Below are 140,156 nucleotides of genomic sequence, written 5' to 3'. Positions count from 1 at the left end.
GAACCACCTCTCTATCCAGTTTTTCAGTCCTTCTGTTCTTCTTTCTCAACATACTGACAAAGTAAAAGAAGAGTTTTGCTGTGCACACTGTATCTTAATTTCTCTGAAATCTTTTGTGCTTTCCAAATGAAGTTTTCTCTCACGGAACAGATTCAAATCTTTCTGAAATGGTATCAGTCTGCCTCTCTGATATGTGAATGTGTTGGGTCAGCGTGCCCAGGGGTTAGCCTGCCGAGACCTGCTCCTCTGTGACTGAGAGCCTCTGCTTTCAGACATGCTGTCTTGTGAGCTATGATAAATCTTTGGGAGCTGAGCTGACTCTCCAGCTCCAATGCCGAGCTCTGAGCCAGAGGGAGCTTGGGGACAGCAGTGCTACCAGTGGCAGGCAGCTCCACTCTCTCATTACTGAGAGGCCTGGATAGCAATGGGCTTCTCTCGGGACCACTGACATGGAATATTTTTAGGCTTACGGTGCAGCACTGCAGTTAGGCCAGTCACACCACACTGCCCTCTTTCCACTAGCAGCATCTCCACAACAATAGTCTACTTTGAGTGGGAATATGATGACATTCTGCAGCCGCATGCACACACAAGCAGAAGCACCATATTCAGATAAATGTTTTTATTTTTTTTTCTTAACTTTCACGTGCCTCTCACCCACACACACCTACATACCCACACTGACGTGGGAGAATTGGTTTCAGCAAAGAAAATGGCATGCCTTAATTACAGCTTACACAGGGTAAAATGTCTCCTGAGCTGTGCACCAATAAACCATATGAGGGATCGGTTTCTTTTACTCCGCTTTTTCATAGAACTGCTCCTTCCTCCAGAGATTTCATGTTCTGTAGATGAGCCTGGCGCCTTGCTCCCTCCATCCTAGATGGCACTCTGCCGCAGAATCAATATTTGAAGACTATTTGCACTGCGCTGCTCCCTTGTGGCTGGGGTTTGACGATGCAGTTCCATCCTCAATTTCAACCTTGTTTAAGAAGACAGAGGCCAGGGAGAGATTCCCACCTCATCTCAGGTCACCAATATTTAACGAGAAAATCTGCTGTGTGCTGTAAATACATTTGCTGTTGCTGTGCTAGCTGCCCAGCACTGGAGCAGAGCAAACACATAGTCTTTTGCCTTTGCCAATTTATAAAAAAGAAGTTGACTGAGCTTTAAAGGCCTCAAGGTATCTTCAAGAATTACCATATTCACCTTTAACGAGTTCTTACGTGGCATGTAAATTTAGCAGACATCCATATCCAAGGGTGTATAATGTATATTGCCCATTCCATGGATGAAAATAACTTCAAAAGGCCAAATTTGTCTAATTTACAGGTAAAATCATTTAATTTTGTGGATCTATTAAAAGAGTGAGCAGCTGGCAGTTTACTCTCAATCCTACAGTATGGGGTTGACTTCTAAACTCAAATCTAAATTTGTAAACCAGCCACATTTTTCTAAGAAGTCATGCTTATCATAAATTGTGGTTCAACACAGCCTACAGTATACAGTACAATGGCATTCCTTGATGATGCACTTGTCCCTTAGGATATAGTGATTGTCACTGGACCTAACTCAGGTTCTGTTAGTACATCTCAGGCCATAGAACTCTGAGGGTGCTTGTTTGAAGCATGCCAAAAAAGCCACAAGTTGGATTTCTTTCATGGTATCATTAAGCAAAAGAAAAAAAACTGCACTACAAGACATTTCAGACAGCTTAGAGGAGTATCTTCTATAAGGGAGACTAAATCTCCTTGGTGTGGACCTTGGTCTTTGTAACTTGATCTTTGATATCCACAAAAAGCTTTGTAAAGTGCATGCTTAAACCAAAAAGCATCATATGGCCTCTTTAAACACCACTAGCAGAACCCTTTTCAGCCAGTTTTAAATTATAATTGAAAAGATTCTATTAATTTATGTCAACAGTGCCTACAGAAAATATTATGTAGTGTGAAAAATAAGAGATCTTGTTTTTACTGGAATTGGATGTGTCTGTAATGTGTCAGTGGGGGACTAACCTCACACACCCCATCAAGACTGGATGCTTTCATCTCCACTTGTTAGCAACTGGTGAGACCCAGAGGGCAGGAGTCATAGAGAGAAACAAACAGCATGAAGGAAACAACGGAACATTGTACTAATAAGAGGACAGACGGTTTGAGTGAGAGAGGAAAACAGAACGATGAGCTACCTAGTTGAAAAAACTGACAAAGAGGTATAGCTATAGTGTTTGAGAGAGGGGGATTACGTGAGGAGTATTTCAAGTATGTCTTTGTTTATGTACTAAGCCTGGGTGGCTCCCAAGAGGACTTGTGCATCTTCTACCCAAACGCCTCCATTAGCCCATTATCACACTGGTTGGAAATTCACACAACAGAATCCAGAGAGGTAGCAATAAAGGGATGAAACTCTGTTGTCTTGGCTTATGCTTCAAATTTTGTCAACTCTAATTTGTATTACCCTCTTACCAATTCAAGGAAATATGGGTTCAGGAGTCATGTTCAATGAGACTAGTAATCTTCAGATGTAGTAAGTCTGTCAGGTAGAGATTTTAGATTTCGGAAAGAAAAAAAAAAGATTTGCTTTGGAGGAGGAACCAGGCTCCAACACTGGCTGTCTGAAACTGACATTGATTTAATATAAGTCAAGGACAGATTAGCTGATGAAGAAGATCTGATTGGTGTTATCGCCACCCGTCTTGTCACTGTCAGTGTCACTCACTTCAGAGGGAACAAAATCAACTCAAGCCAAGACACGTCTTTCAATATATCAGGTTATTTCATTCCCAAAACCGTGATATGTATTAATTCAATTAGGCTCACAAAAGTTCACAAAAGCTCTCAAAATATATGGTTTGTTTCACAACTTCATACCCTACATTATAACCCTATAATATAGGGTTCTATAATTATAACCCTATACTATAACACTCTGGACAAGTGCCTTTTATTTATTATGTGGTATTTTAGTATAGAGCAATATATTAACATGGTTTTATTAGCTGATTAGATGTTAGGTGATAATTTGGGAATTCAATGCATTAGCTCTAGTCTCTTACCCAGCATAAAATATGTGACAAAAACACCCTTGCACAGCCTATTAAAATTCAATGAAACTAAGAAAATAAAAAGACAAACAATCAAAAGTGTCTTTAATATTCATTTTGTGGCAGGCCTGCAACGGGCCGATATTGACGGTGGAATGAACTGGGGGATTCATTAACATCTTCTCCCTTGCTGCTTCCTCTCGCTGAGCCGTTCCTTGCTGCGTCGTCAAACTCACTTATCTCTCTGAAGCAATTAGCCACTGGAGGCTCCATTGACCTGAGCCTTTGTTAGACTAACGGGCTATATTAGCATGGCCGTAGCCTGGCAGTCTTGGCAATGCATGTGTCGCTGCCAATGTGAGCAGCACTGATAAAGAGGGGCCCTGTGGTGTGCACTTTTGTGTGTGTGTGTGGGTGTTTTAGAAGATTCAGTAATAATATTGTCATCATAACAAGTGGCCACTACTATTATGCCATTTGCATCGGACACCTGCAATCTCTTTATGTACATATAGGCTATATGTGTGTTTGCTTAAGGCAGGTGTGGGAGTGAGCAATAAGAATAAGTATATAATATCTGTAAGAACATTGAATGTTGTATGCCTTTATGCTATGAGACACCCACACACACACACACACCTATCATGGATTGAATACATGGTACCACAACAAACAGCACAGCAGCTATCAGACTTCAGCACCAGCAATTCTCATACATAATATTTCCATTTGTGTTCTAAAGTGACACATTCAATTTTGCCCTCTGTCGATTTAAGATTACACATACGTGCACATGACAATATGATGAGTTACAGTCCTTACAAGGGAAAAACATTGCTTGCTGTCTTGGCTGAGCATGTCACTGTAGAGCTCATAGAGCTTTGTGTTGTCTGTGACACTTGGTTGGTGAATATTCTATAGTAACAATGCTATCCAAATCCCATTTTTAATTTGTGGAAATTACATTTACCTTTATGCCACACTGTTTGACTGCCAATCATATAGCAAGCTCCAAAAGTTACACATTAATATAAATCTAACTCTAAGATAAATAAGCTCCATTTATGCTAAGTAGATAAATAGCTTACAGTGAATGTTACAGTGTTTACACCAATGACAAGAGCACCCTAAATATGCATGCATTATTCATAATTAATTGTCTAGATACAATACTCCTTCCATATTTACCAAATTAATGGTTTGTTTTCCTGAGAAATGTCTGCTGTCTGGTACTTTGGGTGGAGAAACAGTATCCTCATAAATTTCTCTGGCAGGAGAGGTATAGAGAGAGTGATGAGACAGAACAAGGGAGGATCAAACACACACAAACCATTAGTTCCGCAGTGTCTGTGGCCCACTGCTAATTTTCACAACTTTAGAAACATTACAAGCAGAGATCTCTCCGGTTCTGCAATGCAATGCAAAGCAACGTCTAATGTATTGCAGAGTCAAACACTTATTGCTTTTTTACCCCTGCTTACTTTGGCATGTCCTCCACTAGGATTTGTAAGTTAATTTATCCTTTTGCAAAGCGGGAGTATGTTACTGTAGTTTTGCATCCTAGTTTTAAGCTAAATGTTTTTTTGTTAATTGTACTGGATAATTGAGGGCTGTGTTCTTTTTAGATTTCACTTGGCTGATGCTGGTCTCATAGTTATTCTAAGCTAACTCAAAGTAACGCTCAATTTTAAGGTTACAGAAGAGTCACCGTTGAACTGATCATTGTGTAACCAAAGGAATAATTTGATTAATGAGTGAGTAGTGAGCGCTGTCGCCTCACAGTTTGAGGGTTCCAGGTTCAACTCCCGGCCGGGGCCTTTCTGTGTGGAGTCTGCATGTTCTCCCCGTGTATGCGTGGGTTCTCTCTGACTTCCTCCCACCGTCCAAAAACATGCATGTTAGGTTAATTGGTGTCTCTAAATTGTATTTAGGAGTGAATGTGAGCGTGTGTGGTTGTTTGTCTCGTTTGTCTCTGTGTGGCACTGTGATGGTCTAGCGACCTATCCCATCGACCGCTGGGATAGGCTCCAGTCCCCCGTGACCTTACTGACGGATTAAGCAGATGGATGGATGGATGGAGTGAGTAGTGTGAGATGGACAAAAAAAACTCTGATACAAGACTGTAAGTGTACTAGTAACCATTTGTAACCATGCAAATTAATACAGTTGTAACACTATCATGAATTTTATTAATGTACTGATCATCAGAAAAACGTCAGAGCTAGATTTAACATTGTGTCAGAGGTTGCACTGAATTTGTTTTGACATGAATGGTAGATTCAAAAGACGACAAATAAATGGCAAAGGATGCCATTGTTTATTTTACGTATCTAGAGGCCTTCAACAAACAGACTCAACAAGCTGGTTGAGCAACATGCAGTGAAAATATATAGATCGTTGAGAGGATTAAGGCAAAGCATGTGTCTGTCCTGGAGCTCCAGACATCCATAGCCCCTGTGGTCATATTGGGTTCTTTGCTTTTCAGTGGTTCAGTGATTCGGTATCATCAACTTTAAATTTGATTTTGGAATTAGCATTACTGTAGTACAAAATTACGTGGTCAGATGTGTGGCAAGGAAAGGAATGGATTAGCTTTTAAAAGTAATGGATGCTCGGTTTCTACAGTGCAGTGATCCTACTTGGCATTCAACATGCACAAAAGCTTTACAGGAAGACAGAGACAAAATTTACATATAGAAGCTACTGGACTGACTCTAGGAAGAGTCAAACTTTGTCAATCTATATAATAAATGTATGTAGTAAGAAATTATGTTGAATGTCAACCAACCTCTTCTGTGCTATGTAGAGCTGACTGATAGTGAGACACATATTGCCAGGGGCCCGTGAGCGTGGCTGCACATCAGCTGGAACTGGCAGCCAGATGCCGTGCCCTTAGCCAGACCTCAGCCCAGACAACAAGCTCCACAGGCAGTGATGCTGTAGTCTCTCATTGAGCGCTACACTGTTCACCCTCTAAGCTTGGGGCTTTCTGCCTCTACGGCTGCCTCTTTGCCAGCCTGACAGATGTACCGTCAGCACAGATGCGAGTGGTGGGGGATGGAAGAATAGAGGTAAATCACTGTGTAATCAACGTGTGTGGTTGGAAGGTGATGGGGGCTCAGCGGGCACGCAAACATTTACAATTGGCCAGGCAGTCCTTGTAAACAGGAGTGGTTGTACAAAAGAGGCAGGTTGAATAATTGATGGGATGTAAGAGGATCTGGCTTTAGGGGATTTTTGGAGCATTGATTCTAGCAGAGAGGGAGTGAGCAAGGTGAGAAAGCAAAAGGTTTCCCTGCGCTAGCCTTAATAAATGCTTCACTTCCTCTCGCCCTTACCTGGCCGAACCCTGTTTATCTAATACTTGCCAGATATAGTTTTTCCTGCCAGACTCAGAGTTTTGTAAAGCTTTACTGTGTGAAATGATGGGAAAACATCATGCCAATGTCTGACAACAGCATAGCGAGAAAGAAACAAAAGAGCAGATGGCTGCTGAAAACAAGAGAGGAAAAAGAAAAACAAAAAGGAAGAAACGACAGAATTAGAGAGATAGATTACAAAAAGAAGATAGATGCAAGAGAAAAACAGGAAGAGGATGGAGAGATTAGAGGGAAGAAAAGTAATAGAGTAAGTTAAAGGGTAGATAGAGCAACACAGTCATTACAAAACATTTCATTCCCTCTGCCTCTGGCACAAAATGCCAGACAACAACTGATATAAGTATTACGTTTCTCCATTTTACCTGGATGAAAGTCATTACTAACTCACGCTCATGCACACCAAAAACATACATACATGCTTCACAAGCTGTGGTAACTCTTTCATCTTACCAGCTGCAGGGCTCATAGAATGAGCTGATATAAATAAATTCACCAGCTTGGTTTCAAGCCATGTTTTTTGTCTGTGTGCACACACACACGCACGCACGCACACACACACACACAAAACACACAGACACAAGCGCACACTGTTTCACAGACTCTTTTGACTTTGCACACTTCACATTCACATCATGTCCACTGACTAAGAAACAAGCTTATCTGTGGTTGTTTCGCCTTTGCTGTAATTTTTCAGAAGGATGAGAAAATGTCTTGAAGCCTGAGTCTTGTCTCATCAAACAGAATTGGTATCAAGATGTGACTTTTCACAACACTGGTCACAGGTAAAAACGCTTCTGCCTCGTTATTGTTGTCGAAGTGATGACTGCTCTCTATTCAAAGGCAAATTTGTGTTTTCTTTGATAACAAATTCATATTGTTATGTCATCAGGACTTTTATTTTTCATCAGAATACTTCTCAAACATTTCACTTGAATATTTCACTGTACAACATCAACACAAATAAATAAATAAAACATTCACAATTTTCTCCATCCTCAACTGACTGCAGTTGCCGTGGTAATTCAAAGTCCTGGTCTTGCCTTACTGTATCACTTTGCAATTAGCTATGATAGCTATGCTAATGCATTCCCTCGTCTTGGCAAATCTCTTTGGTTTCTTACAAAGCTCATGCGTCTGGGGAAAGGGAATAGAAATGAGGCTTCTTTGGACTTCGTTTTGCTCCAGGATTCACTTTATCTTTACTTCAAATCAGACCCGTTTTGTGCATGGACTGACTGAGAACAGTGGGTGGCTTCTCCCAGACAAGAGACATGTGTTTGTTTGGCATTGGGTGGGTGGGTTACATCATCTAGCTGTCCGCCTCATGGCCTTACGCTTCTTTGTGCCGACACAAAGACGACGTGCTAAGACCATCATCAGTGGAAATTAGCTCAGTAGCGGTGAAAGCGCTCGCTTCTCACAATAGCCAGTGGCCATGCTAAATCATTAGCCTGTCACTTCGTTGGGGCTGAGTCCAATTATTCTCTCAATCCGCCTCCAAACCAAATTGCATTATTACAATTATATCCATTGCATGACATATTGCCACAGTGAGGGTGTATGAGATGGGGAGAGGGGGAGAAAGCCTGAAAAAAAATTAAGGAGATGGGGGAGAGAAATTTTTCGTGGCATTATCAAGCGGTGTTAAATGTCTCATTGTTTGCTCGCTGGTTCTTAAAAAGGGCACATTGATTATGTTTTCTGTTGCAATGGATGCTTGTGATTTCCACACGGCACCTGTCCAAATAACTCTTTCTCTCACTTTCTTTTCAGTGATTAGGATGCTTACATGTGGACTTTATTAATGGGACCTATCGTTGTCACTTATTGCACTTTTACCACCACTTCTCTCTTTCCTATCACTCCCACTCAGTGTCCTCACACTTTTCCCCTGTCTTCTCTTTCACACATCTCTTAGCATAGCTTTTGCTGTCAAAGCGCTCATGTCATCAGGCTGTCAGTGCTAATCAGAGCACGGTGCTGCTGATCATTGTACATCAGAACATTATCAAGACCTTCCACTGCGATGAAGGCTGAGGTGTAATGCAGTGTGCCTCTGTCAAACCCACCACCAGTTCTGTTGGCATCACGCGCTTGAACTGTCATCATAGCTACTTCTAAGAGAAACTGTACTGCCACTGCCATGTGTGAGCGTCATGCTGTGATGTTCAGCACTAGCACTAACTTACTAACATCCCTCCTCTCCAGTCTATGGCCTGATGTGTCTTTTTGCCCACAGCTGCAGGACTCATGATGAAAAAAAAAAAATCTTACTCACTTCAGAATTACCACGGAAACCTATTTACAGAGACAGTGTTACCACGTAAGCTAATAAAAATATTTACCCTCTTAAGCTTTTTTTTTATCTCTTCTCTCACATTTTTTTCTGTGTTTATGTTTGTTTGTGTGCCCTTGCAGTGTGAGGGTCTGCGCCTGTTTCCACTGAGACCTTGGACTCAGATGTAATTAGACTTGGTAATGATGTGGCATATTTACAGCTTAAGCCCTCTGCTAATGATAAATGCTCTTGACGTATGTAGTCCACACTGCACTTCAAAAAGACAGTATGGGAAAGGCTCCATGTTAGTTAGTCAGCCATCAGCAGTAGATTATTAATTTATGCCCTGGACCTTATGCACATTGGACCCATGTCCTTAGAGAGGCTTGGACTGACCACAGTTTGGACAGCTTTCTAATCACTCTGAAAACGTGTAAATTAAGCTTGACAGGCTCAAACTTCTCATGATGAAGGAAAGAGCTTATTTTCAGTTCTATACCAATGCTTTAGTTTATATTTCAAATGTTTCGGTGTCAACGATCAGCTCGTCATCAAGCTCTGCAGTGGCCTGATAAGGAGCCATTCATTTGAATCAGGTGTGTCGGAGGAGGGAAACATCGAAAACATGCAGGGCAGTGGGTCCCGAGGACCGGAGTTGAAAAACACTGTCCTAAAGCCAGTTGGACGAAAACCATCTGAAGATGTTAAGATTTTCTTTGAGTTCTGGTTCCCTTAAGATAAATCAGTCACATTAAACATCCTGGAGTCTTGTGATTCTCATCAAAATGCTTGCTTACATACTGAGTATTCTCCCTTTGGTCTTGTACTTAAGACATCACTTAAAAAATAAGTTAAGTCGTTGCACAAAAGACCTTTGCATCACAACAAAGTAAGATACATGTGACTGTATATAAACCACAACATGGCAGAATTCATGGCAATAAACTAAGTAAAATAACAGGCAGAAACTCTTACACCCTGAAAAACAAGCAATTTATTTTACATTACAGATTTCCGCAGCAAACTTTATGAGCTGTCCAGCCATTTACAGCTGGATCACTCTACTGTACAACTTAGAATTGATTTAGGTTTTATATCTTTGAATCTTTCCAATCAGCTTTTGGCAGAGTATTTTATGCCCTCACATCTGCACTGTGCTGTGTCACTCTTTACAGGCCATAACTATCTTCTGAACGCCACAGTGAAGCTCCAGTCTAAACAAGAAGAGGATGAGATGGCAGTGGACTTCTTTTAGGCTCCTAAAGAGTGTGTTGAGTGGTTCATGGGACACACATCATCATTAAGGGGTTATACAACTTGGGCGCTGTCTAACATGCTATACCAGTAGACAGTTGTAGAGTAGACAGTTGGTACCAAAGTATCAATAAGGCCAGCGACAAATGGTGAAGGTATTAGTATCTATGTAAATGAATTTGGTCCACTAATAAGAGGATGATTGTGTCAGAAAATAATGTACGATTTACCAGTGTGTTTACATTCTGCACTCTTTAGGGTCTAGCTCTAAAGTCTGAGCTAACTACGATTGCAGCAAAATGGATCAAAGCTTGCTTTAAGAGTAAATCAAGAGACGCTATGTCTATGGAACACTTTGTCAAAGAAAGTGCTGTTTTTACAGAGCAGCTTCCTGGCTCCAGTGCCAATAAGATTTACTGGTGTAAACGGATTTACTGTTGCGTTAAGCTGACGCTCGTCATTGTTTTTAAAAAAGAGTCTGAAGTTATAAACGCTGGACACAGTTTTCATAGGTTTTAAGCACCTATAAATTTTATTGTCAAATAATCCCACAGACAGCATGGGTCAGTGTTATGACTGCTTCTACAACCATACAAATGTGGTAACCTGCAATAAATAGAACTATACACATTATGTTTATATTCTGTTTCTTCATAAATAGGACTTAATTTATAGAGCAATTTATAACTGGTTTTGTTTGGCATTAGTTTATTTACGCTGACAAACAATGTATTCTGAAATCAGTGCGCACATTTTAGTTTACATTGTTTTGACATGTCTTGGTATTTTAATTTTAACTTTGTTTGAATTGCTGCAGCTGAGGAACCCACAGGTGGCCATAAAGTGGAGCTGATAATTGGACAGTACCACGTTCCAGCATCAGGGGGGGAATTGGGTTTTGTGTTATTGGTTTCAGTTTGTTTTTTTTGTGTTTCACCCCTTTATCTTGTTTGTGGGCTGATCAGCCACCATTGAAGTTTCCCCTTTGTCTCATTTAGTTAGGTCAGTTTGTTTGAGTAGGTTTTGTTACCAGTTGAGTAGAGCTTTGTTCCTTTGATCTCTTTTATATGGCCAATTCTTTGCTGTTTTTTTGTGTTGATTGGATTTTGATTATTTTGGGGTTAAATAAAAAACACTTTTGTTGACTTTAACCTGTGCCTGATTATCCTTTACTGCTTGGACCATCACAGTCAGTTACTTGCTAAAACTTTGACAGTGGAGAGCAGAATTCAGACACTATAGTCCAACTTACACTTCACCTGCAGATTACAGAAAAACAACAAAATGTCCCAGAGCTCTAGCCAGTTTTATTTTGAATTTTGTTCTTTGCAGCATTTCGTGTTAGTTGAGTTTGTCAAGGTTTGTTTGGCAGCCAGCCACTAATAATAGCTAATAAATTGTTTAATACTAAATAGTTAATCTGCATTTTAACTTATACTTATGAATAATGTCAAGTGTCATTGCGCTTTATGTTGGTCCACTGATCCAAGGTCTATGTGACTACACCACAGCTGTACCCTGCACTCTTATTACAATTTTACTGAAGTACAACAGTAAGTGAGAAGTTTAGCACAGGGAGGTTTTTTTTTAAGAAGGGCAGGAGTTCAAATAAAAGTATTGTATGAGTAGTGGGGGTCATGGGTTTCAGTCTTAACCCTTGTATGGGCTTCACTTTTGGGACCCCCTGGTGTCCCTCTGGTCAAATTGACATATTTGGGGCTTTAAAAACAATTCTAACATAAAATGTTACTTCAAAAACCATGAACATATATTGTCTTTATCTCAAGTTCAAACAACTGAGATAACATATATGTTAATGAACACAATCGGTCTCTACTAGAACACAATTAACAATGGAAGCGTGACTAGTCTTTTTGTCATAAGGTTATAATTGATGTTAAAAATACACTATACTCAAGACTTGGATGTCATAAATCATGCTTATCTTGGAGAACACATGGAATACACGGAAGCTCTTCAGAGACAATGTGGCTCTAAAAATTGCTCTCCCTGTCTCAGCATCCCACAGACTTTCAGTCGACTCCCCTCTTGACCTGTAGACACCAGCAAGGATGAGGATGCCAGAGTATGCATGAAGATGCATGATGTTTATCGCTTCACTTTCAGAATCAGAACGCTCTGAATTGACAAATCTAAATTATCCTCATATTTGGAGACATCATCCTCTTCCACATCACTACGTGCCTGGCTCTTCAAATATGAGTTCCAAAACCATCTAGCAGCTAAATGTTTTGGTCATATTGATGGTGGAAGACTGTACTGTGATTTAGAGGTATTTATCTCTTTTGTCTCACCCCCTTGATGTGCAGGTGTAAAGCATATAGTGCGAGAAAATGTTTGATTTTTACAATGTTCTGGAATAACACCTAAAAAAGAAAGTGAGAACAAACAGCTTCTCTGTGCTTTGATGATAATAATCTAACATTGTGTGCTTCTGTGTGTCTCTGTGTATGTGGGTCAAACTGACCCGAAAGACCATATGAAGGATGTAAATGTGTGGGGTATAGTAGCATGTGTGCTCAAAACTTTTTTTTTTGTTCGTACGTGTTTATCACAGAAAATAAGCAAAGGCCATTGAGTTTCAGGTAGAAAAAATGTGTACTTGTACCATTTTTCTTCTTCTAAAAATTTGAAACGGATATTTCAGAGACGGAAATTTTACCCAAATACCATACAAGGGTTAATCCAATAATGAATATAGATCAAATGGTGGAAAAAGCAGGTAGAAACTTCAGTCTGGATATAATATTTGGTAACTGATGAGTCTCTTTAACATATTTACTTGTCATGATTCATCTTTTGTTAAACAGAGTATTGACAAATATTGGTATTGATGAGTAGTGTAAAGACTAATACTGGTATTCATAAAACTAACAAGTGTCGTTAGGATTTATGACCTGTTAGGATGCTCATGAACTATTTCATTGTCATGAAAGTGTATCTTGTGTTGATATTACTCATGTGATAAAGGATTATTAAATTATGGGATTAATTTCAGAGGGACCAACAGTACACTGATCAGAAGGAGTCAGTCTCCCCAATGATGCCAATAACTGAATTTTGATTATATATTTTTTTGCCTTATTTATTCATTTATTTATTCTTTTTAAATTAGTGAATTTTGAGTCTTTTTGAATGAGTCAGTTGGCTCCAGAGATGTTTTGGTACCAGTGCCAATCAGCAGTTTGTGGTATTGCCTTTTAAGACCTGTCCACATTGACCACATCTTCACAGTAGATGGCTACATCCATTTTTACCTACAGTCCTTGTCTATCCTTAAAGTCCATACTGAATTGGGAAAAGGATACATTATGTTTCTTTCATCTCGTTGAATCAGCTCCAAAATCACATAAATCCTACAAAGCTGGTTCCTATGAATGAATTTAAGCATATTTTGAATCATTTGTAGGCCAGTAGTTAGCAATAATCATTGTTATTGTCAATTTCTAGTCTTGATTAAGTAAGAGTTAGATAAAAGTAAGGCAAAATGAAAGGTCAGCCACAGATTTTTTTTCCAAGGATATCAGATATGTTTCACAGCTATTGCTGGTTTCCTCTTTGAAATAGTCAGTGTGACTGAACAAGCACATTGACCCAGTTAATGCTTTACTGTTAAAGTTGCTGGTTGAATTAAAAAATAAATATAATTCAACTCTTGGTCACACAGAGAGGTCCAGGAGACAGGTGTGGAGATGTACTATGCTTTTAACAGTGGCAGAAAGCCAGGGGCTTGGAATTTTGAAAGAGAGACATGCCATGCTATTTAAGACCTCTACCACCTGCTCTCCTTTTTTTTTGCTTGCCATCCTACCTAGGGGTCACTGTGGACACACTCAACAGACCTCCACTTAAACTCCTTGGAATCTGACTTAAATACATGCCCCTCTGTTATTAATCCACTCAGCCTGTGTGTGAATGGCATTGTGTGAACCTAAACGTGTGTTGCCATGAGTGCATTCATGCTACAGAGCGACCTTGTGCTTGTGTAAATAAACTGGTTTGGCCCCCCAGAGGGTGAGATGGTTGGGACTAGGTGTGGGGTGATATGACAGCTGTGGGGCAGAGCAGGGCTAGTTGCTGCAGCTCCATCTGTGGTCCTTCTGTTCTTTCAGTACCTGACCTTTGACTGCCTTTAGGTGTTACATGGCAAGGATATCTGAGCCATAGCCCTTTAGGACTACTAATGCTGCACACTCAGTATACAAAGAGGTTAGCACTCTAGTAGGATTGGGCATTAAGTGACTCCAAAAAAACTCACACCTTGAAGCAAAGGTCAAATTTCTATTGCCTGAAAAAGTGTGTGGTTGGGTGTTGGTTTTTAAATGTATCTCTGGATGTATGGGAGTTTTGCAGAGGCTCCGTTTCACACTTGACAATGTGCTAAAGAGAGAAAAAAAAGCTGTCACTTCACAGCAGAAATGTATGTCTTATATTCCAAAGTCAGCCAATTCACCAAGGAGAGGAGAAAGAAAAAATTAAGCAGCTGCTTCATTTCCCTAACTGGCTGTAGTCAGACTCATTATGAAGAACTTTGCTCTTCCAGGGAGGCTTCTTGAAAGCAGCATCCTCAAAGAACCATACAGACAATGAACTGATGTAGAACGCAGAGCAGACTTTGAAGTTTGCACCACAGCTCTCCTCGCAGTCCACCTGCATTTGTCACAGAATAACAGTCTCTTGGTAAAATCACATAGTGGATTAGTGACATCTAATGACTATTATTTGAAAAAATTGTTCATAATATCAGATGGACTGATGCTCCTGACACTGCTGCTTTTATGTTTTTTCTAATGAATATGAACATCCTTCATTAACCTCCAAGGTTATGCTGATGAGCTGCAAGCCTAGCTTAAACGAAACTCCCTATCAGGCTGTTGCTGCCCGGCAAGATTTTTGGGTCACTGAATGTGAAAGCTGAGCTCATGATAAAGGGAAGGCTGCTGTTTCTGAACAGATGGGGTACAGAGAATGTGGAAATGACAATAGAAAAGTTTACAGTTAAAGAGGTTAGTTAGAGTCAGGGGAATCAATTTGGTTTGGATGGGCAAAGTTCTTAAAATTCATTAGTGATAGCCTAATTTCAGAGGAACAATGCACTGATAATTACATCTGCAATAATTAATACACTTACTGTAGCAAAAGGCATGTTGAGAACGCAATCATCAGCTAATAGCTTATTACTGAGTTGATACAATCAGCTAGTCTGTAATGAGAGACGACAGAGAGAGAAAAAGCTGAGCATGAAGAATGATAGGCCTGTTGTTAAAACATTAGAGAGTGCTCCCAAGAGTCTGAGTGCATGGCTGGTAGTGAGCAACACCAATGAATCCATAAGCTTTTCAAACAGGCGGCGACTCAGGTATGCAAACAGAATATTTAGAAAAAAGGGCTTGGTTTGAAATTTAGATTGATAAAAAAAAAACAGGGCTCTCTAATATTTGGTTTGCAATAACTGGTATCTCTGGGTATACTGAAGAAGTTCAATTCTGCATTTAGACATGATCAACAAAACAGTGAAGATATGATGAATACATTCCAAATGATCAAGGGATGTTGAAGGAAGCCCAGTTTGTTCACATATTGTCCTGAGATGAAGATGGCAGACAAACTTTTGGTTGGGATGAGAACCCTGTACATCAATGATCCGACACATCCACCTAAAAAAAAACGAGTTCCCTTCCATAGTGAGGGAAGCATTCATAGAACACCTCAGAACGACATCGGTGTTTAAATTGAATTCAAAGCACGTTATTTGAGGCTATGCGAGACAAGGTTTTCAATTCAATTCAATTCAATTCAGTTTTATTTATATAGCGCCAAATTACAACAAATGTCATCTCAAGGCACTTAAATAATATCGTCCAGTTCAAGCCAACAAGTACGTCATTTAAGCTAATGCTCTTTCATCAGAAAAACATAGATCTCAGGTGTTTATACTGTTGGTATTGTTTGGGGTTTTTGTGGATTTGCATACTAGTTTTCCCCAATAGTTAATTTTGAATTGATTTATTGACAGGGACTGCAATAGCTCAGGAAGTATAGTGGTCATCCTTCAGTCTGAAGGATGCTTTTTTGATTGCCAACTTCCCCAGTCTACATTTTAAATAAATTTAGCAAGATACCAAACCCTATATTGTCCTTGTGATTTACTCTTCACTTGTAAGTCACTTTGGAGCATCTGCTAAAGGAATCAATGTAATGTTGTGATTAATATGTAAAGAATTACATAATTACATATATGCAGTGCAAAAAAAAATCCACAGACTCCTGGATCAATTTTAGTAAGATGAATTTAAACGCATTAGAGAAGATCTGTTTTCACTGGTCATTGTGTGATTGGCAGCTAGTAGGTATGTAAACGGGGGACCTGGGGCCATAATCAAGGAAAGTATAACTGCTCATCAGATAGTGTCATAACATATCATGTCCAAAGGGAAAGTCATAAACTTTCTCCTCATAAAATGTCGCACACACCTTTGCTTGTGTGAAATGGTGCTGTCCACAAGACTACAAATGCCGGAAAAGCCCACAAGATCAGAACGTCTGCCATGCTCTTGACACATACAAGCAATTGTCCTTGTGTAAACCTCCAGTGAGTAAACTGATTTGTGTCTATGCATGATGTAAGCTGTAAGAAATATATAGTCCTTGAGAGAAGGTTTGACATGAAACATTTGGTATGTTTGCTTGTGATTGCAAGCAAGAATTAAAAACACAAACAGAACAAATTACAGGACAAGAGTTCAACTCTCGAATGCAGCCCTGGCCTGACCCTGCCTCTAATGACAGCCAGCAAGTATAAAGCCCTGCTTGAGCTAGTCTTCCCCTCTATCTCACTCCCTCTTCTTACCTCTTTTGATTGAAATAAATAAATTGATCTTAATTTTATTGTGAAAACATGCCTTATTTACTAGTATTTCCTAGGGTGCAAATACCCAGGTGGCGTTGTCAACCCTGGTCACTTCCCCCCTGCAGCACCAAAAAACCCTGTAACTGTATTCACTGTAAAATATCAGCAATAGGTCATTTTCTCGCCAACTAAAGTTCACTGCCAACACACCCCTGTCTGTGGAAAAACAGTTGAAGGGCACAAAAAGTTATGAATAAATATTTATCTTAAGGTTATTAATCTATCTAATCTGTTGAATTAAGTGTTTTTGCAGCACTTTGGTCCTGTCTTGGATGAAAAACGCATGCCTAGATTTATTAATTCTTCAGACTGTTTTGTCTGAATATTGACTAATGAGGTGCAGTGATAACTTGGTGGGAATGTGGGTGAAAAAAGTGACTGTCAGGGCTCAAATGAACATTAAAACTGGATAAGAAAAAGTAGGCTATGCACCAAAATATTATTTTCTTCTTTTTGTTCACAGATTGAATTTGAGTTAGTAATGAACTGGATGAATGCGCATCTTCTCAGATGACCATGGAGCTTGTGTTCTAGTACTTTTTAATTCCAAGTCGCTTGTAAAAGGGAAAAAGTGAGAAATGAACATCAGCTAATTCATTAGGACTGTGAAACTTGGTTAATAATTTCAAATGGTGAACTATGAAGTTGAAATAATTCGTGAAATGAACTTTGAACCATCTCTTGTGACGTGTAAACTTACTTCTAAAAAACAAAAGACTTAAATTTTGCGCTTGACATGGCTGTGATCGTGGCTGTGAGGACAAAGCACAGGTGTTGTGCAACATCGCTGGGAGGATGGAGTGTATCGAGGATGAAATTGTTCATTCATGTAAATTCATTTGCAATAGAAGGGGAATGCACAACATGTTTAACAGATGGTCATGTTTTCTCCTTTATTCTGCAGTATTTCTGTTTGCTCTTTTGCTGATGCACCAAAACGTGGGTAGCTAGCATGACCAGGTCTAAATTTTTACTTTTATCTTCAAAGGAATGCAATGTTATACCACACTGGGAGGTTTATATTCAGTTGTGTATGTTTTCTAGAATAATAGATGTTTATGATATTCCATGGATAAATAATAGGTTTCAGTGATTGCTGGCTGTTAGGTGACTACAAGAAAATGTTCCTTAAAGGTATCAAAGACTCATCTTTACTTATGTATGTTGTCTGCTCCAAACCTGAGCTATCAACAAACAATATCACATTTCTATGTAATTAAACTGGAAAAAGAAGTCCTATGAAAATCTGATATATAGTCTTTTTCATCTCAGCCTAATTATACATCTGACAACAACAGTTTTATACTTATGTTGTGTTTGAAGAAATAGACTGTCCTCCCACGAATGACCTCGTAGGTTGTTTGTACACGATGGCTATGACAACCTGTAATTGCATTCAAAGAATATGTGACCTCTGGTGATTGTGAGAGCAACTGCCTGTGTAGTATCAAATTTGCATTGTTGATACCAAAATAGTGAGAGTGACCTAATATGAAAAATGCATTTGAGTCGCAACCATAAAGTTTTTTTTTATTTGGAACCTGTTGTGACCTGGCTCAAAAGTCACGACAATAGCCACAAGATGAAGACAGTTAATACATTTTTTTATTTAATGCAACAAACACGACAAAAGTAGAGATGTGGATGTATTGAGCGTCTGCTTTGTTTGAGACTCTGGGCTAATTTGAGCTGCTCACGATGGACTGCTTTTATCATTGTTGAAAGGCGATTAACTGTTCGTTGATCAACACGGTTTTTTAACCTCGGCCACAGAGCTAGACGCTCTCATCAGCACTGTTCATGATTTGCAGCCACACACTCATTTAACTGGGCCTTTGTGGCTTTCAAGCCCATTTAAGCTCAAGCTTTAAAAGATTTCCCCACTGTTAGGGTTCTACTACACTGGGTTTCACCAACTTAATTAAAGTTCAGTTCTGCATGCCACTGCATGACCAAGTAGATTATGTTAGAAATTCATTAGCGAATGCTAACCTTTCCTGGTAATCATGTGCATTCATCTCATATTCTCCTTTTTCATGCTTACTTGATGCTAAGACTGCAAAGTAAAAGTCTATTTGCACTCTACCAATACACAGCTAAAACTGCTGCAATCCTCTGTTTGCATGTGGCAGCTCAACAACTTGAATGGCTAATGTATTTCCTGGTTAAACAGATGATTGACGTGTGATCCAACTGTCATCTCTGGAGATGGGGATGTTTTTTTCAAAGTCTCAATTCTATCCCTTAAAATGGTTTAATGCAAACTGTGTTTCCATAGCAGTACTAATAAGCTATAATAGCAATGGCCACATCACTATTTTTCTACTTTGCTAATGCAATGATACTGAAATGACTCATGAGCAAAAATTATTGGCATTTGTGGCTTCTGCTTGCCTGTTGTCGGGTTACTGGCTAATTAATTTATGCAAACATGCTGAAACTCAGTAGTGTGCTTTCCAATGCATCTGCAATTTGCAGCCTATGTGAATGAATTTGCATTGGTATCATACAAAAATTTTAAAAAAGAATACTCTATGATGCCTTGGCAGTGTGGAATATTTCTTATGGCGCTATTTGGTATTCGTTGTGTTTGTGCTAATACTCAAAATGATAATTGGAGCATTTTAGCCTGTTATGAGTTGAATTAGTCTTGGATAATAGGGTCACCTCAACTTGTAGATTGAGTTTGGTTTATGTGTTTTAGCTAACATGTTGTACTGAACAAAATAATACTTTATGCAGAATTGGTTATAGTTGTTTATATCAGTTGTATGAGTTGGCCTGGTTGATGTAAAATCATTCTCCTGTTACATACATGTTAATGATTTCCCTTATATTATCACATAGCTTCCTTGTATGATGCTAACAGTACATCATTCAGCAGACTTGCAATATATTATTACTTTACTTTTTAACAATTTGGAATAGTTTGACATTTGAAGATGCGGATATCAAGGTGAAGATGAATATGATGATTCAAATAGTTTCTTGTGAGATGTTCGTCTGAGAGTAATCAATACTTCTGGAGTTGCATCTTTGATGAGAAGGGCACACAAAATGCAAGGGTAATATATTCGTTATGATAATTGCAAATACTCAGAATGCCAGTGGCTCTGTTGTTTTCCTCTCTGATTTGGCCATTCCTGCTGAATTATAGCTACTTATATACTGAGGGGTCATAATTCAAAACAAACAGTCTTATCTAAAGAAACAGAGTTCATGACTGCTCTAAAATTATTTATTGTGACCTTTTAGCGTCTGCCAGCTCATCTTATGCATCACTACAGGAAGCTGTTGCAAGCAGTGGACTGAGTCATGACACGATCAGACTGTTTGTCTGCTGGTCCGTTTGTGTAGCAGACAGGCATATCGACTTTCATTCATAAGACATATTTTAATGTTTGCTCTGGGTAAATGTGAGAACTATGACTTTGCTTGACTGATGCTGTAGATCTCCCTCAAACTAAGGTAAATAGTCTCCCTCATGAGGCACCCAGGCAATGGGGTTATTGGTTGTCAGCCAAACATTCACACATCTATTACACTTGGTGGGGCACGACACAACTCATCCAGATAGTCTAACTGCTATTTACACCTCCTCACATTCTGCATTCTGTATTTGTGACAGCTTGACCTGTTCCACCTCCAGGCTGGTCTATTTCTCGGGAAAATATGTATACAGATTTATGCTCTCTATCATCATGTCGAGTCAATGAAGTTAACAATGCCTGACAGTTTTTCATAACTTCTCCCTTATCGTTCATAGTTCATGCATTTATTTACAGCCTAACATAGTTTGCCCACATCCTGAAAGGGCAGAGGAAAAAATAGAATCTTAAACTTGTTGTGTAACAAATGCATTACTTTTTCACACAAACATCAACTCATAACACTTCAAACAACCTCAGTATGAATGAACTAGACTTACATGAATCACTGAATCCAGTATCAAACTGGAATTACCCCAGATCACTGCTATCACAGTCAAATTACTCAGGTCTATGGGTCGGCCGACGAAGTCGGCAATCCCTGAGTCAACGTTTTGACTGGCAAATACTTTAACTTGAGAGACATAGTCTTTTTCACTGTCAGTTTAACTGCTAAAATATGCAAAGACACTTGTAGATTCAGCTTTATGGCTTTTTTTGTGATTGGATAAGAAAGTGATACATTTCAGCAATTTTTTTAACGCTATTTTCAAGCTGCATGCCTGTTTTTCTTAAATCAGTCCAGTGACTGAAATTATATGATTTCCACAACAGTTGTTTTTTTTAATTATTATTTATTCAGTTGAGAATGAATGTATTACAACCATGTCATCACATTTACCAATCGCTCATGATTTCTGCTGTCAGAGGAGGAAGGTGTAAAGTGCACATTTAGGTCTTTAGAATGGGAACAAAGAAATGGGGACTTGGAGGTCTTAGTTACAAAAATATCAAAATACCAAGAGAAGGCTGGGGATAAACAAGGGCAGGTAAAACAGCAAAAACCAGGACTATAGATCTCAAGAAACAATCTGGAAACTAGAGGCTGATCAGTGGGGAGTACTAATCAGGATGAGTCATTTGAAGTAGGTGCAAAAACAAAGATTTGTAGTAAAACAAACTCAAGTAAACAGAATAGTAAGGAAAAAGAAAATACTCCATTTTGAATCAAAAAATTATGGAAAACAAACACCTCATTCAAGAAGAGTTGGGAAGTTTTCTGAAGTACAACAAGGAAACTTAGTATATCATTTTTCAATTTGTTTGAACCTCTGTTTGACACAAATCAATTATTTTCAGTGTCTTGATGATGGACTGGCTTCTCTGTATTTAGAAATGACAAACAAATCTTGAATTCAACAACACAAACAAAAAAGAAAATAATAAAATCTTTTCCATGCCATGTCTGCTTGCCATATCCTGTAATCATCCTCACCTGTTCTCATCAAGCCTCATGCCTTTCACCTGTGAATCTGTGTATTTATACTCATTATTTCCTCTCAGTCATTGTCACATTGTCTGATGAAGTTCCCAGCAATCAAACGGTTTCTCATTAACAATTATTACCCGTTCTGACTAAGTCTCCCTGCCTCTTCCATGTCGGCCAAGTCGTTCTGTATGTTCACGACCAAAGAATTCCTGACCATTACCTGCCTGTCGACTCTGATTAAGGTTTTTGTGCGCCTTGTCGCAACTGTGCGACATCACAAGAGATCTCTGCCCTTCTCCCTGCAACCACGAAGCATTGCCTGATCTCTCACTTAAGCTTCAGCTGAGAATCAATAACACTCTGCTGTCCGTCCGCTGTGACATCAAGGACCCCAACACCAAACCAAATCTGGGACCAATATTTACCACTAATCAGCGCAACAAGTCGCTGCTGGATCCTACGGTGATCCTGTTTTTTAATCTCACAAAACAATCAAAGGTATTTTACGCTCAAGATTCAAGTCCACTTTTCTTCAGTGAAGCTGTTGCTTACCATTCTGCCTCTGTCACAGATCGGTGGCTGAAAGAGCCAGTGGCGAGTTCCGGAGATCACCTAATTATTCTCCTAACCTTTGTCAATCCTTTTGAAACTCTTTTGCAGTGTGCCTGACTGATCCAGTTTTTGTGTTGTATAACCCACCCTGAATTTAAAAACATTACAACTTTTTTGTATGAAATTGGGTTTGTACTATGAATATAACTGAGTAATGTGGCTGGTCAGTGTCAACATGATTTGCCTTAGACCTGGTATCACATAAGAAATATGGAATAATGTGAAATTCATCTACCTACCTGAGTGTCATCATTTCAATATAGCTTTTTCAGATGTTTTGTGAAAAGTTTTTCTCTGGAATACAGGAGTGGTTTTTTTTTATTAAATTTTGTTTTGTGATTCGTGTCCCTTTCTAAAGAAATGAAGGGAAGTGATCATACCACAGCATACTGATTACATCTTACTGTAAAAGTCTTACTTCTGTTGATGTGCATGACACTCTTCGCACATGACATGTAAATGAGAAGTGTCTTCCCTCAGTTACAACAGTTAGGTGCATGTGACAAACTCCACTAGTTGTTTGTCTGAGAAGACTTGGTTGTAATGGCTTTTGACTATTTGTCACTGAGTGGCTGCTCTCTTTAAATTTGCACACCTGGTAGATTAGAATAAAAGAGAGAACTGATGGTTTGGCCACATCATTTCTCAAAAAGGCTCTGGGAAGGAGTGTATATGTGTTTGGTGTCTTAAGTGTGCAAGTTTATATCTGCAATTCGATAATTATTTTCACTGCAGCTGAATCCATGCTTCGTGTTTGTGTTCTTGTGCGGGATTAAACGCATATGACGTAAATTAATCTTTTATATGCAAGAGGAACTTCTGTATAATCAATGTGAGTGCAGACCAAAACACCAGTATCTACAGTGCTGTGGCATCGTATCATCATTAAGAGAAAGTAACCTCTCCACTCTGTCAGGATAGAGACTTTGGTTCAATACTTGTCTTTGTGTTCAATCTCCAAGTCAAACATTTTTGTTTTTTCTCAAGGACAGAATTTCATGCAGAGTGGTGAGACTGTTTCATATTATGGAGATGCATCTGTTATGTTTGTTCTCTGCAGGGATGAACACAACAATAAAACACCCACTTCCTCTACCTGTCCCTTCAAATATAGCTCAAATCAATTAGAATTCACTTGGGAAATGAATTATATTCTGCTTGCTTGCCTCCACACAACTTTTGGTCAGATATCATCTGGATAGAGCAGGAGGTGAAGTGTGTTATATCAAAATGACGACACAGCAATAGACAGGAGCGACTTTGCATTTATAAACCTAAACCGCACTGCACCACTGTCACTGTTACTATGTAGATAATGTACCATCATACATTTTATGGGGATTCTTGCACATTTGATTTCCTATGTGGTTGGACAGAACATCTAGGCCCTTGTTCTATGCTTGTAGATGATTTGTGAACTTTTGGCCATGGAACAAGATCTGCATGTATCTGAACAAAGGTTGCAGCTGCCACCCTGTGTTTTGGTAGTAGCTCAATGATCGATGACCTGCCCTCATCTTTCACTCTCTTACTGCTTTCGCCTGTCACACATTGTTCCTAACCTCTTAAAAGTTCAAGTTTTATTTTTTGGAATACTGGTAGCTTACTTATTCCTAAAATAAAATAAAAATACTCTATTAAAAACTTGTTGCTTTCATGAATGTTTTAAGTTTTGTGATAACAATAATTTCACATTTAAAGCTTTGATTTAATTTCACTGGCTCCCCTGTCAGGGAATTTGTAGCAGGGCTATCTATCCAAAGTCTTCTTTAATTTGACTGCTTTATGTGGATCACAAGTGGATTTTTTTGCTCCTATCAGAGCTCCCACTATTCATGTTTTATTAATGTCATATGCTGTCGACTAGGGCTCTCCTAACTGACTTACCAAGTCATCCCTTTCCTTGTCACAAATCAAATTAGCCCAGGCTGTGATTAATCATCAGGCAGAGCACCCAGTGAAAAGGGGCTGACACCTTATTAATTTCCTTAATTACATCTTGTATTAGGTTTCAGAATCGTCCCATCTAATTATGCTGCCTTTGACTCCCAACTCTTTCAACCTGACTACACAAATAATTTCTGCAACCCGTAATATTTAAATGCTTTTCATTTAATACAGGCACGTGTGATTTATATTTTTCTGCTGTCTCTGGTGGTAGCTATTCTACTCTTTCAGTTGCTAGACAAGAGTCAGAGATACAGTGTGCTTGCGAGTTCCGTCAGATGCCATTGTGAAGTTTGAGGTTGTGTTTCCAATAATTGTCTATTTAATTATTGATGTTTTTTTCGTTCAGCAAGATTTCTACACCTGGATATCTCTCAGTATGAGAGAAGGTGAAGACAATCTTATGCTTACTTGTTAGATTACATGTTGGGTGCTGGTCACTGTGACAAAAATGTTGTTAAAAGGTGTAACTTCTATCAAATCTCACCTGGGAAATGCCAACATATTGTTGTTTAGTGTGGAGTAAAACAAGTCTCTGACTGCTGGAGCACAGAAATGTGCTTTTGGGTAGTGAGAATTATGAATCAGCTAAGTGATCAACACACTCGCTCATGGATAGGCTCACAGAGCTTTGCTGCCACTGTCATTATTTGTGTTTAGAAGGCAATTCTCGAGGTGCTGAAATGAAAAAGAGAAATTATGTGGCTGAGTGCACACATACATAGGAGAAAGATTGTGCTGTTTAATCAATGACAAAGTGCAGACATTCATTTACTAAGTTGTTCATATATGGAATGAGTTTAAATAATTAAAAAAATGATAGCAGACAGACAAGATATTCATTGCCAGTGGAAATTTGTTCCTTATCCTGAAAAATCTAAACGCTATTTTTACTTTCATCACACACTCGCGGACAAATTACTTGCTCATGTTAGCTTTTCTACAGATGCTCATTCCACTACAGATACCCACTGGGACAATTTCATCACTGAAGAAGATAAGACTTGAAAATGTATTTATAATTTATGATTCACAATGGACCCCAGCTTGTCTGCTTGTGGTTATTGACAATGCAGCTGTGAATTGTATACCATTATGGCACGTAACCCCTCATTCTATTCTGTCAAAAATTTGGATTTCACCAATGGCTTTCATCATTTTATTGCTTAATAATGGAAATTGTTCAATTAATGTAACCCCTGGTCATGAGTAAATGACTGAACACAAAGAGTAAGCCTCTCTGTTTTACAGATATCAGTTTTTTATTATATTGGCAGCTGGTAAATTGGACTTTTTAATTTTACATACTGCAAAGTAGATTAGCCAGAGCCATTTCAAAACAATAATCAAATTAACATACTCAGTAAGAGCAGACACATGCTCTGAATGCCTTATGATGAACATATGTTATGCAGGGAAAAAGCAACTCTTGGCTGTATTTCAGAGCCTAAAGTGAACTTTTAATTTTTTCATTATGACAACTGTGTGACACCAACAGGTATTACATGTATGTAAACACATGTCTAACTGCTCTCTGCCAACTATGATTGAACAGAGTGGGAAGCTACCTTTGTGACAGATAGAAAAATACTAATGCTCCACAACTTCACTTTTCATCTTGTAGCAATAGCTTAAGAGGCTATTATAAGCAGGTCTGGTGTACAATAAAGACTTTGCTGGATCACTTTTCTATAAAGTTTTCTATGTAGTTGTTTTACTTAGACTAGGAAATCATAATCCTATTGTTTAAGACATTTATCGAAATAGATTCATGCTATAAAATACAGTCTGATAACAATGTCATGTTTTGTTGTGGCATATATCTGTTTGACACGACTGGCCTCTGCTTCAAATACATGCCCATGGGCTATTTGATAATGCTGGCTGAAACAACCTTCATTAATTTTGTGGAATATGTAACTTCTTGTTTCAAGAGCAGCTGCATGTAAATTGTAAAAAAAAAGCGAGGGTGTTTAATAATCCTAGCCTTGATTCTTTTCTATCCCTAACCAAGTGAAATTATTGGTTAAATCCAACTAGGCGATGACAAAGCTCATTGTAACTTATTGTCTTTATATGTAACCATGGGAACTTGCCAAATAATGTTCATGAAGGTGAAAATTATGTCGTGAAAAAAAAGAGAAAAAGAGCATGTTGCATATTGAGATGCTGAGGCAAGCATTACAGCATTATGTTTTGTAAGGTCTGTATGGCAGCACTCATCATTGGGGTCTGACAAATAAAATGCATTGTGCTGATGGCTCTGGCTGTAGTGTCTCACTCCCAGTGTGGATCAATGGTCATCGCCTTGAGACGCAGACACCATTCTATTTGGGTTGATAGCTTGGAGGAAAAACAAGGCGGTGAAGGTAAAACGAAATAGAAAATACCCTGGACAGTCATACCCAGGCTGTCGTGGGAATAACATCTAAATTGATTCCTGCACCATGTTCATATTAACAATCCAGTCTAGCAGCAAGGTTTGCTTTACTGGCTACTTTCACAGAGGGATGTATTCTGCCCTTTGTACGCTTGTAAGTTTTACAGTTGAAGGGGTGATTTGTGAAACAACATATGCTGCTTTGAGTTAGATGCTTTTAGGGGCCAGACTGCACTTTATGATATTTCATATAAAATTTGAGTTTCAAAGCATCATCACAAACAGCAAAGTGACGACTGCTCACATCAAATTGTCTCTTCAAGTATTGCTGGCTTGTGCTCTTGACACTGTCTAGACTGCAAGCATGACACCTAGATTTCACGTACCAAAGAAAAATGATTGTGTTGAATCTAAATAAGGCATGCTTCACCCACCATGGTGGCTTTGTCTCCTCCTGTTCTAAAGACTGTGTCCTTTCACTTTCCCTTGTGTAATTTGCATAGCAGAGACAGCGGCTAGAAGTGGACTTTGGGAAAATCCGTTCTATCCTGCACCTTTTAAACAATAATCCTCACCATTTACCCTCACTAAAAACTCTGCTGAGAGTTTAACCTTTGCCCCAACAAGCTGAATTTCATATGGAAAAGAAAAGCTAACGCTAATTACATTTGTTTAATTTCAATGTGACAATTTTCACAATGATTTGATTTAAAATGTATATTTTTTGTCTTTTGGTATTTTATTACGGTAATTATTTTCGGTGGGAGTGCAATGCTGACGTAATTGAGCAGATGGCTATTGTCTCATGCTTGGTGTTTTGCTACGTAATTTAATGACAAAGGACAGTGATTCAGAGATTTCACCTGAATCATAGGGACTATTTGTGAGTCGTCTTTGAAGCATGATATAATGTAGATGAGACAAAGCCAGGTATTGAGTTAACAGAGATATTGATCTTACTAATGTTTGTGTAAAAAAGATGAGCTCAGTGGGTTTTAATTTTTCCAAGCTACTAGGTCTGAAAGACTTACTTAAAAATGAAAATTTCATGAACCCAGTGAGCATTAACAAGTTCCACCACTGTAATCAAAGTAACGTTACTTGAAATGATTATTTAATTGTCTTCTTGGAACATTAATCTGGTGTTGGATGAATTTCAAAGTTGCACGGCAGAAGCAAACGTCCGCGCACCATCTCCTTTCTCTAGTGGAGTGCACCACGGCTCGACATTAGGACACCTACTCACCTCCACCACCTCCTCGTGCACAGCCATCTGCTTGAATGGATTTTCATATCACAGCCATACACATGATACAAGTTTACATGCTGTTCTTACGGTTTCAACACAAATCTCTGCTTGTCTCTCTGACATGATTTTGTTTCATAAAGAACAACCCTTTCAACTTAATCTCCATTAGACTTCCATCCAACACTGTACAACTTAAAAATAACACCTACAACCATTTTCCCAACAAGTGCTGTAACAAGTCTGTGTGTCGTGAGTAGATTTAAATAGAATTAGCTCATAAACCATATGCCAGAGTTTCTCACTATTCTGAGGCTTGAATGTTGTTCCTCACTTATAAACTGCTTTGGATAAAATAGACCGTAATGACTAAATGTAATGTAAATATGATGTAATGTAAATTCAATGTTTCACTGTCCACATTGAAATGAGGCATGAGTTCCAAACTCCATAAACCCCATGTATTGAGATTTCAGGTTTTTGTCCAGATGCATGTCCCCCCCAGAGGCCACATGATTTACAAAAGTCATATTGCAGCCACATGAGTCTCCAGACTAAGAATAGTAATTTGAAATGATTGGTGTAGTGGACTTAAAAATCTCAGAATTTCCACTTTTTAATTCAATCAGAAAATCTCCTCCAATTATACTAATATATAATGGAACATTTGCAGAATGAAATAAATTGAGTAACTCTGCCAGCTTAACAGAGTGTGAGAGAGAAAGCAAAAATGACAAATGTCTTGCCAAAACTTTTTATGTAGGATATACACAAAAGATGTTCAAGTTTTATCCTCCATCTAAACTTTGAATAGGTTCAGTGCAGCCTTTTAATGTATGTGGATAGGTTTGGCCTGACAGCATAGTGCTTTGCCTCTGTCATGCAGCCGGAGAACCAGGTTGGTGTTGTGAACTCCTCAGACAAACTAGATATGACCTCTCCAACCACAAAAAAAGGTACAGTCTGTCCTTAGTTGTAGTGTATTGTGGATTTCCTTCTTTATTAAAACCTTACCTGTGTTGATGAAACATTTCTTAGTATACTAATATTGTGCTAGGTAGTTTTTTACTTTTAGTATATAAAAAGTCATATACTATTTATAGATGAATGGAACAAATAATCAATCAAACACACTGCAACCAGAAAAGTGAAAAAAGTTTAGATGATGTTATACAGGGCAGCACACTTTTATTCTATTGTGCTGAATTATATTGCACTAGGGTGGTACCTCCAAAAAGCCCTGCCTAGTTTTCACATATAAGATATAAAATTGAACTGATCGATCCCACCCTGACAGCAGCAGACTGTTTGCACCAGCTGGGGAGAGCAGAGTCATGTGCATTCCATGAAAAGGTCACTGCATTCACATTTCTGTACATTTCTCTTCAGTGTAAAAGTATATACCATGTGAGATACACAGACAAGGGTAGGGATTTTCTTAAAACATATAGATAATTTATACTCTCCAGCTTGGAACAATGTGTTCCCTCCTTTGTTTACCTGATCCCACACTTTTTTTCAAATCAAGCACTTGGTCCTTCGAAAAAAAAGAAAAAAAAAAGAAAAACCTTGATTTGACAGCCGTTTGACCGTAAGGAGTCACTGCTATGAAAAATGCCCTCTGTTTAATGGGAAAGTCTGAACTATGAAATCTCCCAGGGAGGCTGCTCTGTGACGACACCATAGCCCCTTGTGGGACACGACATGTCATGCTTGACACTTGGCCATTCATGTAGAACATGATGGATTTCAAGTTGCTGTGTTCTGGGCTGAAACAGGAGGGGAAATAAGGTGAAGAACTGTAAAGCAGCAGAGAAATAAATTATCATTATGGCAGCTGCTGACAATCATAGACTGGCAAGTCATTTGGCTGAGAAGTGTATTGTTGGTTGGCAGGTATACCACAGTGTCATGGGACTAGGACAGTGATGTATTGCACGCCCATCAGAGTATATGCTCATCTGTTACAGATAGTGGCTTTGCAGCAGGGTACGGGTGTATTTCACTTTACAGTTTGTTGTTTGCTGTTTTGACTTTACTTGGTTCCACAAACTTAAAGTGGAGCACAATTATTGCTGCATGTTACTTTATGACATCTTGGATTTTTGTATTCTTTACGAAGGTCTTGTGAACAATTAGGTTATCCTCATTAATGTGTTATCACTTTCAATTTCTATATGTGATGATTAAAAGGATTAAATGCACTCCAACAAAAACTGTCTGATAATTTATGGCTAATTTTCACAGAAAATGGTAATAACATCTGAAGTCGCAGAATATCCATCGCTGAAATCAAGTCTTGGGTCATTAATGATTTTTGAGCATTTTTAGTTGTCCAGCCACTGTGGATGCTCTTTGTAAAGCAAATTTTCACTCTGACTCATGCCCATAATGTCTACAATAAATGTCTGCATCGCATCGACATTGCCCTTCTCACAAATTATAGGTTGTTACTCAAAATGATCAAAGAACATGAATGTGATAAAGTGCAAAGACTGAAGTGCTGATGTGTTGGCAGCTTCTTGTAAAGGTTCAAGTCTTTAACTGCAGAGCCAAAGTTTCAGTTTTACTTGAGATACACTTTAAATAATGAAATTATAAACAAGTCATATAAACAACAATGTACATATTTTCTGCACATGTCTTGACTGTATAAAAGTAGCTTGTCCTTGCTTTCAAATGTTGATTAGCTGTCCAGTGAGATGTGGACATGGCTGTCTACCTGTCTCAATGGGAGGCCAGCAGGACTTGATGGATGTCTCGCTTTTTAGATTGCACAGTACTGCAGAAAGGGAGGAGGCGCTGCCCCCTGTTGTCGAATCACGCTGCGTTTCTTTTTCGCTCTGTCAAAAATGGACCAGGACCTCCCTACGCAGCGTGACTCTACCATTTCTGGATATAGCTAAGAAGCGCATAAAAGAGTATAAGAATAGGCACCTCATCCATTTCTGATCCCCAAGTACCTTTTAGGCAAAAATCCACTTACAACTTGTATAAGTAGGAAGGGAGAAATTTCTTGATTTCCCACATGAGCTCTGAATTTGAGGATAATCTTCACAGTAGGTTGTGGTGGGATGTCTGTCTCACAGATTCTGTGTACCATCTCCAAAAAAACCCAAAAACAAACATGGGTTGCCAGGTTTAAGAAATGCACACACATTTTTGCTAATAGCATTTGAACAGCAGCCAAAGACGCTGTCATACATACACACCAACTCTTTCACATACTCATTTTCTTTAGCACAATCTTAATAACAGGATAGAGAATCTTATTAGATATGAAAAACAAAGAAGGAAATGACCCATTGAGGAGGAAGAAACATGCTCTCTCTTTCCCTTTGCATATTCCTGCATGATTCTGGCAGGACCGCTGGGAGATTGATGTGTCCGTCTTTTTTGTAGCCTCTGTGACTGTTTAGCGGGGCACCAGGCTACGCGAAGCTAGCCATATTCCTAAATGATGAATGTATATGAGTGTGTCTGCTGGGACAAAAGACGAATCTAATATCAGCTGAGAGAGGAGGCCGATATTGAAAATCATCTGGAATTTTGCCTACCCCAATATTGAAAGCATTTATTCTAATTGCATGAATGAATTGAATGCTCTGTTTTGATAAATCCACTCTACCACAGAGGGAATTGTACAAATGAAGCATCGCAGATTTGTTTGTGTTTACTGCATGTTTGAGTGTTTGTGTGTCCGTGAGTCATTTTCAGACACTTCTTGGGCTGTTGTTGATTGCTTGTCTACTCAAGCAAAAACTCTCTTCATGATGTTACCACATAATGTAAATGAAACTCTGACAAGATCTTCCACCCTCATGCAACATTTCAAATGGTCATAAGAATAACACTTTTCAAAATATCAGTCAACAAATGGAGGAATGGGAGACAGCATATCAGTATAGAAAACCATTTTTATTTCTCATAAGGCTGTCCTGTAATGTACTTATATCTACTGGGGGATAACTATGTTTCTCCATTGTGACTAATACTTTTCCACTGTCATTTTGAATCAATCATCTCTCTCTGACATGTGAAAGGGAGAACCACATGACAAACACTCTTAACCGTGACCACATCCCATCATCATGGTCAGTTTTTTTGCAGCTGCTTTAAGTCCCTACCGTGTCTGAGTGGAAAAGTCAAGGATTGTTGTTGGTGCTGCTTTTTTATGTGAGTCAGTTTTATACATTGTTTCATAATCTGTACAGAAACTACAAGCAGCTGGCTCAACCAACAACATTGTTCAATGACAAAAAAAACCTTGTTTTTATGATTCACTTGTGACTTTTTTTCCAATGCAGGCATACATTGAAAAGCACTCCAGTACACACTAGCCTCTGGATTATGTTTGGGGGCTGATCAATATTCCACCATGGGTCTTGAGCTCCTAATAGAATGGTAAATACATTTTTCAGCCTCTTAGATCTGTCATCTTATAGTCTTTGTTATGCGTTTATATATGAGTATATATACACAAATGATCTTACATAAAACAAAAAAAGTTGTGCTCATGAATTTACATTGGGCATGCCCACCAAAAAGTCCATTATGGAGTATGAAGGTGAGGCTGTGACTCCGAAACCCTCATCATTATCTCACTGTGGGCTGCTACTGGTCACAGTAACTGAAAATCCAGTGTTTTTCAGCTAAATGTCCTGTCTGCAGTGAGAGCAATCCATCTCCAGTTGCAAGTCACATATGAATACCTTCCACACAGAAACAGCAGAACATGAGGGTAATTTCAGTTCTCTGCTCCCTCAGTTCTATGGATCCCATTTTCAGGTCTATGTGAGCTCCTATGTGAGAACCAGTACACCTACAGGGAGTCCGAAGAGATTGTCTTCAAATGTCATAACAACCTCTAAATAACCTCAGCTAAGCTGTCTCTGTTTTTGAGAAGGAGACAGAGTGAGGGAAACAGAAAAAGAGTGGGTTGGAAACTGGCCACAGCTGTGTGGAAGAGAGGAGTCACAAACATGGGGCTCATTGATCAAACAGGGGATTAGTCTAGTTTCAAATCCTTGGCACCACGCAAGCAAAGCTGTTTTATCTGGGTGGATATCCTTTCTGTCGTCCCAGGTAAGCCAGTCAGCAACCGTGGATGTAATAGTTTTAGTCCATTTGATGGGAAGAGAAGGGGTGCATGAGGGGAAAAGCCTGGCACTCAGCCCTGCAATGGGAGCTCTCTGTTAGGTCCTGGGATGAATCTGCAACACAGAGGAGGAAGAGGAGAGGAGAGAAAACACACATACGCTTAGACAGAACAAAGGCGTACAAGTGTGCGAGAATAGGATCCCAAGGAATTGCTTCCTTTGTGTGTTTCTATAACAAGGTGACTATTTTGGACTGCAGAGTTTTGTACAACCCCGTCTCACCTCCTGGTTCACGCTACTACTAAAAACAGACATTCCAAAAATTTAGGTGTGTTACAGATACATTCCAAAACTCTTTGTACAAAAACACCCTGGTGTGTTTCCATGCTGTGTATGTCTGCTTCCTAAATTGACATTTTTTCATTTTTGGCTTTATCGTGCACTTTTTTCAACCTCTGGCCCTGCTCTTCTCGCAACCAGCTTTATTGGGACCTTGACGCTAAGCCAGCTGTTCACAGAATTTTCCTCCAAACAGATAAAATTACTTTTGCTTAGCTAAAACAGGCCCCCTGCGGTAGAGTCTAAGCTGTCTCTGTGGCTCTAGCTTAGGGAGCTTTAATTCACCCACAGTTGCAGACCAGGACACATTTCAATGGTACTTTGTTCAGCCTTGAGACAGCTATTGAATGTTCTGCTTTTCAGCATCCTGCTCAATGTGAAGCTCAATAGAAACTGTGTCCACGATGTCTGCAAGTGTTGAAGTTGTTGAGTTCGTACCACCACCTCTCCCTTTTATCAAACTATTTGTGCAAGAAAACTGTCAAGAGCTTCAGCACATTTTCCAGTTATTTTATTGCCATGTGATAGAACAGTCACAAAGTCTGAAGTTAATTGCCCACTGTGATACCAATTAGAAATCCCATAATCCTGTTCAACAAAGAAATGCAGTCATGACATTTCCAGCAGGCTTGGCAGGTGGTAGCCAGGTGTGTGGATTTGATTGTGGAGGCTGTTGTGTGGAAATCCAGTTTGTTGAACATTCTTCTAAGCCAGCCAAACGATTTTATTGACCATATTTTCCAATGGTAAGAGTGTTGTGCACATCTATTTACTATGTGTGTTATTTCAGTATCATGCTTCAGAGAATAATGTGAGAAGGGAGGAGAATGTTGACCTTGAGACATTATGTTGAAGCTTTAATTCTATGAAAACTTAATAATAAGGATTTTCAAAAGTCTATATTGTAAAGAGAGTACGCTTTTAGTCTACTTTGATAATTTTTTAGTAAGCATAACATTTAGTATTACAGAAACCTTTTGAAAAATGTAAAACACATTTGGTTTATATGTACTGGTACATAGCTCAAGCAACAACCTTTGTAGAAAAATGACCTTTTTCACAATTTCAACTTAAGTTCCTACTCTATGCCACTAGCATCTGTCATTAACATGTACTCTGCATTCCCATAACTTGTCTGGATAAGTATAAATGTATATTAATATGTTTTTTTAATTAAAAGGTGCACATGTGGAAACACAAAGCTCCAATATCAGTATCATATACAGATTGCATGTTAACGCCACATGTAAGTAGGAAAAAAAAACATTATTTATGCTCACCATGTGTGCACATTTGAAAAATGAATGTCTATTTCTTAAACTATCGATATCTTTAACGATTATAGATATACAGGCCTGCACAACTTTTCATGCCATGTGCTGAGAATTCAGATGATACTATTTAAAGAGATCAATTGAAGAAGTTCTAGATAAAGTATCATTAGCTTTGTTTACTGAAATGCAGCTAGAACAAGTTCACTTATTAAAACAGTTGTCATATAATTTATCTGCAGACCGATTTTAAGGAGAGAGCAGTACTAATGAATTCACCACAGCTGCTTTAAATAGTAGTTCAGGATGATAATTTTCCTTCCAGGTCTTGTCACAGCATCTCTCTTTGAAAAGATGTTCTGTTTTCCCCCCATGTTCCTTAAACACAATAATCCTCTTGGCTTATCTGTCCAGCATTTGCATCTGTATCATCTGTACCGTCTGCCAACATATCAAAATTACCTCTGCCAGAATAAGAGCAGTCACAGGTTACAGGATCGCTCTCTTTCTCAGATCCCCCGGAGGTTTGTTAGTAAGAAAAGAGGGGTTTTATGGAAATGTCATCATTTCAACCCACTTGTGTGTGTGAGTGGGACTAAAAGTCTCCTCTGTTCTATTTGGTGTATTTCAAATGAACAGTGCAGCAGGTAGCAGTAGCTCAAGGATTTCCTATCTGTCCTCTCTTTGGTGTCTGCATTCTAATTTGCTGACTACATTAAACTGGGATTTACTCAGACTTCAGTTAGTGGGGTCCAAGGACAATTGCCTTAGTAAAAGAATTTAATGCAAACATAACCTACCCTCTCCCCTCTCTCTTGTTTAGGGCTCAACAAATCAATCATGCCGGCTGAGAATCTTCAACAGCAGCACTAAAGAGTACCCTCTTAAAACAGAAGACTCCAGACAACATGTTGCATCAAGAACCATTTAATTAAACACTGACAATGAAAAGAAAGAAAAGAAAATGTATATGAATTAATTAATAGCAGTTGGAATGAACTCCTACACTCAAGACCTGTAAAATATGTCAAAAGAATAACAATCAGGGTATGTCTGGCAGTTTAATCTAAATCTCAAACATAGATTATTTTTTTTACCGTACCATATCATTTTCTGTTTGTAGCCATGACGACAATATACAGGCCAGGAGGTTAAGAAGAAGGATGATCAAGAACAGAGATGGAGCAGATCATTCCTGGATGAATCAAACTCAATGTGCTATGGCTATTAAGGACTCATCATTTGATAAAATAGATGATGATGATGTATGCTGGCAGGTCACTTTTGCTCTTAGACTGTCCTCACGGATGGGCTGGATCCTATCACAGTGTGTTATTTTGTTTGGAAAGAGTCTGTTCCTTTGACTCAAGGCTCTTTCAACAGTAAGTGAATCATGTCAGACTATAGCTGGGGAAAAAGAGATGGTGATGAATAAGGACCAATAAAACTTAAGTTTGATGCTTTGCACTCACTAAATTGAAAAGTTAGACACTTGAGTGGAATTTCCGTGTCTCTATATAATAAAAACAACTTTTGTACACAAATAAATGGTTATGCTGCAGTGTGAATGTGCTAAAAATGAAAAAAAAAGTAAGTTAATGGGATGCCTGATGAGGGTTGCATTAAATACGTTCATTGATACTGAAAAAATATTTCAATTCACTCTTGCTCAGAAAGTGAGGTTGTTAAATAACCATATTTGATCATATTTCATTCAACCAATATGGGAGTATAACTTGTAAAAATAAAAATATTTTTATCCCGGCTGTTCTCATTCTTCCTGTCTTTCTTAAGGGGCATAATTGTTTGGAAGGAGCATAAATGGATTGATCTATTTAGCAAGTGGAGCAGGTAATGTCGATCTATGGTGGGCGGGTGCTTTGGAAGGTGCTCCCCAGCCATGCTCTCAACTGTGACTTCCACAAACAAAATGGCCTGCCTTGTCTGCTGATACAGAACAGGCAATGAAGGGCTCCCTCTCTGAAAGACATAAAGAAAGAAAAGAAGAAACATCTGTCAGCCTATGGCTTTGCTTGGCTCCTTACTTTTCATGCCAATTTTTATGAAAGATGGAAATTAAGTCATTATGTGGCCATGTGAGTACCTGCCATATTGTGTTTCACTGACAGTTTTCAGAGCAATATAAAAACCTGCAGGTGAAGTGAAATGGCTGAAAATTTGAGAAAAAAAAGGCACTTTGTGGTGGGTTTTCTGGCTTCTGGACAAAGCACATACAAATGTGGCAGTTTGGCATGTGAGGCAGGTGAATGAAGAATGCTGATTAAAAAGAGAGCAGAGTGCAGGATAAAAGGCCTTTCATGTAGGCTGTGGGCTATGCTGTGTGCTGATAGCTGCTTCAACAAGACCCTCAGAGGGGGATAAGGATATCAAGTGGCCTCTGATAAGAAGCCACACAACGGAAAGGGAAAGGGCCTGCCCAGCAAGCTCACTTGTGTACAAACACAGGCGCATATCAAACACATAAAAAACACATGCGTGTATACACTTCTAGGAGTAAAAACACACAGTGGAGCATGTCACAGATTAGTCCCTAATGGGATTGGCAGACCGGTGCAAGGCTCTGTAATCAAAACCTACACAGTAGCCGATAGCAAAAACAGGACACAGAACAAAGAAGGCAACGAAAGGAGAAGGGCTGATCCTGCCATTACACACTGATCACAGACTGCAGGGTTCTGCAAAAGGCTTTGACTCTGTGTGTTTGTGTGTTTCTACAGAACTTCGCAACGACATGCTGAATCTACATGTACATTGGGTTACTATACATCTAGTGATACGTATCCTACCATTTCTGTGAAAAATGCAGGAGCTTCCAAATAATTTATGCATCCTCTGTGCTGGAGGATAAATATTTACGGTGGGTGGCGGTGTGATCAGTATTTGTGTCACGCCTGGCTAATCATGCACAGCATGTAAACACACACTTGATTATTTCGCGCAGAGTATTTGGGTTAATGGGAAGTCATTGAACATGAGTTGGTCCCACTCCTACTGGCCGACATTCAAGTGCACACAGTGATGAGAGAGAGAGAGAGAGAGACGGGAAAACAAAAAGAAAAAAACAGCTTAAGAAAAAGACTAACCTTTACAGAAGCAAGAATGCAGCTCAATTTCTGTTGACCATCCTCTGCATTTTGCTTCCAGAAGCTAAAAAGGGGAGTATGGCTGGGTGTTCTGCAAAGAGAGGGTCAAGAAAAAAAGGACATGTGTGTATTGGATAGAAAAGCAGCCTCGGGCTTGACCTTCTGGGCCTCTTCTTACCAGATTTGAGAACAAAGCTATTTTACTGTGATGCTTTTTCTACTTTTGTGTGCAAAAATGTACATTCTTGAATTATTTATCGGAAGAAAGCAAAACAAGTATATGACTGAAGATATATAAGACATTGTCTATTTCAAATTGTGAAAAGGACTAAACTGAAACTTAGAGCTATTTAGAGTGAACTATGAGCTGCGGCTTACCTTGGCAGGCTGGCAAGACCCCGTTCGATCAACTTCTTTCTGAAATTTTTAAGCCAGTGGTGGCTGAGAGGGGAAAGCTTTACGTCTATCTGCTGGCATATAAATCTATAGATCAACCTTGGGAAGCCCCATGTGGTCTAACCTTCTCAAGCTGTACTCTGTTCCCCTACCATCCTATTAATCTCTGCTTTTATTCAAAGTCATTGTCTCCAAGCACTAGAAGGGAGGGAGGGGGTCAGTTAAGTGAATACAAATCAGGTGATCAACCTGTCACAGAGTGCTGAACTGCTGGCTTCCAAGACTGAACTCCCTTCATTATTTTTGCATGCTGCATTCGGAGTCAGTTCAGAAAGCAGAAAGGTAGTGAAGAAGCAGACCGGCCATTAACTTTATCTCTGAGCGGAATGTGAGCAAAATGAGGCAGAGACCACCTGTTTGTTTACCACCTGATTTATATCTATTTTTACTGCTATGGTCCCATAGACAAGTTGTTTACACCAAACAGAATCATCTTCTTATGCAGAAAGCATAGATGTACCTTCCTATTAATTTGCAAACAGTGTACATTGTGCACATTTGATTTATGTAAAAGTTTGACTCTGTATTGACAGACAGACTTCGTCAAAGCATTTGACAAGGATTCAAAGATAGCTTCTTGATATTTCGAGCAATGTCTTTATTTCAAGTCCAAAGGACTGACTAGATTTTAAATTCAAGTCTGTTTTGGGCATATAGTGGGTGACATTGGTGTAAATGTCCTGTAGTGCTTAGAGGGATTATGTAAATGCTTGTATGTCGGGGTTAAATGCACAACCAGAACATACAAAACAAACATTGCATGTGTGTGTTATGTGCACGGGAATCAGTGTTTTTTGAGTGGAAACGTGTGCATGTAAATGTACACATTTGCAGTGGAGTGTGTGGGAGTTCTCACCCTTGTGGTCTTGATCTTGTTCCCAGAGGAGCACATCCATCCAGAGTTGTCAGGCAGAGTCTTACACTCCTCTCCCTCCAGGCATGGTTCCATCTCACACCACCATTTCCCGATTACAATGGATGCTGCAGGAGGCAAAGACAGATCCACCACAAGGAAGGTTAGTGTATTACAAAGACACGTTGTTACAGGTTTACCCATGCAAACACATTCTGTGCGTATATTACACAGTACTCTGACCATCCACTCGCTACAATATGAGCATCTTCAGAAAAAAACACCCATTCATATCTTTAAATGAGTTTTCTCTCCCCTCCTCTTCAGCCCTCAGAGGAGTTGTAACCTTACTGCACGGGCACTTTTGGTGATGACAATAATTTCTTAAAAAAACAGAAATTAATCACTATTTTGTTTTGATATAGCTACATTGCATATAAGGGAGCAATCTAATTTTTAATCAAAACTAATTGCCCCTCATTAACATCGACTGAATCCTTCCTCTAGCTATTTGACAAAAACAAATATGTTCTCATCTTCTCATCGAGAATTCTCTCACTCCCTCGCTCTCTCATTATTTGTGTCTCTGGGTGTGCATTATGTGCAAGTATGTGTACTTAGAAAGAAAAAATCTTACAAAATATGGTGAAGATGTTAAAAAACGCCAGCCAACAACTTTCATTACAATTAATTTTTGCTAAGAAACCCTCTATGCATAGAGGATAATTAAATAGATTAGCTTTGTTTACCTATATATGACCTTCTAACTAACTCATCACAGTGCATACAGTATGTATTCTGCACAGACCGGATGGTTCATGCCCTGTGTCACTAGATATTTTTCTGCTTATGCCACAGCCACCTCACAAAAAATGTCGCATTGAAAAAAAAAAAATCTCAGAAAAAAAGCACTTGATAATTTTCAGCTAATGTCGATCAGAAGTTTTCTTAGCTTATATGTGATAAAATATAGTTTCTGAGCATCCCCCGAACTTATACACCTAGATTTTGCCAAACATAATACTTAACATAATGACATTCATACAGTTTACCAGGAGATTATTTATCTCTAGCCCCACTCTCTTGCCATTTATGATAGAAAGAAAAATCCCCATTTTCATTTGTAAATCTAAACCATTGCTAAATGTGTGTGTCAACCTGCAGTGCATTTTACATGACTTTCTGTTTATTTATTGTTGTTGTTGTTGTTCCTTTTTTGTTTAAATCCAGATGTATTGCAGTGGGAAATGTTCACAGTCCATATCCACAACTCAGAGTCTGCTTCATTTATTAACCATGATGTTTGAAGAAGTTTTTTTGTTTTTTTACAGTCCTCCATTTGAGCTCTCTGACAGCAAATGTGAGGAGTTCAAAGCAGTTTTTCAGATTATAATTAATCTCTTTCCCCAACAGAATTTTTTTCAGCATGTTGTTTGTTCCCTTAAATTCGCAGCGAGTGTCTTTCCTTTTATCATTCTGACATGAAGAGGAAAGTGAAGGTCAAATGCGATGTGAGTGTGGTATGTTAAACTACCCATCAAATTTTTCAAATCCCTGTGAAAATAATTTGGATTTTTTTTCTTTACCCTGTAGCATGTGTTGCCAAGGTTACAGACCAACCACAAATAAATTGTGGGCATGAGCATTATAAAGGAAGAAGGCTGTTATATCATAGTCCCTGACAACATGGTGTGGAAGGAAACACTGAACTGCAAATATATCAGAGAATGACTGGACCTCTGCTCTACTCCTGTGCTGTTCAGTGAACTTGCTGTGTTTCATCACTTTGCTTTTCCTTTCACAGGCCCTAAGGATGCTGAATGCCACAATTAGAGCATCTACTAACCAGCTGTGAACTCGCCTTTTGGCCTCCCCCATGGCTCTTTATCCTACCCACTGATTACATGCTGGTCCATCTTCCAGTGTGCTCTTTTTAGCTTGATTTTTGTCCCAGTCCTTATCCCTTGGCCTAAATATTCACATTTTTAATCATGTTTGCACTGAGCTGTGTTTTAGGTGACACCATAGCAAACCCAGGAAGTCCTCATTAAGAACCAATTTATGACAAGGCTCGAGAAGTTGTTTAATCAGTTCTGCTGAGTGATAATGATGTGCTGTGTTGCAGCCACTGTTTATTCCGTTCCTTTAGCTCCAGAGAGCAAAGGAGGGAACCAAGATGTTAATTTTTATTTTTAATTTCTTTACACCATCAACCATGGGGGATTTATATCCAGCAGTGTGAACATTGACTTTGCTTGCCATTGAAAAATTGCAGAGCAGTATCTGCTTAACAAAAATCCATTTCTTCAGAAAGAATTTAGGAGAGGAGAGCAAAAATGAGTCAGAAAATTAAAATGTGGCCTCACATGAGAGCTGAATTGCATTTACTGTACTCCACATAAGTGAAATAATCTAATCCTTTCTTAGTGCGCAAAGAAAGGCAAAGGTCATTTATACAAGCTGGGTCTAAATAAAAGCAGCATAAAATGGGCCTAGAAAGTTTTTACAAATTTATTTATTTATTACATGTTTAATATTATGGAGTGTTTACAATTTAGGGAGAGCCAGAATACCAGCTAGTTGTTCAACACTCCATAATCTTAATTACTGATTGTTATCAATTATTTTGATTGATCATGTATGGCTTGTTTAAGACAATATTATGCTGAAGTGTAATGTCTGCAACTTTTATAGTTATTTTGCTCGGGAAACCCTAGAACTTTGAAACAAACTTGCATCTTGGCATTCACATGAATGTTGCTTTGAAACAACCTACCCAAGTCTTTTCATGCACAGGCCCCACTCACACCCATATGGCAACAGCACTCCACTACAGTCACAGGACTTCAGTGGGGCCCACAAAATCTGCTGAAGTACAGCTCCACCAAACTCATTGGATTTCAGCACCCGCTTTTACCTTCTGTTTGTTTGTGAATGTTTGTTCACTTCTTTATTAGGTCTCAGAATGTCTCACCAAAATGTATGTTTCTACTGCTGATATCAGAGGTTTCACACTTAGGTCCCTGCAGTAAGCTATTCCACATTTATGAAAAAACCTACGTGATAGCTTCTTCATTCACTTCCTCTTTTTGCAAATGCACACCAAAGCACATGATTGTATTGAACTGGTACAGCAGATTTACTGCCAACATGACAATGATGTCCGTCTTGTTACCTCATGGAAATCATCATTTGCTGTGAGCTTCCAACTTAACAGTCACGGCCTAAGAGTCGGTAGCCAATCAAGGTTTATATTTGCAATTTACAAACAAACGCTATAAATGATGGATTGATCATTTATCCAGTTGCTGCAGTTTATATAAATTCAGATGCTGCCTTTGGCTACCTGTCAGATCATTTAGTTCATTACATTGATAAAAACAGGAATTAGAGGTGGATATATGCAATGCTGAAAATAATGGGGGTCACAATAACTGCAACATTTGTGCAATAAGAACTGCATCAGAAAGATTTTTCTTTTTTTTTTGTCCCACTTTTTCCTTTTAAAGAGAGGTCTGACAGAATTATGGTCCCCAGTCATATCTAATTGGAAGCTTTTACTAGACTTCATATCAGAGGTTGATGTCAACTTCGGAAAAGTTATCTTTACTTGTCTTGGTTATCCTCTTCTCTACAACAGAGAACAAAGAGATGAGAGCAATCAGTGTGAAAGGAAATGGCAGCAAAACACAGTATTCACATACAACTAAAATTAATTAAGTGCACTCAAGTAGCAGCGGTAAGACACGACCTGTTGACCCCCTCCAAAAATTGCAGCAGGGCAAATGCCTTTATAGTAGCAACCCTATGGATATAAACAACCCTATGCTTATATATCTGCCTGTATGAGATGCACTAAAAAGACTTGCTGCAAATGTGTGCACTGTCAGCAGCATCTGTCAACCAACAGAACCACTTTTAAAGTTTAGTTCTCTCCAGCATTATCATGTGTCTGGTCTTTATATCTGTGGTAAGAGCTGCCCCAACTCACAAGCAGACAGAGGCATGTTTGAAGAGCAAGGGCTGTCAAAGCCCTTGAACCTCTGGGCATTTTAGGGATATTTGCAATGACCCAAAAGGTCCAGCTTAAAATAGACCAGTACATGGCATAGTTCTTTTATTTCTCTATAAACATTGTGAATATAGGATTCCTTATTCTGTTTAATTAGCCCTCATAACTCTTTAGAATAAAAGTTAAATATCCAACTGAAAACATTTTTTTTTAATTTTTCTATTACACTCCTCGTTATGATCTGGCAAGATCATAGATGGTTAACTGGTACCATGACAAATTGCAATGTGTAAGCCAAAAAATGTCATCATCCAGACACTGTAAACTAGAACTGGGCTTCAGAGTTGTGTTCAAAAATATAAATTTGACAGCACAGACCAGCCGATGCAAAGTCCACTATCTTTAAAAAGGCACTTTATCACACCACTAATTTATATCTTGACAGCCACCCATCCTGTACTGAAAGCAGAATTTCAATGAGCAGTGAGTATATATTTGATCATATTCATAGTCAAATTTGAACTTTGCCTTGAGATACATTTTTCATATTATGTGGAAGACATCAAGGCGGTCTAAGACAACTCACCGTGAATGACAGATATTTTCTTATGGGAATGAGGAAGAAATAAGAAGACAGTGGAGCCTAATGGGAACACTAAGAGTTTGTGTACATGGCTGAAATGGGACAAAACTTTCACCTTTCAGCTTTCACCTTGACCACTGGAGAAGAGCCATCTCTCGGCTGGGATCCATGCATCACTCACTGGTGACCACTGACCTCCAACAGTCTTTTTACTTCACTACTCCCTGTGCAATCGTCAGCACATAGGGTATGACCTTTGGTTCAACATCAGCAAACTTTACTCCTCCGCTGTGTCTCCTCTGTGGGAAGGAAGCCCTGCACTGGACTTGTCTTTACTCCCTTTTCAGGCTGACCATTTATTTCAAGGTTCATCTGCAAACATGATGAAAGCCTTTAGTATGATTTAATTCGGGAACACCAACTAACACAGTCCTCACATTACTATAAAGTAGCTGCTGTAGACTGTCAAAGATGACAGATTAGCTTGAAGTAATCAGCAAACAAGGCAAGGAAGAGTGTTTGATTCAAGATGTTAGCCATGACAGGCTGGACTCTGTAGCTTTGATGGACAAACAGCCAAGAGTGGGACTTGAACTGATTGAAAAACATGAAGCAATGGACCTTTTTACAAGTGCATCTGTCAGATCACTGGTGAGTAAGTTCTGTGATGGATTGAACTCACTGACATGTCCCTGCCAGGTAGCAGAATGTTTCAACACCTTGACGAATGAGGAAGAGAATTGATCTCCATTTGTGTCAAAATGTGAATACATGTCTGTGCGCTCCATGAATAGTTAATGTTTTTTAACTTGGAGAGGCCGCACAGTGCTTGCCTGACTTTAAACTAATCACACCGCACGTTTTCCAGTAATGTCAGCTTTTGTGTTTGCCTTCCAATGGGCCACTTTTATCACCTTCTGTCAATATCTGAAGCAGAAAGCAACAAGGCTTTATATTCTTACACCATTTTTGAGGCTAAATTTACAGTGGCGTCTGCGATCGATGCCATTCACAACTCAGCTGTAAACAATCAGCCTCACCTCTTATCTTTCACAGATACATCAAGTTTTGTGGATGTTTGTTTCTCCCTCTGTATCTGATCAGTTTACATTGATTTTTTTCAAGTGCCTCATTCATTCAGTTTTTTAAATATCAGTCAATCAATCAGTCATTTACATAATGAAGCCTGCAAGTCTATCAAGTGATCTCCAGTTCACTTTACTTGAAGATTTACACTGAACTGACTTAAAAAGAGAAGCATTTCCATCTTAATGAGTCTGAGGTAGGAGTGCAAGTACTCTGCAATAGCAATAAAGTAGTGGAAGGGTCACAAGAGCATGGAGAAAATGAAGCAAGTGTATAATTACTGGAGGACTGAGACTTGTACCCCTGAACTTGGGGTCAGATTCAGAGAATCATTATTCTGCGTTAATCTTTGCCTGTTTCAGGAAAGAGAGAACCAGGGTTTGATTAGCAATTCAGAAAATATTGTTTGGCTTCATAATCACACAGGTTTTCTGAATTTGTGAATTTGTAATGGACACCTCAGCACCTGCAGACTTGAGGAAGAGGCCCTGTATTTTCATATGGTTATTTTCAATGTGTTTTTAATTCAAATTTATTCTTAAAAATGTCACAAAGGGGCTTTCTATACACATCCCAGATTCATTAATTACAGTCCAGAACAGTTGGGATGCTGCAGTGATTTGGAAATCTCATAGACCTCTCATAAATGTATCTAATAATGGAGCATAAAGACATATGTAATTTAAAAAAAATGAGACATTTTACTATTTCATAAAAATGATTGGATGGCAGCAACACATCTCAAAAAAGTTGGGAAAGCAACAAAAGACTGGAAAAGTAAGTGATAGTAAAAAAAAAGAACAGCTGGAAGAACAGCTGGAAGAACATGCTGCGACAAATTATGGTAACTGGAAACAGGTCAGTAACATGACTCGATATCAACACCGTAGTAAGGCTGAGTGTCTCAGAGGTGAACATGCAAAAAACTGCATGTACAAATTATGGAATTTATTTCAGAATGTTTCTCAGTGTAAGATTGCAAAGACTTTGAATGTTCAATTATCCTTAGTGCATAAGATCATAAAAAGATTTTCAGAATCTGGATATATCTTGGAGCACAAGTAACACAGCTAAAAATCAGTACTGGAAACATGTAATCTTCGGGCCCTCAGGCATCACTGCATTTAAAAACAGGTATGGCTCTATCATGGGAATCTCAGTACAGAACACATCCAGAAATCACTGCCTGTGAAAACAGTTCACCGTGCCATCCACAAAAAGCAGGTTAAAGCTCTATCAGGCAAAGGATAAGCCATATGTGAACATAATCCAGAAACTGCTGTCTTCCCTTGACCAAAGCTCCTTTAAAATGTATGTAGACAAAGTGGAAACTGTTCTGTGGTCAGATGAATCAACATTTGGAAATCAATGACATTGTATCCTCTGGACTAAAGAGGAGAGGGATCATCCAGCTTCGTTTCAGCACTGTATCAGCTGCATCTATTGTGGAATGCAGGTGCATTAGTGCCTGTGGGACTGACAACTTATACATCTGGAGCAGTATCGTTTATTTTCCTATATACAGGTTTCAGAGCAACATATGCTTCAATACAGAGCAAATATTTTTTTAGGGAATGCTTTACATATTCAAACAAAACAACTTTAAACAACATACTGCTTCAATTTGTCACAACCGGTTGAAGGGGGTTGTGCGTGATGTGGTGGAGAGAGGACCCAGATGCAGATTAAAGGAATAAACTAGATTTATTTAAATAAAGAACAAAAAACACGGCTGCGCTGGATAACAAACGAACAAAAGCAATGGCTGTGGAAGAAACGAGAGGCAAAAACCTGACCTGACGAAACCTGAAGAACATGAAACTTGTGGCATGAAGTGAGGAAATGATTTTGCAAGGAACTGAGGGAACCTGGAAACTAAAATACTGCGGGGAGGTGATTGGGGATGAAGGGCAGATGTGGAAACAAAGACAGGTGACTTGAATGAACCTAATGTGGCAAGGGAAAACATAGCAAAAACTATTGAGTAAAAATAAACCTAAAACCTGAAAACAAGACATGACAAAAAACAAAACCCAAAACATGACATGACATGACATTATTACAACAGCATGGCTTTGCAGCAGAAGAGTCTGGGTGCTGGACAGTCCAGACCTTTCACCTACTAAAACAATTTGGCGCATCATGAAATGCAAATTATAACAAAGACGATCTGGGACCATTGAGCATATCCTATATCCTATATCTGACAAGAATGGGACAACATTCCTCTCCCAGAGGTCCAGCAACTTCTCACCTCAGTTCCTTGATGTTTACAGACTGTTGTTAAAAGAAGAGGGGGTGCTGCACAGGGGTAAACATTGCTGTCCCAATTGTTAAGATAATTATTTTCATAAAATAGTGAAATATCACCCTTTCAACATTTGATGAGCTTTCCATGTTCTGTTGTGAAAAAGTAATTGGTTTATCCATCCATTTTTTACATGCACCTAAGCCAAAAAAGGGTTGCTAGTCCCTCACAGGGCCACATACAGACAAACAACCACAGAAACTCACACTTCTAGGGTGCATTTAGAGATACCAATTAACCAAACCTGCATGGGTTATTGTTTTAGACAGTGGGAGGAAGCCAGTGTACCCAGAGAGAATCCATGCATACATGGGGAGAACACAGAAAGGCCCCAGCTGGGATTTGAACCAGGGACCCTCTTGCTGTAAGGCGACAGTACTAACCACCACAACACCCTAATTGGTTCGTGAGATTAGCAAATGATTGCATAACGTTTTTATTGACATTTTTACACAGTCCACAGTAAGGGTTAGGGTGAAATGTTTTATTTATTTCAGCTAAATATGATGCATGTGTGTTTATTTGAGCATCAATGAACATAAAAGCCTAATGTGACTCCATGTGTATGTGAATGCCTGTTTGGACAAATAATGTCTTTTTCTCTTGGGAGGTTTCTTTTCTTATGTGGGCACAAGTGCAGCAACAGCTCCCACACAGCTGACAAAGAAGTAAGGATATTTCTATACTTCGGTATGCCAACTGCAGACATGTTAGTGGGAGCAAAAGTCTTCGCTGTTGTACAAAAGAATAGATACAAGGAATTTAAAAAGACAAAAAGACAGTGCTGTAAAGAAGTAAATGGGATGTGACGCAGATGAACATGAAAGCATGCCATATAATCATAATCTACAACTTCGTCGGAGACACAAACATTCTTCTTATCCATCAGATATGTTTTTAATCACAAAACACATAAAGAGGATGATGACTGCCTTGAATAGTTTAAAATATTCTTCATGACTCTTCCTTGAAGATTTTGGAGGTAGGACATATAATGCTGCAGTACTTGAGACTCACCACTTTACTCCCATTTCCCTCCTCCAGATATATCTCAAAGCAACATCAAAACCAGTAATGCTGTGCTATGTAGATCCACGATACAACAAAAGGGTTAATTTCCCATCGCTAATCAGCAGTGAGTGGGCAGCTGTGTGTCTCTTGATGAAACAATTTACTGATATAGCTGCAACATGACAACACAAAGTGGTCACATGTGTATATATTAAGGCATCCTCATGCATGTGTGCGTATGTCCGTACTGAGGCTGAGAGCTTACATGTCTCAGACACTGGGATAAAGGCAGTGGTGCAGTGATGAGCGCCTAAGCTGAGAACTGGTCCAGCGAGGCTCGAGTGATATTAGCATCTGACTTGTTGAAAGGGTTGTTCTTCACTTGGAGCCTCGTTGGCCCTGACATAACTGGGACATAATTCTCCTTGTCAAAGCTGATAATCAAGTCCCACTATGAAGATAATCTGACAGCAGACCCCCACTGAGTATGACGCCTCATAAGGCAAGCTGTCGTCACATCCCTGTGTATTACTAACAGCCAAAGCAGTTACCAGTAGCAAGTGAAAAAAAACCATGTGGCTTGTCTCCACAAGTCAGTAAACACTCAACAATGAGACTGATCTTCGGTGTGCTTTGATGTCGGAGTTTGATGTTAATGACCAATAATAGAGCACATCAGGGAGACTGCCTGTTTCTGCAAACTTTCTTAAAGATTAAGGAGTGTTCATTCCCCCAGGCTCTGTATGTGCCCAAATCAAATGACCTATGAAGATCTGCTTTTGATTTGTTACATCAGTGTGCTGGCTATTTATGTAGAATTTTTTTCTGGATACATAACCTGTGTATGATACTGTAGCAGCAGGTCCCCCCCCAGGGGTTGGTGAGATGAGCTAGGCTGCAGCATCGTTCCTCATCCGGACGGAACATTAATAATCGGGGAACCTGGGGAGAAAGCTCCATCTGGGCAAGGATAGTGCACTGCTGAGGGGACAGACCACTGACTCCACAAGTATATAATTCCTCAAATAGTGCGGAGCCAGCCCGTGGGGCTCAGGTGACAAACACACAACTATCAGGTGTAGCTTTGAAATGACCCTCCATTTTGACTCTGTATATCTTCACACACAGAAAAGATCCCTTAATTAACAGTGTGTGTTTGCAATATCTGACACTCCTGACTACAAAGAGCTATGTAATGATTTTTATCTGCCCTTTAGCCCGAGGTGAGAGTTTTAACAAATAACAAAGAGCTTGATTCGATTCAAGCACATGCAAATGATCTATGTAGGAATGTAAAAGGTCTGACTAAAAGGAGTAAAATTATTGCGTGGAGAAGTCAATATAACTCTAAAGTGGCAGTGGTGCTAAATAATATAGCAGTACTGCTCAGTGACTTCTATTTTCTATGACAATCACCTCTTATTTCACAAGTACTTTTTAATTAGTGCACTGACAAAAAGGATTTTGTCATTATGCATGTTTACATGACACTGGAAAAAATTAAATATTGTTTCAAACCAATCACAATTTGTAAACGCTTCAGGCTGATTGAAATTGTATGAAATCATGCTTCTCCAAAACAGACTAAGACACCCAAGCAAAGCGAATGTAGCAGACTTTACTTCTGCATGTATACACTCAACTAATCCCAGCTTTTTGCATCTTTTTCTACAAACAGTAAGATATAAGTGTATATCAACACAAATAAATTCCTGAGAAAACTCTGTCATTCACATAATTTTCTGTTTCTTTTCAGTTTCTGTTGTCAGATGACTTAACTGTAGAAATTGTGACTGAAAATCCACCCATTAAGACATTAAGAGCATTTCCATACTGTATAAATACTGTATAAACATAGCGTCACCTGACAAAATCCCCATTCAGGTGACTTAAAGACAACGGCTGTACAGTGGATTCAGGTGTTCTTACATGTACAATGAATTGATCCACAGATAAAGTTAGAAGCAGCCGAATGTCTTGAACATTTTATCATCATCCACAGCATCACGAAATCAGACATAATTCAGTCAAATTACTCAATAAATATACAAATAAATCAAGATATATTAACCTATTTTGTTTGCATTCAGCTATCACTTATCATCTTCAGGTCAGAAATACAATTTGAATTTGCAGATAAGAAAATGCCTGACTGATAATTAAGCAGGTCATACACATTCCTCAGGTGTAAGGGCATTCTGTCAAAGGCATCCCTAAGATACAAACAAAGTGTCTTTGGACATTGGTGTAATGATGTACTAGTTGTGTCATTATTGGACGGTCAGCACAGACAAAGTTCTATTGGAGTGTTTAATTATGAACAAGCAGTAAAATCCTTACAAAGTGGAGGTGACGGGAAGTCAGAGGACCCATAAAAATAGACTGGACTCCAAGACCACCCTTTAAAACTTTTTCATTCATTTAATACTTTTGATTCACTTGATGTTTCTCACTCTATTGAGTTAGGCTCTGGCATCACAATGACCTTGTTAAGTTTAACTATTAGAACTTTTGGTTAGGGTTAGGAACCAAAACTACTTAAAGTAGAAGTGGAAAAAGATTGTGGTTGGGTTTGAAATAGAAGATGGTTAATGACATGTGATATGTGATATGTGTTGATATGGGATGATGTGTTTAGGCTAAATGGAAGCATCTGAGTGAGAGTGGTCTCACACAATCTGTGTGAATATGAGAGCAGTTTTAAACTTCTTGGTGCTATGGAGGAGTTGTTGTAATTCATCCTCTAAGATTCTTTGGAGTGTCGGCTGTGGCTAACCAACCTTGTAAGCTCACCAAGCAGGCCTGTCTGCATCCACCTCCTCATTTCTTATAATGAAGATATTTTGGTGTCATTTTTTTGCAAGAGGGCAGTCAGGGAGATGACTTTGATCGGAGCTGAAGGTGGAGGTGAAAGGACCGAGGGTGAGGAGTGATAAATGAGTTCCATGGAGTGAAGGGGAATCACATTCTGTCTCAGTAGACTTGTGACTTCCTGTCAGGATTTTCTTCTTTCATTTTTTATTTTTCTTCTTTCAAATTGTCTTTCTCTGATTGTTTTTTTCAGCTGAGATAATTCAGGTGCACTCGCCTGAAGCTTCCCTGACTCTTTATTAGTTATTCATTTCCATCAGCCTGAGACGCCTTGAGCAATGTGATCCGCAACGTGCCGCCTCTTCGGGTGTTCAGCAGCTGAACTGGATCATCCTATGTCTCCCATGATGCCCAGAAGCACAACACTACATGGCTCTTTATGCTCGAATGCATTTTTGTTGGAAGAAATATCAAACAGACAACAGTAAATGTTGAATATGCTGTGCTTCTTTGTCTGAAGTGCAGTATTGGGATGGGAATGAGCTGTTTAAACTTGAAGGTAAACCCAACATTAAAGCGTCTTTTATTTCTAATATTTATTGGTCTGTAACAGAAGTTTTTTTTTTTATTTTTACTTAAAACTGCTGTAAGCTCTCGTTTTCAAAACAATCTTTCAGCATTTTGAAAATGAAGATAACTGAGACAGAGCTCTATTCTGTTTTCAGGATTTGGAAAATCTTACAAGTGATCACAGACTTTTGGCAATTGTAGGTTTATTTAGAGATAAAGCTGACTTTTCTACAAATGTAGATGTGTATGCACATCCCCACAGGAGGGAGGCAGAGGAAGGAATAGTTGCTATTCCAGCACTAACAACTGCCTACATTATAGCAAATCAAACCCAGAAAAATAAGAATTGAGACAACAAAAAAGAAAGTTTACATAAAGTCTGACAATGAATAGGTGAAAACTTGGCTTTTTCAATGTTTTCTTATTGAACTGTGGTGTTACACTCACTATATAAACTGTTAATATTATGTAAATTCTTTAGCATGCTGCTCACTTTATTTTCATGTAATATGAAAATCTGTTGCTGTTGAATAGATTTTGTAGGCCATCAACATTTTGGATTATCCGTGCTCATCTGCTCGGGTTTGTATATCTGACCAATAGTTTTGACATGACTTCCTCAGAGCATGGACTCCCAGACTTTTCAGCTTCTAACCCATGAAATAATAAAATAATAGTGGCAGAGACTGGAGATCTCCACTGTTACTGATTTAAGTAAATAAACCTATAATAAGCCAATTAAAACAAAATGTTACAAAGGTGATGCTTCTGGAAAAATATGCTGCACAAGGATTTTCTAAATGTTCACTTTTTTAAAACAAACAAATAGATTCTGCTCTACTAGTGGCATGTAACAATTAGATGTCTCAAGCCAAATATGAGACAGTTTAAGCATCCCCTCTAACTTATGGGTTGACAAGAATAAAATAACAAAAAAATTAGTATGGACAGCTCTGGAAGGATTGGATTACATGGACTTATTCCCAATGATTTCATTGCAGAAACTGCAAGTACTATATGAATACTATACTATATAGGATATATTACTATATACTGCGAATACTGCAGAAGCTCAGGTTATATCTGTGCAGAAAAGCATTTTGTTGGCTGTGTTAGAATAAAGTGACACTTCAAAAGATGCACATAATCAGCCATTAACTCCTCTTTACAGTCAAATAAAATAAAAAAAACATGCTTAATATGCTCAGTATCACAATTTATTTGGCCAAACATTTATTCCATGCCTCTAACCCTTCATTAATTTTCAATCATTTTCTGTATAAGGCCCCTGATTGTTAGTGACTACGTTTTGAATCAAGTAGTCATTTTTAAAATTGGTCAGTTCATGTGATACAATGTGAATTGTATCAGAGTCTGCACACACATACAGACTGTATTGTCAGGGGTATATAAGTAATCACTGCTCTTTTTTCCACTAATAACAGAACACAGTCATAGTGGTCAGCAGCAGCAGCATTTCATCGAAACACGTGAAATATTCTCACCATCTACACAGGAGGGTTTGTTGCGTGTCGTCCCAGCCACTTTCCCAGGTAAACAGGAGCACTTGACTGTCTGAGAGCGCTCCTCAATACGATTCTTGTTACAGCACCGGTGGGCAGCAATCACCTCGCATGTTCCACCCTCTGTGGAGAGATATGCAGAAACAGATCTACATGGTAAATAAAAGTGAGAGATTAAAATGAAACATGTCATGAAAACATAAAAGTGGACTGTAGGTTTTCATTTTTATCTCTGTGTATCATTTTAAAAGGAAAACTTTCAGCGAGCGGCCACAATGGAAAGGAACCGTGGCCATAGCGAAACTCAACTACTGCTCATAACATCATGTGAGGCAAGAAGCAGTACAATCATTGGGCACTTACAGTGTAAATATGTGTAACAAATTGGCCCTCAAGGAGTCTCAATTATGTCATCAAATTGCCTCTCACTCAGGGCAGGCTGTCCCCACTCCATACCAATCAGCTCACGATGACTATCAGGATGAACATCACACACTCACTATGTATCAATGTGTCCGTCTCTGCATTTTTGTCTTTCATGTGTATTAGTGTGACCAAAAAAAGAATGAGTCGTTTGTCTCAGCAGTGAAGACAACCCAGTCATAATGACTTTGATATAGCTGACACATTTGAGTCTTATGATTGTGCAAACACAATCAGAGACTACACCACAGTGAAGCATTAATTTGAAAGTATAACTGGCATCAGAGACCATGCAATACAATATGCCCCAGTTTGACAAAGGAGAATGTCAAAAAAATTCAGCCAAGAGAGAAGGTGTGTGCCAATGGCGGTAGTGGGTCAAAATAACAATAGAGAGGATAGCCCAGGGGAGGGCGGTGGGTTGATAGAGCTGAGGGACACCCTGAAATGAGTGAGATGGCCAACGGGAGAGAACTAGAGGACAAGGTGTGTCTGGCTGCCAGGACTGGCCATGCCATGAGTAATGAGGGAGCCACTGGAAGTGCCCCCTTCACACAATTATAAAGCGTGGGGCTAATGCAGCCAGCGGAGCTACAGGAGAAAGGCCCTCCATCACCGCTCTCCCCCATCCTTAGGCCCCGGGAAAAACTCTTTATCTTCCTATGACAGCCACAGCAACAGACACAAGCATCCAACAATTAAACTGGAGCTCATCCCAGGACGGGAGAGAGGAAACAAAATGAGAGTTTAACTTGAACTCTCCAATATACAGGCTGGAGAGCAGATAGACACAACCGAATGCCACACTTTGCCCGGTTTGTGCATTATTTTATTTGGGTATACAAAGTTATCAAGAGAACTTGAGAAGATGACGGAGAGAAGATACATTTGCTTTTTCCAGCATAACAAGAACTTGTGTGTTTCTCTCCGGCTGGGTAGTTGTGCAAATGTTTGAAATGGCTTGGGTGAAGAACTACTAAACTGAGCACCCGTTAGTCTAGACAGGTTAGGCAACAGTTTTCTTTTTCCATTCTCATCAATATCTGTCTTGGCGAGACCAAAGTCAGAGGAGTTCTGGATTAAAAGGCAAACATTTGCAGTCCTGCTCGACTCAGCTGTCTTGCAGTATTAATGTCACTCTCTCAACATTGCTGTTAGATATTTCTGGGGGGGGGGCAGAACTATAAAAATGGGATGAAAAATCCCTTGAGTGTGCTAAAACCTTAACTCACACAATGTGTTTAATATTTTACTGTCAGCTTCCTGACCTGCAGACTTACTTTCAGGTTGAAACATCTCTAAATATGTGAAGACTTTATGTTGTTTCAAATTTTTGAACTGGACTGAATCCCATTTAAAAACATCCAGTGTCTGATCTGAAAGTTGGCCCTGCAGAGCTTTAACCAACACATATCTGATCAGGGATGACATCAATTCTGCCATATTTACATTTCTTCTTTGATATTGATATGACTTCAGATTTGAAGATCCGTCCATCGATTTTCTATACCCGCTTAATCCGTCGGTCGGGTCACGAGGGAGCTGGAGCCTATCCCAGCAGTCATCAGGCGAGAGGTGGGGTACGCCCTGGACAGGTTGCCAGTCCATCACAGGACCACACAGAGACAAATGAGACATACAACCATGCACGCTAGATTTGAAGATAATAGTCCAAAATGTATCAAACACCTACATCATCCTTTTTCATCATACGACAGAACAGAATCAAGGGCAGCTACATGATCTGCACAGCTTAGCAAAGCAACATAACTGAATTTGCAGTCACATAAGTAGCCTAAAAATCCTCTGTTAAGGGCAGAAATCACTTAGAATGGGAATTTGAGTCCCCAGTCGGTGCTACTATGTATTGTGTCTCCTTCCATCTGTGGGAGTGTTAATTTAAAAGGATTTTCTGATGGGATGTATCCAACAGAATGAACAAATTACCTGTAGGATTGTTTGGATTGGGGGGGACTGGTGCAGATGTCCTTCATACAAATGTAACTGTTATCTAAATGTTGTTCAGAAGTGAAAATAAAGACTGGGTTCCTACAAAGCTGTAACAGTGTTACTCTGTCCTCACCCTAACAATAGCAGGTACAAACAACAGATTAAATTTAACAGCTCGACTATGTGGCAGGCTTCAGTATAATCCATTATTACAACAAGGAACCATAGTTTCTGGAAAGATTACAGTACTCCATACTATCGTGTACCTGGGGTTGGCATGTTGTTGTTTTACACAGAGCAGTACTGAGCCTAGTTCCTAGTCTGTTGCATATGACCAGGACAGCGTTTGATGTATGCCTGGCTGGCATTTTTGAACCAGTAAAGTCACTGATTGAAAGAGAGCAGAGTGATTTCTTCTTCCTGATTTGTTTGACAATTTGACAATCATATAGTTATACTTTTGTTTATCTTAATGTTGATATTATTCATACCGACAACAAAGTGAAGGTGCATTAAAGGCTTAATAAGATAATCATGAACTGTCACTTAATGTTCTACAATAACATCAGCTCAGAGGTTGTAGTTACCCACAGTGAAAAGATTTTAAAAATGTTAACACACACTATCAAGACCGAAGGACAATGCTAAAAATAACTGACAAACCTGCAAGATTTCCGCAGCATTTGACATCTGGCTTTAGCTGGCTGTAGACATTCAAGCAATGATGAGGGAAACTTGTGTTTTTTACTTGAACTGATGCATTGTCCCAGTGTTAATTTTTTTGGATGATATCTGAGATATTTGAAAACTTTATAGTCAGCTATGTTATTGTAAAATTAGCTTAGACTGGCCAATGAGGAAAGACATCATTAGGGGATTTTCACTTTGTGTCATTCAGTTTGGTGCTTACAATCCAGCCAGGGAAGAATTTATTCTAATCACATTTTTTTTCATTATAAGGTCAAGATTTACTCAAACAAAATATTGAGTTTACTTGTCATTTGAGGTCATTTAAAAACAGACAAGAGTCTGGTGAAATAAATTGATTCCAAATAAAACCCATATTAGCTCATGTGATGTGATTGCCAGTTGATTTTGCACCACAAAGTAATTGTAGGCTATAAGACTCATTCAACACTGCTACTAAGATAAAACTGTAAATACGGATGTTATGATAAACAAAAGTAAAGATAAAGATGTGGCGTGTCTTAAATTTCTGACCAAATATGAATGTACTTCAGAAATATCCCTTGTACACATGCAAACACATGTCAGTGTTTGTACCACTTATGAGGAGAGATCCAGCCAGGTGGACATAAGTTGCAAACCATCTGCTTTGTGTAGGAGTAAGGAGTTAAACTATCTTCATGATTACTTTACTGGATCAGTCACTAGAGCCCCTTACATGATAAATGGCTACTTGGAGTAAACATAATCCTATTTAGGTAGTTAGGAGCTTAGGAAGGGGTAAATTACTCCCAATTATGTGCAATTTAATTTGAAGCAGTGTGTATTTAAGCATATGACATCATGTGATTTTTAATATTTTCTGCTCAAGTGCACAGTAGTAATTGTGTGTGCATTCTGGTGCAATATAGGACAACACCAGCCTGAGACTTGACTGCAGCTGTGATGGATGTAGTGCTTGGAGCCTGTCAAGCAGCTAAAAGGGTTAAACTAACCCACTGAGATGGAGTGGGTGGCTGTGCACTCTAGCCTTTGGTGAGGAGAGGTGAAGGGCATCGATGGGACCATCGACTGGTCATTTTTCTCTCAGAAGCCAACAGTGACAGCAGTCATTAAATGACTGGATGCAGTGATTATGTTTAAAGAAATCAATGCTTCATTGTTTTCAGCTTAGCCCAATGGCCAATTACGAGCTGTTAATGAGGGGGGTTGTAAAATGTGGAGACAGATAGAGGAACAAGTAATGGGAGCTTGAGTAAACATGCCTTACTTCATAACAAAGAACATAAAGTTTAAGTCTGATGAATAGTTAGAGGCATTCCGAAACAATGCAAAGTGGCTCAAACGATGTAAGTAGCCTTTTACACATATACAAATAAACTTGTTGACACATGACATAGTCTTTTATGGTTCTCTGTGGGTTTGACAATCCACATTATATCCCCTTTCAGACACGCACACAAAAGAAGCTGTCCATCATGGCTGAAAGAGCCCTCTAACACTCTACAATAAAAAGTTACAATGGAAATCTTATGAGAATGGACCTAGTAACATTTATATATTACATTCAACACAGCACAGGTCAGAACAGCATGCAGTCACATCAACAAATGGGTTGGCACAAAATTTGAGGCATTGATTGCTTAAAAGGTCCACTATTAGAGGAATCTATCAGATCATATCATTAAATCAAGAAGTTACAGTCCAATTTTTCATATTCCTAGGTTTTTCCTACAGTTTCCTGATAACTTTTAACAGTATTCTAGCCAAAGTATATCAAATTTAGAAAAAAGGACAATTTTTTTTACATTCTTGGGTCAAGCTGCAGTCTGTCCTCTATGTCTGACACAATTATAGCAGACAGCAGCAAAAGCAGATGGAGTGAAAAATGTTTTTCCAAACTCGACAACTACCACACTCATTACTGTAGATGTGACAAGACCCTTGAAATTAAGAAACTGAAAATATTCATCACCAGTAAACGTCACCTGTTTTACAAGCATAAAAAAGTAGAAAAGTGATATTGTCAGTGGCCACCATCCAAAGTTTGTTTCACACAAAGCACACTTCATGGGATAAAAAGAAATAGTCTGACATGCGGTAAGCAATATGACAAGTTACAAGAAAGCTCTGACTCTGACTTGGGCATTAAAACTCAGTTGATGTACTGACCAATCATACACAAACAATAAACATGGCTCTCTTTGAATCATGGTTCTGGGTATGAGTGAATAAAGCCATTAGGAACCTTAAAATTAAGTGAGGTAACAGATTGATGAAGCCATTAAAGTTATATAGTCCGTATTTTCGAGGGGCCTGGGACGTGTGTAGTCTAAATTGCGCAGGGATAGCAAATGTCTTTAAGGGCGTTTTTTTTTTTTTTAAATATATCTTTCGATTACTACATTTTCACCTGCAGGTGTTGCTAAAGTTTGTGTTTGTTTGACTACACTGAAGGGAGTAAATTCAAAAGGAGTAAATAAAAGTGTAAAGTATCTCCCAGTGTACATCCAGCAGAAATAGACTGCGGACTGTAGCATCTGTCAAGCAGTCTAAAATGACTGTTGTCGCAGTCATTTGAAAAAAGCTCTTATAGTGACAGAAAAACGCTAACTGCTGGAAGGAAATGAATTTGATTTTTTCTAAGAATCCAACATGAGAGTGGGTGATTATGTGGCTGATGGAAAAATGACAATAACTGAAGGGTTTTGGGATAGTGGTGAAGTATATGTTGTATCTGTCAAAAGCGTTTCTGCAGAAACTTGCATAGGGAGTAGGTTGTGATTTCATTATCAGTAAATGTGGACTATTTTAGGTGTTTTGAAACCCTGCAGGTACTTCAGATATATCCCCATCAAGGTCTAAAACACACAGTCCATCACTACATTATTGCTGTGCCTGCACTCAAGGTCACATCAGCATGACAGATTATTGTGCAGTACTTATAGACTTCAAGCTTGCAGGAATCAAAGTGACAGTTTCGTTTCATCCCCCAGATGACAAAAAAAATGCTGGCAAGTGATTGCTTTTTGATCTCACCGCACTGGAAGTTTTTGATGTGTAAAAATGTGGGTACCTGTGACAGTGTCACCATACCTTGAAAAAATTCTTTCTATTACATCTTGGCTCAGAGTCAATGGCGACAGCTGTAATCTATACAGAGTGACCAAAAGCAGCAGTATTCACTAGCTCACCATCAGTTAGCATTTCTGTCCCCTCCCCGTTCTCTCACTCTGTTTATCTCCATATATTTCTGTGTGCCTTTTTCTCTGCTACTGTTATTAAGTAATGACATATGGGTGAGGGAAGGGACACAGTAGACAGGGAAACATATGCCTCTCAAGGACTTTCCATAACAAGTTAATCAGTGCACTCTTGCTGTTTTCGTGTGCATGCTGGTGTGCCCGTTTTGCTGAGTGGCAGGCAGGTACTGCATAAACAATCAGTCCAACTTTCCTCACACTCCCATCTCATCTGAGGGCTTGTTGTTGTTCTAAAGTACTTATTTGTAACTTGCAGCAATCTGCTGTCTTACAACTTCTAATTGTAAATTTACATCTTAGGTAGCAGCAGCAATTATAGCTCCAACTGGAAGTATATAAATGTAGACATGTAGAGTTAAGAAATGTAAATGTGACGCCCAGTTCTTACTCACAAAGCACTAACAGCTGCAGTTCAAATTACTGTTCAGAATGATATCATTTTGGAAGATGAATTGAGACTCTCACATTTCTTATGAGTGAACAATTTACTTTTCCCTGTGAGCCAGAGAAGTCAGTTCAAACCAGCACAAAGTTTTATCATGCAACTGATTGTTTATTGAGTAAGGTTGTTTTAGTCATCTTTTCATGCTGTGAAATCATGCATTATGGAAAATTACCCTTTTTATTATTTCAAATGAGAAGTTTCTATTTAATAAGAGTTGTTCAGGATGTATAAAGCTTGGTTCTGTTTGTCTCGATTAGTCTCATGGTTTTAGGATTTGAGGACAGAGAAAAAGGAGGATATGAATGATTTGTTTCAAGAGGCAAAGGCTTCAAAGTGGCTCTGGGCCAGCTGTCCCGCTGCATATATCTTTCATGATGTTCACCATTTTTTTCTTTTCATTATTTAAACATTGTATTGGAACTTTGTGAACACTCACTCCCTGATAACTTGGGATAATGTTTAAACATTCTACAAAGTACTGTCAAGTGGATTCAAAATGTAAGCCTCAGAGGCAGTGCCACGGAACGACTTTTTATGTTCTTTCTTTTGGCAGCTGATAAAGTTTACATATTTCATCAGAAATTACACAACCCTCATTTGCTCCTCAAATTCCTCCGCTTTTCTAGCTGTACCGACTAAACTGAAAATAAGACATAAAGAAGTCTCTAACAGAAGCTAAATTAGGTCTTAATGTTATTTACATGTATCACTTCTTGTATATATTACTTATGTGATGCTAATAGAGTCTGAATCACAACCCGTGGGTATCGAAAAGTTATGTCAAGCTGCGAGAATAATTAAAAAAAAAGAATAGATATACTGAAAATCTGCGAAATGAAGATTTTTGTTTATGTGTTAGATTAGCAATGGGTCAAAATCAAGCACCAACCTCTGGGATTTAGCGATGAGGCTTTTCAAATGGACATGTGACGCATTCCACAAAATGCCCAACATTACAGTAAAAAGAATGGTAACTTATTTTTTTTCATGAATATTGAAACCGATCTTGATTGTTTCACTCTTCAACTTTAGTCCAGAGTCTCCTCCATCTTCTCGCTTCCCACTCTCATTCATCGAATCACAGCATGCATTCTGTATTTCTATTACATATTCTTTCATTAAAAAATTACGTTTACCTCCTCGTACCCTCTTGACGGTCCAGACTCCACCTTCCACCAGAGGACTCAGAACTGCTCACCACAGCAGACTCCTGATGGATCTGTTCTAATCTTGATCGTGCCGTCCACTGAGTCTGAGTTCGTGCAAAAAACCCATTCCTTTTCATCTTAGTTGCAAAGTCTCTTCTGACAAGAGCACAAAATGTCTTTGGTCTCTTTGACTAATTTATCCATTTATTAGACCCATGCTACATAACCCTCCAGTTCAAACTGTATTTAGTCCTAATGCATTATAAATAATGATGCATTAATAATGAAAAATTAAAAGCACGATCACTTTGAGTGACAGGGAAGTGTTGTGACCTTTACTCTGGGGAGATACAAATTATCCTCAAGCTCTCAGTGAGATTTATAATTTGTTTGTCACCTCTGACTCTAAACAGGTAACAATGGTCGAATGACAAAAATGAGTCAACTGAGGAAAAAAAGAAATCATGCATTAACCACCTGACAAAAGCTTCACAAACAGTGCTGGACTCTGCAGCGTTGCTGAACTTGATTACTTTAACATTGCTTTCCAGATTGATATTTTGCACACTAGTCAACACAATCATTAGGACAATTAGCTGCTCTGTGTGGACAAGAACTGTTAGAAGCATACTTAAGAGGCCCAGTATTGCCAAAGCATGCAGAAAATTCCAGACTCGTATGGAGTAAGTTTAGAAAACTTTTTTTGGTTTATACGTCAGCTGAGCAACTTTTATTTAAATGAATAAGTTATAATCTAGCAAACCATACTCAATGTGCCCTAATGTTTTCATACTCTTGCCTCAGCCCCTTTTCACCTATTTTCTACTGCATGGTTATGTACCAAGGTTTTCCTCTCACGACAAAGCCCTTTTCTAATACACAAACTAGACACTCTTGCCAATGAATAATAAAAGGTAGCCTCGAGAAGGAAGCCTACTAGTTTGCACTACTCATCAGTTAATACATTTAAAGTAGTTGGAGGCTTTGGGACCTTTCATGGCACTGAGAACTGCCAAAGACACCAGAAAAGTCAAAGCTGGAGTGGATTCACCATTTATCAAGTGCCCATCAGCACACCGTTGCAGTGGTCTGTATGGCTTCTCTGACCTCTGTCAGTGTGAGGGCTTAAACCTGGTTTCTCACTTACATATCTGCGGCCTGGATTTCAGTTTCCTCCAGAGGCAGTATCACCCACAGTAATGTGAGTAGACAAACAAGTGGACATAGTAGCCATAGTAGTGCCTGGAGCTACCACAAACCTCAGGGAGAGGAAGGACAGGAGAAAAAGACAGTCCAGAGTTCAAGCTGATTGACAGGAACCACTGACCCAGAGATACAGGAGTCAGAGGAACGAATGCTGTTTTTGTCCCCTCTATTGGTACTTCTGAATCAAGCAGTACCCTCTCAGAATACTGAATTCTATAACTTAGAGTAACCTGCAATGATTGGAGTGTGATAAACTAGCAGAGAGTCAGAAAAAATAAGATAAAGAAAGAAGAAATTTGTGGCTTTTGTTTTTAACAGGCATTCGGTATACATGGAGACTTGGCAATAAGCTTCAGTTTACTGAATAGGATTAGCATAGTGCAGCAATTGCAGCATTGGTGGTAATAGTCTTGACATCTTTAACAGGTAATTCCATTAGAGCAAATGAGAGATGCGAGGTTCATGTTGGCCATGGCTCTGGTCGATTCTTAATCACCTGTATGGGTGTACTCTCATGGGCCTATATGACTCCAATGCTCACATCTTTATGGTTATTAAAGTTAACGATTGCTGCGTGCCTCATTTACCAAGGTTCTATCAATACCAGTTCAGCACCATGAAATTACCCCACTCCGGAGGGAGCAGCGTGACAAACCGGATTAAGAAGGGCTCTGTAATACCCTGGCATATATAACTCTCCGTGTCATGGACCGCCGCAAGAAGACCCACTGCCAAGCTTAAGCCCAGTGGAGGGAGGCGTACAAGAGGGACAGTTGACAACAATTAGATCTCAAATGTCAATTCAAGCTTTTATCATCCTCATGGTTGTTCAGAAGAGCAATGAATAATGATGACTGAAAAAGAGAAAATAAATAAATTACTATATAAAACACAGCTTTGGAGAGAATGCAGTCAAAGTTCTTAGAGGTTACCTTATATATTGACATAAAAAGGTGGGTAAAATTATGGTAAATATATGCAGGATATAACCTACTTTTGTGGTATTACTTTGCTGAATACTATGTTTTATTATGTATGTAGGGGGCTTCATTGCATTTTTAATGTAGTATTTAAAAAAAGACTCTTGTAAAGCCATAGATGGATTGTGCCTCTTCACTTACACCCTCATCTTATGGCATCTTTATGGTGGGTAAGTGAAGCCAGAAATAGTGTGGTGCTAATGCAAGAGACAGGACAGAATTTACTGTAGACCATCTCACTACTATAAAGAGATGCATCAGATTAAGTCATTAAACTCCTATTTATCAACTCCAGTTTGTCACTTTACTCCTGCTGTGTGTTGTGTGTGTCCAATCTACTGTCACTGCAAGCAAACAGAACCACTAAGTTCAAGCCTGCAGATGTAGGTCTTTTACTGCACCCTGCAGCACAGTTAGCAGTGCCTGACCTCCATTTGGCGTCCATATGACATAGGTCACTGCTCACTCTAAATGAAAGGCGGATGGTGAGATGAGCAACTAAATTGCCCATTCAAAATCACAAAGCCACCTTTTTGAACAGTACTATAGAGCAGCCTTCAAAAAGAGGCATTACCTAAAAAAAAAAAACAATTGGAAGCTGGGAAGCTGTGAGTCCTAGAAATAGGCCTGAATACAGACCATGAGTTTAAGTTCACTACTTCTCAAATAGGGAAAAAGATAAAAAATAAATAAATGAAAAAGAATAGTAAGAAATTGTGATTTGGAGCGATTTAATGCAACACAGGATGTGCATAGTTACTGTATGGTCAAAGATCTTAACACACACAGCGACAACGGTGAAGGACATTTGATGTACAGAACATGGCGGCAATTCTTTGTGCGGGGTCTTGAATGGCATTGGATGGCAGGAAAGGTCTGCTTGAATTACGCACAATGCATTATCTAATCTGCATAATGCATCAGCAGGCACTTAATGTCAAATTACACATGCACACCAAAATTCCCAGACTAGTGTATGTAGAGAACTCTGCACTCTGCTTTGCAAATAATCTGCCCACTTTCTGTAAAGCAGAACAGTCAGGGCTTTGCATGATTTTACAGAACTGTACTCCACTGTCTTACTTTGCAATGAATGCAATAAATGCCAGTCAGCTCTCATTTGGAAGCTCTCTTATTCTATCTATTTCATTGTTTCCAAAAAAAAACCAAAATTGTCTTTTGAATGCACCAACTCCAGGCAGTTCTGTAAATATGATCAGTAAATGCAAACAGTGTCTGACGTCCACTAAAGCAATAAGTCTGGCTTCACTCATTTTTTTTCTGTCTCTCACTGAACATAATACAATACATGTAAGTCTCTTGTCATATGCTTACTCTTTCACACATTCCATGATTCAACACAATATTACCTGTTTAGGTCCAGTTTCAATGCCTGACATGTACATAACAAAGTGTTTTTCACTATGCACCTTATCAAAATGGATATTGGCTTTCAAATCATGCATTCATGAGATGATAATTGTATGTCAGAGCATTGATTTCTTTCTCAAAGACCAACTTCCATGTGATTGTTAATGTAAATAAGAGCAAAAATGGGGGAAAATCAATGTGCTAACCAGAAACCTCCTGCTTGACAATGTAGAGTGACTATGTCAGATTTGGCATTTAGCAGCTGACCTTGCTCTTTGTGGCAGTAAGGACAAGAGAGCGTTGTGGACTGTGAAAAAGAAGGAGTACGGAGCATTTTTTAAATCGAAGTCTGAGGCTGTTATTGTTTCTTTTTCATATACAATATTTACTTTGGAGGTTTAGTGATGTGTTGACTGAAACTGTGAGCTTATGAAAATTTGTCAGCCTTCAGATGTTTTTCCATACGGTTTGTATCAATGCCATCCCTTTGAGAGAGCACTTTCTAAGCGTTCCCCACAGTAGTGATTGCAGTCACAGATTGTGTGAAAATGATCTGATGAAAAGAGTCCTTGTTCTTAACACTCACTATCCTTGGTGGTGTTCCGTTACTGTAGAAGCTAATTATCCTCCTCATAAAAGCTTAGTAGATAGTTTGGAGACAGTTTTTTTTAGTCCTCTCATGCAGCAGAATGGAGCTTATTGGGAAAAAACAGTACAGTGCACAACATACTCCAGATTAACTGCTGGCCAAATAGACATCGGACAATGATAATCTATTTTTCTGTCACGGATCACTAAAATGGGTTTTCAAACCACCTGTGGGAAAGCATCATAGCTATGACAAATGACTATAAGCCAGGCGAGAGATTGGAGGGGGTTGGGGTGAGGGTTAAGAATTAGAGGAGACGGGGAGTGGAGTTATTTGCAGACTCTAAAATCAGAACAATATGAGAACTGGAACACAATTTGGTATCAGATTACTCACAGCGATATCCATCAAAACACACAATTCAGTCACTCAATATCATTACTGTCTGCCTGATAAGCTTTTAAGCTGGAGATAACATCTTGATGTGGTAACACAAGTGTAAGAAGAGCCTTTATCGCTCATTTCTGCTCTTGGGGACACAAAAGAGAAACATGAACCATGTACCAGAATAATGAGTGAAATGAGCGAATGAAATGAATTTGTTACAAAAATGATTGATGAATTTATTTCCAACCATGTGCCATCACCATTTCCATCAAAGACAAAAACAAACATTGCATTCTTTCACATTCTGATTGTTTTTTATATGCATCACATGCTGTAGCTCTGAGAAATAACATTGCAATCTACTGTTGTTGCCTCCTGCTACTTCTTATCAAATCCCACAACACTGGAAGGACAATAAATTGACCTGCTGAATGATGAACCTTTGCAACAGAAAAAAAAGCTTCAACTGTCTTTTTTTTGTGTGAAAGTGATTACTTCATCTTCTCAAGCAACCCTCTGCAGAGAGGAATCAATCATGAATTGAAATATTCTTTGATTCAGTCAAAGAAACTAGCCCCATCTACGAGATTAAATAGCAGCAGTAATGAATGACTCAGGCCCGTGTACTCATTAATTACAAAGATTAGAATCATGACTTTGTTTTGAACTTGTGCCCACGTGTATTCTGTCTGAGATGTTGTCTTGAATAAGATGTTTAAAGTAGTTTTCAACGCACTTTTCTGTTGCATTGTGCGTTTATTTTGCATTAATCATTAATCTTTTTGAAGCTGTGTTAACATCAACACAAAATGCTCACATACAGTGCATATACATTAGGCATTATATCATATTGCAACTGTGACAAACCTAAGTAGAGATGGAATGAGAGCCTGAATCTCCTCATCAGTCTTGCCTCTGGATACCTGTAAATTTGATCTGTGCCACCAGGGTGGACTGTGAAATCATGTGGCTGCACAGCAAATTTGAACTCAGTGTGCATACTAATGCCAGTGCAATGCATGTACTGAGCTTTATGACAGGGAGAGAGTGGAGAAAAAGAAGAGAAGGATGAAGAAGCGGGAGAGGGGGAAAAGCAAGAAAGCAACCAGAGAAAATCTCTCTTCAAAGAAAAGTAAATATATTGGAAAAACTGAATTCCGTTGACATTTAGTGAATATTTAATCCATAGAAGGTTAAACAGAATTTTCAGGCACATAAAAGTCCACCTCAACTACTTTTCCACACTGGTATCTCCTTTTCATCACTAGACTGGACGATTTATTGGAACAGATAAAGCTGGTATGGTGCCAAAAGCAGCAGTGTGCATCCTCTTTATCCATCATGTCTGTTGCTTCATTTCTTTGGTCATTGCCTGTGTACTGGTGGTGCTCCAAATCGTGACTGTGGAATCAGAGCAAGGAGATAAGTGATGGTCTTCAGCCAGACAGGCGCCACCTTGACGGGCAATGAAGAAAGGAGCCTCTGCTCTGCACTTCAGTTGATGTTCTCCCTATTTCTCTCTTTTCTGTCTTTCTCCATTTATCCATCCAACCATCTGTCTGTCCATCCATCCATCGTTCTTCAAGGTGGGTCAAAAGAAAGATCCTGCTTGGCAGCTCATTCCTCATTCTGATGAAGCCGCTTGTTAGAGACTCATCAGCTTTTTTCTATGTCTCTGAAACACACGCACACACACAAAATACGGCACTATCTTTCACTTTAATATTTTTCTCTGAATGTCTCCATTCTATTTTTCTCACTGCCTTGCGTCTCTCATTAAAGTCATCTCCAACAGAAGGATGTCAGAGTAAGGTACAGCATGTGACCAAACTGAACTATAAGTTTTTTTTTTCCATCACTGACCAGAGGTCCATGAGGTTTACCCTCACTGGCAGGGTACAGATACTGCTAATGTATAGCTGAGCATATAAAATATCACAATTAAACTTTGAAAAAGACTATTCTATTTTTTTTTCTATTCAGCACAACAAAGTAAACATTTTTTCATGACAACTAATGGTTTTGTGCTGGTTGTCTTTGGCTTGACACTGTCACAAAGATGTTTGTCTTAGATCAATTTCATCATAGGGTAATTTGTACATTAATTTTTACATTATTGCTCTGATCTGTCAACACCTATGCACTCTAAACGGAAGAAAATGCAATAACAATATTTGCCAGATGTTTCTTGCACACAAATCAAATTAGACTACAGCTCTCAGAGCTCAGCAACAGATGGTTGATCACAACATGAAGAGAGTAAATCCCCACTAGTTACTGTGCTATGACAATCTTCTGCTCATCACCATGGACTCATTCTGATATCTCAATTATTAATCAATTTTTTTTTCAACTGACGACATTTTGTAACAAAAAACTGCTGTACATTTTACAAATATGTAGCCTTCCTCAGATGATCAGCTGGACCAAAGAGCAACTTGTTTAAATATGTATAAAATGCCTCCTATCTTTCTAGCGCAGTGTTTCTGCAGCTGAGGCAGATGCCAACTCCTTTAAAAAAATAAATGTCTCCAGACCCGCCTTCTCTCTTTGGACCTTAATTAATCACCTCCCAGTTTGGCATGTGGCCCTAAGAGAATAGTGTGGCCTCTTGCCGCCGTCACAAGCACAGCTTTACACGCCTCCTTTGGCCGACACAGCTCTGCTGGCATCAGGTGGAGGGCTCCGATAAGAGGAAATAACAGGGTGAAAAGCACCGTTTTGTATTTTCAGACCTGGTTTCCAACCTTGGTACTCTAACAATATCTATTAAACGTAGCATAAGGAATCTATAGGAGGAAACAAACTGATGTATCATAATGTTTTTTGACAGAACATTCCATGCTAATGAAACAACATTTTATTAACTTAACCTTAACATTATTAACGTTATAAAACTTAACATTATTAACTTAACATTAACTAACATTCAGTGTTTTCATTTCTGTCTAACTTGTAGACAATTGCTATGCACGTTCAAATATAAAATTAATTCTAACAATTTAAGTTTCCATGCTAACATAGTCCAAATGAAGATATTAACAATCTGTTTAGCAGATGTGTTTACTATATTATCCATCTTAACTAAGCATGTATGCCAAGCAGTAAAACAAACAAAAAACTGAAGGAGCCTCCAGGCCTTAAGAACAAAGCACAAGTGCCTTCATCTTCATTCCCTCTAATGAACAGCAGGAGACAACTCCTGGGATTGAATAATATGTCCAATTGTATAGATGGGTTTCTGTGCAGTGTCAGCACAGGGGTGTGTGTGCAACTGCTGGGCAGAAAGTTTGCTTTGCAGAGTCAAGCTCCAAGACAGAAATTACAAGGCAGCAGACTTTCCAGTTGCCTCAAAAAGATGGATGGAAATTGTTAAAAATTTCATGGGGAATACAGACCTTTGTCAAGAGCATAAGAAGATTGTGGATCCAGGCCAGTAAAATAGCAGAATGAGGTCCTGTGAGTCCCAAAGGATGCAAAGTCTCTCCAGTGCTCGCTCCATGTCTCAAAATACAAAAGTCTGATCTCGCGTCATAAGATTAATCTCTTAAAACTACTTGGACAACATGAGAATAAGCATGGATTTGCCTGTAAACAGATTTTATTTTTTATTTTTTGTAAAAACACTCCTGATACAGAGCCTGAAACACATCATTGTGTACAGTGTAATTACTCACTTAAAAATATGACAGCTTGCTAACTGATTACAATATTAGCTTGGATCGCACCATCTATATAAACAAATTTGTCATTAAGGACTGCATGAAGTATATTGTGACAGTAAAGAAATCTTGAATCAAATATGTTGAGAAACTGAAATCATGACAGTAAGTGGTTTGAAGTGCCATGCACAGTACGTGGCATTTCCATTAAATATGGTATGAAGTGTAAACTTCAACACACTTGCATATTGAACCCAGTGAAACAGATGTTACAACCATGCTACTGACATATTCAAATAAGGAGACTGAAAACACATTAGATACTGAAAATTAGATAAGATTATTCAGTATTGATTATAAAATTATAAGTATTGTCTATATCAAAACTACATCAAAACATTATGAAATTGTGTTTTTTGATTTTCTTGTGTAATTATTCAGTGGAACATAATTAAAAATGTTATCAGTGAAGTTTATTAATGTGCGTATTTTCCGCACTATAAGGGTCACCTGATTATAAAGCGCACCCTCAGTTATGGGGTCCATTTCAGTACTTAATCCATACATAAGGCGAACGTGATTATAAGGTGTACATCTTACCTAATGTTCTCTGATTGGTTTATCACTGCCAGCACACGTAGTGTATGTATTACGTCCCTGTGTCAGCCGGAAATGGTCCGACGGTCAAGGACAACATCGTCGGTCGTTTTTACACTTATAAACTTATAAACTGCACATCTGTCTGCATCACCCATCTCAGACTGAAGAACAGGCACTCACTGGGACATGGGCAAAAGCATTAATGATGACATGATTCAATCGCTAAGTACAAGGTCGAATGCAAAGCAAGAGACAGAAGTAGTCAGTTGCCATTCATTTCCAATGTACGAGAGCGAAGAGGTGCGGCAAAAGTGAGCGTGGTGAGCGGCGCAAAGGGTGAGCGGTGAGTGGGCTCAATGCCCCGATGAATGCTTGGTGCTCCCCACGGTAAGTTCAAAATGGTGGTATCCGTGACAGATTTTGGAATCCAGTGCACACATAAGGCGCAACAGATTATATGGCGCACGCACGATTTTTGTGGCTTTTAGGTGCGCCTTATTGTGCGGAAAATACGGTACTATATTGCAATTTCATGATGCATCCAGTAAGCCTGTCCATAAAAGTCTGAAAAAATGACAGCACTTCTCATTCGATGGCTGACGGAAAATACATCAGTTTTGCAGTTTTTTTTAATCATTATATAATATAATATAATATAACTAGTGGTCCATCAAAAAATAATCAATGAATGAACAGTTAATGAAAGTAATCCTGGGTTGCAGCTCTGTAAAAGTGTCAGATGGAAAGGATGAAAAGAGACAGAGAAACAGGTAGTTGGAAAAAGAGACAGATGGAACAGGTTGCCAGCAAACAAGCTCACCATACTGTCGTCTAATCATATAACTCATCATGAGTCTTCATCGAGAAGAGCTCTTTCACTGACCTTCTCACAACTTTAAAACTTTTCTTAAGAGGACACAGGTTAACTTAACTTTTCTACAGTTTATTTGCTTCTCTTTTAGGAGATAAACAGTACCGTGAATTTGGGTCTGGCCCTGTGGAATACTAAAAACTTTAAGTTGCAAACTATTGATGCACGATCAGGCTGCAGGAAAGGCCACCACAAAGCTCTTTAATCAAAAGCTCTGTTTCAGACCAAAACCTCTTTTCTTTCTTTCACTATTGCAATTGAATGGAAGGAGGGAAAGGATTATCCTTTTTTCTTTTTTGGCAGAAGCTTCATGAGCGAATGATCTAACAGAAGCTTCAAGAGGATGAGAACCAGAAGAAAGGTTTAAAAAAGCCAGATTTCTCCTTAAACACACAATGTCATGCACTGCAGCCTTATCTTTGTTAGGCCCTTATACAAATCTTGAGGTACGCACAGAAAACTGTACACATGGGAAGTCAGTCAAGCAAAAGCTCAAACTATTGACCAATGCATAAAATCTAGTGTACTGTAAGAGGCATCTGGAACTGTCATTTATGAGTCAGTAAGCCCTAGGTGACATGATGCATTAGCCAAACCAGTAGAAGTAATTTGGTCCCGTGCACTTTACCTTACATGTCACAAAGCAAAAGTTTTATCAAATCTGAATGATTTTCTGTACACAGAATGTATTAAACATTGACCATTAGTAGATGAAGTAATTAAGAACTCTGGGTTCTATACCACAAAGTGCTGGCCTCAAGCTCCTGACACTGACTGTCTAAGCCAGGTGATGAGCAGAGCTAGCAACACACAAGAGACTGTTTGCTGCAACAGGGGAAGCTCCGCTTAGATTTTTACACTGGAGACATGTTTTTTTTACCATGTACCGTGGCATGCAGAAAGGTACAGCTCACTGTCCTCTCATTGAAGCAATGTTCACTCAGTGTTAATGAATCAATCAATTTCTACCACATAAATCACAGTGAATGCCTCGCAACGGCCAACTGTCACCATGATGAATTCCTTCATTTCATGTAATAAGCTAGCTGGGAAGTGATTTATTCCTGTTGCGCAGGCGGCTATATACAGCAGTGGACAGAGGCGAGAGATACAAAATGAAGTGTAATATGTCACTGTAGTATTTTGCATGCAGTCTGTGAATAAAGTTAAGCTGCAGGAAACACACTGAAGTTCAGAATCCAGTTGCTATGATAAGACTTCAATGTGTAGTTTAACGGCTGACTGGTTGAAGCAGCCAGTTGGGGTATTTGGTTGAATGGCTAGTCTTCAGCTGCACTAAAGGTTCCTTGAGCTACTGTGGGCCAAGACACATTTCTTGACAAACAGATAATTTGCTGATATTTGACTTTCAATATGCAGTGAGCTTTTCAAGGCTCCTGTTCTCTCCCTCTTCTTGTATTTCAGAATGAGACAAAGTAAAGTGGGAGTAAGAACTACATTCAAATGCTATCGATTTAATTTGCTCTGATTTTGTCCAGGGTCAAGATTAAGTACTTTTGTGATTTTCTTTTATGTGCAGAGCTCCTCTTTGGTTAAGTAGGAGACTATGTTATTCAATACAAGCCCCAGCAGACTCTGAAGCATCACACACGCACAACAATTCCTGCCCAGTTTGAGAAAAATTATGAAAGAGCATGTATGGTTTTATGCTGATCCTAGTTAAGTGGTGCTATTAGTAGACTAAAATCCATGAGCTTTTTTGAACCCACAACACTTTGAATACTACATCAGTAACCGAGTAGATAGCACATTAACTATAGGTTTTATTTTCCTCCAGACAGATGTTTCAGAGCTCGCACACTGCAAGACCTGACTAAAGATTTGAAAAATAACAGGATAAATGGAAGGAATATAAAAGGGAAATTAGTTGACTGAAAGTGAACAAAAGGGATTTTTGCCTTTCAAATGGAAAAGTCCTTATGAATTAACAAAAAAATCTACACACATAATCATTAATCATATTTATATTAACATTACTAAAAGATTAATTCCTTCAAAAGTCGACTGATACTTCCATCTATTGAAATAGTAAAAAGGGCAATGGCATTTTACGTTGAAATATTCTCAACTTTTATTCAACAGTCATTAGGAAACATAAAAATGAAAGTAAAGAAGTACATTTTAATGTATATGAGCCAGTGAGATGGTCATTAAACAAAAATTGTTTCATCTGATGAGCAAGTTTTTTTTATCCTGTTCCATTTAAGCTGCTATGACAGGATGTTTTTGTACATCCCTAATGCCAAAACTGCTGGCATGCTGAGTAAAATATAGATAAAAACAGACTTTTGTTATTTAATAATTGTATAAATCAATATCTTATGCACAATTGAAAGTGAACAGCATATCAATTGTTGAAATAGAAAAATATGACCATTTCTTAAACTTTATGACAGCAATATATCTAAACAAAAGTTGGAATGACAACAAAAGGCTGAAAAAGCAAGTGGTACTAAAAGAATCAGCTTGAGGAACAAGTTGCACTTAATCAGACTGATTGGCAAATCAGTAACTTGATTGAGCATAAAATGAGCACCTTCGAGAGGCAGAATCTCTCAGAAGTAAAGGTGGACAGAGGTTCAGAAATCTGAAAAATCTGTATCAACAAATTGTGGAGGGATTTCTGAATGATGTTCCTTAATGCAAATTGTGAAGACTTTGAATATTCCATAACTTATGACATATAATACAATACAAAGATTCAGAGACTCTGGAAGCATCTCTGTGCGGAAGGGACACAACCGATGGATAATTGATAATGGATACCCTTGATCTTCTGGCCTTCTGGCTGTACTGCATTAAAAACAGGCATGATTCTGTCATGAAAATCCCTGCGTGGGCTCTAAAATGCTACCAGAAATCACTGTTTGTCAGCTGTTTGTCAGCTCAGAAGTCCTCATCTCTGATGGTACGAGGGTGCATTAGTGTCTATGTAAATGACAACTTGCACATCTGGAAAGACACTATGAATTCTGAAAGATATGTGCAGTTTTTAGAGCAACATATGCTCCCATCTAGATGAAGTCTGGCAAACCTAAACTGCATACTGTGTTTATCACAGCAGCATGGCTTCATAGCAGAAGGGTCAAGGTGTCAACTGGCCTGCCTACAGGTCAGGCAAGATGTTTACAGATGGTTGTTAAAAGAAGAGTTGGTGCTACACATTGCTAAACATGGCCTTGTTTGAGATGTTCCATCAAATTCAAGATGATATATTATTTTTCTTGAAATAGATAAATGTCTCACTTAAAACATTTTGTTTGTTTTCTTTGTTCTACTGTGAATAAAATATTGGTTTATGAGATTTTCAAAGAATTGCTTTCAGTTCTAATAACATTTCACAAATAATTGCAGCATTTTGGGTTGTACATGTGTCAGCAGGTGTTTTCTACACTATTTTTCCAAATATTACCAAAAATATTGATATTGCTTACTGTCATAGCATGCTGAATTCACCCAAAATTCAAAGTTGACAAATCAAGACCCAAGCCCTGTAGGAGCCGTATGTACCCCTTCCTCTTCATTAGCGCCACTATTATGGTTCTATCTGATCATTGATAAGAAATAATAAGATACTCCCTGGCTGTAAAAATCGAAAGATGATTTAGAAAGCTGTACTGTTACGACTTAGGCAGGCTGATAATTAAGGAGCCGTCACTGTTTGTTACCATGTCATTGTATGTGTGCGGGAGTGAGTGTGTATATCTGGATGTGTGAGCACGTATATTAATAGATCCAAGTCCCCAAATCTCTTAATATGCATCTGAGGTCTCATTTGAGTTCAAAGGTCACAATTTAATTATACTGCGGCAAATACTTAATTTTCAATTAAGATGGCACCAAGGAGCTCACCTTGAAAAAGGACGACTGAGAGACAAGCAGGCGGGGCCCCTTCTAACCTTTTAAAAAATGTTTGACATATTTATTTATTTATCTGCTTTTAAAAAAAACTGGAGATTGTCTGAGAGGTTGATTTGCATTGGGCTGATGTATATTGAGGTTTTTGTGTTGATGAGCCGTTTTACTTGTGGCTGTTGATGTCAAAAGGATGAGCTTTGAGGAATTTGTCTTTGCTTATGTGATTATTGTACAAACACACATGCAAAAATGTTTGCTCCAACACAAATTCCCATCAGGAAATATTTCTCCCTTTTTTTTCTTAATAAATATTTCTACCCGTGTTTATGACACACTAAATCAAGTGCTACCTGTCCCTGCTGGTAATTGAGTGGATTTGGGGTGAGAAAATAGGAACGATCACGCTCACAAGTCAGCCGTGGAGCAATTATTTGACTCGTTATTCAAAATATAATTTTCACCTCAGATGGTCACCTACAGTGGTAAAATAGCACTTCAGTTTAAATGCCTTTTGTCTGAGTTAGTATCAAAAGTAAAAAATTAAAAGAGACAAGTGGCAGGTTTGACAGCGTAAGCTCAGCCTGGCTCAAAACTCACTGTTCCAAATAAGAAGAATCATAAATGCCTAAAAAGACATGTTTAATTTTTACATAACAGTCGAAAAGTTTCAACATTTCACCAACACAAATTGGGGTAGCATTATACAAAATTGTCCATTATATGTTAATCTCCTCAGAATGTCATGCAGTACACAGCACTCGGCATGACGCTTTCCTTGGAGCAGTTGGCATTGCACAGCCTGAGCAGTGGGACAGTCTCACAACACATGGAGTGATGAAACGCTTCCCAAACCAAGCTCGCTGTCTCGTTCACTCTCCCTCTTCAGGCCTGGCTGTTTCTCTCTCACTCTCTCTTGCTCTTAGATGCTCCACTCAAAGTGAAAGGTTTCCTTGTTCTCAGCATGGAAGAGCGGATGCAGGTTGAGAGACATTTCTTTTTTCTTCATCTCAGTAAGAAAATGAGCCTGTTTCTGGCATCAATAGGGATATGTCTTTTACAGCTTTCCTCTACTGAGAGGAGCTATAGTATGAGTGCCAGCTCTCAAAAAATTTCTATTTAGCCTGACATAAAGATGGCCCCCGGCTAGCTCTTTTTTCTTAACACCATTACTGTCACCTATCCTGCATAACTTTTCCGTGCGATGAAAGATAAGCAGAGAAGGAGTGAGTGTGGAAAGCAGAGAGAGAAAAGGAAACTTTTTTTTTAACACTGCTGAATACAGGTTATTTTACTCTGTTTGTACTTTTATCGGGGAAATCTACCTGGAAAAAATCCAGTGACTAAATCCCAACAGAGTTACGAAGAGAAGGTGAGTAGGAGGAGGAAGAGGAAGAAAGGCAGGCAAGCAGCAAGCAGGTCGATTTCTATAGGCTGACTCACTTTTTGTCACGGTTGAACCCTGTCCTCCTCTCACTCTCCTGCATAACACCTACTCTTGAACACCTACACTCATCCTAAGGTGACATCCGTCTGCATCACGAATGCATCCTCCACAGAAACAGAAAAATAGCCATGGTCATTGATGCTGAGTATGAGCAGGTTCTGAATTAGCAGTGTGCTGTGTGTCTTATCTATCTGCCTTGACGAACTCAGATGTTTTCAAGGCAGCATAAAATTGTCATTCTCATGTCACATGTTCAAAATCTCATAGTCACGATAATCGTTTCTCCTCCAAACTGTCAGTAAAACACTCTCTTCAATGACAATAACATATTCCACGTTTTTCTCATTCCACTCTAAATGGTCTAAAGCACAATCAAATAAATGGTTTTCCTTGATTTTAACTGGGTTTTAACTGGGTTAAAATCAAGAAGATGTGTTTTTCAGCAAAAACGCATGGATGAGAATGGGTTAGATATTCACTCTATGTTACCCACTAGAAAGCAATCAGCAAACAAAGAAAGCAATAGTGGAAGATATAAGGGCTGAGGAGCCAGATTCTTTTAGGAAAAGGGGAAAGAAACCTCAAACATGTTTGCTTGTAGATTTGCTTGTATGTGAAGTTGAGAACATGTTCTTGGACTACAATTTTTTATGTCATAGGGAATTATTAACTACTGTTGTATGATTAGCTACTGTTGTAGGCCTAACCTGGAAAAATGTCCACAAGCATCCACTAAAAAAGTAGAAAAAAAAGAACATTTCGGAGAGTTGTATTTCACAGAGATCACGGTCGAGCTCATACGGATAGTCAGAATGATTACAAAAGTAGAGACAAAATTCCTTTCACATCTGAGTGAATTAAAACTGCCTCTAAAGCTATTTTTATATTTTTCTTATTCAAAGTTCTGACTGGAGTTGCATACTAGCTCTCATGAGAAACACATTTTCTCCTTTGTAAAGCTCAGCTACACCACAGCAGCTGGCACTTTACCATGCTTTACCATGTATGGGATACATATTTGCTGTTTTATTACACTTTGCTCAAAATGTTTTTTTTTTTTAAGTCAAAGAATTAGATGGAAGGGAAGAATTTGCATATTTTCCTGAGCCATTGCAATTGTCAATGCAGCGGGAACAGTCACTAATTTCATTTTTCTGTCATCACTTGCTCCTTTTCTTTATGTTAGATAAGACCTTGAGGCTGTGCCTTCTTCCCAGCACAGGGGAGCTTTTAGACAACCAAACGGCACCTGGAACGCATGCTAAAATATATGGCAGCTGCCTGTGACATTTCAAAAGCTGCAGAGGACAACAGCAGTAAGAGAGGAAAGTCATGATTTGAGTTGTGGCTTACTGAAACCATCAGTACATAAACGTGTATTCCCTGGGGTTTAAATCTACATTGAATGGCCATCAAACCTGTGAAGCTTCTTCCTGTGTGGAAACATGCAGAGGTGTGGAATTTGACAAAGTGGGGAGTCTGACAGGTCGGATCGCAAATTGAAATGCACAATTTAATACAATCAAAGCAAATAGCTGAGAGAAGCATAGAAGATGACGGAGAAGAGTGCTCAGTTGGGGGTTCTTGATAGTTTCCTACAGAGGTTCATTGCTGTGTGTTCAGAGCATCCCAGGGTGCTCCCTTTTTCTCCTGTTAGTGTTTTAATTAGAGATTCAACAGCTTTGGATACAATGAGAGAGAGTAGGAAAAGGGCAGATGTGGTATGAGATACAGGGGGTTACTGAGTAGAGGAGCTCTTTGTGTTTGTTGTTGAGGCATAAATTGCTGGGCCTTGTTTGTAGTGGATTAATAAGCAATTGTCCAACAATTGAGAGCTGGAATATTTATTCTGCAGACATGCTGATAGCGCTAATGATGATAATAATAACAACAATAACAACGGTTGAGCCTCTTGGGAAAGCCTTTTCTGTGGGCATTTCTTCAATAATTACATGATGCATACCCATAATTCAGCACTAATGTGTTTAGAAAAATAGCGGGGGCTGAGCGGTAGGTTACACAACCGAGGAAGGCTGAAGTCTGAAAATACACCAAGCAGAGCTAACATAAGGCTGTATTACAGTATGGCTTGGCATATTTAAGAGATAAAACATAAGGGAAAGGCAAAAATAATAATTCCACCGAGACATGGGTTGTCTCAAATGCAAATGATGTTGATTCTATGCATCCCTCTGTGGTACTGTGTGCCCACGTCTCCCCCTCTTTCCCCTTGTTGAGCCCAAATCGCTTTGACAAGGCGCTTGTTTTTTATCTCATGCTGGCTTCCCCAAGCTTTTGATTGATGCAGGTCTCTCCAAAGCTGTAGCACTCATTGTTTTAAGACCACATACCTGAGTTATGAATGTTTCATTCGGGAGACTAAATATGAACTGGCTGGGTGAGCTCCTCCCCAAGAGCACTGAGGAATGACAGACTCATCCATGCTAATAATGGCCTTAGAGAGTGTGGGAGATGGAAAGACAGTAATAACAAGAAAGAGAGAGAAAACAGTAACAATATCAAATGATTCAGTGGCTTCAATATAACCTTCAGTCCTTTTCTGCTGCATGTCCTCTGTCAGTCACTCAAAACTCTTGCCACCGTGTTTAAAAATTCTACGGCAAGTATCCAAAAACAGAGAAATCACAAGAATGGGATTATATAAACAAGCACAGCAATATATCCATCTTGTTGACTTGAAAGGGTGGATATTGTTTTTTGCTGCAATGACATGCTGGCCTGTCATATCAGAATTCAGATAAAATCTATCAATATAAGATGTACTGCAGTACTGCCTCACAAGTCCACAAGGAGGTGGATGGCCTTCGGTGTATGAAAGCAACATGTAAGTAAGTCAAACCTACTCACAATGTGTTCAGCATTGTAGGTTTGAAGACACCCTTGTCCCCTCCTTAGATACAAGAAATGTTAGGAGTGAAGAGTTGAAGTGATAAAGTGTAAAAAGCAGTCCTGAGAAATGCCACATCTGCAGTGACATTGTCACAGTAACAGATTATTGTTTGGATGAAACATGTGACGTTTCCTCGGGTATTTCAACAAAGCTGGGAATGTAGCTATGAGGTGTGCTAAATGTGACATCTCATTGACACACACGTTCCTTTAAACTCAAAAGTGGTTAATTGACCTCAAGTCCCATCCGTGCTGAATACCTCTCTCAGCGTCAGCAGATTACGATTTGCAGCCAACTGATGCACAGATCATCTACTTAATGGAGTCAAACAGGAGAAGAGTCTCAATCCCAGCTGCCAGTAAGACACATACGCATACACTGAAAGACAGATTAAAAGATAGTGAAAAGAGAGATAGGGAAAGAAAAGACTGAACGAAAAGGAAAGACAGGATCTACAGGGATGTGTCAAATGTTGCATGAATCACTAAATGCTTCCTGCTGTAACTGGCTGTATTGAGTGCATTAGCATCCCCTATGGTGGAGGCCAAAAGCCTCCCACTGCATACATGTGTGTGAGGGTGTCTCACATCCACCACTCAAAGTCATACGATCAAAGGATTGCCACTGCACACAGACTGAGTCATGAGGTGATATTGTCAGCGCCACTAAGGCTCAGATCCTTCTATGCAAACGTATGGTCGAGCTTAAGGCTCTTGTGCAAAGGATCTACACTCACATTGGAAAGACCACCGTAACTGCTGTAGGACAATCAAAGTGAACAACAACAGCCGTTCTCTTAGTCCAACATATAGTTGAGAAAGAGCAAAGCATGCTGAAGTGCTTTAGTATTCATGCATTCCACACTTTTAAGGATAGCACCGAAGATACATTGGAAGGAAACATAAGGCTTAAGGTTTAACTGTTCTGACTAATGGCTTTCAGTGGCTTACATCACTGTTACATCCTTTTTACCACATGCTTATTAAGTATGCATGGATTAGCCAGCGTTGTTAAAGTAACCATAATAATCCTGATGAGTGTGCAACAATTGAAAGTGAAAGAAAAAAATGTCATGACACACTGAGTGTAACTGCAAAATGAATATTTCATATAACATTGAAAACAAAAAAAAAGGAGAGACAGCATCTATGATACACTGTGATCAAGTAACAGCCATAACCATGCATGCATGTATCACACGCATGTTGTATGTCTTTTTCACCACTGTGTGGTAACATTTTGAAAAATTCTGAAGGGATTAGTCTGCTCAAATTGTGTACTTCTAGCTCAACAATAGCCAACAATAGATTGACTGTACGGACAAATAATCTCTTGTTAGACAAAACCTGATGTAGCACACTGACAACAGTCCTCATCATTGTCCAACATACTTTTTATAATAAACTGAACATTTTTTTCTTTTGAGTAACAGCCTTGATAGCAGATAGCCATAAGAAGCTCATCTGAAAACTTAAAGTTTTGAATCATGGACTTATTTTGCTAGTTTTGCTCTCTTTATTGGACTGCCTAAAAAAGCAAACAACTGTTGAGCATTACCAGATTTATTTCTAAATGCCTGTACACTTGTATGCAGGAGCCTTCAGTGCTGTGTGGGCAGTCAGCACATGGTGAGTGGTTGTTTTCAAATCAACATGCAGCAAGCTCAGCCAATTTCTCTGCTGGTGAGAAACTACACATTTGGGATGTTGTGCAATGTTCATGAACAGGGTCAGTATGTGTGTGGGTGGAGGACTGGAGGTCATCACATGGACATTATAGGCAGACTTACATGTAACTAATGAACCAGACTGACTCTGATGGGCATGTGGGCTGTGTTCGCACACAGAGGAGCCGGCCTTGGGAGGGTCGAATTTTCTCGAGCACAGACTGCAACAGCTTGATTTATGAGAGCTGGGATCCACTGTACAAACTGTTAATGGAATTTGTTTAGTCTGAAAAAAAGCCCATGACAGTGAAGGCAAAGCTGAAATATCTTAGATAATAGATAACAGATGTTAACATAGGAATATCCAGCCATCCATTTATCCATTTTCTATACCCGCTTCATTCGTCGGTCGGGGTTGCAGGGGGGGCTTATCCCAGCAGTCATCGGGCAAGAGGTAGGGTACAGCCAAGGCTACACAGAGACAAATAAGACAAACAACCACACCTAAGGACAATTTTAGAGACACCAATTAACCTAACACACATGTTTCAGTGGGAGGCAGCTGCAGTACCCAGAGAGAACCCGCACATACGCAGGGGAACATGCAAACAGAATGCACACAGAAAGGCCCCAGCCTGGAGTTGAACCTGTAACCCTCTTACTGTGATGTGCTGACCACCACACCACTGTGCAGCTCAACACAGGAATATGTCAAACAATTTGGAAATTATTATTTTTCTTAGAATAGAACATAAAAGAATGTGATATATTATATGTGGATTTTGTTGACTCTTTTATTAAGAGTTTATTGCTCAATTTTATTGGTCTTTGTAGCAGGTCTGCATATTACAGACAATACTGATGGATCTAAAAATTGAAAATAAAAACTCTTTTTCTTATGACCATTTTTCAGTAGAGCATAGCTTCTTTTTCAGTCACTGACAAAGGTAACACACTGGATTTCATGCTTTTATAATACTCTCTTGCTTTTAGCAGTGAGGGGAATGGGGAGTGGGTGATGTGCCATCTATGGCAAAAAAAGACATCTAACCACATGTTTTCTGGAAGAAGTACCGTATGTATGGTGTTACAGAAGAGAAATTGAATTCTAGGTATAGATAAGTCAAAGAAAGTTGGGAAATTTTAGTTTGATATTGCATCAGAGCTTACATAGCACTTCCATGTGCACAGATGGTAGATTGATTGGTATTTATAGAACATGGATGACAAAATAAACTCAGCCTGTTGTCTAGCTGCTGAATAACAGAGCAATAAAGCCGGTGAATAATAATAATAATAATAAAAAAAATGCTTTCTTATGTAAATCTACAAGGTCTGACAAATACACAAAACATGTCTGGACAGAGGCCATCTTTTCCTTTGACAAACCTTGAGAATTTGTGGTGATTTTAAGCCCTCTGAGTTCCCCCCTTGCTCTTCCCCTTGAGGCTGCTGAAAATAAACCTAGAGGACTCATGGTGTACTCTGACCACTCTGTATTGGCAAAAACTGTCAGGCCTAAACCCATGAGAGACCTGACAGCCTCACTTGTACGAAAATGGCATCCTCCAGGTATTTGACTAGGTTCTATCTATCTGAGAGCCCTTACAGTCGTCACAAATATTCTCTCAAAACAGCAACCCAGGGATTAAACACGCTACCTACAGCAAACAGTGCCAAACCATATGTGTACAAAGTAACCCTGTTTTGTGACCATCAACCTCTAAAACTCCATTTAGTCAAACTTTGCTAACTCAACTTGGCTTCCCTCAAGCCATAAAGCTGGCAATGATCAGAGTGCAGTCATTAAAGGGATAAAACTCAAGGAACATCAATAAATGCCTAAAAGGCTCTTGGTTCAGGTCAATCATTCTAGTCAGTTAACCGTCTCCAAACAACAGGGCAAATTCATCATAGGCACTAATCACATTGGGCAAGTCCACACATTGCCTCAGAACAATATCCGCTAACGACATTAGCAAAGGGCTAGTAATATGATGTGATTTCCTGCCATCACACAGAGGCGCTGATCGATGGAAGGGAACAATGAGGCATAATTCAAGGAAACCAAATGTTACCATACAAATGTGGCTACCATCAAAACATACAGTATTAATGTCTGTGGTGTTTCATACGGAAAAACTCAAAGTATTGAGTTTTGCAGTTTGATATTAGAAAAATGTGAAATCTCACAGCATGTGAAATTTTCTAAAAGGCAGGCACCTTGGTTTGCTAACTTTTAGGTCCAAGGCAACATTAAGTGTCACTCTATATGGCCAATAGATGCAGGTTTGTCATATTGAGTTTATCTGTTTTTTCTCTTTGCTGGGAGTGGAACTAATATGTTTTTTTTTCTCAAAAGGAAAAAAAGGATTTCTGAGGTCAACAGATTCAATTAACCTTTGAGAAGAAAAGCAACATACTGAGAAAAAAAAAAGGAGCAAAGAAAACCTTCAGTGGACCCGTGAATACACTCAACACCCACAGGATAGAGTATAAGCTCCCTTTGAGTTGAGCTCAGACACTGTGTTTTCCTCCAAGAAAGCATAATTTGGGGCAATAATTGATTTGTTGGCAGTTGGATTTGTGGGAGTTCAGATCAACGTGAAGAATTTCCCAACGCATCCACAAAGACTGTAACCGAAGATAGGGTTAGGAGACAAGAACTTCAATGATAATTATGCTGTAATTTTGAAAGCCATGTAAGTAGCCATGAACCTTTTCAGTAAAAGAAAACATAAAAATGTGTATTTATCAAAGAAAAAAATATAATCACGATGTGCCTTTCTGCCTTAAAATAGTCACCAATCCAGGGGAAATCCACTCGCAAGTATTTTAAGCCATATATACCATCTAAATCTTGACTGTGGTTTTTATTTGACTTGCAGTTTTATAACAAAAAAATTAACAAAGCAAGCCAATTGATTTGTATAATTAAATGTGCAATTACGATCACTTGTATTAGTTACATCTTATGCCGCTGAAACTTTGGGCCACTTCTAAGATGTGTAATTCAGAGTTGAACAGTCACTGAGTGGAAACGTTGTTGGATGTTTCATGGTGTTTAAGGGTTTCTGGGTTCTTGAGCAGGACGAGATCAGTACAGAGGTAATCTTTTTGCTCTAACACCTTGCTGACAGTCAAGCAATGGCCCCTGGATTCAGGCTCCACTTTCTCCTCTTTTCTCAACCAAAAACCACCTACACTTCCATCCATATTCACAGCAGCCTGCTCCCTGTCATATTCGTGTCCCCTGGCCTCCAGTGTCATTGTCACTCAGCTGGGGATGGGTAACCAAGCAAGCTGGGCAAGGGCCAAGACCTGAATAACGGCTACTCTTTCCACTACCGCGGGAGACTACCTGCCGGATTAGAGGCAATCTTATTGTGTCTATGCACACAAATTCTTGAGACGAGGACACAGGAGATGTGTGAAAACAATGGGCAAAAAGAAAATGGTGCAAAAAGAAGGCAGCAGAGGGCTGACTAAGAAAATAAATAAAATGTGTGTTTCCTCTTCCCATCTCCATAACTGTTGAAAATTAAGTAAAACAAACCAACATTTTTTTTACATACTCTTGCTTTGGATATCAGATGTTGTGAGCAGTGTGATACAGGACACATCTGCAGCTCTTGTCTGAGCCCTGCTGCCCTCTAATGGTGGTGTCGCTTGTACTTGTGAGACAGGCTCTTGACAATATCTGTTGAGCTAATCCATCATCCTCACTGTTGACAGTAGGCAGCAAAAGGGCCATTTCCATAGACTTGCCTTACACACAACCTCTACATACTCTAAACAGACCAACTGTGTATTTGTAGTAAGGCTTGTTTTTCTGGTACCAGAAAGCTGCCAGAGGCTCTTGCCTTCCAAATCTGGCTTTATGTTTGCGCCAAGTACCTGTCAGTTTTAGACTGGTCAGCCGGTGGTCTGGCAGCTAGCAGCACCATGGCAGAAAAAAGGTCCACTGTAGTCCACCTGGGCTCCTAAACTCACTCGCATCCATCTTCAGCAGTGAGTTGTAAGGTTGGGGTGTGACAGGTCCTCTGTCACTCCTCTGGTTGGAAGGGCAGCCATGATGGAAGGCGCCCTGCGACGGATGCTCTAGGAAGATGAGCAAGGTCAATGTGCCTGACTTTACCTCAGAGCACATTGTCTTGTCAAATGCTAACAGAGGACAGCTCAATCTAAGCTCACAGGAAGCAGGATGTAGACAGGCTTGAAAATTAGAATAGCTTCAAATTCAGCCTTTGTGGTATTTTGTAAACGCTTGTGTAGAAAAATATATAAATTCAAACAAATATACCACTAGTGACAATGATATACCATTATATAGTGTTTTGTTGACTGAGGAAACTGACTTACTGAACTGTTTGGATCAGAAACACTCAATTAGGACAATAGAATGATCACATTTTGCCTCATAGTGGTGACACAATTTCAGCAGCCATAACTTAGCCTGAAGCTGGAAAACTTGATGTCACATATGCTTTCACTATTGCCAAGAAAAGATGGACAAATGGTTGTTTCTGCCGCTTTCAATAGGGAGACTGTGCATGCTTATTTAAGAGGTGTCCAGATATCTGTGAGAGAATACCACTAAAAGGGGGAACATTTGAGATTCTGTGGAGCAGAAGGAACAGTTGAAGAATTGTACTAGAATTGAACATTTATGATTGATGGGATGGCTACATATGGACACTGATCTGACAAGTTTAAAAATATTAAAATATTAAAATATCTATATCTATAACAGAAAAATGTGTTTCTTGCATCTCGAAAGCTAGCTATTAAAATACCATGTTCTCATCAGAGACTTCCCGTCTGCCATTTTTTCACTTTCAGGCGCATCATGAAGTCATTCCATTCTATTTTGGTCCTGTTAATCTGCAAATGTGTGTCAGCCTGTTTAATGATAAAGCTGCCAAAACTGGAACTCTGGGTTAGCAGTTTTACACCAGACGCTGTCACGCTCTCAACTGGCCACTTTGGGACATTTAGAAAAAACATTGCAAGGCAAAAGGATTCCATATAATTCCACTTGAGATGGCGGGTGCTAACATCACTGTCATTAAACAGTTATGCACTACTATGAATTCATACAGGAGTAATGGATGAGAAAAGATGAAGAGTGATTTCAAGAGAATACTTTCTTATCGTAACATGGGGATGATGACTATGTCAGAGGATTGTAATAGAAGTCAAATACTTAAATAGCTGTATTTTGTAGAGTGCTGGAATAGACTGGTAAATAATCCAATAAAGAGTCAATAAAATGGATGTCACAGTTGGACTTGTGTGTCTATGGCAGTGGCCTGAAGGTTCCACACTAACCCTAACCCTCAACACCAAACAGAATCCACTTTTTCGCTCTCTCCACTCTGAAGTCCAGTCTGAGCTATATAAAGCTGCACGTCAGTGAAATTCACTTGGACAGCTACACGTTTTTCAATTTTTTCCTTGGGCTGTATCATACTCTCAGATCATTTATAAATGAGTTGGCGGGATGTCTGCATCACAAGACGTGCTTGAGCTTTGTGAGAGAATACCTCGGTCGACACACAAGCTCTGGCTGAGAGTAAGTGTTCTTTAGTGAAGTGTTATGGTGAGTGTTATTATCTAGAGTCATACTACCAGTCATGTGAATTTCTCTTAATGTTGGTCCTCTGCACCACTTGTCAGTGGGAAATGCAACAGCACTCCGACAGTATAAAATGGAACCATATTGTCAAAGAAGTCTAAACACCTTTGTTTTAAATTGCTCAAAATGGGCAGTGTTGTGATTCATTCAGCTATTTAATTTTCACATATAATTTTAGTGTAAAGATTCACAATCTTCCAATGTTGTTGTGAAACATATCATCCCTCCCTTGTCAGTGTCACATCTATAAGGCAACAACACTTCAAATGAATCTTTAAGCCATTGAAAATTACACGTGTCCGTTAGGCTTAACTGGTACTTTTGGCTGCATATAGAAAATTTTTCTATTTGCATTTTTTATACACATTTTGCACTGAAGTCCTCTGAGTGTCTGAATACAGACAATGAGCTGTGGAAAAATAGCCCCAACAACATGCTGGTTCATGTTGGAACGGGAAATTAAAAGATGGTGCATGAGGTTTAAGGTACGCATCCAAAGGAACAATTATTAGCAGATTTTAAGATAAGTCGCAGAGTAATGTTTAGGGCAGCATTTCCAGTTGTTTGGGTGTTCAGTTGAAGAGATCAGTTTTATAGAGAAAGTTTGATTTTCCTTTGAAAAATTATCATCTTGACATTGCAATCAAACATTAGGTTAACCTGAAAAAATCAATTGCTCTATTGATGGGGGGTGGTCATCTATAAAACTGTAGAAGAAAGGATCCTTCAGCCCACCACTTATTCAGTCTGAGCAATATGCTGCTCTAGAATTGCTTGAAAAAAAGCTATTGTCAGCTATTTTCTACACACAGGTGGCAGTAGTGTGAAGAGGACAGGTCATCGCAGGTACACTGAGTTCCCAACATATGACAGTCATGTAAGAACTGAGGAATGAGAATAAAAAATCATTTCAAGATGTGGAAAAAGGACCATATTTAAGCTGTATGAGTAACATAAAATACATGTTCATCAACATTTTTTACCTACACCTGCTCCGCAATGGCAAAACACATGCTACAAACCTTTAAAACAGCAGTAGTGTGCTTTAGGGCCATTTTCCACAGCTGTGTTAGTTTAATAGGAAAAAGTGGCTGGAGAAGTGATAAAGTCACATAACAATTCAACACCCTGCTTATTCTAAATGGCTGTGAGTGTTGCTGTCTTGCCAAATTTAACTGGACTTGGACTGGAGTTGTGGGTGGATGTAAGGCCTCTGCTTCCCTCTGGTTCAGACTGGGGCCTGTGGGCTGCTTACGGCCACTTGAGATCATTTGTAGCCGTGGCTTTCTTTCATCTCCATTATTTATAGACTTGAAGCAGAGGAACTGTCTCCCTTGCGGCAGCTCATTGGGCTTATTCCCTCCCCATCCCATTGCACAGAACCTTTATTTACACAGACATCACTGCTTAAGCACTGGCCACACAGGGACACTGCTTTTAGCCTTCCTTCTTTGCCTTCTGTGTAAAACACCTCAGTAATAGAGAAAGGGAAACAGGGACTTCACTATGAGCAAGAAGAGAATTTATTAAGGTTTGAGAAACAATTCTTGGTGTGTTGTTGAGTCCTTGCACTAATTCTCAGCTAGATGTCATCATCTGGCATGTCCTCATGATTTCAAAGTCTATCATCCTTAAGGGAGATCAAAAACTAACTCAAAGAGAGAAACTGCAAATCTTAACTAACTGATTTGGTATACTTTGAAATTGCCACATATAAATATTACAAAGTAAAACTTAATAAAGCAACTGCGTCAAACTTTAAAATGGAGTGAAACAACAGCATATACCCCAAACTAATTAGATATAGATGATTAGATTTACATGACATAAATGTTAAAGAAAAATACAACAAGATTATTGAAAAGGAGAGGAGGAGATAAACAGTTGGGGGGGTGGCAGAGTGTGTGTGCTGTGCATCCTAGTTTATCTTGCTCTGAAATATCAGATGGTAATATTTGCAGCTCTTGGCAAACTGATTTTAATACAAAACAGTTAGATGACTTTGTAGGACAACAGTAACACACAGTTGTCCCCCTTGGGGTCACGCATCCAAAGCCAGCCCATCAATCTCCAGACCAGGTGCGCCTGGGTCCGCTCTTTGGGAATTCAGTGTGAATGCAAACACTGATGAAACCTGATGCTGGGCAATTTCCCTCTCCCACTTTGTATAATGAGGTAAAATTGTGTGATTGTGTGATGTATTGCTTGTCAACTTAATTCCATATGATTGTGCGCATGTCTGCATGAGTGCCTCTGAATGTGTACATACTGTACGTGTCAGTGGCACCCTGTGTTAAACCATCTATGAAAGTAATTACATCCCTGGAATGAAGCAGTGTAAAAACTTGAGGATGCAATTATGCTCCCATTGAATAACTCATCCTTCCTGGCAAGAGCTAATTGCATTAAAATGGATTGTGTGTAGTCCTCTAGCATGAAGCATTAAGATTAACGCCAGGACAGTTAATAGTGTGTCATTTCCAACCAACCCCCACCCCTCTTACTCCAATCTCTAATATAAGATTAGAAACGGGGAGAAAAAAGAGTGCGCAGGAGGATAGAAAAACATGTTCTGTCTCCCGGCATCTGCTTTCCCAGCTGGGAAAAGACCCAAGCTATTCATCAGGCTCCACGCCGCTGTCTACATGTATTCAACTCACTCAAAGGTCACACCATTAAAACACCAATCTGAAATTCTATGGCCTGTTTGTAGAGCTCCGTCCCTTCAAATAGACCAAACCTTAAGGGCAAACTTATTTACATACAAAACAGGAGGGCGTGGGTAGATATATGCATTTGTGCATCATTTATCAACTTCTATTTTTCCTCTGTATTTAGTTGCCTGGGGTCCTCTGTCCTCTCAATTAAAAATGCTATACTTTAATATGTTAATGATTTTTTAAAATTCAACTTTTAAAGGTTTATACTAGTTACTGACACCACTAAAAAGGGTTATGGGTATTTTATGGCTACAGGACATGGAACATATTAAAGGAAAAGCCACATGTATGGAACTGGTAAAGTGCTGGGTCAACATGGCCTTGAATTTTATTCTCTGGAACTCAAATATTGGAGGGGAACATATATTCTTGCAAAAATACATGGTTTATACAATTGTATAAACCAAGGTTTATACCAAGGTTTATACAATTATATAAACCTTGCACAGGTCGAAAAGGGTTTTATACACCATCTCTGAAAATTACAACATGTCCTCCAATTGAAATAATTGCATAGATCATCTTTTCCTTTCGTTAACCACGACCAATAACAACATTCTGTAAATTGTCGCACCTACAAGCAGCAGGAGTGAAATATGACTCATACAAACACTTCCAAATCTTCACACACTTCCAACACTTCACACTTCATTCTTAGGACTTTCCTTTAATGCAAGAGGGGCTAATCAGTAGCTTTGGGAGATTGGCACCTTTCAAATTGGGCTTTCGTTCGCAGTAATGAACGTATGTGGCCGTCTACAGAAAACAACTGTTCAGCTTCTTTTGGTTTTGTTAGGCTATGAGACTCTCTAAACTTTTGAAAAAGGTGCTGGTGTCACCACTGTCGCTACCTTTCATGACATGGTTGAGAAATGATTCTGGGTGCCAGCCTCGAGTTGAACTCATATGATCTGTCAGACAGAAACAATCACAAGAAGCAGAAAAAAGCCTGTTTGTAGGAGGGGCAGATCGACCAGACACTAATGTTGCTGGTGAGTGGTGCACTTTTATCACTGTACAAGTTGGAAGCTTGTTGTTGGAGAGCTGCCAGTGCTTCTCTACTGGAACAAAACTTGATGTGGACACACGCTCTACTTCATCAGTAGGCTGTTTAATCTGACTGCCATATTTCAAGTTTCACTTTCCCATTGGTGCTGATTGAATGATAAAAAAAATGTTCACATAATTTCCTCTGAATGTAATTAAAGGAGTAAAGACTAAGAGCAAACTCTTAAAGCATTTAAGGCATGATCTACATGTACAATAAAACACACCTTTATCAAATGCATTTTTAGCCTCATAGCAGCAAATAACCCAATCACTGCCGAGCATGATTGACCCTAAAATTAGTAATAAGGAATCTTAGTAAAGGTAATATATATCAGTTTGAAAATAATATATGTGAATATATGTTATTGCAGTTCAGTAGAAACAAATTTTTATTTTACATTTCAAATATATAAATACAGTGTGCTGCACTGCAACATCGTCACTTTGTGTTGTGACGCGTTGCATCACTTCCTGGTTGGGTTCCGGCAATAGCATAGCTTGGCTGGGCTTGAAAATCAAAACTAAATGGTAAGGAATCGAAAATGATCACCATTTGGGCTCCAATACAGTCTTTTTACAGCTACAAGTTGCTCTCACAATCAGACATAGTGACAGGTTATGTCTGCCTGCATGAGAATACAACCCAAGGAGGATTATTTGGGAGAAGGGCCATCTCACTTGTTCTTTCATTCATCATCATTCGAATGTGCAGGCAGAGCAGCAAAGTCTCAAGAAGTCATAAAACTGTGCAGACTGCCTCTCAAACTCTAATCTGGATTATGTCAGTCGCTAGCGCCATATCACAAATCGTGTAAAGATATATTAGCTTCATATTTCACAACGATAAAATCTTACAAAGACAAAAGAAATACAAATATATCTGTTGTTTGTCTTTACTGAGTGCACGAAAAAACCTACTAAAAACCTACTAGGTAGGTGGTCTATAAAAAGATGCGAAAACACAATTGTGCCTTGCTGCTTGAAGACATCACACAGAGAGCCTGTGCTCAGAGATCATGCTAATTCAACGCCCCAAGATGACTTGCTAATGAGCCAGGTCAGATTATGAAGAACTATTCTCTTGGAACTCTTGTATTGAATTCAGTGGTGCATTTTCCTGAGCTGGCTGCATTAATTGTCAGGTTGGCAGTCTGCAACTCCATTCATTTCTGTTTGTTATCAATCTCAAGGGATTCTGAAACTTATGATCAGCACTTCCATCTCATAGAAGTCTCTCTTTTTCATTTGTCATTGACAAAAGGTGACAGGAGGGGTCTGATATACCCCTTTACATAGTCATTTACAGAAGGAACTGTGGTGTTACTGGCTCATACATGTGCATTCACATTTCATGTTAATTAAGATTAATACTGGAAAGGTGCTCAGGATCAAATGTGCACACAGTTTTATAAGGCTATTTCCTGACATAAGAATTTTCGAGGTTTTGTGACTCAACGCTGCTGTGATTTATGACTCAGTGCAAACCCTTTCTGTGAAGGTCAAGGGTTACATTTTTTTTTTCAATTTTGCAACCATCTGTATCTGATCTCATTAATGTTATCTAGCTGGTAGAGTAGCTTAAACTCATACACACACTGAAATCAGCGACGATGTGTGTGTTGAGTTGTAAGACTCCCAAATGGCTCAACACGCTATGTCATAGTTTCCTGTCAGGCCCTCAGTGCTCCACCAGGCAGCTAATGCCTTGAAGAAATGGCCTCCTGGACACAACATTAATCCCTACACCATTCCTGTCCTCACTTTCCCTCTTCCATCCTGTCAGAGCAAATTTAAAGTGACACATATTCACAAGAACACAGGCAACTGTAATCGTTGAAGCTCAAGCCGTGATAACGGAGGTTAGCCGTCTGGCTGTAATGGTGGGTTTCCAAAACTTCTAGCAAGTGGGGACAAATTCTCACTAATGGCTGCTGAGATGTGTTAACAGAGAAACACAATTTCTCAGTTAAATGATGTGTATAACAGATCCCCCCCCCCCCCCCTGTCTTAGAGGCTCACAGAGCATTTTCACACCCATAAATACTGTATGTAGAATATGAAGTTTATAGCAGTATCAACAGCTAAGGCTTTCTGTTATATTTATGTTTAGCTCTAATCCTAAAAGCCTGAAATAACAAAGGCAATGTAATCACAAGTTTTACAGCATTAAAGAGCCAGAGATGAAGACAAAAGTTATGAAAAGTGTTTTTGGTTATTGAATTTTTCCAGGTTGAGAATAATCAATGTGTATGATCCAAAGGAAGAATGTTGTCAAACAATTCTCACTTCCGGAAATGTTGAAAATGTGTTACATCCTTTCACCAGTGTACTCAAATGAATGAAAAAGGTTAACTTTCAACTGCTCTTAAAGTTAAGGGATCCTCTAATGGAGTAATGATATGCTTACAGGAGATATTCTAACACTACAGGTAGTCATGATTTTTTTTTTTTCGCACAGTCAGCCTAAAAAAAGCTGGGAGTTGGCTGATAAGTAAAGGATGAAATCTTTGGGAAACATGCAGTCTGACGTAGTTTTTTGATGTCATGATTTAAGTTGAAAGTGATTAGATTGATTCCAGATTTATAACAGACTTGTTCCATTTTCTTTTAGGTGTCTGCATGAGAACAACTGGAAGAAAAGGACAATGATGCTAAAAGGAAAAAAAAAGCTGCAAGGACAAAAGCCCTATGCTTGATATGAGACATGATTTCTACAAAAAATAATGTGTTAAGGTGAATAAAAAGTACTAGATTCTAGTCATACTTATTTAACTGCAGATGTAATTGTACTGCAATTTAATCAGCATATAAAATGAAAACAGCCTAAGATTATTGGTTAGGAAAAAGTACTATTTTCTACATAAATATATTTTGCTTATTAGAGCTAAAGCAGTGGAATCAAACCTCAATTTAAAAGGAGACTTGTTTAATCTAAACAAAATGGGGTTATTCATCTGGTACAGTGGCCATGAACTGCTCAAATAACATGGTGAAAATATAACACAGTAGCCCTCGTTCATATTCCCCATGGTTGATTAACATATTATTCTCAAGGTTCTTACTTACTGCTAAATATCAGATGAACTATAGCTGAATTTTGTGGGCCCACATCTGCACCTAGTCGCTGCACTGTGGCAATGAATTGAGCAAAGGCATTTTCTGTTCCATCAACAAGAATCAATCAAAGCTGTCATGAGACAGGGAGGACTTGCTGCAGCTACAGCTATGTATAATGAATATGTTTACGATCTAACAACATATGTCAATGTATTATTCACTGAATCTGTATCTAGTTTCAGAGTGACTGTTATTGTCTGACTGTTTCAATGTGACTGTGCTCTGGGCTAAGACTGTTCAAGCTGCTACTTTAAGGAACGGCCTGTCAGACAAAGTAAAAATGAATTTTTTTGTTACTGTGTGGAAAATATGGCGGAGCCACCTATATTTGTTTAAGATCTCCTAGTCTGCTGATTCCTGTGGACAGCATGCTTCTTTGAAGTCTTGGGGCATATATGTGTATGCAAGCAGTACAATAACGGACTGTATTCAGACAGAAAAAATGTAACAGGAAGGGAAAGTAGAGTTATAACTATAGCAAAAGCAGCTAAACACGTGTTAGATCTGAAAGCTATGGGGGAGTGAAAAGGTTGTAGAAGTATTTTTCTAATGTGCTGCAACAGCCTAAAGCTTAATTTATGCTTGAATGAAAGATGGACAGAGTTTACTTCATAGCTGTTTACCTTACTTCGAAGTGTGCAACATAGCTTGCCCTTAGCATGATGTGCACCTTCCCAGAAATGCAACTTAATGTTCTATTGATGCAAATGACTGTAATTCATGTGACATGTTTCCAAGGCATACTGCTTTGTTCAAATATTATTTCTCTGTGAAACAAAATTACAAAATGGAACAGCTTGTAACTGTGTAAGGTTCACTAAAAAGGCAAACACAATAACCAGTATTCTGCCTGTGCAACTATAGCCTATGCCTTTTCTCATTTTCAAAGTCTTGTCCATCTTTAAATTGGTTTCTTAGCTTCTGAGGACTCATAGAGCTGGAAAAATATCCAGTAGATTTTCGTTTTCAGTTGCCGTTGGCTGCAGCTGTGTCAAAAAACCCACCGCCAACTAGTGCTTTGGGGATCTAGCTGCTGGCCAAAGAGGACATTGACAAAAGACAAGACAAAAACCATTTCACAGGTATAAATTCCCACAACTGGGAAAGTCATTTGTTTTAGAGTTCACAGTATGCTTTGTGGCATAAACAAATTAAATTAAACTGTTCTAATGTCATGATATTTCTAAGGGTTGTGTGAAAATAAACCGGAGGTCACCTGAAAATGCGGCAGAAATCAATCAATAGTTTTACCAACTGGAAGGATAAATTGCTGTCTGATTCTCATTTTATAATCATAACAACACTGTGGCACACTTTAGTCTGACCTCTAAAAGCTGGATGATTCTGAGTCCATGTCTTATTGAATGGCACTGACTGACTGCACAATATCTAATTGATATGTTGATATCCTTGAAGATCCTTGATAGACTGAGGAATGGGTCTAACCAGATGTTTCACAAGAAAACAAAGTTCAAATGTGGACAGCTAAAACAGTCCTTTTAAACAACATTAGCTCAGTATCCACATCTTTAGCCACCTAACTCATTGCGAGTCACTCAAAGCTCAGTCAGATTCCATCTGTAATCTGTTTAGATAATTCCCATACATTTCCATACATTTTCAATGAAATCAGTATCAGCAAATCAGTATTTATTTTTCACAAAGAATTTCATGCTACGTGAAATATTATTGATTCAGTAAATCAAATGAACAGCAAACAGTTAGAGAGGAAAAAAGAGCTGGACAAGGAGCTTTATCATTATGTTGATTTAAATGACCTGACAGCAATCGCACCCAACTAGACCTTGGAAGACAACAGCTGTAAGTTTTGGGTAATCATACTGACTGATGTAATGATTTCAGGAGAAAACATTTGCAGCCCACGGCATGTTGCTGACGCGGGGGTGCATTTGAATACATTGCCATGGGCGAGGAGCATACAAATTCTTATACGATTAAGAAAATTCTGAGAAGGGGAGAAGGAGAAAAACATAGTCTCCCTATCGATTTGGCCCTGGGTTTCCCTGCTGCTGTTATTTATCAACCCTTGACTTTGCCTTTGTGCTGAAGAGACACCTGCAGTGTCTTGTCTGCCAGCTGACAGACCAGATTCCTGAACTCATGGCTGGATGGAAGCCCACCCAATAAAACCCACAGGAGAACACACGAAAAAAGTATTACAACTGGATGTGTGTGTGTGTGTACACGGGATTGTGTTTTTACCAACTTTCTGCCTTTGTGACCAGACACATTTCTGTGTGTGTGTGTGTGTTTGCGTGTGCTGAACTCATATTGACCGATGAAGTGTGATGAGAGTTAAATCTAAGCAGCCTGGGGGAGTGGATTAATCGAAGGGAGCAGGCAGGCAGGTTCCTCTATAGTTGCCGACAGTAAGAGTTAGACAGCTCGTCATTAGTTCAGCTTTTTCAATATATATCTGTGAATGTGTGAGTGTACACTGACTGTAGATACTGTATTTGTCATTTCTGTGCATCACAAGGATGTAGGGTATGAGGCATAGTAAGATATAGTTTTGGCTACAATCGCATTGTATTAGACCAGTTTAATCCTTTTCTGGATAAATTATACAGTCAAAATTAATCCATTCAAGCAATGTGATAACCCAAATTCAAAGTAAAAGTCATTCCAGAATCTTTAAACAAGCTGAGGCAAGAGGCTCTTTTTTTTTTACCTAAAAAAACAGAAACGTCCTTCCCTTCCCTCTCATACTGCCTTTTAGAGAAGAAACCCATTAGGCCTGGGACAAATAGCTGATGGGACAGGAAGGACTCAATAATTCAGCAGCCATTGTTTCCTCTGATGTGCACCACGCTCTCAATTGACCTCTGCTCCTCTGTTGTTTTTCTTCTACCGACTTGATGGATCTCTTCACTATGAAACAACTTTAGGAAGACTCCAAAGACCTTACGGATATAAAAGAAAGCACTGCTACAGGCAGCAACTGCGGCGGCTGCATTATGTATGAACATGCATGCATGCATGTCAGCCAAAATGAAACAAACAGATAAACACACACACATCTTGGACTTCTTCATAAATTAACTCCTATCTGTTTATTAGCGACAGGCGAGTTTCTTCCCCACAGCTTAACTGTCACTCATTAATTAATTAATCACTTGAGTGCTGCTAGTCTCTCTACCATAGCCACAGGGTTATCTGCACCACATGGTGAACTTGCATGGTCTAAATTGTTATACACCCAGTAGAAAATTTACTATCAACTTGCTTTCTCCTCCATTCAGGAACTTGTTAAATTGTGGAGTTTGCTATAGCTGTTGATTTCACCCATTTAATGTATCAGCATAAACAGTACTCTAAGTGTGTGTCAGAGTACTGCACTGACATACCAGTGAGGTGACCATTAAAATGTACAAAAATCCAAGAAGTCACCTGAGGAAAGCACTTGCTGAGGCTGTGATGATGTGGCAGGGCACTCAGAAATGACTCACATTTTCACAGTTATCCAACAGCCGTAATTGCCTGCTGACAACTTTGACCAAATTAAGAGCTGCCGCACAACAATCAGCTCTAATTACTAGATGGATGATTTGTGCTTGTAACATTTGGCCCTAGGCAGCAAGAGGAAGCATCGACCTTTGAGAAAATAAAGGCTCACCCGAGGAGTAGTGATTTGTGTTGTAGAATTTCCACATCACATTTCCTTCTAAAGACTAGGAGCCAGATGCATAAAACTTTGTGCACATTCATGTCTAAAACCGTGTGTACACTCAAGAGCAGAAATATGAATATATATTCTTTGGCTCCTGATGTATGTGCGTTCATTAACCTTTTACGTGAAAAAGCATTGTTTCCATCACAACAAAATAGACACGACAGTGAACGCAACAGATAAGAATTGGCACAGTTTTACAGGATGTGACGATGTTTTATTTGGTGGTCTTAGTTCTGAAATCAGGAACATCATAAAAATGTGCTGAAAAGAAAAATTAAAAGAAGAGATCAAAACTGTATGTTCGGGGCACAGGATCCTGTAGAGGTAGTAAAGAAATGGTTGGATTACATATGAAAGGTAGAAATGTGCATCAGATAGCGTTAGGACTGAGGGTGGAGGTCCCATGATCCCTCCTTTATTTGCAACAGGTAAAAACAGAGTCTGTACAGTATGCAACCCTGTGTGGAGATGGTTAGGATTAAGACACAGATGGAGCCTGCTATGTTGGCTGTTTTATTAAACACCCTTTAGAAGGCTAAATCAGCGCATTAGTCATTCTTACGCTGAAAACCAGAATGATTTCTAAATACATGTCCTCATCTCAAACTCTCATTAGCAAGGTCACCCACAGCTGTTATGAATATGTGTGATGCATGGCTGGAAATATTTATTGCAACCACAGTTAAATAGGAGTATATTAGAAACGCCAATGATTAAAAACAATAGCAAAAAATATACTATTGTATATATAAAACTATGCTGTTATAGTAAAATATTATAAAGTTTTAAGTTACATTATTTTTTTTTCATGTCCACTTCACCATGGTCTGAAAACGCTGTAAAGGGCACATTCTCAGCACACAATCTTACTTTATACACACTTGGATTATTTGTGTGCATTGTTCAAGTATCTGGCCACAGAAAGAATTTTGGGTTCGGCTTACGGTAAATTGCTCGTGTTTGCAAATACAGAAAACAGAGATGACCTGGGAAGTTATTCACATGTCCTTTGAGTTGAGCATTACTCACCTCAGCATCGTGACAATGAAATCTTATCAAACAGCTGAGTGCTATGTAGCATGGGGCTGGAGCAATTATTGCTTTGAGTAATTATTTTTTTTCTCCAGTAGGTAAAGACTAATCCATCATGTTGATGGTCCTCATAGATTCCTATGGGGAATGTACGTTGGCTGAATATTTATAAACAAAGTGTTCCTGAGTCATTCACCAAAACTGTGTGAGGTGTATCCTTCGTGTCCTTTTTGCCTTGCCATGATCCTGATCAAACACCATGTTTCCCCCCCCATAATGTATGGCTCAGTGATGGCTTTTTATGTGTTAAAGGATACCACAATTACAAGGTCATCTGAAAAAAAAAGAAACAGCTGAGCTTGTCTTTTTCTGTTTTTTTTTTACCCCCTTCTATTTTGGCCACAGTGCTGTAGGGATGATTTTAGGGATTTTTTTTTAGGTTTTCAGTATACTTACACTATCACTGGTGTAGATGAAACTGAGCTCTCTACACACAACAGAAAAGTTAAAATCACTGACATTCAGAGATCAAAGCTGTGTAAGATAACATAGAGACACGTTTTTGCTCCTGTCTAGCTATGGAAAATTGGATTAGTTGAACCGATGATAAACCAGCGAAGTAAAAGCCTTTTTCTGTGAAGTACTAGCAGATTAAAAGCCTCCTCCACCTCCCAGAAATGCAAAGAGGCCCAAGTAAGACAGATGAAAAAAAGAAAAAAAACCAAATCCTTTTAGTGAGAGAGGTGCTGGCTGTCCATATTATGGCAATAGGCCTCTGTATGACCACTTGGGTCACAATACATAATGTAAAACCAGCTGGTTATGCTATCATACAAAGGCTATGCATGATATATGAAAACGCTGCTTTGCTCTCAAAGATTGAACACTGTGAGGAGAGGAAGCTGCTAAGACCTGCAGACAGCATCTTAAGTTCCATCTAACACATGGCTACAGCACTATTAAAGATTTTTCCATCCGTTTCTGCAGAAATTATCAGCAGGACGGGGGTCAAATTCTGTGTCAGTGTTTCCCCTACTCTTAAATGTGCACACGGATAAAACCTATTATGTTTGAATCAGAAGAGCGAACAGAGAGCTATAACAGCACAATGCCAGTCACCTCCATAGGCTTCATCACACACACTGAATGTCTACTGAATATTCAGTTATGGGGTTTATTTCACTGTGTTGCACACAATTAAATGAGCAAGAAAAAGCTGTTTTGTGCTCATAGAATTCTGATGACTTCAGACCAAAATGTCACGGCTACATGAAAAACCTTTACACTCATCATACTAATCATGTCATAACATAAAATGTCAATCATTGAAAAATGATATAAGGATACATACATTACTGTTTTATGTAACACTGCTTAAAGATCTTTCACCTGTGTTGCAGAGAAAGAAACACAGATCAGCACCAACATCACAGCCTAGATACACACCTACACCATGTCATCACCCACACACACCTCAGCTGTGTAGGTTTCCATTTGTTCCCATCTCCTGTTTTCTTCTATTCTGTAATTGGAATTGGAATTGTCAGTGAAGGTATTCAGGGAAACATGACCATGTGGTCAGGGAAAGCGTCGAAAAAACACGTCTTTTTTTTTAAGACTTAAATTTCCATCTTGTTTATTTATTTATTTTTATTTTGGCTGTATTTATGAGAGTGAGGGGGGCACACTCCTTCACACATAGCCCTCTGGAGTCTGTCCTGAATAGTCGTCTCATGGGCATGCTAAAGTTTAACGCTGATGAAAGCTGACTGACATCATGAGAAATTAATGTTACACATCAGCTTGAGTGCTCCTACAGCTCACAGTGGAGGAATTTAGATCTTTAACTTTTCCTTTTTGAGGGTGATGGGTGTCGGTTGACAGTTCTGTGCTTGAATGTGTGGGTGGACTTTAGTGTGCTTTACTCATTGATATGTGAGGGTAAATGTGTTAGAAACACCTTTCAGGCCTACTTACAGTCTTATTAAAACATACCATGCAATGAGAGCATATTCCACCTGATGATATTTGAGTTTCCTGAAAATACACGGATTCATCAGTAAAACTGGCCAAATCCACTCTTATGATCTCTACAGATTAATTAGTGCATAGACATCTCCGCCTCCTGATCAGCTCCTAACTTTGTTCTCGTTATCTGCCAAGTCTTTAATTAGCCAAGATGCTTATTGTTCTAAGCTATTTTTATGGCCAAATATTTTTGTTTACCCCCTCGTTCATGCAGCATCAGCCAGTACAGAAGAAAACAGTTAAAAATATCTGTGAAAGATGTCTCTAAAACCATAATGTGTGTTGCTTGTGTGGGGCTATTTATTTTTATTTTTTTGTCTCATTTCACAGAGGAATATTAGTTATCTTGTTGAGCAACTTATATGTAGGTCTTAATTACTGCTGTAGCCAAACTGCTCCACGTCAGCATTCAGTAGGAGAGATCTGAGGGATGGCTTCTTTGTTCTTCTTGCTAATTAGTATGTTTATATAATGGCAGTGGTACATAAGTGTATAAACGATTATTGCGAGGACCAGAAATCTCAGCTTGCATGTAATTTTGCCTCAATGTCTCAATTTCATGGACTGATTTCTATATATACATAAATACTGGCATTTCTTTGTCTTTACTTTTCAGTCACTGTGATTATTTTAGTTCAGCCCCTTGAAATCACATATTAAAAAGGGGTTGTAACCCTGTTTTGCCTCATTAATTCATGCCCTGTTTTCTGGTGTGACAGCTGTTAAGACATGAGGGTGGAGACTCCTATCTCCTCCACTCATTGTGTAACTGTCTGTGTATTACTTTATAATCTGTTGTCTGTTTTTTTTTTCTTGCTATCTACAGCAGGGTGTGGTACCCGTGTAGGGGGGAGCTTGTAGGGGTGGGTGGTGAGATGTAAGAAAGTTGGTGGGACAATTTATCATTCTGTTTCCCCCTTGTCAAGTCAAAACCCTAGACTGTTCTTCTCTATGCCGACGAGCAGTGATAACAATAGACAAACAGTGGAGCCATTTCTAACATCTGTATTTCACACACAATCCCCCGCTGACTCGGGTTTGAAAATTCCCCCTAAAGCCCTTGACACAGCAAGCAGCCTGCCTCCCAACTTTGGCAGTTGTAACACATAAACATACACAGACACACTCCAGGAGCCTGCACATACACATTCTAGCAGAAGTACAGATAAACAGTTGAATAGATAAGGAGCCAACAAGATGAAATGCAGAAACAATTTGACTTGACACTCCAAGTGTGTGTATGCACTCCTTCTCCTCCTCTCCTCCATCCCTAAAGAAGAGGAACATTTCTGTTGTAGTCTTTGTCAAGCTGTGGTGCTGTGAATAGATGCTTTTAGAAATCAGTTAAGGGATCCAGAGTAATTAAGGGTAAAGACACAGACGTGAAAGAGATGATCTCCATCTATTTTCTATTCCTGCTTAACCTGTTGGTCAGGTCATGGGGGTGCTGGAGCCTATCCCAGCTGTCATTGGATGAGAGGTGGGGTACACCCTGGACAGGTTGGCAGTCCATCATAGAGCCACACCAGACACACAACCATGCACACACTCACTCCTAGGAACAGCTTTGAATCACAACTTAACCTAACATGCATGTTTTTGGATGGTGGGAGGAAGCCAGAGTACCTGGAGAGAACCCACACATACACAGAGAGAACATACAAACTCCACACAGAAAGGCCCCAGCCAGGAGTTGAACCTGGAACCCTCTTGCTGTGAGGTGATGATTCTAACCACCACACCACCGCACAGCCCTGATTAAAATATTCTCTCTATAAATGTTTAAAGAGAGGTGGTAGTCACTGCACTTACTAGCATTAGATCTGATCCATTAAAGGACTGAGGACTCCTCTACCTCTCGATCTGCATTCATTTGTCTGTCCTCTTTCGTTTTGTCACATCCTGCCAATAGGAGACGGACACTCCTCTTCTCTCTAAAACAGTGTTTTCACAACAGCTAATTCTTTATTTATATCAATTCTTTACATATTAGTAATTCACCCACAGAATCCAGCCTGCAAACACAACCTGAGTTAGTATGGCTATGGAACACCTTTTTCCCCCAGAAGTGAACTTGTGATAAAGCACAAGTATCCATATTCTTTGTTGTAGCTGTAGCATGACTTATTTGCACATTCATGAGTTAAGTAAGCATCCTCCATCCATGAAGAATGAGGGGCAGCAGACTTTATAATAACTGTTGGATCATTTGTGTTTTTCTTCATTTTCTCATTACAGAGACAGTTCTTTCCCAGCAGGATACATTATTTCCATTTTAATTCAGACTCAAGTTGTATTCACTTTGACTCTTCACGTGCTCCATTAAATTCATAAATATTCATCGTCAAATTGAAGTACACTTCCAAACTTCCCAAAGTCTCATCACCCACTTTTATATATATTCAGTTTCTACTACAATGCATCATTTTGAAGTGAAATAAACAAGCAGAAATTTCCTCTTAGCTTTGTAAAGTTGTCCCATGAAGTATAGAGGCACACTCTGCCAAACAGATGAACAACGCAAATGGTGTAAGTTTCTGCCAATTTGCATGATGAGAAAATGATATGCTGGGCAACGGCTCTGGTGTTGATGAAAAGAAATATGGAAAATGGTTTCTAAATTTAGAGCCCCCGTGAGCATTCGGTTATGAAGGGGGGGGGGGTGTCTCTGGCTCAAACTTGTGTTGCTTTTTGTGAGCACTGGGATGAAACACCGGTGGGTGGCTGTTTTTAAACACCATCACTTGTCAGCACTGGTAATCTACATTTTCAAGAGTTGCTTGCCGCTCCTTTAGTGACACGGAATCAAACGAAAAGAGATATTTCTGGAACTAAAATGAAGAAAGGAGGTGTATGAGGCACATAATGCATCACTTCTCATTTTCATGATGGATGCTGCAGAGGGTGTAAAATATGTCCTGCATTAGGGTGTAGAGCCCAGGAGCAGAGCTGTACTGTAAGTAGGCTCCTTTAGCTCCATCAGGTAGAGATTACCGCTCAGGCCATCATCAGTGCAGCACGCCGTCCGGACCAGCCTTTTCTTTCGCTCGCTCCAAGGGAAAGCCAAGCGGCCTGATTGTAACCTACAAAAGTCCAGGTGCTCCATGCACATGTAGGCTGTATGTGTGTGTTTAGACAGATTACAGTGTCTACTCTGCAGGAATACTGCTGTTGCCTCCACCTCTGATTAACTCAGTGGGGGTGAAAACGGCACAGGGACTGGGATGTAGAGGGCTCAGAGAGGAAAATAGTAGTACAAGAAAGAAGTAGGACTAGCTGTGGGAGTGTGCGTGGATGATGCATGTCTCTGACCTGAACCATTGTCTTTGTTTTAGTGTGAATAAATGGTATAAATCATTTGTCTTTACAGATTAAGCCACTATAGAGAAGAAGACTGGAAGTGAAACATAACTTACATTCTTCTTAACTTGCCAAATTGTCAAATTGCAACATATATTAAGTAATAATTCAATGCCTTTTATCCGATAGAGAGATTATTTTCTCAATCATACTTTTGTTCTGTTAGTCTTCTCGCTGAGGCAAAACATGATGGAGTGACTCGGACTTCATACAAATTTTCAGTTTCTCAGGCTGTGTAAAACTATCATTGCAGAACTTGGCATTTTCCATTACAGCTTGACAGCTTCTCTCTGAAGTTTGAAAACATTGCAACATATTTTTCTCTAGCCTTTTGGTCCTGAGCCTCATAACCATGTTAGAAAAATCCAAGGCAACAAGCTGAATATAATAGGCAATTAGATTTTCAATAAACCGTGCTTACTTTGATTCCTGGGCTACATTAATGTGACTCTAATGAAGAAATGTTTGCAAGCTAAATAATCACGGCCATGTTATTAAGTAAATTAAGTTATGGTATCATCAACAGCATTTTGCATGTCAAGACAGAGTTCATAACTTTGAGTATAAAAATGCTAACACACACATACAGAAAACACAACAAAACTGAATACTAGTTTACTTCCAGCCAAAGAACATAGCATGTCTCCAGAGGTTCTCAGCTCAGGTTCACTTCACACTTTCTGTGTTGTCTCTGCACAGCACTCGCTGACATTGCCCTTCCAGCTCTCATTTGGAAAGACTTCATAGCTCAGACCTCCACTTCTCAGTGTCCCTGCCCTCTCCTTGCCCCCCCCCCTCCCCTCCCCCTTTCCCGTTTCCTTACATCAGCTCCTTTTTTGTCTCACTCTGTCTATGAGACCTCCAGTCAGTCTCCTGCTTCATCCTGAGCTGAGGAATCAATGAGTGACCGTGCCTCTTACAGTAATCACTGACCCATTCCCCAGCCACCATTTGGCCTGTGACCTCGCTTTCCTAGGCTTTGAGCGGAGAGCTTTATTTCTGCAGATCAAGGTCCATGAGGTCGGAATGATTCCTGTTCTCTTGGGTTACAGCCCCTAAACCAACTCAGACTCCAGTAGTCATGACAGATTATTCTCTTATTACATTTCCCTGTTTTGACTTCAAGTGTTGACATAACTTAGCCAGATTAGCGAAATTAACATATAACAACTGGTTGAATAAAATCTATAAATCGATACTATTAATGTCTCAAAATCCAGCTCTTAAACTGCTGTTATCTTTGTGATGGGTTCTTAATCCAGTTATAATTAACCAGCACTTTGTGTAGCTAAGAAGTTTCTTTGAGTCTGAAGTATCTAGGTTACAGGGTCTTGTGATGATAAATCATAACTTAGGTAGTCCAGATATCTGTCTCCATGGCAACCCTAAACCTCTGTGTATAGAACCTGCTACGGCATAGAGTAGCATTCTATATTTCTCAGTATCTAAGGGCAACAATTATGACACACTTCCTTGGTCAATAAAGAGCAATTCATGGCACATTCACTTCCTCCCGGTGTGGTTTAGGACCTTGTTCTCTGTCTTGCTTGGAAAATGTCAAGGCAAACACCTTAGAAGGTAACTGAGCAGTGTTTGCTGAGGCCAGAAAAAGAAAGCATACATGTTCAATGGCTGCTGAAATCAAATGCAGACTAAAGATTTTACCTAATTAATGGTTCTGCAGTACAGACAGAGCTGTCAGGGGAGCCTTGTGTGGAAAAGCTGCGGGACTGAATGCCCACATCGGCAATGCTGCAATGATTGAGAAACAAGTTTTGTGTACAAGGCAAGAGGTTGAAATGGTCATTATTTACAACTGTATAACATCTGTCTCCCCGAGATGCTGAATTCTTGATCTATCATTGGTTATTCATCTAACCAGTGATTTTCTACTCAGTGTTTGTGGCTGCAGGTCCTCCACTGTGACAGCTGAGAGCAGTCTTGTCAAATTCAGCTCTCCTTCGAACATTCACATAGGAATGTCTGTTAATAAGTCTGTATAGCATGTGGAATGATTAATTAAATTACAGTGTGAATGGGGCTCCCCACAGATGTGAACAGCCTAATGTGCAAATCCTCTGTGCACCCTCATCTTGTCTGAGTGTGAAGTGATCAGCGATGAATGAGTGTTGTGTGTGAGCATAAACTCTTCAACACATTTACTTACCGCTCATTGCATATGACTTAATTAGCATAGTTTCAAATAGACTCATGTGCTGAGAGACCAATGATAGGGTTCCTAAACGCTTCCCTTGACTTCTCGCAAAGTCAAAAGACAAAGTTTCCTTCAACTCAAAAGGCACTCAGTACTTTTACAGGTTCAATTAAACTGCAGTCATAGCTCATCTAGGCCATATACCATAATTGGACAACTGCCCTTGTCCCAGTGTACAGGCAGGGAGAGGAATTAAATTATTGACATAAGTATGTCAGATACCGCTACACCAGGTGGCAATATGCCACTTTTGAGCTTATTAACATTGGGATTTTCGAGTTGACCTGATATAATACAGAAAAAAAGACCTAGAAACAATTTATCTGGCAGCTAGTTGGTGCTATAGTGAGATGTGAACCGGAGATGTTTACACGTCTGTTAATTCTTCACATGCTGTTTGTGTTAGTTTTTTTACAAATAAGATCTCTTGGGTTTACACTGTTGTCAACTTCATCGTCTGCATACCTGCTTTTTCTGTTATTTCCAAGACAAATCCGGCACCGGAAACTGGATTATTTGCAGAGCGCCTTAGACATCTGCCTAGATATATACAAGCAGGAAAAATTCTATTCCCAAACCCATTATCTGGGTGTATTAGTCAGACTTTTAGAATTTCTGCTTAGTGTAACAGCTGGACAACTGTATTACAAAACTAAATTTTTTGTCCCGCAAACACAATGATGCAACTTAATCTAATGTCATTTTCAAATGTAGATTTTGATCTTGCTTTTCACCATGTTGTTACAGTATATTCCAATTTGTTATGCTCCAAAACCTTAACATTAACTAACTTGAGATAACAAGCAGATCATCCATCCATCCATCCATCCATTTCCTATACCGTCAATCCGTCAGTCGGGTAGCGGGTGGGCTGGAGGATATCCCAGCAGTCATTGGGCGAAAGGCGGGGTACACGAGACAAACAACCATGCACGCTCACACTCACTCCTACGGACAATTTAGAGTCACCAATTAACCTGACATGCATGTTTTTGGACCAAGCAGATCATATTTCCAAAAATAAACAAACTCATTTATGTTTACATTAAATGATCTCATTCTTCACACACTGGAAGGTTGGCAATGTAACTTCAGTGTCAGTTGATCTATGATGAGCTGGTGTGCATGTGGCCCACTATTTTCTCGGTCTAAAGATAAACTTGAATGAGGATTTTGGTTTCAGTCTGGTCACCATGCATGTGAAAGGGAAACCTGTTTACATCCCTAAAGCAAATAAGCTGTTGTGTCCTTCACTATTAGCGTCACCCTGTGTCCACAAGCCCTTTTACAATGGTGACTCCTAGTCAAAGCTGCCTTTAGTCACTATGGTGCCAAGACTCAGTCACTTCATTTATTTTTCTTCACTTTCTTTATGCTTTCCATCTACCTTCATCCCATACCTCTCCTTCTCTCTTATTCTTATAAATAAGTTATAATTTCAGGCAGCAGACAATGTTCTATGCTTTGCAGCACATATGTTCTTTGACATGGTTTAAAGAGTGTTACAGCAGAATGTGGAGGAACTATAGAGACTGAATACAGAGATGGAGGGCTAAAACCAGCCATTGTTTACTCTCTGAGGAGCCTAGCTTAGAGGTTGCATTAGAAGCTTAAAAAAGATTTTGTTTATCCTGGTGTGTAGTCAGTAAAGAATAAATAATTAATTAAATGATTCCTTTCTTCAGGGGTCCTTTGCTTTGAAGCTAGGTGGGCTTTGAAAAACTTTGGCATCTAAGGGGAATTTTGCCAGGTAGCTGCCTAAATACACTTCCAAGTCCTGGCAGTCTAATAGATTTTAATCATTTTTATCATAAAATCTGCAGCCTGCCCTCTGAGGCATGCGCGTCCTTTCAAACACAACAGGGATTATTAACATTTTTGTTTGCCAAAGTATTATTTTTGACTGATCTCATGACTACACAAACAGAGCAAGAATGGTGTTTATCAGCACCATTTTATGAGGCATAATAAGAAGCATACTTGATACTTCTTAACCGAGCACACAAATTAGGATTACATGTTGATAATCTTATGCTGTTGATTCTAAATGTGCAAAGAATCAGGCACATCTTTCCCATGCAGGGTGATTAAAGTTAAAACCAGGATCTGGTGCTAAAATTCATGTGATCCTAAGAGAGGTTTATTCAAAATCAGTATTAGTAATTCTGAAAGTTTATAGACTGCATGCTCTTGAATTTCCACTCTTCGTTTCCCCGTCATTTCTCTCTCTCATCAATTTTCTGTGTAAACCTATCTAATAATATTTCAATTTTATAATTTCTTTCAGTTATTCAAAGACAGCATTACACTGGAGTTTCCTTGTCTCCAATCAGATTAATCTTTGTATAATGACATCAGAAAATTCATAGCCTCCTCTCTGGATAATCAAGAGTTATTTCTGTTATTTTGGAGTGGGAGGATTGTCAGTGTGACCAACACATTGACTTAATTGTGACATTCAGGCAAAGTGGCCTGGTGTCTTTACAGATATGTATCTTGATAAGTAATCATCAAACTCCCTGTTGAGAGGACGGAGTCTCTATGAAACAACACCAATTAGGAATGATTACATGTAACATTGTGTTAAGGCACATGCCTACGAGAAGTAAAAGCAATGGGACAGTTATGTGGGTTTTGCATAGATTATAAATGATAACGAGGAGGCTGAGGTTCAAATACAGTGACTATAATGTGACAATAATCTGGTGTAATTATATGTGGATGAGTCATTATTTGTGTTTGCTCATCTCTTGGATAAGAGACTTGGTACTTGTAAGGCAAAAGCAACTGGCACATTTAATGAGCTGGGAGGCGCAGACAGAGAGTCTCAGAGACTGAATGAGAGCAAGATTTTTGACATTGGGGGAGAAAGATTTGCTGCACAGAATAGCTGCACAATGTTCTACAGATGCATTCATTGGTATGCAAAAACATAAAAGATTTACATGAATATGCATCTGTGGACAGGCATATGCACAGCATTTCACAAGAGAGAGCACAGCTTGTCCACTAGCAAGCAAATGAACCAGCAAATATCTCAGCATGCACACATCAATGTTAAGCGTCTGTGTTTGGCAGGAAAAGTTAACTTACACCTGCTCAAGTGACTCCAGCATCGCTAAACTGTATATGAGATTGGTTGGTAAAAGAACATTCAAATGACATCTTGTAGCATCTTACTATGGTGCCAGACATTCTATTAATGTTAACAGACATTGTTGACTTGCTTTTGACATTGGCCAGTTCTCTTCACACTAATGGGAGTGATTGCTAGTATACAGGTGTGAGTGTGTGTAATGTGCAAGCAGTTAAGATTGGTAGTGTAAGCATGCAGCCTAGCACCATCTGTTTTTTTTATTATGTTTGATTTGATTATGTCTAACTTACTATCTTGTTTTGCTTCTTTCTTAATGGTAGCATCCCCAGAAACCGATGGCTCTGAAACAGTGACCTTACTTTTAAAACAACACATAAACAGTGCAATTAGAGCTTAATTTGCTTGAAGTTGTCTTTTTGATTCATCCTATGCTGTTATTGGTTAGCATCTGCGAGGGCTGCATATCATGCTATAGCATCTTAAACAAATTACGTGAGATCTGCATCTAAACCTGCACTATTTAGACAACATTTTGTGTATGTAGAATGACTTGTTTTCATTTTCTTTCTTGCATCGCTCTCCATTTACCACATTATCTGATTCTAATTCTTATTGCACTCACGGACCTCTTGGGTCTTCCCACCACCCTCTGTACACCAAGAGTCTGCCTGTTTAATCTATAATTTAAAAGCATTAGTTAGAGAGGGACCTATTAAGGCAGTCTTCTCTGTTGCAAGTGTGTGTGTGTTTGTGTGAGTTATCTATTTATTTTTTTTGATGGGACAAAAGTCTGCAGGAATCTCTCAGCCTTTTCCGGAGGTGTTGTTAAGATGGTTAGCAATGATTTGGCATTTTAGATTGAAGAAATAGGAGACATTAAAAGCACTCACTAGTATGCTACAATACATATTAAGATTGGATTCCTTTATAGCGAGGGGAACCAAGGAGCTGGGGAAGAGAATGTGGATGAGCTGTGAAAGATGAGCCGTGGATCAGGGTGTTGCTGACTATCCTGTTGTTCTGTTTGGATTTCTCATATCAAATGGATTTGCATCTCAAATGCTCTTATAGCTCATAATGTGGGTGACCAAGCATGAATGTATGTGCGAATGTGTGCTTGGGTTACTATTTGTGAAGTTTGCATACGTGTAAGCGGCCGACTGCTTGCAGGTTATATCTTTGCTTTCATCTCTGAGGGGCCTCAGCAGCTCATATGTCTTCACTAAGATGGACAGGGCCCAAGTGGTTTTCCCAGGGTGCCGCTGATCCCGTCACATCAACGTGAAATGTTGATAGTGCGGCAATCGGGAAGTCGAAGGCTGTTTTGTTGGGTGTTCCTTACAGGCAGTTCTACTCATTGATTTGTGCCATGGTTTTTAAGGGTTTGGATTTCCTAACGATTCACCTGCGGCTCTTTTCCTCTTTGACCAGAAAGATCATGCCCTTGGGATATCATCGTATGCTGTATTTGTTTTTCTGTTTGGCCTATCTCCACTGCAGTGAAGACCAGCTACTCTTGGAAACTATAATATACAAATCTCTTGATATTAGGCACCACAGTGCTATCTGACAGGATAATATTATCAGCGTATAATGAAAAGATCCAGGATAGTGTTGCAAGAGTGGTAGCTGAACTAATACTGATCCATTCTTGTCAATCACCCCACAACTACTCGTGCTATAAATGATGCAAAAAAATGATCCAATTACCTCCTATTTCTTGCTTTTTGCAAGCTTAGGGGTCTTCAGCAGTAGCATGAATTTGAACATATTGAGTGTGGCTGCCTGCTATTAAAGGAAGCTTCTGTGTTTTGATAATGACAGATATGTAGTCCAAGTTGAAAGAGAAATTAGGTGCTTGGGAGATGGGAAACTGACTGACTGACACCGCCACAAGAAATGTCAGATAATTGCATCTGACTCCTTCAACAAACACACAGAAGATGAGGTTCTGAGTAGGAGGACAAAAGTAGAGAACATTAAAGCATTAGTGGCAACGCTACTTGCTTTCCATACAGATGACTTTGCTATTGTTATCAGAGCATTGTGACACTAATACACACCACACCCTCTTTAAGTAATACTCTGATGATGAAGTGCTTACATGGATTATTGACTTAAATGTGGATCATAGTGGACTACTTAAAAAAGGCAGGGGAAAAAAATCATCCATAGAGTAATCGCGCTGCACCACATAATAGCCAAACCACTCTGATTGGTTGACATGACCTCTGGGAGCAAGGACATTCTTTTTTTTCATTTCTTTGCAGTATTAGCCAAGCAAAAGGGAGACTGATATAAGTCTGTCTGGTTTTGTAATAGCTCCTCCCCACAGGGACATAGGGTTGTTCATTGGATATTTTAAACAAAGCACAAGGTCTTTTGGCCCTGTCTGATTTGGGAGTTGAGAGAGCTGGATTGGCTATTATCTCACAGGGGCTGCTACCGAGGAGCTTTGGTAGGCCACAACCAGACCTCAGGTGCATTGTCGTACACAGAGGAAATTGAGCAAACAGGAGGTAAGTGAGATGGAGGTCTGTCTTTCTCTGCGGGGCTGCGTTACGAAGCAATCCCTCACTATTAGGTTGCCACTCTTCTCTGCTCCTTGTCTCTCCGTCCCACCTTCATCTCCTCTGCTATCACTGGTTAAAACATCAGTCGTCACTAAATGTTTGGGAGTGAAGCGGGGTCCTTTGTGATTCTTCTCTATACTGCATCAAAGGCCATCACCCTGAGACATCAACCTAATCTAAAGCTAGTACATGCTGTTATGCTCTGTAGAGCATACTCCAAATATGACATACTGACATGGCTGAGGGTGGGAGGCAACGACACAATCAGCGGGATGGAGCAGTGTGGGATGGAACACCCTGAGGTGAGTGTATAAACAGACAATGCTCAGTTGTTGCCTGTGTTTACAGTACAGGCAGGCAAGTCAAAGAGCAGAGTGTTAAACCACTGTTTACCTCGGTCTACACCAGCACATTCTATGTAGTTTATTGTTAGCTTTTTATATAGCTTGTTATATCTTCATTTGTAAGTCGCTTTGGATAAAAGCGTCTGCTGAATACATAAACATAAAAGAAGTTAAGCATATTGGAATTAGGACATATATAAATTTGCACCTGATCCACGTAAACAGGAAGTGTAGACGCAGTCACCCAGGGGAGATGTCAGAGTAAGAGACACAGGAGACAGAGTGGCTTGAGGTGGTCATCACTGGTGCCCGCAGTCCTGCTGGAGCTGAATGGTAGTGGCAGGCTCCAGATGTGGAAGGTCTCAGGGGCATTTAGCACGTCTCCACCCATCACAAAATAGCGAAACACTCAGGGCAGAAAGTAAGGGGGATAGCACACCTCTGCAGAAGTATCATGGGACTGATAGTATGCAAACATTATTTAAAATAAGGTGTTTAGGTAAGAGTTGGAGTCAGACACTGAGTAGTTTGGTTTAAAAATATACAGCTATATCTCCTGTATTAAGGGAAAAAATGTCACTGGGTTGCATCATGCCGGTGGCCAGCCAACACTTGATTTTGTCCCACTCTTAGGAAGCTGCATCTCTGTAAGTTATCTCCTCTATTACTTCACCAGCTTTTTTAAAGGTTCAGTAAGTAAGTAAGCAGTAATTGTATAGGCCTGATAATTATCGTTACCGTTACACTGACTTTCCTTTCAGGTTCTTTTCTTTAGTGTGGGGGTGACATTATCAGGAAAGTACTGGACAAGTGAGGGGCTTCTTGGTCCAAACTGACATCTGCAGTGTAATGACAGACTGGTGATATGTTCTTTACACCAACCGTGTGAATGCAACAATCACAAGCCAGGTCATTTCAATGTTTCCTTTCCACTGTCCAACTCTGCAGGAATTAACATCAGAATATCACATAATTCATAATACCAGCCATGACGGTTTCACAAATCTCCACAGTATCCCAAGGATATCATCTACAAAATGAGGAAGGGTGTAAAAACCCAAACTCCTTTTCTCCATTTCTCTCCCCTTTCCTTTTTTTCTATGTACACCTTTTGGTCCCCTTGTCTCTGTTTGTTGACACAACACCACTGTCAGTATTTATTAACTCCTAGAAGTTGTTACTCCCATAACATACTGCACCAATCCTCACTGCTCATTGTTCAGCAAAGCTTCAGGCAGTCAGAAAAAAAACGTTCCTGTCACAAGAAAGGATATCTCGAGACGATCATTTCAAAAGATTCTCACAGGGACTGACCTTTGCAACAGTCAGTAAAGCTTGGAGGGATGATTTAGGAGCCACTTGGCCCTCTCTTATTGGGTGATTCTTGGTAAATCTTTAGGCGGAGAGTTCAGCTGCTCTCTCTTTCCAAAAATCGCCATAAGAAACAGCAGCGTTTTGTAGTGTCATCTGAATATGTGAGATATAGATGGTCCAGTTACAGCACAACATAGTGCAAATGAATGATGATCATTAAACTTCAGCATAGTCTCTTTTCAGAAGCGCAATAGAACAGAGAATTCCAGCTTGACGATATTTCCTAATGAATCCTTGAGCAAGGGTGAGTTTGAAAAACATACACAAGTAAGAGTTAGTACAGTATGTCTGTGTACTTTATCTTCCTAAACTGTGAACAAGTCGAATCCACCCATTTTGTCTTGGTTAATGTGTGTTTGCTTGATTCCTCTCATTTTCTGATCGTAACTCACCTGCAACAAAAATCTCAGCAGGTTCATTACGTCTGCATCTGATATGAGGGGGAATATGTGAAAGACAATCTTAAGCACAAACTTATTCTCTCGCAGCTTGTAGACCTATCACCACACTAAAGCCAATCAGCTCTATAAAGTTACACTAAGACAAGCAAATAAGCAGAGCCCTGCAGTTTATTGCCTCACTTATTATTTCAAACAGACATCCAGCTGATCTTGCAGATGAGCCAGTTATACCCCTGCCTGCGGTTCTCCTGTATGAGAAAGTTCAAGCCAGAACTAGACGAAGGGAAGGAAATCTAAAAAAGTCACTTACTTCCCACTGCAAATTTTCAGAATGTTAATATTAATGCTGCCATCTTTTTAAGTGCTATTGAATGAAAAGGACATAGGTGTAGGATGTGGGATTGAGAAAAGCAGCAGATAAAGAGGTTAAAGTGAGGAGCTCATTTCCTTTTCATTTGGTCCCAAGTGGTGATTTTGTGGCTCCAATCGATGCAAGGTGATAGATAAATATAACAAACCCAATGTGAATGAGTTTCTTTTAGATGAGCACACATTTGAACTAAGCCTGTCCATTTGTCAACGAGGGGAGAGATGGAGGAAATTCTATGTTTCTCATCATAATAAAGGATTTATCAGAGCAAATAAAGCAATCACATATTTTCAAATAAGAACACAGTGTGGTTCAGTGTTGGTGTGAATGAAAAAAAAAAACACATTCCCTGGGGGAGCATGTGTTTATGAATACAATTTTACTGACATCATGATTCCTCAGCTCTCGCATGCAGCAAACTGAAATGTGTGATAAGGGAGGAAAACTTGATTTTCATCTCATGCTCCACACTTCTTGCGCAACTACTCTCTTTTCTTTAACCAAGCCAAGAGGAGAAGCACAGTGCAAGTATCAGGATACAATTTATGAATCATTAAGAAAAGGAGGACATTAATATTTCATAGGGCTTAGACCACCAACAAGTGTTGGGAGTGGATTCAGAAAACTGGCGTGTGCCCTCACACAGACAGAAGTGTGCCGGCAGCGCAGCACTATCCTAAGCTGTCTTTATGAGGCACGTGAGAAAATCATGCACAACCGCACCCTGCACCACAATGTAAATACACATGTTTAGCCTCAGCGCCCGCACACACACACACAAACATGCATACAAAAAACACAGACCCTCTGGAGTAAGTTTAATTGCTGTCTGTTCGGAGGTGACTCAGTGAAGAATCAGAAATCAACCCCCCGGCACAGTCTTCCTCACTATCTTCTTCTCATTGGCTTCTTCTCCTAAATGTTCACTAATCTCTCACCTTAACCCCTAAGCATAATTACTCTTCTATCTACAGACAGAGTATTGGTTTCCTCTAACTAAAGAGCAGCAGGGTCCTGCTTCCTCCTATCACTCTAGACCTTAGCTTGGTCGCCTCTCCTAATCATCCACTAAAAGCCTGGAACGATATCAAAGGGGATTGGTGTGTGTGTGTGTGTGCGTGTTTTCCTGTGTGTGAGCTTGCTTTTGTGCGTCTAAAGGCATATGTATGAGTGTTATGGGTGAACCGTGCACTCATTTTTTAAATGTATGTGTGTCTATGTGAATGCACACTTTTCTCCCCTCACACACTGGATATTGTACATTAGATCAAAGCCATAAACCCCTCTGGGCTTGACACACTCTACCAAGGCTGCTGCATTGTTGTATCTGAGCTGCGGTAATTCTGCTGATACTGTATGGTGATTTAAAAAAAAAAAAAAAAACTTGAGTGGGGGAGTGAGCTTTTTTGATACAATGGGGATCACAGAATTCTCTTATTGTTCTGTTGAAGTAGTGCACAGATGTGTATGTGTGCTGATGGGATAGAAGCACAAGTGGAGCCAGCTGGAGAACAGAAAATGATAGGTGATCAGTTATAGATCCCCCCCCCCCCTCTAAAACCATTTTTATCAAAGATTCCCATGGGTAGCTGGGATGTCAGGATTTCTAGACAATGGAAGCGTCACTTAGAGTTTTGCTGAAATCCATTGCTTAGACCATGCTGCCACAGGAAAAAATAATACTTGAACAGCAACAGCGCACATACTCTGCAGGGAATGCAGTGATGAGCAGAATGTTCAAGGAGGGCCCCAGATGTATTTAGATTTCAAGAGAAAAGTGTGAATTTTTTTTCTTTGTATTTCCTTTCATCTCATCTCCAGGTTTGGAGACGGTGAGGGAGGAAAAAAGCTCAGAGTCCTCAACAGAGATGAACAGATAAATGCTATACTGATAAGGGTAAGAGTGTTACTTTGGTAGCTGGAGATGGGGGAAGTCACAGGCATTTCAACGGGCCTGCACTAAATAAATATCCTCTACTCTTTGCTACTCTACTCATCAGGGGGAAAGTCTGTGGTGCCAGACATTAAGCTGGCATTGAAGTTGTCATATATGAGGAGATAAAATATGACTTCCTAGTTTGGTCTCCAATCTCAAGGCGTAGACATGGAAGACAGGAGAGATGGCTAAATCAAGAGGAGGGGATCTTTGAGGGAATGGGTCAGGCCACACAGGTGCTCTCATTTCTTATTCTGCTGTTCATTCATTTTCCCACCATCTTTTGTTCCTTTTTCACAGTAGAGCCTGAGTTTTTGATGAACACAAGGAGTGCTTTTGGCTTGGGTCTCTGCGGGAGGTGCATGTATAGAAAAAGAGACGCCTCTCTAAATCAGTCTTTCAATCTTGCTTTCTCTATTCTTCCCTAACACTCGCTGGCTTTAGCACGGACGCCTGTTGAATAATGGATCGAATCATGACCTTTGCTGTGCAGGTTTAGGCCCAACTCTGGGATCTTTCTGATCTGATGATCGCTTTTGATCCAACCCACACTGGAGTGCCAAGATAACTAGAAAAGTAAAGAGCATCTGATACACAATACTGTCTAGAACTTGCCACTGTGATCCTGAAAATGACAGTATTTAATGCAAAGTAAAAAAAAAATATTTCAAAGGACATCTGGTTAAAGCTGTGAAAGCCCGATACTCATAATACAACTTAAAACATAATTTGTTTGTTTTTGTTTTCTGCACTTCTGAATCATTGGTGAATAACTAATATGACAGCCTCACACCTCTAAATGAGTTGTGATAGCAGCAAAGTGTGAACGTAAACTAAAATATCACACTTGTGTGCCATATGAGCCATATGACTTTGCTCAGAGGTGTCAAAGTCTTCTTTACTCCAGATAGTGAATGGATGAATAAATCTACAGGCTTAAAATAAGACCACATTTGTGATTTGGCAGTCATTTATATTTTCGTAAGGGACTTATTCACCTTGATTAATCTGCATTGCCCTCCACTTTGCATGACATAACTGACCTCTCAGTCAATACTCTCTTTTTTCACACCATACACTGTCTTTCTTCATCTTGGCCTGCGGAGAACTCTCACAGGGAAGAATTCAATAAAACCCTAACACCTCAGGGTAAGGGTGAGGTGAAGGGAAAAGTGCAAGACAATAGGTGACAGGAGGAAAGTGAAAAGAAGAGGGTGTATCTGCCTCAGTAACTCCTGGTTGGGAGATGATATCCTGATTAAAACCTGATGTAGAGCCAGGAAACACTGATCACACAAAACACTCTTGACCTTGGCCATGGAGTCCCGAGATGTGGTAGATATTAAAAAACCATGAAGACTCATTCCCCTCGGTTATGTCAGGGCTGGAGAAAGTGAAGGTGTGAGAGAGGGAGTGAGAGTATGTCGATGGATAGAAAGAAGACTAAGTGTTCCTGCCAAGCAGAGCATGAAGAAAGGTCAGCATAGCCGCGTACAACAGAGCTGAGAAATGGCAAAGTGAGAGGAGTACCTCATTCCATCACTTTAAGAGAAGAACTCACTGATCCTGGACTGATTCTCATCCCACAGTCACAAGAAAAAAATCCAGAGAAATCCCAAATTATGATTAATTTTAATATCAGGGTCACGCAACTGTAAAGTAAAGAAGTTAAACTTGCTGAGACTGTGTGTGAAAGCGTTCCCAGTCTGGATTTCACTGCGTTTTGTCTGACAATGCAGCAGTAGTAGACAAGGGGCTGTTTGTGGTCCCAGTTTGTTGTGAAAGGTCTGATGAGTCATTTCAGTGCCCATGGATTCATTCCCTCCCACTCTCCTTTCCATTTAAAGTGTCCACATGGAAGCAAAACAGACTGTCTACCACCTGCGTAACCCTTCTTCGCAAATTGTACTAAGTAATCAGCTGTGGAGAAGAAGTGGTCATTTGACAGCTGGAGAGAGCCACACGCAAACCAAGCTGTGAAACAAAAAATAAAACACTACAGGGTGAAATAGCTGAAGGTGTGTGTTTGGAATGAAAATTAAAAAGTAAACGCTCCTGTTTGGAAGCTCTGATATGATGCTCCTTTCAGGAGAATCTTTGTAAGAAATGCAATCACGCTTATATGCCCATATGTAAACACACTCCAATCACAGACAGGGCCAAAGTTCTAATGAAGTAGACACTCTTTCCCAGTAAGTGTTGCTGCTCCAGAGAAAATGAGTCACAATTTACCACTGTTGTTCCAGTTGCTGCTGTTGAGCCCTGTGAGCTCTGTGATCATGTTGAAATGCAGGGAAATGGAGGGAGCAAATGGATTTTAGGAGAAAGGATGGCTCTTAGATCTCCACTCACAGCTGAAGCCACAGGCCACTGAGCATTGCTCTATAACAGATGCTCACTGCTATTGAAACATGCCATCTGTAATTTATGTTCCAGCCGCATGTACACAAAAAATGTCTGCTGTGACATTCCCCCTCAAAATCACCAGATCTCACACATACATATTTGTGTGGCTCTTCTGATCTGTTTTTATGAAACAAAGTGTTCAAATGCGGAGCCCAAGTCAGACGCATTTCAGCACAGAGGGACAAATATCACGCTAATGCAGGAGACCAATAGATGCCTGTTAGGTTTAGCTTTGTTGCTCACCATAAATCTAAATTCAGTTTTCTAAAGACACAACATTTAAACCCATGATAGTTCTAAGATAACTGAGACCCCCTTATTTCCTAGATGAAAAAAAAATACAAACTTTTATGTTGTCATATGTTAATCACCAGCTCTGCAGCACTTGCTTTTTCATTCTATGCGCCGTATGTTAGCAGTCTATTCCTGCTTATTCCATCCACTCCTTGAGTTAAGATCCTAAAGAGACAATTTGTGCAGTCCATTAAGGGCTGATGAATTGGATTTAGATCAGCAAACTGGTGTGAATAGAGGGTCTATACACACAGGCTGACAGCCCCCACTCTCTTCTCATTGGTGCAACTCTGTGAATAACGTTGGCTCAATGTTGGCTCCTGTTTCATACATGCAGTGCTGCAGTCTATAGCTCTGCTGTATTCACTACATAAACACAATAGCATCTTGGCAGTCTACTGACTGACATCTATGCTATGTTGTAAAAAGGGCTGAGCTGGGAGCATTCTGTTTGTCAACGAGACAAAACACGCTTTAATCTCATCAACGTGTAACCGAAAGATGAGCTCTCAAAGAAACACAGACGACAAAACCGGAGTTACGTTGCTAATGTGATCCTGTACATCCAGTGAGCAGCTTTTAATGTAAAATCTGAGATGAGGAGGAGCTTGACACTGACATGCTTTTGATCTGCTCGTTTCACATGATGCTTTGAGTTTTAACATAGCGAGTGAGTGAAAATATAGTGTGAGGATAAAAAAAAAAATCTTAAAAATAACCGAAACCTTGTGTCACATGTACAATCATGTAAATGTTCATGTTCTACGTCAACACAAAGACAAGCAACATTTTAAAAGCTTATTCAGCCACAGCCTACTTCAGATCACATGGTAGTAATTTATTGATAAGCCTAAGTTCTTGCGTTTGAAATTCAGTTTTAAAGTTGAATTATATGGCCTTGTAGTACAAGATGATAATAAACTTGAGACATTAAATTAATGCTGACTTAATTCTCTCCTGGCTCAAAAAAGTGTAGTCCTGTCTGTAATTCATTTACAGTACATATTTAACTATCGAGGGTGTGTTTGATACCACTACAGTTATTAGAGATGCAAAGTAAAGCTGCCAGTGGAAAATTGCCAACAATGTTCATGTTGTTTTTCGACAGAGTTTAATGAATAAGTCTTAATTACAAACAACTCGAAGAAATTGTCTTTTGAAGAGTTTTCATAAACATGTGTGAACTGGTTCATTGGCAGAATTTCCCATAAGCAGGACTCTTCTTCGAGTCATTACATCTTAAACAGCGAAGATTGCTGATGGCACGGCTATTTACACCAGGCCCCTGAGTGTTTGCTTCAAGAGTAAATTTATTTGCTACCGGCCGTAACCATTCCTTGCCATGCACACATTTAGCACAATGTTTCCCACATAAATTAAAAATTGCAGACATGAATATTGTATGGGCTATAACTAAACATTGTTTATACAATTGCATGAGAGCGTACTGAAAAAAAAAAACTCCAATAAATGGGAAATGAGGGAAACACTGCAGGGATTTTGTTTTCAATTCAACCCTGTCTCATAACTAAACATGTAATAGCTACTTTGGTGTACAGCACCTCAAAGGATTAGTTTCCCATTTAACTTGTTAAATCTTTTTTATCCTCTAAAATTTTCTATTATATTATGTGACTTTCAAGTTAAATCATAAAAAAAGCAACAAACTCTGTCTGCATGAAAAAGTGAAGGCACAGTGGAAGTAAAAGTCACAGGAGTCTCATTTTATTATATAAAGGTTTGTGTCCCATTCAATAATTATTATTGAATAATTATTCATGTCTACATGACACCAAGGAAATAAAATCGTATCGTCAACACATTAATCAGACCAAAACAGCAATCGAGTTCCTCAAAACTAGACAAACACACCCAGGTAATTTGGTTGGTGCAGTGAATTCAGCTGTACAGCACAATGTTCTACCACAGTGAACATTAGAAGCAGCAGAATTAATTCAATATCTACTCACACATTCCACAACTTTGCAGCTTTGGTCATATATCAGTCAAAAACTCAATTCTCCTTCAGTGGATGTGTACTGGGACAAGCTGTAATCATAGCTTGACTCAGCTTTGTATGTAACCATGTAAGCGTTGCTAATTAAGTTCCTAAACTTAGTTCTATCTCGTTGCAGTTTATGTTCTTTTCAGGCACTGCATGCATGGATTTCAAACATAACTTTTAGCATATATTAAAAATATCCATCTCACAGTTTTACCACCCTCATTAAAAAAAAATTACTATATTTTCTGCTGTGGATCCACATATCTATTACACATTTTGATGCACAACTTGGTTGTTATAAATCTATCTCAAGTTCCAGTTCCTGCAAAAGGGAGTGTTAAAAGGTTAGTTTGAGGCTGTCAAACATAGTGTGCGTTTGACGCAATCACCCAAGAAGTCTCTGTAGCACTCTACCCAAGGTATTAAAAATTAATTTCTCCTCTCAGAAACTACTGATTCAGAAGAACGTGGAAGCCATGGGGCACTTGATGGGATATTTATCACACTTACTGTAATAGGCCTAGTGCTTATCATGGTACTTAACATTTGCTATACTTGATATCCTGCTAAAGTTTTTCATTGACATTGAAATTAAACATCTGCTTTGCGTCTATTTGTGTGGGAGATTCCAAGCACATGTTATCACACTCAGGTTATTTTCTGTCTTCATTTAGGCACATGGATTGAGCAAAACCAGTTGTGAGGATGAATGCATCTGAAGCCAACCGAGGCTGGGTTTTTACAAAGGCCTATTAAATGCCCAGATTCAAAATCCCACATAGTTGTCAGCCACACAGCGGGCATAGGACTAATATCTCACATCGGTCGTGGATTAGTTTCTGTCTGTTGCTCCGGGTGAAACATGTAATCTCATATCTGAGAGATGGGAGGGAGGAAGGAGGGGATTCTCGCTATTAATGCTTAACCTTTTAAAAATGGATTTGCAAGTGTGACAAGATGAAGGGCTAAATGTGATGCTGAAAATATATCTGGCCTGTGAAAAGTTACAAGGAGAGAAAGACGAGAGGACAATCACAATATTCATCGTGAAATTAAACACAGTAAGATGTCACCTTTGATGCCATATCACTTGTAAAAGAGTGAAGACGAACAATTGACGGTGCGAGGTGAAAGCTTTTTGGTGTTTGTCAACAGATATTTCTTTGGATGTGTCTGCAGAGGGGTGGGGTACAGAAAGAAGGGGTAGGATAGCATGGTAAAATAATAAAAAACTAACTTGTTTTGTGAATGTACTGAACTACTTTGACAAAGAAATATATTGCTTTTTCAGTCACAGTCACAGTAGTTAGACAGACAGATTCCAGTTACAGTGAAGTGTTCATTTTCATATAACTCCACCTGGTGTTCTGGCCTCCAAAGATTGTCCTGTGCATTGCTTTCTTCATGTAAGGAGTAGGTACTAATAAATACATTTATATAATATATGACCTCTAGTGGTTGCAAGAACTGCTGCATGTGAAGTGCATAAATGGTGTCTATTAAGAACATTGTATTTTATCCCTAACCATGATGTCTTGGAACCCTAAGAAGTTTTCATTTCTAACCCTTACCAAGTGACGTTATTGCCTAAACTCTACAAAGAACTCTACACAGAAGGGTGTTGTTGATTTAACGCAACCCAGAAAAACATAAAATGTTGTCATGTATTTGTATCAAATGTCCAGTGGTTGAAAGCAATTTTCATGACTGACAATACTTTGCCTCATCACACCATCCACCCATCTTGCTTCCTCTTTAAGAGGACTTTGTGGCTTGTTAAGGGACAACACTTGAGACTGATGCTCGTATGTTGTTTTTGCTTCCTGTCGTCTGAAAGAGGGCAAGTTTAAAGGTATGAACAAGCTACCTGTTCAGCTGATTGTCGACTTAACTTGATGAACAATTCAAACCCAGAACCTTTTTGATGTAAAGAGATGGTGCAAACCCCTGTGGGTTGTAGCTCTTAAACATGTAAGAGAAAAACACAAAAGACACACACACACACCAGCATACAGATACAGACACAATGTGTGTGTAAATGAAATAACAATAAGCAAATGGATAACAGTAGAACAAACAAAATGAGCTAGCGTATCAGTGCAGCTTTAGGCTAAAAAGGGTATGTTTTCAAAAAATGCTAAAGAGTTCACTGCTGTCAGCATAAGATCTGCTCATGAAACCCCAATATCTGTCTCTCCTCACTGCTTCTCACCCAAGACTGTGGAATTGCTATGATCAAATGGATGCCATTTGTCTGGCTGAGGTTCAGCAACAGAACCACAGCGTGCTGGCTGGATGCCTTGGCCAGATACAACATTGCCTATTCTTTTGCATACGCATGGGCTCATTTTCTTATTCCACTCTTTCTCACAAACACACAAACACACACACACAGAAAGCAACTAAGATCTTGGTAGGAAGGAGATGTTACTGATAAATGATGATCAATGATAGTTTAGTTATTGTAAAGAGACATGAGATTGATTATTATGATATATTATTGCCTCTTCCATCGGGCACAAAACCTTGAGGAAGAAAGCATAAATTTAACTCCCTCTGGTTTTCAGCTTTGCAAAATATAGATGTAATCATCGTGCCTGACTACCAATAGTTGAACAAGATTTGTAAAGTTACTTAAGACAAGGTAATGGTGTTATGAATGTTCAACCAACACTGCCTGCCACTATTATTGAATAGTATCCTTCACATGAGCAGAATGACAGCACTTTCTACTTTAGGATGACATAATCTCCTCTTGTTCATGAAAAGGAATATCAGGCTGTTCCACGGCCGTTGTCACATGTGTAATACACCTAATATAAATGTCCGTGCAGAGTGAACTGTGACTGCTAAAGGGGGCTCATTTTTTACCCAATTCACCTCGGGATGAGATGGCGTATTCACAAGAGCCTCTGAGACCTCACAAGGAGCATGTATTCACCTACCAAGATCAACAATACTGCTAACATTAGCAGGGACAGCCGTGGGTAGAACGTGAGAAAGGGGCCCCCTTCTCATCTGAGTGGCGTTGAGTAACATTTGTTTCGTACACTGTTAGGCTTTCATCTCCTCCAGCTCCAGAAAATCTTTCCTTGTGGATTCAGTGCTGAAGCGAAACTCAAGTTAATTCCAGGTACAGTTTCCTGTCTCTGGCAATGGAAGCTGAGACATTTATAACCCAGACTGTAGACTCTTTAATAGCACGAGGATGGTTACTGCCATTTTGCAACATTTAGAAAAATCAATCTTTGTTCCTTCCTTTCAAGAGGCTGGGTCACTAGATGCAAAAGTTAAAAAGAGCACACAATAGAATTGAAAGGTAAATGTTTAACCATTTAATCTTCAACTACTGTACAAATCCTATAACGATTGCCGACCATTTTCATGAGCAGTTCATTTTTGGATGTAAAATGCATGAATGAGCAAACTTTGTATTCATCTTAATTCACACACACAATTACAACTAAATTTAAAAAATATTAAATTCATCTGAAAAGTCAAGAATTCTATTTTGACGTTTTCCGTTACTGGTAAAATATGAAAACAAATATCTGGCTGTCAGCCTGGTTAGTTTTCTCTTCGTTAACAAAGTCAGGTTTTCATGCAATTAGGCAAACTTTTAATTTTCACTATTTTAGTTTTGGTTTTCATAATAAAACAGAAAAACTTAATCACATGAGTAGTTGTAACAGTTGAATTAGCAGACAGCAGCTCTTGTTATAGACGAGTGTAACTAAATACTCCAGTAAGGCAATATAATCAGAGAATTATAGAGACTGATTCTGACCAGCCACTGTGAACTGTAACTAACCTCTAGAGCAGTGTGTCTCTGTAATACTCCATCACAACATGGAGTATTACAGGGGAAAAGATGTATGATGCCACGGGGCTAAGTTTTTAAAATGGTTTTCTCCAGCCAATAACCTTCTTCTTCATTCTAGATACTACAAAGGCTGGAAAATGTACCTATCAAAAAATATATAGTATATGAATAAATATACTTTTTTCCAGCTGTATGATTTGTTTAAACACTTATTGTATCATACAAGCTAAAACAAACAAATAAATGATCTGGTTTTAATATCGGCACAGAAATATAATTCTAACCCCCTAAAATGTGTGCTAGTTACTCTATTCACTCATCTCTTTATTTTATTTTGAGGCATCTCTGTAAAATAGAGTAGTGGTTACCTTTAACTGATTTAACATTGTGGAGTTTGTCCTGCAAAGCAGCAGCAAGATAAGTCACTAAAAGAGTGTGCTATGCACAGTGAAATAACTTGGTAATATGAATTTAATGCAAAAAGAAGCAAGTGGTGCAATATACTTTTTTACTATAAAAAAGGTCTACAAAGATTAAGGATTTTCAGCTGGAAGCTCCATGATTCACATCTAACAGCAAGTTAGTTTGACAGAGGTTTAAATGTAAGCTGACATGATACCTTTTCTATTTGCACATCTCAACCTAAGCCTTCTTACATTAAAAGACTTACAAGCACATACACAACATACATGCGCACTCATAGCTCAGGAGATCAGAATGCCACGATGCCAGAGCACAGAGCAACCTTTGAGCATCTAATGGTTGATGATGGTATTTGCCGCTGTCCTCTTCCTGTTCTTGTTCCTGCTCTCTAGCTAAATATACCTCTACCACATTTTAACATTTATTTCTCTACTCACCAGTATGTACTGCCAACTTCTTTACACCAGAGTAAGACACAGTCATAGCTCTTTGAGTTTGTAACCCCTCAAGCCTGCCCAAGTTACAGCTGTGGGTGACATTTCTCATTTGCTGAATAGCTAAGAGAGAGAGAGAGAGAGGAGGGAGGAGGGAGGGGGTGTCTGCCCTCTCATGCGTATCATCCAAAGTTGTAATAACCTTACTACGGCAAGATTCAGCAACACAGAGACCCAGTCTGGTGTGACTGCACTGACAGCAGTCACGCAGCTCCTCAACACCCGAACAAACTGGGAGAAGCAGCGAATCCTGCTGAAGCCGCGTCTAAAGCATGTCGTTAAGGAGATGCCAAGTCATCTATGTAGATAGAAATATTGTCATGCTACCCGAGATCAGATAAAGGTTCAGCAGAGCGACATAAGTGACGAAGATAGTAATTAGATAATACCAGTGATTTTCACTCGTGTAGAAAAAATTGAGACACTGCCAGCTTCTCTGTCTGACATACATGTTACAAGGGAGAGGATATGTAGCATCAAGCAAGGCAGAAGCGCTTCTCACTTACAAAATATTTTCCTTCTTATTCTTATTCATCCTTCAGTCAAAGACTGATGCTTTGATTGTACCCAAGATAAGGTAGTTGTTCTGAGATGAGAGACTAGCTAGGTGTAAGATTTATATTCAGCAAAAGCGGGGCAGAGGTGAAATGTAATACTAAAAGCTAATAGACACTAAGTGAGCAGAAGATTTCTCTTCTGTCTTCAGCGAAACAGCACACCATCCCGTGCTTCTTTAGATCTGCTGAGAGTGAAACAAAATCCATTGTTCCTTATCAGGAGAGAACAGGGGCTAAGCTCAGAGTTGACTTTTTATTAGGCATACTGTATATGCCTAGTTACCCTCATATTCAAGAATGCTGGCCACCAAGAGGGGGAAGTACTAAATGCAGTACTAAAGCAGCTTAACCGAGACAAAATGTTAATATTAATGTTTAGGTAAATGCTAAACTGTATCTGGAGATTAAATCTTAATGTATTTTTATCAGACAGCAAAGAAATTAACATTTTTTGTGATATTAACAGTATACATTAACCAGTCAAAGTGATAACCCTGCACGCAAACCCAGACACGGCCTGCAAATGTTGTCAAAGTTCTGCAACAACAAAAAAAGCGATGTCTTTACTTTACACAGAGGAACTTAAGCTCAAAGCCTTTATGTGGACTCTACAAGTACACAGAGAAAAAAATAATTCTTAAAAAGATGAGGTAAGGGCTATGCATCAAATCAGTTCAAGCACTCTTTATTTTGCATGCTTGCATGCCTTGCATTTTATGTCTTTGAGAGGGCTCAAAAGGCAAAAAGATGTTATGATCAAAGATGGCATGCGGAAAGGTATTCAGTCACATCAGCTCAGCTCCAAAAACCGTCTTATTTTGTCCACATGTATGGCATTCTCATACTTTTGTCGATACCTTCAGGAAAAAAGATAGGAAAAAAATCCTTTGAGACGCCTTTAATCCCCATTTAAACTCAACCCACTAAATTTAGAGAAAGCAGGTCAAAAGGTCTGATTGTTGGAGAAGCTTGGTATCTCATCGTGCTTAAACCTCTGGGATATGAGATGAGGGAGAGAAAATCCTTGCCTGCCTTGCTGCCTGAGAATATCAAATGATGGCCTTATGCACATGCAGACTGTAAACTTAAGACAATACAACAAAGAAAGCAGACCAACAGCAGATGGAAGTTTGTGAGTGCAAGGACAAGATCAGCGTAAGACTCGAAGCACACAAGCCACTGTATAGAGCTAATAAATAAACGAGATATCCAAACACAATGAGCATGCAGCAAAAGAGAGGAAATAAACAGTGTGCAAAAGACGAGGCTCCTCTGGGTCATTAGGCTACAGACAGACACATGCAGGTGCCACCTCATCCTTCATTCTCTCACTCTCCTGCCCAACAGGCACCAGGGCATTGAGCCATGTTCAGTGAGCCTGACATGTGCTGGAGATACTGTGGCAAATGAAGATACACTGCAGGGCCTGTAGATACTAATTGTCCTCCTGCATTTTCAACAGTCTGTCACTATACAGTTTAAGTGACTGGCATATTTAATACATGATACACAATAGCGAGAGAACTCCACAACATAGTGCTTGCAGCGGATTAAAATAAGATTTCCTGTCTGTTTATTCAGGCATTTGGCTGTGTCCATATCATGTGTCGCATTCTATATAGCTGTGCTGTGACAAACAGTTAGCTGTGACATCTCAACCTAACTTCCATTATTAGAGCATCTGCTGTCAGATAGAGCTGCGATAAGACAATGCGCCGCTGTCTCGGCACAGCAGCCATATAGATTCATCGAGACACATCAGACAAGACAAATAGACCTCGGCTAATGCTGACAGAGCACCCCGGGTGGAAAATTTAGACAGACATTCAATCATTTATTTGACAAGTTGGGACATATTCAAGCAAGAGGATTTCTGTTTCCATAATTTCAAACCCCATAATCCATTTTTGTTCCCTGTCAGGGTTGGACTGTGATTTACTGAACCGACCTGAGAGAGCAAGTCACCTTGGCCACAAACTCATGTTGATAGGAATGCAAAAAAATGCTTTTACAGAAGGGACAGAGATTATGTGAGTATTTAAGTAAAGGATGTAGTTATGATGAGTTTCAGGTGATAGAATTAATCTTCAGTTGTGTTTTATGTTTACTTGATAAACCAAAGTCCAACATTGATTAATTTTGTTTTGGTCTTCTCCAATGGCTGATGGAATATCTTGTTTAGCTGCTAAACCCTACACTATGTTCACTGGCTGCAAAAAAAATATTGTTTGTCTGAGTTTTGGTGCTGGGAAGGCAGCATGCAGAGGAAAAAATGCTGCCTATTACTGCTGAAACAACATTCTGAAAACCCAGAGACTGAGTGAAAACAGTTGCAAGCTAGAAAACCAGAAAAATAAGCTAAAAGACATCTTAAAGCTCTGTTGAGCAGAGGCATACTGCAGAGTCAGTTAATAACTCTTTCATGGTTTGCTTTAAAGGAGATATACAGATTTTTAACTATAAATATTTAAAGTCATAAACTGTCCATGAAAAAAAGAAGACGAATCAATTCGGACCAGAGGCAAAAGCTGCAATTCACAAGCCATGGCATCTGTCTTAGCCATAGATCGGGTTAGATAACTACTGCTCCTTGAACCCTAAAGGGACACTTTACCTCTACAAAAGGAGGGGTATGGCCATAGGGCCAATGGTGGGAAATGGATTAGGTCTACTGTACGTCTTGTAGTGTTCACTTTTCCTGAATTCTCACTAAAAATGTTCGAATTAATGCGTGTTATCAATATCCCATTCTAAGGAGCTTTGAATAGATGAATTGATTGGGGTAAATGAACCCTGTGCAAACAAAACACTGAATAGGTAACATTTGTCGCCTGCAGTAGTTTTACTTGATGCCACCAAGTAAATCTATTCTATCACACCTACCTGTCAGCATGTCTATTTGCTCCAATAATACATCCAAGCTGTAAAACTTTAGGGTTTGAGGAGCACAGAGATGGTAAAGAAGCTGCATAAGGCATTGTACAAATGAAAAAAAGCAATTATATAAGACATGATAATTTCCTGTTTCAGATATAAAAAAGAGATGTGGAACTTGTCACTGGAAAAGATAAAATCTTACATGTAATATTAAAAATGAAAAAGACTATAAGGAATAGATCAGTTCAAGTGTGTATTTCAGTTCACCATTTAAACAAACTCCTCTTTGTGTCTGTTTTAATTCACGTTATTAAGAAATAAAAAGTCAAAACTGTGCCACCTAATCACTCAAGAAGGGAGAACATGAGCCAGAGCATATATAGCTAAAGGCTACGGACAACAGAATAAATAAATAAATGCATCAGAATTTGCCAAAACAATATGAAGCAGTGACCATTAATTGACTCATTTATATCTGCCAGTCACACTTAAAATATAGTCATAGATCTGTGAGTAGCTAATGGTTAGGAACAGTTGAGAATCTATCTCCATCGTACAGTTCCCGCTGTATGTGCTGTGCAGAAGAAGAGGCCTTGACAGGCTTAGCAACGCTGAAACATTGGTAGCTGGACTTGTTAAGTAGTTAGTTATTAGAAGCATATCCAATAAGAGGAGAATTACGAACAGATAACAGTTTTTTTTCCAGTTTAGACACACCAGTGGAGCTCCCCTTTAAGTGAATATCTGATTGCATGTGAGGGAAAAAGTCAAGAAATGGTACACAGGATGTAGAAAGTGCCAGTTCAACCCACCACTCCTTTCCCCAGTCCTGCTGGCCATAAAAGGCAGTGTAATAGGATTCCTAAGCTTTTCCAGTGACTGCTTCCACTATCACACAGACATTTAAGTGCACTAATCCATGACAAATTGTCTCATCTGATCCATGACAAATCGTCTGAGAGGCCGATAGAGACAGAGAGATGAGGGAGGGGTTGGGGAGGGTGGTGGGCAAGTGGATGAAGAGTTGGAGGAATAGGTCTGGTACAAGGAGAGTGCTGCCTGGCACCTGAGTGATCAGGCATTTATTGCCTGGTTTTTAAAAGGGTTGCTTTCATTACCTTGAAGGGCATGCGGTGTGATGAAGAGAGATCACAAGGTACTGATGAGCTCTCTACCTAAGCCCACAGTTTTCAAAGCAATTATAATCCCATGTGGATGCAGATTATAAGATTTCACGTCTTTTGTTGGCTAAAGGCAGGGTTTGTAGATGTCATGTTCGCTAAATTAATTTTTCCTAATTAAATCTGCATTAAACATAGTCTAAGATTTTAATGGCCATATTGTTTCATTTAACTTTTATTACACTTTTATCCAAAGCGATTTACAAATGAGGATATAACAATGTCGCCAACATCAAAGCAAACAATATGCTGCATAGAAGGAAAACCAGTCATCAGGCTCTGTCAGAGGTGACAGGGGTGGCAGTGTAGAAATGGAGTGCAGGTATAGAGGGAGGTACAGAAAGAGAAAGTGCAGTAGAGAGTGTAGGGAAGTACAGGGTAAGTGCTTGGGTAGGAGATGCTCTCTGAAGAGTTGGGTCTTCAAGCAGTTTCAACCATTACAACCTTGGACAGTAATGTGAACGTGTTGGTGTATGTGTACTTTTGTGAACACAGCACTGTGCAAAACTCCTGAGATAGTCCTAATTGTTTTACATATTTCAAGAAAAATGAGCAAAATAATAATAAATGCAAAAAAAAAAAGTTAGTATATGTTATGAGAACCTTTATTCTTCATCACAGCCCAAACCTTTTTAGACAAGCTGTCTGTCATTTCTTTAAGTAGTCTTCGGAAATAGTTCTCCAGGTTTTTTGAAGGACATCCCAAAGCTCTTCTTTGGATGTTGGCTGCCTTTTGTTCCGTTCTCTGTTAAGATGATCCCACACTGCTTCAATAATGTTGAGGTCGGGGCTCTGTGGAGGATTCATCCCTCCAACAGACCTGCTGCCACTGATTTTCAGTCCACTTCTTGTGTCATTTGGCATAACTCAGCCATTTCTCCCCTGTTTCCCTTCCTTAAGAACATCTTCTTGGCCCGCCATCCTTCCATGGAGATCATTTCTGATGTAGATGGATCAGCTGTAGTGCCAGATGCATCTTTCTTGTCCGGTGTCAATTCATAGCTGGATTTTTTCCCATTTTTCATGGACATCACTTTCACATACTGTTCATCTGTTGTAGATAGTTCTTTTTCATTTGTAGCCCCAGCTCTTCTTTTGTTCTTCACCTGTCCAGTTTCCTTAAATATTTAGGGACACACTGCAAGTCATGTCAAAATTTGTTACCAGCTAATAGCTCTTTTGGGAATCACCTTATTGGTACAAAAGTAATATTTCATCCCTGTCAAACTTTGTTAATGTAACTATATAATTTTTTTCAAATGCAAATAAAGAAATGGGAACAAATTATGTATCTCTGCAACTGGCTGCTGGTGATAAAATGCCCGAAGATACAATTTAAAATCGGTACTTTGCTTAACTGTCTGTTACAACACAACACTGGTCCAACACATCCATACAGATAGGTGAGATGTCATACTTGGATGCTTCACAAAGCAATGTTAAGTGGCTTAGCAAACATCTTTAAGAAAAAAAAGAAAAATTAAAATGGTTGGTACAAGGACTGGCGTAAAAATGAGGGAAGAAGCATCTCATGTCCAAAGAAAAACTTTGGAAGACATTCAGAAAACCCAGAGAACTGTTGTTTAAGACTGCTTTTAAAGACTATAAGAGTTCTTCATTCCTCAGAAGCAAAATATGACACACACATATAAAAATATATATATACATATATATAGTGGTTGCTTAAGATTTTTGCATAGGACTATATATGTGTGTGTGTGTGTGAACATACATATATGTGTATAAACAAGTGCATAGATCCTATGCTCTTTTTTTGCTGTCTTTACACTTTAGCCAGTTCGGAGCATACCGATTTTATTCTCGTTCGCTTTACAAAAATCCCATGAAGGCGACATTTATTCAAGTGACTGTAACTTAATTGAATTTTCTTTCACCATCAATTCTCACACTAATTAGTCCCCACAGTTTAATGAGGATGTAAATAAAGCTGATTTAATTGCGAAACAGAAACAGACCAGAGAGCCTATGTGGAAAGACGTTCATGTGGGCAGTACAGACGGATCTGCCGTTCGTTCTTTAAAAGCTTTTCCACCTCCAAGAGGAAGGATTAGCATTTTGAAGATGATTGGGAAGAAAAGAGGGGAAAAAAGCATGTTCCACACATTGTTTCTGCTGTTACCACTAAGCAATTGTAATCAGAAGTCTGACAACTATGGAGATGAGTTAAAAGTTGAAAAATGTGTGGGTGCATTTACAATACTTTGTGAGTCAGTTAAGTTAATTTCTTAGCATTCACAAACACTGAGAGAAAAATCACACACTTTCTGAACCAGTCAGTGATGGAAAAGAAAACGTGAAAATCAGTTCATGCTGTGAGTATGTATGGCCTCCAGACTTCTAACCTGTCCTCATTTACCAAAAAAAAAAGACAGCTTTCCTAAATCAAGTTCAAGGTTTAGGTTTAACACTGCCTCTTGTTCGATTTTCTTCTCCCTAGTGAAAATCCCCCTGAATCTCACTGGGGCTTCATGTACAGACTCTAAGATGAGCATGACAAAATGTGTTTTGACAAAATCTGTTCTTATCACTGAGAATATGTTTAATTTACCAAACGCATCCAGGCTTATGATCATACTGTTGCTCTCATTTGACCATATGATGAATCTTGGCTAATCAAAGTAATTACATGTTTTCTTCCACCTCAAAGAGTTTTTAACGCTGAGGGAGCATTATGGCACATTGAACAATGAGCTCATTAAGATGCATTCCAATCATCTGAAACTAGACTTTACTCGGCATATATAATTACTGGATACAAACATAACAGCAGCAAGACAACAGCAGTATGTTCAGCTGTGTCATAAAGTTCATGATTTCATGTTGCAATGCATAACATTTTACATGTGGAAATATCACGTCTACGGCTGAAACTCACGGTAGAATCACATTTCTTTTCACCTTCTGTTTGTAATATTATTTAAAACAAATAGCTTAGAACTTTCATGATAAGCATAGTTCTGTAATGATGCACATATAAACTGTGCTGCCTTGTAATAAAGGTGGAAAAAAGTGGTTGAACTCATCGCCAGCAAGAAATTGTTTCCAAAGTATAAACAATTTATTCCATTTGATTGGATCTGAAACTGGGATCACTTAATCCCCCCCAATTATTTCTAGAAGACATACAATCAGCAATAATTTCTGCCACTTATGCCTAGATAGTATACAGTGGTAACACTTTTACTGACTATTGACAGATTCCAGTATGTGCAGTCAAGGGTGGCCTGGTTTGTGCAGCAACAGTGTTGGCAGGTGGGGAGAGTGCATAGCCCGGCTTGTGTATGTCATGTCACATTCAGCTCATCTGTCAATGTAGTGGATTATTTCTTGAGAGACCAGAATTGGCTGGCCTGAATCAGGACACCATCAATCTTCAGCCGCACAAGCAGTGCACAGGGGAGACGGTGTGAAGCAGAGGCTCATGGGAAAAAAAGAGAGCGGTGCCGCTTCCCGAGCAGGTGACGAAGCAGTCATGCAACTCGTTACTCAATCTCCGCCTCAGCGGCGACGTCGTGATTTATCATAAAAAAACATTTTGGAAAAAAAATGTCATTTTGAAACTTTACCCTCTCCTTTTTTTCTTATCTTTGGCATGCATTGTCAGCTTAGTGTTGCAGCAGGTAAAGAAGCTAGTTTCTAATACTCTAGTCATTCTCTTACATCCTGCAGTATGTAAGAGATTAAACCTTTACTTTACCTCTTCACATAACCATGTAGCCTCTTTCATGTGTATTTTAGTCAATATTGGGTGGTTGTTAGTTTTTGAGTAACCACCTTGTCTCTGAGACAGTTTGCCGAGCTGATTCTGAGATCCATGAAAAAAGTGTTTTCAGGGTATAGCCTTTATAAGATACCAAACTCAAACTCACCTTCCATACTTGACACGGAAATCAATGCATAAATCAATAACATCAGCTAATGGATCATATGTGTGAGTCTCAGATAAAACAATTTAAAACGCGCAGTATAGCAGGAAGTGTATCGCAGTCTGCTTTAGAAACACAGAAACATTATTTGATTACTTAAAACAACAAAGCATGAAAGCCAATGGATTTTTAAAGACAAGGCATCTCTTTTTTGCTACGTCCTACATACCCGTCTCTATTTATATCTGAGGGCTCTGGCCTCAATGAAACCAGAGAGCTCCTCAAATTATAAAATCAATTCTAATTCAAATATTCATCATAGTATTTCAATTCTGAGAGAGAAGTTCTGGTTAGATCGGAGAACGCCACTGCTCGGCTGAGTAAGATTGATGTCAGCTTAATCCGCTTAAAAAAACATGATATACAGTAAATTGCAGAGTCGCAAAGCAGCAGAAACACAGAAATGTGTTCTGTCTAAGCGGCCAGTTATGATCGACCATTACTCCAGGGAAGCCTGCAGATTGGGATTGTAAAGTATATCTTCAGATTATAATTGTCAGGACCAATTATGGCTATCCTCATCAACATTTGTTTACTTTCGTTACTTAAGTTTTGCAGACAGATTGGTCTCAGTCAGAGTGTTGATATGTTGTCAGGCATCTCACTTTTGATTACCTCTTGGTGGCATTATTCACATTATAAGTTCAGTAGTTCAGCCAAAATGACTCCAATAAGGTAGATGGAATCGGAGTGTTATAAGATCAAATCAACAAATGGTGTATTTTCATCCGTCTGTAGAAAACACGTTTGTATCCTTTTAGATACGATGTGTCTGAAACACAGTCAGCGAAGAACGTGTTAATGAGTGAACATGTACCGTGCATGTCTGTGCCTTAAAGGGGAGTAGACAGTTTGGAGTGTGAGATGATCTGTCTGACAGGAAGCCTTCTTGAATACCAGCCCATCACCTTCTTTTAGACTTTTTAGATATACAACAGGAAGGGGTAGGAGTGGTGGGGGCAACAACTCCTTTTTTTCCTCATCCTCCCCATTGGGTCCACTGCATTATTCAAAAAAGACACTTACTGAGCCTTGCACTTCCTTGTACATCTTTGGCACCAAGCTTGACTTGCCAACCAGTCATAAAAACAAGAGAGAGAAAAAAGGGAGAAAAAGAAAACGAAAACTGGAAGCCACCCTTTAAAAATTCATTCGGAGCTCTCCATTGCTCATCTTTTACCCTCTTGCTCCAATTAACGGGGCTGGAATACTTTGAGAACTTTCTATCTATCATAGCTGGGATTTTCATGTGTCAGCTGTTCCACAGCAAAAGTAAGCCAATTCTCTGACATGCTGCTTAAAGTCACCAATATTCACAAGCATATAGAATTCAGTGCTGCGTTTTTTTCCCCCTCTTGCTGTGCTTCAATTACTGTCTTTACTTGGCAATGCAACATACACAAAGGGAACCAAGCAGAAGACAGCATCAATGTTTAACAGCCGCTTGGCATCCAGAGAAACCCCACTCTGCGAGAGGGTTCAGCGTGGAAGTCACACTTATTGTTAGAAGCTTAAGGAAGGCATTTGCTTGGCTCTAAAAAAAACCTTTGCCTTCCTTGTAACACTCCCACATACACCATAAGATATTCTAGTAAGCTTTTTTCATAATCAGAGAATTAGATCCGCCTCTGTGTCTACCCTCCCCTTTAGCCCTTTTGGTGCAGAAGGCGTCAGGCTTAATTGCCAAGCATTTCCAGAGCAAAAGAGGGAAACATAATTGTCATTTCAATCTAAGCCACAGTGATCAAAGCTCCCCTAGCTACCAGCATAGAAATATGAATTGTTGCCTACAGCTTGTCCTACTCTTAATAGTCTGCCAGCAAGTTTTAGAATGCAGTAGTCAAGAATTCTCACCACACAAATGAATCATCTCCCAGTGATGTTCTTGCTAGTTGAGATCTAAACAGCAGCATACAGTTTAGCCAAAGAACCAAATTCTGCCAACCATATCTCGTCAATGAAAAGCAAAAGTCACAATAACATAACATGGAATTAGAGGCAATATCCTTCCCCTTTGCTTATGCGTAATGGCTACAAGCCACTGTGAATCATCATGTTACTGCTGGCAAGTCAATCTGACATACTGCAGCAGTCTTTTGCCGTTTTTTTCAAACAGCCAAGGCCGACAACTGCTGCCTCATAGAGAGGGCAGCGTTTACGCTCTAATACTGCACTGTGGAGCTGAAATATGACAAGAGAGGCATATATACATACCCAGGGTGAGGATGTCGGTGCGACCGGGCCGGGCCACATGGTGCTGCTGGATGGTCTGGTAGAGTGTGGCCTGGCACAACAGCAGGAAGCCAAGGCTAATCCACATGACCAGCAACCAAGACATGGTAAGGCTAAGTCTGTGGGACAGCACAAAGGATGGTGACACAACAGGGCAACAACAGAGATGTGTAAAAGAAAACATCTGTAAAAGTCTCCATATTTACCACACACATTTGCTCTATGACAATAAAAAAAAACTCACATAGCCTTCCAATACAGTATTTATGCCAATGTATCTGCTGTTTTGACTTATCAGAGCTATCTGCGTAGGTATTTCTTAAAATAAAACTGTTAGTGGACAGAAAAAGTGGATTTAAAGGCTTTAAGGAAAATCCCTGCAAGCAAAGTACTCAAATAAATGGTCCAACATAAAGTTAATATTGTCGATATCTGTCTTGTCCAAACCAGCTGCAGTCCACGAAGACTTCCAAATGCAGAGAGAGATCAATAAGCTGCCTGCTGTAAGGTCACACGATAAGAATTTCATAAGGAAATTATTGGGGAGGTGGGGATCTGCATCAATTAACAACAGCAGTGAAATTATTCTAAAGTTTTACATGGCACGACATGTCTAAGCGCAGACCCTCTTCCTGTGGATTTGTTTAGAAACTCCCTGATGTGTGGTGAAGACCAGCATAATGGAAACAATGGTTCTTCATTCCAGGTGTTACTGGTACTCCTCTCCATTCAGAACCCCAGAGTGGGAAGTTTGTGTGGAATAATTACAGATAATCTAAAACAACAATTTTGGTATGGTGTTTGAAGGCCTTTTAGTATTATATCCTACATCCTCAGCAATGAGGGCATCTCCATGAAGACAATTTTAAATCTTGAACTGATCCTCAGTTTTTAAAACTATAATTCAACAAAATGATTTAGATTTCACATATAGCTGACATTAAGTTTGAGCAAAAGCTTAAATGTAACTGATGAGCTAATATTTATGCTACATGTGAATGCGTGCAAATAAAGTCTGCACAGTCATGAACGCTTCAAATGTTTGAGGGGAGTGACATGAAAGCAGGTCTGAGTCAATGAATCATTTCCAGAGAGCTTCAAAGTTGAGCCCTTTTTTTTGTTGTTTATCCTGAGATTGAGGCCATTGGACTTCTACATGTTACCTGGGTGCACTGCATGCTCGGTGACATTGACACTGCTTAATATTCACCCAGAATTTAGCATATATTTATTAAAAGGGCGTCATAAATCCCCGCCCCTTGCACTAAACCCACTATTATCAGAGGTTTTGAGGAAACGTGGACTGGTACCAGGGGTTGCTTTCCTCTTTTTTTATTTTCCAGCAACCACAGAATATGTTGTCACCAGTCCGGATTTACACAGAGTAAGCAGTTGTAAAGAAGCGCTTGCACAGTTAAATGCGTATTCCAGAGACACTCGGATCTCTTCTAAGTAAATCGGAACACGCTCTTAGAATAAAACGTGCTTGATATCTCCAGTGGTGAACGCGCATGGCAGACTTAAAATAAAGCGTGCAAGGATGAACATTATATTACATGTATTTCGGATAAAAATAAAATACATTTTCGAGTAAAACAGACACATAAGTCTTAGTCGCAGATGGGGTAGATTTTTCGAAGTATGGGCAGCTTCATGGAAACGTTTGCCTCGCGAAAAAAAAAAACTCGGTAAAAGCAGCTCACTTTCACTTTTCCTGTATGGAAAAGGACGACAGGTGAGATATGGAGCACTGCGAAGTCCTGCGTGACAAAGTAAACGCGGTCGGAGAGGAAACATCAGGAACACCTGCAGGCGCACTGATGCACCTGTGTGCAAAAAAAAAATCTTCTGTAAAACAACTGAGGCTTTAGTTCTCGTCGACTGCGCGTCGTCTGCTGTGGAGACAACTTCAGCATTTGATCTGAAAAGAAACGAGACGGCCTGTTTCAGAGGAGGAAACCCCCTAGAAGGATCTTATTTTCTGAGTGTAACTCAACATGCTGTTATTGTTTGCTGAATTGGAGCACATTTACCCCCATTTTAACCCACACAGTGTTCTGATAAAAAGAATATCCGTAATGGAATATAAGATGGTTAAAGTAGCAGCACTGTTTGCTTAGGTTTTACTACTTGCTTGCACTGTGAGCCACTCTGATGGCATCTTTACTCATCTCGTACACATTTTTCAACAGGCATTCTTACGTTACACCTCACCCATCCCATCCCCAGACACCAGGGGAATTCTTTGAAAGTCTCACACCCTTACCTGAGCAGTGTCTTCAGAAGAAAAAAGAGTTTAGTCAGAATCCCTGCCTGCCCCCTTGCTCAGTAGACTCACTCCTCTGCCTTAATTCCATCCATTCCTTGAAGCCAGGGATTTCTGCTCAAAATTCCACCTCCAGGTAAGCAAAACACTGTACGAAAGGGGCTTAAGTGCTGCTCCTTTCTCCTGTGTTCTCTGCGCTGCACCCCTGCTGCTCAGGTTCTTTTCAAATCCTTGGCAACACAAACAGTCACCAAGAGCAAAACACGCAGGGGTCTGTGTCACAAACTGGGCAGGATTTGAGGGCCGGGGGGGCTGATCATGTCACTGCTGTATCAGCCACATTCGCACAGGTCTGCTCTCCTTCCTTCAGTGTCTCTTCTCCGTCAGTAAAACTCCTATCCTGCGATGACAGGGGGGTAATTTACCCTCCTCACTTGTCGTCTCCTTCTCACGCGTGCAGCGGAAGGCTCCAGTGGAATGACCGCTCTGTCTGCTCTTGGCTGCATCCCCCCATTGAGAAGCTGTGCTGATAGTGTGAGCCTCAGTCCTCTCTCCAGCGCTCTAAGTAGAGAGTCTGTGTCAGACAGGCAGAGCGGGTGTGAGTGAGCGTGCATGTGTGTGTGTATTACAATGTAGCCCAGCTGGTAAGAGAGAGTGAGAGAGCAGTGAGGGAGTCAGATCACATGTCTTAAAGCAAGACTACCCATTTCTGCATCAAAACTTAATCAGCAAATGGAGCATGCTTTATTAAAGCCAACCCTCTTTACATCTTAGCCTCAACATTAGGAGATATAAAGCCTTCAGCTCGCTGCAAGTGCATCTATCTATGTGCATGTGTGTGAGCTGGAAACGACTCTACCTTCACCTTCCAGCATTTGAAATGAGAAAGCGAAGCGCATGACTTTTAAAGGAAAGCTCAGTGTCTCATTAAAGCTCTGCAATAATCATACTCTCCATTTCAAGCAGTTTTCTCTCTTTCTACCTATTTGTTGTGGTGATGGGGCTTGTTTTCATAGCCATCCACTGTGGATGTTTCCCACAAACGTAACAGTCTTACACCTGCAGCTGCAGCCTGAAAGGGTCTGTAGCAGCCTTCTGTCACTTTCTCGAGAACTGAATCTGCCGGCTCTGAAGATAGAGCAACTACTTGCCATGTGTTTGAGTGTGTGTGAGTTTGGATTAGTGTAGACCGTGCAGGCAGGTAACGGCAACCAGTCTCATGTGTGTGGGTTATTTCTTCCTCCAAACATATTTTCCTTTTTTCGGAGGAGCCCCCCTTTAACTCATTGTGCTGTTAACCAGAGATTTACAGTATGTGCCAACCCCACACACCTGGCATGGCAAATTAGCTATATGCCACTCAGAACCACACGTGTATGGGGGACAGAGTAAACCTGCAGACTGTGAGTATAGTGTTGGCGCAGGAGTGGCGGAAATACAGACGGAATTGATGATGAACATCTGATTAGATTTTGCCTTTCAGAGCTCTCTATATGAATTGTGTGAACACAGTCGTCTCAGTATGAGAGCTGGAGTGTAAAATAACCAGCTCCTTGATTGGCTTCCATCATCCAGTTATCAAGTAGGTGGCATTTTTGAGATGGATAACAAGCCCTGCAACTGTTGGTCACTGTGCCATATTACAAGGCACCCCTGGGCCATTTCTGCCGCTGCCATCACCTGTGCTTGTTCTTCACATGCCATAGAGTGATTTGACAGCCAGATGCACACAGCCCCACAGAGTTACAGTCTGCAGGGTGGACAGGGGCTGAATGTCAAGTGAGAAAAGAAGGAAAATAGAGAATTAGACTCGTGTGTATGCAGAGAACTTGTGTGCAGTTGTGTTTTTATTCCCTCTGATGGATTACTGAAATTGTGATGTGAGTACCTGAGAGGGGGTAAAATAGTAGCCTATAGTTATTTGTGTATGTATTTTATGCCACATGTTAATGTGTTTTGCCTTTGAACTATGGCCCTTGTATTTATATAGTCCTTTAGATATCCATTGAGAGGGAAATTCGAAATAGAGAAGCCTCCATCCAGATCTCTCTATAGTCCAGAATGTTAAGGGAGAGATTTACATCAAGTAATTATTGCATTGATTATTGTTTCCCCACTGTCAGGACATAATTGCGCAAAATGGCTTGATTACCAATAAATGGGCTTATTTTTATTAGTGTATATTAGTTATTCTTTATAAGGAGCA

The 140,156-nt window shown here is 39.4% G+C and overlaps 1 protein-coding gene across 4 annotated transcripts; it reads right to left on the bottom strand.

The window, feature by feature from the left end:
* Positions 1 to 31,887: 31,887 nt before the first annotated feature.
* On the bottom strand, positions 31,888 to 138,547 carry LOC140303780 (chemokine-like protein TAFA-1). 4 transcript variants are annotated; one of them, XR_011915209.1, is made up of 6 exons: positions 137,951 to 138,547; positions 135,667 to 135,803; positions 52,997 to 53,137; positions 39,114 to 39,238; positions 37,802 to 37,892; positions 31,888 to 33,201 (listed from the first exon to the last, which is right to left on the bottom strand). XR_011915209.1 is itself a non-coding variant. In XM_072382682.1 (5 exons), exons 2-5 carry the CDS (start codon positions 135,788 to 135,790, stop codon positions 33,184 to 33,186), a joined length of 408 nt encoding a protein of 135 aa, XP_072238783.1. In that variant the 5' UTR covers positions 135,791 to 135,803; positions 137,951 to 138,547; the 3' UTR covers positions 31,888 to 33,183. The 4 variants fall into 4 exon arrangements, 2 of the variants coding, with proteins under 2 accessions (XP_072238783.1, XP_072238781.1); XR_011915210.1 differs by lacking the exon at positions 31,888 to 33,201 and adding an exon at positions 35,609 to 36,677; XM_072382682.1 differs by lacking the exon at positions 37,802 to 37,892.
* Between the last annotated feature and the right edge of the window lie 1,609 nt (positions 138,548 to 140,156).

The sequence above is a fragment of the Leuresthes tenuis genome, unplaced genomic scaffold (genome assembly GCF_036924035.1).
Source record: "Leuresthes tenuis unplaced genomic scaffold, fLeuTen1.0.hap1 SCAF_3, whole genome shotgun sequence".
NCBI classification, from domain to species: domain Eukaryota; kingdom Metazoa; phylum Chordata; class Actinopteri; order Atheriniformes; family Atherinopsidae; genus Leuresthes; species Leuresthes tenuis.
Note: the sequence above shows the minus strand (reverse complement) of the source record. Positions and strands in the feature narration are given on the sequence as shown.

What these genes read in the sequence shown, in the direction of transcription:
- LOC140303780 (XM_072382680.1), bottom strand. Translation starts at nt 135,790, where the DNA reads ATGTCTTGGTTGCTGGTCATGTGGATTAGCCTTGGCTTCCTGCTGTTG. An exon ending in CACCGACATCCTCACCCTGG is followed by an intron (nt 53,138 to 135,666) that starts GTATGTATATAT and finishes ATCTCTCCACAG; the next exon opens with AGGGTGGAACATGCGAGGTG. An exon ending in CAAACCCTCCTGTGTAGATG is followed by an intron (nt 39,239 to 52,996) that starts GTGAGAATATTT and finishes TGCCTCCTGCAG; the next exon opens with CATCCATTGTAATCGGGAAA.